Source organism: Hippichthys cyanospilos, chromosome 5 (assembly GCF_059441005.1).
Source record: "Hippichthys cyanospilos isolate Australia breed blue-spotted pipefish chromosome 5, RoL_Hcya_1.0, whole genome shotgun sequence".
Classification (NCBI taxonomy): domain Eukaryota; kingdom Metazoa; phylum Chordata; class Actinopteri; order Syngnathiformes; family Syngnathidae; genus Hippichthys; species Hippichthys cyanospilos.
The window spans coordinates 17,137,119-17,281,297 of record NC_142373.1 but is presented as its reverse complement, the minus strand read 5'-3'; the positions used below and the strand labels follow the sequence as shown (position 1 = coordinate 17,281,297).

Sequence of the window (144,179 nt, the reverse complement as noted above, 5' to 3'; positions counted from 1 at the left end):
CAATATTTAAAATTGGGTTAGCATTTAAGAAAGGGAAAAGGTGTGTGTGTGTGTGTGTGAATGGGGGGGGGGGGGGGGGGGTAAGGGCAGGTGAGGCCATGCGAAGTGAACAGATTTGCCGTGCGTCACGGACCATAGGAATAAAAAACGGACGCTTTTATTTGAGGATAAAGTGATCGTCTATTTAAAACATCGGATGGGAATTTAGACAGAAGAAAAGAGAGGAGGGGGGAGGAAAAAAAAGGAGTCGATCGAGCGCTGGTGGCGTTCCAATGCGCATGCGCCATCGGCCACTTTCACTACCTGCCACACATGCAGTATTTCACACGGGGCCACGCAGACTTGTCATCCACTTGCGTGCGCGCTGCACTTGATGCCGGATGACACCCGGAGGACAACCACACAAGACCGCGTGGTTTTTTTTCCAGCTCACTCTTGAGGATGAATAGGAGAATACAGCACTTTTAAGGAGTTCTCTTTTTTTCTTTTTTTTTGCGCAGAAAATCATCGCGGTTGGGATGAAGAATTAAAGTGTCAAGTAAGTAAACGGCGTTGATTGTCCAGAGCGAGTGCATGTATTTAAGTGCGCGCATGTGCTCATTCCTGCAACAGAGTTATCGCAAAGTATGTCCAAACCGATGGATCACGTCAAACGCCCGATGAACGCCTTCATGGTGTGGTCCAGAGCCCAACGACGGAAAATGGCTCAGGAGAACCCCAAAATGCACAACTCGGAGATCAGCAAGCGTCTGGGCGCCGAGTGGAAACTTCTGACCGAGTCTGAGAAGAGGCCCTTCATCGACGAAGCCAAGCGTCTGCGGGCCATGCACATGAAGGAGCACCCCGACTACAAGTACCGGCCCCGGCGGAAGCCCAAAACCCTGATGAAAAAGGACAAGTTTTCCTTCCCGGTGCCCTACAACCTGGGCGAGCACGACGCGCTCAAAGTCAGCGGCCTCTCCGCAGGAGCGCTGCCGGAGAGCATCATCGGCAACCCGGACAAGGCGGCGGCGGCTGCGGCGGCCGCGGCGGCCCGGGTCTTCTTCAACCCGTCCATGTCCACGAACCCTTACTCCTTTTTCGACCTGGGCTCTAAGATGAGCGAGCTCTCGCCGCACTCGTTCCCCTACGCGTCCCCGCTGGGCTACCCGCCCAGCGCCGCCAGTGCTTTCGCCGGGACCGGCGGCGCCGGCGTGGGCGGCGCCGGGACGCACACCCACTCGCACCCGTCCCCCGGGAACCCGGGCTACATGATCCCTTGCAACTGCACGGCCTGGCCCTCCAGCGGACTCCAGCCGCCCCTCGCCTACATCCTGCTCCCCGGGATGGGGAAGCCGCAGCTCGAACCTTACCCCGCCTACGCAGCGGCGTTATGATCCGGCCCGGGCCACGATTCGCAACCAACTCTTGCTTTGATTGATGCATGCGCAAACATGAACACGTGATGACGTTTGCATATATGGATGATTGCCTTTATTTAAGGTCTCCGTGAGAACTCGCCAAACTTTTGCCAATTACCCGCGAAAGGGGGGGGGCGGCGGCATCATTTGCACCTGTTGGAGCCGGAACTGCCGTGGGTCCACCGTGGGAGGATTGTGAGGCCCCCGCAAAACAAAACAAAACAAAACAAAACAAACAAAAAATACATGTATAAAATAAGTCAATTTATTTAGTGTTCTGAGGCACCCACGCAGGGACATGTCATCATCGCATCATGTGTACATTTTAGGGCAGGGGTGGGGAACCTTTGCAGTTTTTACAAAGTCCCACAAGGCGATACTAAATGTAGAATTAAATACAATGGAACAAATGTTTATGATTCTATACCATGCGCAGTTTTCGGACTTTTTATAACCGTTCCTTTTTTTGTTTTGCGAATTGCATGGCCGGCCTGATCCAATGCTGCCATGCATGGGCCTTGGATTCCCCGCCCCTGATTTTGAGTTTTTAAACCCTTTTCTAGATGTCTGTAATATTTATTGTTTTAGTGGAATTTATGGTGCAGCAAATAAAAAGAACAAGACTGAATTTTGCACATGGGACGTTTTAAGAGGATGTAATTTATTTCATCCCACTTCTGACATCAAAAGCACACCGTCCCGGGAAAAATATCGTTCCTCTTGTCACGATTACAAGAAAACCGTTATTTAAATAACTAACTAATGGAATACGTGGTTTGTGTTTTAATGCATGTAGAGAAACGGAACACGGAAAAAAACATAATTAACAATAAAACCAACTAGGATTACAAGGTAACCGGATTACAATTTTTGACATGCTGAACTTTTTTTTCAGCTCAAGTGTAAAATACCCCCTAAAATGGCCGTTTTTCGGTGTCATTGAGGGTATATTTAAAGTGCATGCACCCCCGAATGATATGAATTAAAAGGGGACATGCACAACCTGCCGTTCGCTGTGTCCTCAAATAAGTGTTTGTGTGTGTGGAAATTCAATCCATGCAGCCCCCCCCTTACGATGGGAGATGAATTCATAAGGATCGGTGCGATTATGCAAAACTAATTTGGACAGTCCAGGGATAATTATCTCCGTCGCGGTTAATTAAATCATTTGAATGGAGCTCAGCGTTTGCAACACCCGTGGAACTTCCTCCTTGGGGGACAGCCCACCCATTCCAACCAAAAAAAAAAGTGCATGTATTGTGACCTCGTGATGCGTTTAAAAAACACAATTGTATTCAATAACATTTCAATTTTTATTCAAGGTTGGAATCGAATTGAACCGCACTATCGTTTAAGGTAATTGTTCAAATTATTTCCGTTACTTTTGCATAAATTGCGTCCAAATCCTTCTCTCCCTCTCTTTTTTTTTTTAGTCTTTTCGTGATATTTTATCGCAAGGAGAGGAAACGTAAAAGCCCCCTTTCTTCCCCCCTTTCTCTTTTCTGTGGGAGCGTTTAGACGGTCGAGGAGGTTTTGTTTGCGCACAAAACCCGGGTTGGGAGGTTTTGTGCGAGCCTTGTTTGTTGAAGTGGAGCTCGGAGAAAAGCGGCCGCTCTCGCTCATTGTGATGAAAGCAATCAGTGGTATTTGGAAAACTGTTAGCATTGTGCACTTCTTCTGTGTCCATTGTGCGGGATTCCTTTTCACAAGGTTTTTGCCCCCTCCCCTCCTCCCCCCTCTCAAGCGATCCAGCTGGACCGAGTGAATAGCGGTGCAATGTGTACTCGCTTTGTCCCCGCAAGCCCTTCAAGTAGACCACACTGAATGGAGTGAGTTGACACTGCATGACAGTGAAACAACATAATAAAAAATACATGAGCGCGTGAATAGGAGCGGGCGCATAAATAAATAAAATGGGTGGCCAAAACTGGATAAACTGAATGACAAAACGGTGAAAGAAGATGGGGGGGACAAAAAGATATTTAACACGCCAGATTAGCATTAGAATGCCATCTACAAAGCAGAACAATTGATGAATGGGTTTACCGGCCAAGAAAGAAATGGACTAAATGCCTTTTGAATAGATGGCCTATGTTTTCTGTGTCTAAGACGGGCCTTGAATGGGGAAAGGTGGAGATGCAACTATGGAAAGAAGTGGCAGAAGAAAAGGCCTTCCTATTAAAATGTTTTCCAGCCTTGGCTCCAAGGTCTGCGGTGAATAAGCGGGCAGGTGGGGGGTGGGGGTGGAGGGGGAGGCGATCTGCATCCCACCACATGAGAACGTTATTGTCAATGAAAGGAGAAAAATGTTGACATTTTTTTTCTTGGTTGCAAGACTGAAGAAATGTGACGCTACTGAGCAAAGTTAAGCATAGTCTAGAACAGGGTTGTCCAAAGTACGGTCTGGGGGCTATTTAAGAAAACTACATTTTGACATGGCCTGCAATGCTACCTGAGAAAGTAAAAAAAAAAAAATCGAATTTGCCTCATTTTATTAACAAAAAGCCTTGACGTAGCAATGTTCTTGCAAATTCCTTGCTTGATTTATTGATTTCTACAGTTATAAATTAGTCAAACTACAAAAAAAAAAAAAAAAAATGTTGCCCTTACGTGGGGGGAAAGTCACAAAAGATTGTGTTCAAGTCCAAACTCCACGCATTCCAGGAGTTTTCCTGGATCATTCACAGCTTCATTGTGGCGGCCATCTTGACCGTTTCCTTATCTTTCAAACGGATCGCACTCAGCTTTGGAAAGAGAGAGAGACACACCACAAAGAGGTGGGACCATAATTTGCTCCTGGAAGAGAAGTTCAACTCAGCTAGGAACTGTCAGATGCTCGCGGAATTGTGAGCAGGCGTGTCGCCATTTCAGCCACAAATTGTCCTGCCACAATTATCGCCTCTTCTCACGCACTGAACAAAGCAAACAGCAGGAGCTCATTGTCGATGTACTAGTTGATCGCCCGGCACTCACTTCAATGGAAACATCTCATTTGGATTTAAAATATGTTTTTTTTGTGATGACCAGTCTTGGAACTTTTCTGACACACTTCATTTGTCCTCATAAGTCTTTCCATTAGGAAAATAAAGCTTACATATTACAGGAATTAAGTTGTATTCTATTATTTTTTTAAGAACTACAAAAGATTTGTTACGCTATATGAAGAGAGTACACACACACACACACACAAAAAAAGTAAGCACCATTTACCATAAGCCTGATTCAAAAAGTAGGAAGGGAATGAGAAATAAGTAATGAAGTTCCAACAGAAGGATTAAAACATTCATTATATAAAGCATACAGTTTTCAGAGAATATGGGAAAAGGGAAAACGTTGCAACTGCAAAAAGAATCATATGTTGTTTTTTTAGATAAACCCCTAAGTAAATAAGGAGAGTAAAATTGTGATGTTATGAGAATAATACATATATAAATGATAAAAATTAAGTCCTATTTTTGGTATGACAAAATGCAACAAAGAAAAACTTTTGAAGCTCGAGGAATAGAATCACAATGTAAAAAAAAGGCATCTTTTGTGCAGAGAAATATCAGTAGTTGCTATGTCATGAGAATCAAGTCATACTGTTATGGGAGCTAAATTGCATTGATGAATGAAAAAAAAGAAGTGAGATAGGAGAAAGTCGTTCAAATGAAAAGAAAATTGCCAAAAATGGTCAATGGTTTGTATAGGTTGCCAGAATAAAGTCACAATGGTAAACACAAAATTCATGATACAAATGCTATAAATAGAATGTTAAAAACAATTCTCATGATGACAAAAGTCATATTAGGATGAAAAATAATGTTGGAAGAAAGTATATTGGAAAAAAAATCATGTAAAACATGATTTCCATAATCAAATTGAATGAGTTATTTTAGAAAAAGTCAAGGTAACTTATTGAGTGGGAAATTTATGAACCCAAAAAGTCAAAGTCATGTGAGGAAAAAATTACAAGAAAAGTCATAATATTGACTATTAATAGATTTTTTTTTGCACAGATGTCAAATGTGATGTGAGAAAATCACGAGAAACATATCGCGCTATAGAATGGAAGTTACAATTTTATGGAATTTGATCATCAAAACGCAACGATAAAATAGTATTTTATGAGGGGGGGGGGGGGGGGGGTAAGAATGCTACAAGATATTCTTCTCCAGAAAAGACAATCAATAAGTAAGGCAGCAAACATTAAGATGGATTACAGTGATAATTCAAATATTCAAGTACAACTTGATAACATTCTCATTGGGCTTCAATACAGGGTTTCATTTTACATCTACGAGAATTTAAATCTCAATGTTACCTTTTTCCTGTAATTTTTTTTCAATAACTCAGTGGCACTGGAGAAAAAGGCACAGTCAAAACAATTTTGACATCATGATTTTTTTTCTCACCTTGAGCCCTATCAGAATCCTTTTGGATCTCCTTTTCTTTCTTTGTTAGCACGGTAAAAATAAACGGTTGGATAGGAATGAATTTCCTTAGCACATTCTGTGTGTGCGTGTGTGTGTGTGCGTGTGTGTGTTTGTGTGTGTGTGAATGGGGATATGGCCCTGACGTGAAGATGCTGAACATTGGAGGAACTCAAGTGGTTGCGCTATAGCGCATGAAATGATTGACTTTTACTATTGAAACAACGTTTTTTCTGCCTGACCTTACAGCAATGAGTGCATTTGCTTTTCTTGCGTAGGGGAGGGAGTCAAGGTTGCATTAGGGGTTTGGGGGGGGGGGGGGTACATTCAATCAAGCCATTTGAGAAAGAGGAGTGTTAATTTTATTATGCCGGATATATGGCATTTAATTCATGAAAAACCAGTTAAAACACTGAAAGTGATTCATTTCATTTTTGTTCTCGTTCAAATTACGAAGCAATGAGCCATCTTTAAAATTTTATTTTCAAATTAATAATGCCCAGTTTTGACTATCAAATATTTAGAAAAAAAATGTTACCATCAAGCTCGATGAAAAAGGCAAGAAATCAACAGCAGCTGTCCAATTTAATCAAATAATAGACCTGATCGATTCTAAACAATTCATACCCAAAAACTGTAATAAATGAGTAATCATTTGGATTCATCGCTTAACTTCAAATTGTCCTAATTCTGATTTCAACCTCTCACTAGTAAATATTCAGATTTCTGCGGTCCTTCATGAAACTAATTTAAGTTGAAATAAAAAATAATCATACGCCTGAACCAGTAATTGAATACGTTTGAAAAAGCTTGACATTAATGACAAAACACTACCAAATAATCAACAATAATTGCAATGTAAACAGCAAGGGAAATTTGTTTTTCTAATACTCTGGTGCAAAAAAAACAAAAAACGCCTGTTTGAATAATTGATTCTAAAATATTTGAGTGCTCATATATATCTGAGATGCAGCCTATTAACTTATGTCCTTTGTTGTGTCCATTTTGTCTCTGCACGCCAGAAAAGTCAATTAATTGCATCCCAACCACACATTTGATACATCATTGAAAAAGTCAGGATGTCCTCAACTGAGTACATGAGGACAAGCAAAAATGAGTCAAAAGATATAGTCCTAAAACAAATGACCACTAAAGTGGACCAAACCAAAAAAGTTGGGCCTCATAACCATCAGCTCAATTGATGCATCGCCTTATGAGGACTTGAACATGGAAAATCTCATCCGGTTATCCATTTAGTACACAAGCAAAATATACTTAAACGTATTTTGAAAATGCTTTTCACTGACACAAAAAGTCTCTACGTATGAATTAAAAAAAAAAAGCACCAATTCCGATGCCCTGATATGATTCTACGTCAAAGCCTTATATGCCTGTAAGACATTTGTATAAGCGAGATTAGGCAAATTACCATCCATATGTATCAGCGGTTCAAGCGTGTTGACCTCAGATGGAAACACAATGGCTTCCCCTTTCCTAATTCGCCCCAGGGCCGCCCCAACACCATGTGGATTATCACCTGACTTCAATGGCTTCAGATAGATCATTTTACCATTTTTTCCCCTCCACAAACATGAATAAAACATCAATATGGTCTCTTTGAGGATATTTCCTGTATTTGTTTGCGCAGGCTCACCTGGGTGTCATCCCATGCTTGTGTGCGTGTAGGTGTGTGTGTGTGTGCTCAGACAGACTGCGAGGAAGCTCAAAGAGTGTGATCACTGACTTCTTCCAGCTCATTTTAGGCAAATCAAAGTGTGAAAAGTCTCTCCCGCGAGCAATATCTCCATCATCGGCTGCGGCTCGGGAATGTTTATGAAGGCTGTGTGTCATATTACCTGTAATCTCCACGCTGTGAACTGCTGTATTTGGGACTTCTCCGCACTCCCGGGAGGGAAGGAGGAGAAGCCGGGCCGGAAAAGGCAAAATTATCTTGCGTTGCACCTTTTCCACCACAGCCCGGCGCGGCAAATGGACGGTACGTGTCGCCGTGCCCAAGGGTCACAGGTAGAAATGAGGAATGGCCGCGTGGTCTACTGGACCCCCTCCCCCCGATAAACACGCCCCACAGTCTCTGAAGTTTGACTATGCCTTGGAGAAGTTGGTTTCAAAGTAGCCCGTGCAATGAGTGGACGGAGTTCGGAGCGGAGGATTCTTGAATTTGACTAGAATTTGCAGTTTCCACTCCAACGTCGCTTGCTAGATTAACATTCAACCCAGCTAATTATTCCCAGGAATGTACCATATTTTCCACACTATAAGGCTCGCTTAAAAGCCTTCAATTTTCTCCAAAGCTTACAGCAAGCCTTATAATACGCTGCGCTTTATAGTGCAGTGCCTAAAGGGCGGGTTTTAATTTGGGGGGGGACGAAAAAAAATAACCTCATTGCCACGTAAATTCATACATGCATTTCAGTTCTAAATGTTTTTTTTTTTTTCAAAATTAAAACTTAAACAACCCGTTTTGAAGCAATTCTTAGGGGGAGAAGGTGCAAAACCCACAAGTTTTTGTAAAATAAAGTGAAATTTTCTCAAATAATTTTAAGGTTTTTGGTTGGAATTTGATTGAAAAAAAGTTTAAAATTTAATTGAAACATAGCTATTCTTTAAAACTCTCGATTCGTCTTGGCATTGATCCCTACAGTCTTTTGATGTAATCAAGAGGTATTTTGTCCCACTCTTCAGATACAGTACTTTCCACAAATCATCTTTATTCCTAATTTCAGATAGTCTATTAATAAAATTTGTCTGACTTATCTAATTGTTTAGTTGACATTCTCTTTAGCGCAGCTCCATCTGGTGGATGCATAACGCAACCACAGCCACGACTGTGGCTTCTATTCTATGTGTCTGATAATAGTGTACCCTATAAATACAGTTTTAATGGGACATTTATTGAAGGTGCACCTTGTCTTCCGGTGTGCCTTAAAATATGTACGTAAAATAAACAGTACATAAAATATGGTACATTTTTCCCCATATAAAAACCTTCTAAAAAAACTACACACAGTTGTTAACCGGTGCAGACAGGAAGATTAATGGATTAAGGTGTTAACCTTGGTTAATATTAGGCAAAAACATCCACCCTGTCATTGTCCTCCCTGTCAGCAAGCATTCTGTTCTTTTAATAGGCTTTTTCTCTGAGCCATATTGAGGCATGGACAGAGAGGTGTGCGGCAAGCAGACCGAGCACATGGCTAATTTGCATAAGAATAAGGCGGAAAGCACACTGGATCCACTTTGGGATCGGGCACAGATCTGATATTATTCTTCGCCTCTGTCAGCAGTGCTTTAGCGGCCTGGACAAAGACGCTTGTGCTGCCGTAAATTAACGCTGGGGGTGGGCAACCTCGATGCTTGCGTGAAGTGACACTGACTTCCGTTTTATTAATAATTGTGTCATTATTTCATCATTATTTAATATTAGACCGAGCGCTGTTGTTGTGCAACTCGATTGTGACACCTATCAGGATTTTTCAAACGTAGTTATATTAAATATGCTTTTTGTTCTATGTGCCAACTGTCAATTTGGTACCAGTTGACTGCGAAAGTGGGACAAGATGTCCTCACCTCAAATATAGCATAATAAAAATCACAGCAAGAGCTGTTAGTTCCCGCAAACAAATTTGGATCAGAGGCACATAAACTTACAAATTTACAAATTTTCTCTCAGCTATATTCCATGGTCTTTAATCATACAACATTACATTTACAATTTTCAAAATGTGACATCAACCTGAGCACATTTGTCACTTTTTGTCACGATATGCAAAGAGGTGATGGATTTTCTAGAGATCAAAGTATTCCATTTGACAGAAACGGTTGGATTATCTGTGGGTTTTTTTCAAGCGGTCAAAATACGAAGTCTAAGTGTCAATAAGAAGTCAAGCACAACCTAGGGACCACGATTGACTAATGAGGCTCTTTATTCTGTGCAAAAACACTCTATAGCTCCCACTGCTGTCAAAAGCAGCTCACTACACTCATAACTCCATTTTTCTATTCAGGCCGGTCACATGGAAGGATAAAATCCCTTTTTTATATGCGCTGCTACATAGAGTTAAAGGCAAAAACTTGAAGAGGGGAAAAAAGTCCACTGTGAGAGCTTCAATGGAATATTCTGACAAGAATTTATGAAAAGCCTGTATAGCTTCTTGATAGCCACTCAAATCATTAAGTTAATAAGCACAAAGCGAGAGAGAGAGTCACGGGATTATTCTGTGAATCCATCAATAAATTAGAATAATGTCATGCGAGAAGCCCCGAAAAAAACATTCTTTAAACTGATGTGACACTTTTTTGTTCCATTTCCAAATGACCGCTGGCAGAGATTGCCGGCTTTGGTATTAATTCTCAGGTTTTCAAGGAGGAGGAGGAGGAGGAGGAAGAGAAGGAGGGGGGAACATAAATATATAAATATATATATATTTATCATGGGAAGAAATAATGAAGTTGAAGAGCCGATGCCCCGAGGAGCAGTGGCAAGAATTATATCTTTCTTTAACACAGGACACAGGCAAGAAGATAAGTACCTGTCACTTGGCGTACTTCTCCGCGACGTGTGCCCATCAAAGCGGGAGATTATTACGGCAAAAAGATCTGGGGGGCTCCAAGACTGCACCTTTAATGACAACACATCATTGAGTGAGCTGACTGAGCCCCCTTTATGCCAGCGGTTGTGTAGGCACCCTCTCACTCGCTCCTCAAAAGAAGAACTATTGCCAACATTCATTCACAGAGATTATTTATTTGCTTTTAACAGGATTACAGGAGTGCAGCGCGCGCATTGTAATATCGCAGTTTAGCAGTCAAATGCTTGCAGACTTGTTGTAATTAACAGAATAGATGGCTGCCAAATGATATGTTGGCGCACGGCTAATCTTTTACAGAGGCCGGCCTTACTGTTTGCCTCTTTATGGGAGGCTGTGCTAAACTCTCGTGATGCTTTGAGTACTTTTTCAATCTGCTGGAACAACGAAAATCACAGACGCGCACTACATAATTCAATGGGATCCATTATGAGAGCTGCGCCAAATTTTCTGACTTTAAAGAGAATGCCCCTTAGCTATATGAGAAGGGAAACATCATCCCAGACATTTTGTACTGTATTTTGACCTTTTTTTTTCTGGCAAAATTTTGACCAAGGGTTGGCACACTCCTGGGGGTAGGGCGGCACGATTATGCCCAAAATAATAATCACGATTATTTTGGTTAATATTGAAATCACGATTAGTCATCATGTTTGCTCAAACATTTCTATTTATTGCCCTTTTTTTTTAAACAATCATTATACAAACAAGACCAAGGGTTGATACTTACAAATAAACTAAAATAAATAAAGTGAAAAAGAAGTCAAACAAATTCACCCCAAACATGGCAAACACTTGGCACACAGGGCAACACAGCTAACTTGAGTGCAAACCAGTGAAAAAAATGAAGCCTACTTAGATCCGAGCACATTATTTATTTTAAAGCAAATTTGAATCATTTAGCAGTCAAAATGTCATTTTCGTCCATTTCAAATCAAATTCATTCCAATTTTTTTGCCAATTGGATTGTTCAAAAAGGGTCTCAGTTGACAGCTAGCACAGTCTACATTTGCATTACAATGCCATTACACACTCGGTAAATAGTATATTAGGGTGAGAAAAGCGGAGGCTTCGGTCATGCAAACAAGTGGAGAAACATTGCCCCTTGGTGGTAGGATGACAAAGTGCTTGATTTGACATGTACGGTAGCCGGCTTTTTAAATGTTAATATTGCCGAGGATAAGCTTAATTAATTGTGCCAGCCAATATTGTGTTCGCGATTAAAATTCATTTAATTGTGCAGCCTTACCTACTATTGTGATAACAGTGTTCATGACATGCAGGACCTCTGGGTGAAATTTCAGCTCCCTAGTTCCTTCTTTCTATGCTTTCCCTTTTGTTGTGAAATGCTTTTGTTGCAAAGATCAAAGGGTTGGACAAAATACCACACAAGGGTTGAATCAAACATTTTAGTAGATAATATATCGCGACACACTTTTATGTACACACGTTACGCAAATTAGACAATTAGGGCATGTAACCCCAATGTGTGCAACAAATAACTGTAGAACACAGCATTGACAGTGTGACAAGTTGGCTGGAGAGAAACGGTAAACCCTGCTTGTGATGTCTACTCGGACCATTCATAATAGATTGGTTCTGAGGACGCTTTGCTTTAACAACCAATCAAGGTATAAAGTCACGCGTGTTCACCACTTGAACTAATAGCACATTATATGCGGCGTGCTGAGATAACACACAAGCCGGATTTTTTTTCAGATTCAATGAGATGCCCCTGTGAATTATTATTTTTGAAACAATTGGATACATCCGGTATCAAGTTTTATTTTGTTTACCAAACCTATTATATCTTGACTGACACTAGTCCTGAGACTTTTCCGACATCTTTTTTTCGTCATTTTCTCCTCGGCAAAAGTTCTTTGTTGTTCTGTGGCAGAAATACCGATTGAAACTACTGTGTCGTACTTTGTACAAAATTATATTTCACTTGTTGAGGAAGCACCTCATCACCAAGCCACCATTAGTGTACATGAGTGTTTTCTACTGCATGTCTTGAGTGCAGAAATTGTAACACAAATTAGTTAAGATTCTACAACTACTTTTGCAGATGTCAGAAAAAAAAGGGCAAAGCAAAACATCAATCATGCAAGTAGTTACATATTGTTTATGAAAAGTAGTACCAAAACATTTATGTTCTCTGTTAAAGGTGATTTTTTTTATACTTCTGACTCTGCTCATAATCATGTTTTAATCACTTCTTTAAATAGAAATGCTGGGCATGTCAAAACGTGTTTTTACTCTATGATGAGTGCTGCTAAACTTGGATGGCAGGCTGCAAATGGCAATAGGGCCTTAGATTTGACACCACTCAAATAAATACTAGGGCGTCATGAAAAACGCACACAACTTTTGAGGGCATGTTGACAGCTCAGGCATTTTTTCACAGGTTAATTGGGGCAATTGGAACTGAACACACTGCAAATATAACAGCCCCCCCCAAAGAGACGGAAGGCATACAAGCTCTCACAAGAGACACAAATGGACTTGAATGTCAAAAAGCAAACAAATGTCAATAACACGGCAGGGAGTGTATAAAAATACACATAGCTAACAGAGAAGAAATAAGAGAATTATGCATGTAGGGCGCTTAAAAAAAAAAACACTGTACCGATGCCTGGTGCTGTCAGCCTTGTTTCCGTGTTGCGTCATTCACCACGGCCAAATATGGCAGCGGGCTCTATTTTGCACCGTGATCTCTCGTCACGCAAGCAGAAGTGGGAATTGTTGGATGTTTGTAAACAAGTTGGAAATATTCCTCCTCTTAATTTGACGCTCAACGCATCCTGACAGTTAATTCCATTCAGGCGGCGTTACGATCACGTGTGCCTTCTTTTTCGGCGCAAGCAGGTGACGTTAGTTGACTAGCAAGATGCTAACGAGTAGAGATGAGACAAGACATCTCAGAAGATTGAGTCCATGATAAGATATTGTAATATAAAATACATTTCCTGTAGAAATTCCACAGTTTTTATTGAACAGACTGCAAGAAAACTAATAAGATTGCATTGTCTCAATAAAATGTCAGCGTAATTATGTTGTTTTAAGTACCCAGAATTGATGTGATTTCAGAATAAGGCCGTGTTATTTGCATCAGGAGTTGTGACTCTCCCTAGGACGAAGAACAGTATGCAGAAAGAGTCAAGTCGCCTTTAATGTGACATGCTTCCGGGAAGAACTTCAAAATAAAAGCAATCCAATCCCAAATGTTATTTATACCATGACTAAAATTTATTTTGAAGGATTAGCTGACTTCCTCACAGCGTTTGGCTTTGACTATGACAGCGTGGCTAGACAGACACCGCGTTGTCTCGTAGCATGTCTAATCGTCGATCGTGGGAGGTAGATCTTGGGGCAAAAAACTTTGGCCGGCCTTAGGGTAAGGTATATTTTGAAGCGATGACTGACTTTTTCACCACATTTGGCCACGTTTTACAGTACGTTCATTTTTACAGTGTATTCCATTTCACTTGTGGCCCAACAAGCCCAAAAAAATGAAAATCAAAACTACCGCTGTACAGGGATGAGAAATTCCATGGCGCGTTAATCCCGCGAGAGCTCGTCGTACAAGATCTTGCCCTGTCGCTACTAACAGGTCTCCGGTGTAACATTATCGCCCGCGTCTGACCCGATCTCACCTTTGCGCTATACAAGCGGAATGCCAAGCTCTGATAAAAGACAATGTGGAGTGTGTAAAACAGGCGCCGGCGGCGCTTTAGCGAGGTAACATGAACACTTGGAAGGGATACCGAGACAAAGCCCCTAAATTGCCCGACGGCTCCGGGGCTGACATTCAAAACAGGACATCAGCAAACAACAAAACGCGCGAAATGCAGAAAAGCCGAGCAGGTGTCTCAGAGCGAAACCTGAAATTCAAGTTCCCGGCGACGGAGAGTTGACCCAAATTTCCCGGCCTTTACGTGCTCGCGCATGCCGGGGCCCCCCGGGGTGACATATCCCTTACACGGGGATTGGCGGCGCATTTACATGCAAGCACGCTTAATGAGAGATCAACAGCGGCAAAGCGCCTCGGATATAAAGCTTTCTTGTAAAAATAATGAGCGAGCGATTGATCCATACTCAAACAAGCCGGTTTGCTGAGCTAATACCAAAGGCAGATTACAGCCCCTGCCAAGAGTGCCCAGGCGTGCGACGAAATTCGCTCGCAGGGTCCCCCAAATTTGTCATCACATTAGCGCATGGTCAAGGAGTACATCCCAGCGCTAATCTGCTTTCCTGCACAATTAGTCTCCTTCAAGAAGGCAGCAGACAGAGAGCCGGCGGGAGGGAACAGCAAGAAGAGCAAAATCACATCAAATGGATGGATTATTTACACTAACGGTCCGAGGTTAGCGCTTTGGCCCGTCACCCGCTTCGTCCTCCCGTTCGGCGAGGGAATTTTAGAACAATTGATCAAAGGATATTTCATTTTGTTTTGATTTCTTTCGTTTATAATAAAAACATTTCCTGCTTTAGTTACCAATTATTGTTTAGTGATGAGAAAAAACAATTAGGTTACAGGAAAATGCTAAATTGAGACAATGCTTTTTTTTAAAAAAAAAAAAAATATATAATAAAATTTGAACTTTAAAGAATTTTTTTAGTCGACAAAATTAAACCGAAACTGTCACAATTTTTATGCATTGCTAACTATATGGGCTGTCAAATTATTTTTTACAGTGGATTATTCTATCAAATATTCCATTGATTAATCGTATAATTAGATTTTTTTTTTAAAGTGTATCACTCAATATCCCCTAACTTTACTCATAAATCACTGTTGTTTTAGAATTGCTAAATTGTAGAGAGCACATTTATTTAAATAAAATGTAAAAAAAAGTTGAACTTTGATTTTTTTTTTAATTAACAAAGTTCAATGAAATTTGTTACAATTTTTATTCATTTTAAACTATAGAAATTAAATGCACAAACTTCACTATTATTGAAGTCTGTGATTAAATGTTACATGTAGGACAGTCACTCAAGTATTTTTACAATGGATTGATTATTCTATCAAATATCCCACCAATTATTCATATAATTTGATTTTTTTCTTTAAAATGTATATTAGCACAATTTCCCTCCACTTACCAAGTAGTGTATTGTTGTTTCAGAATTGTTTAGTGATTGATAAATACTAAACAACAATTAGGTTACACCAAAATGCTTAATTGTAGACAGCACACACTTTTGTTAAAAATATGAAAAACTGGCACCATTTTTATACATTTTGAAGAATAGAAATGGAATGTTACAAGTTGGGCTATCATTATTGTTTGTTTTTTTTTCAGAAATGATTATTCTATTGAACAACATGTTCAAATAAAATAAAGCCTTAAAACTATTGCAAAACCATTTTTTTGGAATATTTGGCAATTGTTATTTACTGTATTTGATTATTGAATGATTAAAAACAAAAAAGCAATATCACACAAGAGGGATTGATGTTGCACATAAACTTTTTGAAACTCAACCCCAAACTAAAGCAAATATCCCTTTTTGAATGAAAACAAAAAGATAATCAGAATAATTACTGCTGAGAGTCTGAATTTTAAGTTGAACAATGGCTCTAAAAGATTGCTCGAGTATGAAAATCGTTGCTGGTGAATTTGATTTTGGATTAGTTTTCGATTCATCAATGAATTTGACAGCTCTACACTGGAGTTTTGCTTAGCTTTTAGCGAGCATTGATACAGCTTTACAAAAGAGGTTTTAGCGAATGGGGGGGGGGGGCTCAGAGCCACCGTCAAAGCATTTTAGCTGAGAAGAGCAGACGACGGAGGACAGGCAACTTTTCCTTGAATAAAATATTAGATAATTTCATTTCAAACTATAGGCAGAGAGGGAGAACAAAATAGCAGGAGGGATGGAGAAAGGAAGTGTTTTTTTGTGTGAAAAGAATAAGAAGAATTCAGTGCCGTTGCTTGCAAAAGGAGGAGGGGGGGTGGTAGAATAAAAAAAAAAAAGAAAAAAGAAAAAAAAACATTGATGACACCCAGTTCCATTCTTCCAGTCTCCCCTTTTCTCTGCTCCTCGCCTCGCAGCACGGCGGGCTAAGCTGGGAGCTGTAATGTCATTAAATTGCAAATGCTTTTTTTTTTCATTTCCGACACACACTGTTTACTTATCTGGCAAAAACATATGTTGGAAGGAATCCGTTAAATTCTGCCCATTGCCTTGGGTGAAAGTGCAATAGAAACGGGCCCACTGAGCTCCTTCTGTCGTCTCCTTTTAGCACTTTGCCTTATCTACAAGGCTGCTTAGCAGCAAACTGGCGAGTTCAATGAAAAATGAAGATACAGAGCGAGATTGGCCAAGAACAGTGAGGGGAGAAATGCTGGGAGAGAGGGTCATCCCATTCCTCTCCATCTGCATAAATGACTATTTTTAAGGCATCTCGGGCGTCTGTATATTTTTCTCACTCTGCCACACATTTAATTTCACGCCCCGTGTTCTGAATATGCTTAAATGCATATCTCTGATGCACCTTTAAGCCAGAGGAAAGAGGATGGGGCGCTGCGGCGGCAGGGGAGGGTACCAAAGCAAAATTAAAGATAAAATGGTGTGATTTGCACTACAAGTCTATTACTTTGTGGCATTTACATATAGTTTACCTCTGCAATTCCGAGATTTTTCAGCCACCCCCCAAACACACACTTTGCTATCAGTATAGTTGGCCGTGTATAAATATGTATAAATCTTTGTTAAGCGGGGGGGAATAGAAAGTTTCAAGGGTGCACTTTCTTGCTTCAACTTCTTCCTCTTGGTGCCGTGACGCTGGCGGCAGACCCGCTGGGTGTGTTTTGCCCCGACAAAGACCCGTGAGGCTTCCGGCACTTTGTGCACCATGATCCCTTGACGCCCCTCTTCGCAAACCCTCAGAGGAGCCACTGAGGGGTTGGGGTGGGGAACCTTTTTCCCCTATCGGCCACCGTTTCGGCTTTGGATGCGGCCACTGTGACCAAAATAAATAAATAAAAAAATAAAGGCTCTGACGGAACACATGGGTAATGTTTATTCGTACGCGTTAAAAATTGTTGGGACCCGGCATTGGTCAAAAAGGGACCAAATATAACTCATAAAAATGGGTTAATTGAATGAGCCATAAAACAACCCAACCCACTTTTTTTTTTTTTTTGGAGGGGGGCGGGGGGTGTATTAGTATAGCAATAATCCAATTATTTTAAGTTCATGGAGGGGGTGTGGTTAGAGTGTTATTGATTTTGGCCAAACATTTTGGGTTAAATTTGTAACTCAAACAGTTGATGAATTTTCAATCCAACAGTTTAAAAACTGCTGTGCCAGTGAACTAATTTCTTCATAAAGCTCTTTAATAAATGTAGTTTTGAAGTTACAATATTCAAGTGAAACCTACAGTATATTTATTCACTCATAATGTAATACAACTCTGTACACACCAAGATATATTTATTTAACTTAAAAAGTTGAGTTAAATGAATGACCCATGAACCCACCTTCCTTTTTGGGTTGTTTTGTACATAACTACCCAATCTTTTTAGTTGTTTTGTACTAAAACAACACAGTTTTAGGGTGATTTTTCAAAACAACCCAATTTTTGGGGTGGGTTAAACACAACATTATGGTTTAAATTAATGAACCAAATAAGGCTGATTCCTTTTTTACCCAACAGTTTAAAAATTGCTGTCTGTGAATTGAATTTTTGCAGATTTAGCTCATAAAATAATCAACAGATTTTTTTAAATTCATCATTAAGCAAAACCTACTGCATGTTTTTTTTTTCTTTTTTGTTCACATGAAATTCGATACACTAAAAACTGCTGGGTTATAAAATTAACCCAATTATGAATGAAAATGGGACAGACCTTACTTGGGTGGAATTGAACCTCATTTTACTTTTGTAGAGAAAATGGGGTCAAATTGACCCTTAGGAATAAGCGGCCCCTTTTTTGGCCCTTAATCGGGTTATTAATGACCCAAATGTTTTTAGAATGTAGCATTTGTGGATTAAACGTTTTGGGGTTACGCTGAGGTTCGAAATGTTGTCGGGGGTTTTCAATAGGTTGGATCAAATCTTTCCTTGGAATGGCCCGCTGGCTATCGGTTTGCCCACCACTTCTGCAGACGGAGGGCCTTATCGTAACTGTGTGTGTGTGTGTGTGTGTGTATGAGACATAGACGCGTCATGCAGATAGAGCCACAAGAATCCCGCGATGAATAACGCGAGCCAGTCTCTACAGCGGCGCTATCAGGTGCGGCAAAGACTTTCCAAACCCCGCCTCTGTGAAGGATGAGGATTGGCCGGGTGGAGAGTAAAAAAGGACAGAGGCAAACTATTCAGGGCACGATTCCTTCCCCTCATTGTCTGCCCGCTTGGATTTGAATGCGCTGGCTCAAAAGCGGACGAGCGAAGCGCTCGAGTCGCCCGCATTGTTGCCTTTCTCTCCGCGCTCTTTTCTATTTGCAATTAAATGCATTTCACATGGAACAACTGTACTGAGCGCCTGGCAGATAAGGGGGGGTGGGGAGGGGGTCCATTGCCTTTAACCTCGTTTGTAATGCCTTTGCAAATTTGGAGTGCTCTTATTGTGAAAAGTAGGCAATCAAAACAGAGAGTTTGAATAGAAAATGCCACACAGCTAAAAGCATCGCTTCAATGAAAATTAAATTGCTTTTTGAATTCTCTTGCTTTAAAAGAAAAGGCAATCTTAGTGTTTCGGTTCAAGGGCTTTATGTGCAACATTGTGCTCAGACTGGGACATCACACACACACACACATACACCAACACACACAGAGGTCCCAAGCATGGGATGAGATCAGTCAATTAGAATTAATGTCATCTGGTCATTTACAGCTAAACACCCTCCACATTGCATTGTGTTTGCTTTGTGTGCACGGCGTCGACTGCAAAACCAATCTCATCCCGCAGACATGGCATTTTTTTCCTCTTTTTTTTAAATTCAAGGATTTGAACGCTGTAAATAACTCGCAAGCCCTCTCTTACGAGGTTTACCCCTGCAGCACTTTGTAACTTATCAGGGCCTCCTTGTGCTTCCTCTAATGCCGGCATTATGCTCAAATGTAAATGGGTAAAGCTGCCAGAGTGGTGGGCGGGAATCACTGAAGAAAGACTCACTCAAGGGGTCTAGCCAATATTCTGATCGCGCTACAAAAAATAAACAGGAAATACACAGTATGCTCTCATTTTTTGAAAAGACACATGGCACTGTGCTGGTGTAATCTCCATTGTTTTTCTTTAATCTTACGCAATTTTTGATTCTGATCTTTCATTGGAATGAGAATAATCAGTCCATCAAGCATTGATTGGATGGAACAGATTTATTGATTGTCTAGAAGCAATGGAGGCAAAAACTGAGTGTAGTACTTGGAGTAACCAGCAGAGGTGCCATTTACTGTCATCTACTTTTTAAGAAAGGAAAGCTATACTTTGAGAAACCAGTAGGGAAACAAGACCTAAGAAGATTCAGGCACTGTGTTTGCTGTTCCATGTTTTGGCACAACAACTTTTTTTTTGTTTGGATATTCGATTATTGATTTAGAGACTTTTTAAAATAAAAAATCCCCAATTCCTCAGTTTCCATTTCACATGAATAAACATTCTCCAATTTCTCTCGTTCTCCATGATAGCAGACTAATTATCTTTCTTCAATTAAATTAATTAATTTACATTCACTTTACGAAAAGAAAAATCAATATTTTTGACTATTTTTCAACGGGTTATGGACTAAACCTGTAATTGAATGATAGTTCAAGTTTTTTGCATGGTTAAAATTGAAATGATGACGTGCACTTGTAATAAAGTGATCGATTGACAAATTATTAATAATTACTACAATGATCAACAATTAAAATATTTGTCAGCCGTGACTACTGTAGGGCTACAGAAATTGAGAGTTCTTTTTCAAAAATTCCAATCGAATAGTGACGATTTGAATGAAAACACTTTTTTTTTTTTGCTTGGTGAAAAACAATTGGAGAGACAAAAGAAATGTTCACTTCTGAAAGACCAACTTCTATAGAATTTGGATGATCAGCAACATTAAAAAAAACAAACAAACAAACAAACAAAAAAAATTTAAATTTAGCCGGATACTACTTTCCTCTTCTTCCAAATCGCGTCGCATTTATTTTGGTCAATGAGACAAATTTGCTGGCTGAAACAGCACATTTGAGTCAGCATGGTTTGTTCAGATGAGATCAGAAGGAACAGCAGCAGTGTCAGGATGTCAGAATGTACGTGTGCAAAGTCTTTGACATCTATCACGGGCATCGATATGGAGCACTCGTGCGCTGCTAGCTGGCGGCTAATTTATGGCGGACGCAGCTAGACCAGAGCCCCATCCACCGGCAAACACTGACACCGGCTGCTGTATATCAATGTCAGTGCTAGTGTAATTAAGTCGTTTGTCCGCGCTCTGAATTCACGACTGAACTTGATCTCAGTCCAATGTAGTGTTCAGAACACAACAGTGTCGTGTATCGGAGTTGGCATTCTCACCAAATTTTATTGTCATGCAGAGTATGAACGACTGTTACTGCGATTGGTTTGACATTTTTTTCAACGTGTACACTAAAAAGCGTGTACGCATTGCATGACTTTTTTTCTACTCAAATAGCTCAAGGTTTAACCTTGAGTTGCAGCCCTAAACATCTGAAATTAAATATGCGGATATTCACACTTTAATTAATATTTAAATATCCTTAAAACAACAACGGATGAATAGATTCTCTTCAAGGTTGGTACAATCAATTTTAAGTTCATGCGCATTCTTATTTCTGACAATGTTCTGACTCTGACAAAGATATTACAGGCTAGGAATGCACTTAATATTTTCTGCTATCTAAACCCAACAAAGCATTATTAAATAAGTAATGTGTTGAATGAGGATTACTCCGACAAAAACTTGATTTTAGCCTGAAAAAATGACTTTTACCAACATAAATTAAAATGTAGAAAAAAAAAATTAACAAAAGAAATCGCTTAATGCTAGATAAAAAAAAAAAAAAAAAAATCTCCCTAAATATCCATCTTACTTGAAACAAAGTTCTAATGGGTGGGCAGGAAATAAAGTTGAATGAATTCAGAGTGAATGAGGCCCAAGGCTCTGTTTTGTACTTTTAATTTCCATCTCTAATGGAACAAGAGACTGATTAGTAATTAGGACAGCCTCATTTAAATGCATGTAATGAGTATTATAGGTTTCTGTTCTACTGGAGAGCCGGGATAGCATCTTTGCATTGGATATTAACGCATATTGACCTCTAACGACTCGGTTCTTCACGTCCTTGGATTGGCTTCGTAGCGTAATGACTTTATCGTTGGATCGCTCAACTAATTGACCTCAAGCATGTTTCCCGGCATAACTATTAATCTTATTTTCCAGTGAATAATTTGAGAAGTGGTTCTCTCACACTCATGCGCGTGTACACACACGCGCACACACAGGGTGTTCGCGAAGGGATGTGTGGCCCCTAGATATTAATTTGGAGATGGATAGGAGTCTTAAAGAGGATTAAAACTCAATACAGGCTACTCATTTCACATGGCTGCCTACCACCCAGGCTACTGTGTTGCGCTCCCAGACGCCGCTCGGCATGGTGGACATTTTAAATGGTGACAGTTAAAGTACAAAGATGTCCAATCCCAGACTATTTCATGGCATATTTGGCCCGAGCATCCTGGAGGAAATTCAAACTGTCAGGGCCGTTTGTCCCTGACATCGTCAACTCCAGGCCGGCGCATACGGCAACACTGCCCTCCTCCTGTTGTCTGCTGCTACTGCAGCGCAAAAAAAAGAAAAAAAAAGGCTCGCTTTCCTCAAAAGAGCAGCCTGTCAAGGCAAAAGCATTACAGGAGCAATTACGATTTGAACTCATGTGTTTAACACGTCGTTATTGTTGTGGTCGCATCCTGCATTGATAAAGTGTTGCTTAAAGGGTTTCACATTAATACATGTGAAATACTTCTTAGAACAATGTCAAGCAAAAGGAGTGTTGACTTGTTGTAAAGGCAACCTATTATTTGGTCTTCTATAAATGTATTGCAAAGCATCTCTAAATCATCAATTATTCATAGCAATAATACATTTTCGCAATATTGCTAAAAGACATCTTTCAGATTTCCAATATGAAGGACTTAAGAAGCCATATACACATTTAAGTCAACGTGTTTAAGCTTATACGTACACTTTTATTTATTTGTATTTTAAGCCTACCGTAAAATGTTTTCAATCATCATATTAACATCTCAAATTCCATACGTCGCATCTTGCTTATCCCCAGCCCTTTGGCACCATCCTGTGTTAAGGAAGGAATAAACAAAACCTGCTACTGTATTTATTTCAAGCATATATATATATATATATATATATATATATATATATATATATATATATATATATATATATATATATATGCACACACACCTATGTGTGATTGGCCCTCATTTTTGATCATATGATCAAGTCATTAGGGCTGTAGAAATTTAGCCATTGTTAATAATCTAATCTGAATACATACAGTGAAATATATAGATATGGAGATTAAATGTAAAAAAAAAAAACCTTTAAAAACATAAACTCTGCTTTATTTACTTCCTGTGGCAACTGAACTAAACAGTCACTAGCACAAAGACAAAGATGGACGTTTCTGTAAATAAAAAATAAAATGAAAAATGTATTTTCAAATTTCTCTCAAAAACAACACCAGCAGAATATATATGTTTCCCCATATACAAAATACAGAAACATTTACTCTCATATGAGAACATTGGACGGCAACCCACATTTCCATAACAAGTCCTGTTCATTTTTCAATACAAAAGTTAAAACTTCCAAACATGGCATACGTTTGTAAATGTGTGCTTTAGGTATGAGATTTTAGTATCACACATTTATTTACATGTCTTGTATTAGAAAGTCCAAATCACATCACAATCAGACTGAATTTTGACACCTCTTTTGTGTCTTCCAGACATCTGCTAACGGCGCAATCTTTCCGACACTCCGATTGACTCTGCACAGGAATTCATTTAATCCGCATCAGTCCAGTCAAGCTCACGAGGCCTCTTGTGTAAAAGACTCAGCGATCACAAGCGCTTTCCCATGGCGCCATCAAAACGACTAGGTCATTCGGTGATATTTATGATTCCTGTTATTATTACAAACTAAACAACAATTAGGAGCGCATGTGATATTTCCATCAAACTATAGTGAGGACCTTTTCTTCGCATTGGCTTGGTAATGATTGCAGTATTGTGCAAAAACAAATGATGACATCAACTGCAATGAAACGTGGGCGGACGAGTCTTTGCTGTCTCATAAAAGCAATGAGCTCAAACGTCCAGATAATTCTTTCCTCGTTTGCGGCGCGCTAGAGTCTCGCTTTGACACACCATTCCGGACTCCGACGTAAAACGTCAGCGGTCACACGGGGTGCGGCTGGATCGCGTCGAGCGGGATTGTTGGGTGAGAGAGACAAACGCGGGAGTCATGTGTCTGACTCACGAGCGAGCTTTGATGCTTCTGTCGGTTGAAACGCAGTCACAAATGCAACAGAAGGGACGCTCGAGAACGTCTTGTGATACGCATGAGCATATGCAAAAAGATTTTGCACTAAATCATCTTTTGAAAGGAAAGAAATCTTATTGTACTAGTAAAAAATAAAACTGACTGGTGATCAAAAACAAGCACCTGATATAAAGTTTGGAAACAAATTCAAAAGATCTGAAAAGATGATCAAATCAAAAAATTCAAGATTTAAATATTTTTTAAACGCACAGCTGAGAAGTGGAAGTCATTCCAGGTTAAAAAGTATCCTCCAAATTATAAGGATAATAGAGAAAAGGCTTAAGATGTGCAAAGCTGTCATTTTGGCTCAAGGTGCTGACTGAACCCCAACCCCCCCCAAAAAAACAAAAACAAACAATGCTTGATACAATGCAATACTTGATACTTACAAATATTGAACTAAACTAAAACAAAAAGTAAATAATAAAGAAATTCACCCAAGACATGGCAAAAACATGGCGCACATGGCAAAAAAGCTACTTGAGTGCAAACCACTGAAAAAAATGAAGCCTACTTAAAACCAAGCACATAATTTACTTTTAAGCACATTTTTATCATTAGCAGTCAAAATGAAATTTTCGTTCATTTCAAACAAACTTTATTCCCAATTTTTTGCTGATCGGATTTTTCAAAAGCAAGCAATGTATGCATATATTAGGAAACAGGTGAGAAACGTTCACGCTGGCAAACGATATATTAGGGTGAGAAAAGCAGAGGCTTTTGTCATGCAAAAAATGTGGGAAACATTGCCCCCTGGTGGTAGATGACAAAATGCTTGATTTGACATGTAGTTAGCCGGCTTTTTGAATGTTACTATCGACGAGGATCACTTAATTAATTGTGGCCGCCAATATCGTGACCGCAATTAAAATTCAATAAATTGTGCAGCCCTATACCCATCCATCCATCATCTTAAGTGCTTATCCTCATGAGTTTAAACTACCGTAAATTTCAGACTATAAGACGTTACTCATTTCTCATGATTTGAGCCCTGCGGTTTATAGTCCGGTGCGGCTTATCTACAGTTGATTTTATAGCCACCAGGAGGAAATACACCAGCAAAGCAATCCAAAAACAAAAACAAAAAAACTTCCATATACCATCTTATCTGGCATTGCAACCTGCGGCTTATTGACTAGTGTGGTTTATAGTCCAAAATTTGTGGGAATTGAACAGGTGACCTCACTTTCATAGTCTGATGCATACAATCATACCTCATCGAATATAATTCAAACTCAAAAATTAGATTTTGATGAAAAAAAGTAAAGCTTTAACTATGACTGCAATTAAACGGTCGCAATTAATCTGACACTCGTAACTGAAACTGCCGCACTATTCATATCAAAGGTTTCGTGTTGAGATAGTTTTGTCGGAAAAAAAAAGTGACAATTTGGATGCACATTTTTTCTCCTGAATACATTTTCCAGGAATCACATCATGAGACGGTGATGACAGTCACGAAAACAGGTGACTCGGACTCAGGACGGGGTGCAAAAATAAATGTGATCGGGACATAGCAAGCCCAGATACCATCTCAATGAGATCCTTTTGCTTTAAATGTATCGATTGTCACATAGCCCCGAGCGCAATACGAAGCTACGCCTTACTGTTCCGGTGTCTTTAAAGATCACATGAATGGCACAGTTTGCCCCATGCATCATCGTCCATACAGAAAACAAAGTGCAATATTCATCAGGGAGTGTCTATTGCCCTCAGGACCAACTGCTGGTATTTCCATGAAATGACAACAGTTGCTAATAGAATTACCCTGTTATTTTGTGCACTTATGCTAACCCACTTATTGTTATATTTTGCCAGCTAAAACCTTAATCTGATTCATCTTTTCAGAGAACCTAGTGAATAGAGTCTCGATGAAGTGCATTAAAGTCTTATGCCTAATGGCCCCTTCAGGCAAACATGTTTCTCGGTTCACATCTCAGTCGAGCTTCGCAGCCTGCTTGTCAGGTGATGGTCACAAGACCAACTAGTCTAATCCCACCCAGCTCTACTAAAGCCCCAACACAAAATAGTGCCGTCCCTAATGTGCGTGAAACCAACTGGAACACAAGATGATTCGACTTTAAGTGCCATTTCCGCAAACTGTCTTCAGATCTAATTTGAAGATACACAAACAGTGGGACTGAATTATCCCTTGAGCAACAAACTTTTTCTTTCTTTCTGCGGAATAAGCCAGCAGGTGGAAAATGAGCAGCGTATTACTTTTCAGCCTTTTTTGTTTGTTCCTGCGATCTGGTGAGGCTCAGTTCCCCCGAGCGTGTTGCACCGTGGACGGGATTCTGTCCAAGCGGTGCTGTCCTGTCCTGGATTCCGATCCGGCAAACGTATGCGGCACCCTGACGGGGAGAGGAAACTGCACCGCCGTCCGGGTCGACACCAAGCCCTGGGGAGGACCGTACCGGCTCAGGAACGTCGACGACCGCGAGAGATGGCCAACCAAATTCTTCAACCAGACTTGCAGGTGTAGCGGTGAGTAATTTAGCAATGCGATTACCGTCTAAAGCAAATTACCCACAATAATGACGACTAACGATAGTTTCCGTGCTTCAGGCAACTTCGCGGGCTACAACTGTGGCCAGTGTAAATTTGGCTGGACCGGCCCAAACTGCGACCAGAGGAAAGCTCCCGTCATTCGAAAGGACATCCTCACGCTGACCCCTGCGGAGCTCCAGGAGTTCCTGGACGCCCTGCAACTGGCTAAAACCACAATCCACCCAGATTACATGATCGCCACCCAGCACTGGTTGGGCCTCCTGGGGCCAAACGGAACCGAGCCGCAATTTGCAAACATCTCCATCTACGATTTCTTTGTGTGGCAACACTACTACTCTGTTCGGGATACTTTGCTTGGTGAGTTTTGAGAACACTGATTCAAAGTAAATCTAGCAACCACTTGTCTTGAAGCTTTAAAATCATGAGTTATAAGTAAATAAATGCAGAATTTACAGCGCATAATCCTTCTTTGCCATTAACCCGTTCTTAGCTGAAGGAAGTAATTATGCATTTGTCCAGGTTAGGTTCTAAAACGGTCTAGGACTTAGGTTAAAAAATGGAGTTATGTGAAGACACGTCGGGTTGACGTGAGAATAAAGTTTCTACAGGTATCAGTAAAGCTAATTTATTGCGTTCTAAGGTTGTGGAAGGAACAGTACAGCTATGTTTTCAAAGTAAGAGCAAATTAAGTGGAACATGAAGCAAATTATTTCTAATTTGTTGAAAGGTTTTGCATCAAATCGAATTTAATATGTTCCAACGCCATGGCAATGAACAGAACAGCTATTTTCAAAATAAGAGCAAATTCATTGGAACATGAAGCAACTTATTTCTCAACTGGCATAAAGCCTCTATTGCAGAACATTGTATCCTATATTTTGTCATTTATTTTCATTTTTTTGTTTTACACAAATGCACGTTGTCAGCAGGGACAGAATGTTCTGTGAAACAAACCAGTAATAAAGCAGATGATGTTATAAATGGAATTTTATATGAAAATGGGTGCGCTGTGATTGGTCATAATCTGGGGTTTAAGAATAATGCTAATTTTTAGTCAACAGCAAGAGGAAAAGCAAGTTTTGAAATTGTATTAACTGTAAATGAAAAACATCAGTCATTTATCAAATTAATTACAGAGAAAATGTATTTTTTATTGCAGAATATGGCTAAACAAGTAAAGTATCTCATTGAAACTTGAACTTAATTTTATTGGTATTAACTCAGTCACTGCCTGACCACTTAAACTGCATCTTTGACATCTAAAGCTGTCAACGATTGTGAACGGGTTTGTTTTTATTCTCGTCCATTTCAAAACTATTTCCCCATAGGTCCCGGTCGGCCATTCAGAGCCATCGATTTCTCGCACAAAGGACCTGCATTCATCACCTGGCACAGGTACCACCTCCTCAGCTTAGAAAGAGACCTACAGGTATGAAAATGGGCTTTTTCCCGCATAACTAAGTTGAACATTCATTTGAAGATTCTCATAGGGTGACTTTCTCAACACATTGACTGCAAAGTGGAAAACAAATGAGTGGTGTCCAAAACAACGTTTAAACTTCCGATACATTACCAATAATTCATCCGACAGTTGTGTTTGATGCTGATATTGAACCAATAATATATCAGAAGGAATTATGAAATATTTTAATTTATTGATAGTTTAAAATATTAGGAGAGACTTGATCATGCATAAATTCAAAACTTCAAATGAGAATGCAGTACAAAAGAAATTAACCATCAGGCTTAAATCAAGTTTTCGTACGTCTATTTTTTTTAACTTTTGAGTAAAAATCATAAAATATTAATGTGGAATAGTTAGTTGATTCTCCTTTGTTACAAATCCGCAATGCTGGCCTGGAAAGAGTTAAAGGACTGACGGCCCTAAAAATAAATAAATAAATAAATAAACTCTTTCTGAAGTGCAAAATAATTCAAATGTACTTAATTGCATTTGAAACCGAGGCGTCTCAGTGATGCGCTGGTTAGCATGTCCGCCTCATAGTTAAGGGATCTGAGTTCAAATCCGGCTTCCTGTGTGGAGTTTGCATGGTCTCCCCAAGCCCACGAGGATTCTCTGCGGGTGCACTGGCTTCCTCCCACACTCGAAAAACATGCATGGCAGGTGTATTGGACATACTAAATCATCTTTAGGTAGGATGGAGTGTGTGAATGGTTGTTCGTCTCTGTGTGCCCTGCGATTGGCTGGCAACCAGTTCAAGGTGCCCCCCCGCTTCGTGTCCAAAGCCAGCCGGGACAGGCACCAGTAGGCCTGCGACCCTTGTGAGGATAAGCAGCTATAGATAATGGACGAATGGACATTTAAAATAAACTATTTTATTTTATTTTCTAAAAATACATTAGGTACGTATATGGTGGAAACAACATAGGGTGGGGCATAGACTGATATTGAACAGAACCAATCAGGGATCGGGACACTTATTGAAAAACAAAAATTACCCAAAAAGTAATTTCATGAATACATTCTTATGTCAAGCTATCAAATGTGCCCTTCTAATTGGAGCCCATCGAAGAAAAACATACACAAGCAGAACATATCTACTTGTTTTCCTAAAATCCATCAAATGTCGTCCCCCCCACAGAGTCTGACTGGCAATGAGAACTTTGCAGTCCCCTACTGGAACTTTGCAACAGGGCAAAATGACTGTGACGTGTGCACAGACAGGATGTTGGGAGGCCGGAACCCGGATAACCCCTCCCTGATCAGTAACCAGTCCAGATTCTCCAACTGGGGGGTGGTGTGCAACAGGTTTGCATTACAGAAATCGGGAGCAGTTCGTGCGATAGCCAACACTCATAAAATGTTGTGCAACTGGTTGCAGTTTGGATGACTACAATCGGTTGGTGACTCTTTGCAACGGCACCAACGAGGGCTTGATCCAGAGAGGCGTGATGAGAGGAGTTAACTCAACCATGCCCACCATGAGTGATGTCCGCAGCTGCCTTGGTATCCGGGACTTTGACAGCCCGCCGTATTTCACCAACTCGTCCTTCAGTTTTAGGTGGGACTTCGGAAAAGAGCATCTTCAGAACTACAGGGCACTCTATTAACGATCGTTTTCACACACAGGAACGCCCTGGAAGGGTACGATCGACCAAACGGCGAACTGGATGAAACCGTCAACAATCTTCACAACCTGGTCCACGCCTTGCTCAACGGAACTAGCGCTTTGCCTCACTCCGCTGCCAATGACCCCATCTTCCTGGTCAGGGTTCAATTTCACAGGTAGCTGAGAAATCCAGCGCTCGGGATATTGAAATGGGTTGGCTCGCTTTTCAGGTTCTCCACGCGTTCACAGACGCAATCTTCGACGAGTGGATGAGGAGGTTTGTCCCATCCAATGCCACCTTCCCAGACGAAATGGCCCCCATCGGTCACAATCGAGACTACAACATGGTTCCGTTCTTCCCTCCGATCACAAATGAGGAGATCTACATACCGTCGGAGCAGCTGGGGTATTCCTACGCTGTTGACTTCGAAGGTAATACGGTGGTCGATGTCAGAATATGAACGTGTTTTTTAATAATCAGTTATGAGCGTAAATATTGGTGAGTATTTCTGCTAAATTGGAATACTGGGTAGGAAACAGCTAGGGTGTGATTGGTTGTGATTTACAAATTTCATTTAAAATATTTTTTTTTCCAATTTAGAGTATGGCTGAGCAATAAACACAATGGATTCCATTCATTGGTGCTTTTAAAAATCCGCAATTTGAAAATTAGCTAAATTGTAAAGTCGAGGTTTTATGGCAGAATGATAGTTCACAAGGCGCATTTACAATAATTACCAAGTACTTGACCCTTGAGAGGTATTTTGTCCAATCTTTTGATCTTTACAAATCCATTTCACATCAAAGGGAAAACATTGAAAAAAGACACTTCGAGAGCTGAAATTTCACCCAGATGATGACAACATATCAAAATTCAACTTGGCAAGACCACTTAGATATCACTCTACCAGGAGTGTACCATCCCTTGAATAAATTACTGCCAGAATATGTGGAAGAAAATAACCCAAAAGCAGTCAAAATACCACAACACTTAATTGTGGTATTCAAGCAAACATTTAGAGGGTTAATTGACGAGAAATTGTACAACGCAAGCTACCTTGTTGACAGTCGGCCCAGCATTGGCTTGTTGAGTATGGAAAACTTGGAAAATGCCACTAGAATCTGTAGATAAGGTGTGTAATGAACCGCTGGAATGCAATTTCATGGTATTGCTACGACTCCTATACCAATTGCGATTTTTTTGAAAAGATGTGGGACGCATTGTCCCAACGGGTGTGAAAGGGTTAAAGGGATAGTGTGGAAGATTTAAACACTACGGACAGCAGGAAGTGCTGCAGGTGCTGCATTTACCATTGTCCATAGCTATAACAAACATGGCCGCCTCTCGAGAATTTAATAACTAGACCTATGATGATATTTAAAGCATACTGTTGGTCATTAGGAACACATTGATTTTCAAAGTTTTCACGTTTACAATCATTTAACGTATTCTTAATGAAAACGGTCAAAATCTTACACATTGTCCCTTTAAAGATTGCAAATGTGAAAAAGTTATGTGTATGATAGGTGAAAAATTGTGTGTTGGGGGGGCATAGTTTTCAACATTGATGAAACTTTTTTTTCCAGCAGAATTATTAGCGGAGCCAATTTGTCAGAGATTGGAGAACTGTGTATTGGATTGACCTATATTGTATACACTAGAGGCTAGATGGACTTCTGAAGTAAAAGGCAACACAATTTAAGCTTTGCAGCGCTTAGCAAAATATGAAGCGCTTTCAAAGCACTGAATGCAATCCATTAATACACAAATGAAATGATGAAAGACTTACATTATAATAAAAGGTCAAGGCAGAAGATGTTTTGCATTGAGTACACACAAAGAGGTTTAAAAGAGCGGGGAAAAATGAATTTATGTTGTCATGAATACGTGTCAAACTCAAGATAGATCAAAAGTTTGTTACACTTTTCTACTCTTAAATAATGATAACAACGATAGATAGATAGATAGATAGATAGATAGATACTTTATTCATCCCCGTAGGGAAATTCACATTTCCAGCAGTATCCTCAAGTCGACTGAAGTTCTTTAACATTTCATCAAATTTGCTATTCAAACTGCTGAAATCAAAGCATGCATTCATCAAACCAAATGCTATAAAATCTAAAACTTTCAGTCGCTCGAGTCACGTGTTTCATTATCAACTCACCTGGAGCCAACTTTTTAACAAATCATACCCAGGAAACGACGTCTATACTACGTTAGATAATATTATAAGTCAACATTTCTTACCTTGTAAAAAAATATTAGATGTTTCCAGATGTGTTCCGCTGGTCCGGTCAAAAAAGTAAACAAAAATATATCTGTCGTGTTGCGGAATCTCCTCCAATGTCTGACGTTTGTGGATACTTCGCTAATGTTAACTGAGCTTCGCACATTAAAACTAATTGGTCCGTGTACAAATTACACAATTAAGAGAGAGGTCACAGTTTGGCATGGGGAAACGCTGATGAAATAAAGGGAGATTATCTTGAGAAAAATAAAAACATCTCGATGAGATTTTATGAAGTACAGTACAGGTGCAGTACTTATCTTTCTCGATTCACCTGCGTGAACCGGAAGTCACCCCCTCCCCTCCTTTTTTCACAATTTAACAAGAAACCATTTTTTTAATTAAGCCATTTTAAGCAGTAAACAATCATCATTTTAAACATCAAATATTCGGTCAATAAATAACTCAACACCTTAATAATTTTACGAACAAAAACACATTTGGCCTCTTGCTGTCGGCAGAAAATGTCATCAAGTCGAAGCTGGCTCTGGTAACAACCAATCACGACTCAATTTGCGGACGTCACATGACCAAACTCAGAAAACAAATGCGCAATGATTTGCAGTTACTGTATTTTTAAAAGCATTAATTGTACATGAAAAACGATTTAATTCTCATATGCTTTCAACCGAGTTTTTTACATATATTTCTTTAAACAAAAACGTGTTTAATCAGCCAGTTAGTCATTCACTAAACTGCCTTTTTTTACTTTTTATTTTTTTTTAAATAAAATTGCTTATGGGATTTATGAGACGCTATTAGGTACGTTTGCATTACTTCCACACAATAGAAACACTTGTAAAACTTTGTTTTTACACAAAAAAAAATAATGTGTAAGTACATAGCCTATTTATTTATTATTATTACTTTTATTTTTTCAATGATTTGGACGGCTATGCCTTCACTGCCACTTTATGTAGCGAGAGGCAACGTACGCCCTGGAACCGGCAGGGCAAAGGTCACAGACTTGAACCCCTAATAAGAAATATTTCAGGCAAACACATGAGCCACTAACTACTGTGATGTGCTGCCAACCATTCCAGGCTGTACGCCTCCAGCAAAATAAAGATAAAGCAGTATTGAAAACAATTTAAAAAAAGAAAAGACAATATAAAAGAATTTCTGCAACATCAAACATATTGTCGTCATCTTTCTTTTCTTTCAGAAGCTGGAGGATCGGCAGTGTTTGTGGTGGGATCAACTCTCGGGGGAGTCTTCATCGGGCTCCTGGCGCTCCTCCTTATCTTCGTGCTCTACCTTCGCCAGCGCAAAAACACAGGCTTCGAACCCCTGATAAAAGCGGACTTCACCCATAGGAAGTACATGGAGGAAGCTTAGATGGCAATCGGTTTGCACAAGCAGACAGAAATGAAAACTACAGTGTTATCAAAGCCTGCATGAAATAAGAGGAAATTATTCATCGTGTAGATCGGGGCTAGGAAAGCTTCGGCCCGCGGGCCATTCTGGAGAAACATCCGGCAAAAAGCGCTTGATCCAGGCGTAAAAATTGGCCAACACACACACACACACACAAAAAAGACTAAAATAGTCTCTCAAGGGACAAGCTTCTTAAACTCTATTCCATGTAGACTGATGTTTCCCAAGCCAAGTCATATTAGTTTATAATGAGAAAATCTCAGTCGATTACTAAAACAAAAATGTCATGTAAAGTGTAATCCATAATCAATAATTGTACTAGTTTACTCACAGATTGACTGGTTGTGAACTGAGGGCCTGTCATGTAATTGTAAACATAAATTGGTGGACAGTGATACATTTTTTGTTGTAAATAAATGTAATGTGTTTTCACAAAACCAGAAAGGCTTATGTTGGCAAAAATGAAAATTAAGATATTGCTATTTTTTGATTCTACACTTAATTCCCTTTCATGATACATAATACACGTACATTAAAAATGGAGGCGGTTACGGCAATTGGAATGTTGCCGAGTTGAAATCAGACGTTTTGAGAAAAAACACGTTTAAAGTTCTTTCATCTTTTAATGGACTTCTAATACTTTATTTTCATACACTTTGATTCCAATTTAAACTCTGGATGCTGGGAAATAAAATCGTAATCTGAAGGGAGTTGTTTTTGCATAAAACAATGACATCTCTGTCAAAAATTCATGTTTGAATGAACTCATTACGATATAAGCGATGTAAGCCTGGTTTTGTGAAAACGAATGACTTACGGAAACAAAGAAAATCATGAAAGAATTGGGCGCTTAAATATGCTTAAAGTAAAAAAATAATCACAGTAAATTTATTTCGATTCTAGAGTCATCACAAACGAGAACCTGTTGGAATGTTTAACAAATATTTATTCTTATGAACAGTACAAAAAACACCAAACGCAATCCCTTTGAATTGCATTGTAAGGCATATTTGCTTATCGTGCTTGAAATCAAACTCAAGTTCATGTAAATTCATACATTGCACTGATGAAAAAAAAAATTGACTTGAAGCATTTCCACCTCTGGATATACTTTTTTTTTTCCGCAACCTTTTATTGCAAAAATATTACCATTAAAGGTTTGATGATACAAAACATAAGCGCACTATTCATTATAAGGAGTCTTTTTTTGAATGACACACTGCACAATGTACACTTGTCCAAGTCCTTGCTGATATGTTCTGAAATGAACAGAGAATGCGTGCAGGGACTGCTTTTGGTTGGCCGGGCCCCCCGACCCCCTCAACAATACGCTCCACTGACGGGACGCATTCAGGCCTGTCTGCTCTCCACTCTCCGCGGATTCTCATTTCACAGGTGACTGTGGTCGCCTTCGAGCCCGCCTGTGCGGCGCGTGAGCACAAACACACACGCGCGCACACACACCAACGTGGCAAGCTTCACAAAACACATTGGGGGGCTTTCTTTCCTTTGCATTTCCACACATTCTCCTTAATAATCCCTTTACATTCTGCAATATTGTGCTAGTGCAGCTATAGAAATGGCGCACTCTGAGATGCACGGAGTACTTTTTGTCTTTTACCAGGGGCATTTTTTGAACCTTTTTTAAAATATTTTTTATGTGGAACCATAGCTGCAGCAATGCGTTTGATTAAATAAAAAAAAAAAAAAAAAAGCATGGGGTTGTCCAATATTTAAAAGGAGGGAAAAAACAGGCCATACAGGAATTTGACCAAATTTTCTTGATTATTTTTAAAAATATATATATGTATGTATACATACATACAGTGTTCCCTCGCCACATCACACTCGTTCTAAAGACTCTCACTCTCTCACTCCAACAGCCTGTTAATACTCGATCTTACTCAGCCGAAATTGAAGGCACTTTTGCTTAAAACGAAACCACTTTTCGTCACTTTTCTACATCGACAGAGTCATGGAATCAGATAAAGGCAATGACTTTTCACGACTCAGGCGGCGCGCTTGTGGCTGTGAGTGAAAGAGTTGTGCGGGGACGTACAGGTGGGGAAGGGGTGGGGTATGGGCGGATGCGCGCGGGAATAAAAACACAGACTGAGGCTGGCCCTTTAAGAAGGGCTGAATCGTATTGTTGGAATGTGCTCGATGCTGCAGAGTTAGCTGCGCTCGCCACTCACTGATGAACTGCGTGTAGTGCGTTGGAAAAGAAAATAAAGTTTGTGCAGTACGATGGTTAGGAGATCACTGGGCATGGGAAAGAAAGGTAGGCAAGGTTTTATTTACCACACTTTATAGTGGGTGGGGGTGGAAATATTCATTTAATGCAGGGGTCTGAGGGAATACTAATATATGTATATGTACATACATATGCATTTTTATTTCAATTTGATAATTTAGTATTTTCACTTTCTCTACATGGAAATGCTCTTGTATGTTTGCAGGTTTTCTCAGATCATAGAACTGGCCTTGAACTCACTAGTGTTACCACAGGGAATTTGAACTGAACACATTTTCTGCCTAGACACACCCAAATAAACCAAACAACAGTTTGCTGGCCTTCGTAGTGTTTGTTTTTAGAACACAATAAATGTGTTTTAATGAGCAGAGCTTCCCTAATAGTGATCAAATAAATTGTATCATTCAGACTTCTAGACAGCATGTTGACAACAACAATTAGCCTTGAGAACAAATACAGAATGGCAATGGAGGCACATAAGCACAAATATCTACTCTCAAGAATAGTCAATTAAAGTTAAAAAAAAGAAGAATGCATTTTTGCAGAAAGAGAATTAATCTGCTGCAAGGCAAATGAAAGTATAGTTTTCTTTTGTTTTGAGCATATAGCATGAGGACAGACTATTAAGTTTGATATCTTTGTAAGAAAAATAGATGGCTACAAAAGAATATTTAATTATTGAAAATGAAAGCGAATCAATTATCTTCAGCTATGTTGATTTCATGGCGAGCGAGGTTGCAAGTCAAACCGCACGAACCTGTCACACCTGCCGTTCAATTATTTGAATCTGATTCGAACGTTACATCGAACATAACTGTACCACTTTTAGTTATTAATAAGCACATTTAAATGTTCTTACACACATATATTTTTTTTCCTCAACACAAAAAGTCAAAACAAAGTGCGTGCTATATTCTTCCACATGGAGGCAGACATTACTGCCCGTCATATATGTGCAAAGAGTTTGTTTTCCCATTGAATAAAAAATAGTTGTAATCTCTCTAGCAGAGTTTGTGGGGTCGGCTTCAGCGCTGGCCAGAGGAACAATGTTGTGAACTATCAAGTCAATGCATGTGCATTCTTTGGGAAATATTGTCAGCGTGACTGAATTCAGCCTGAACACCGTCTGGCAAAAGTCGTCCCCACCTGGTTTCCCCTGCATTATCTCCAATGCATTTGGGGGAGCAAAGCCGAGAGGAGCAGCGTGGTCAAGAGGCCCGCGGGGGGCGCGCGGGGTGAAGAAGTTCCGTCCACTGGACCCCTCTGGTCGGCTTCCACGCCCGGGGCTTCGGGAGGGGGCGCATCCGCCTCTGTGGGGCAGGCCTCCGTGCAGCCGCTTCCGCTGCCTGAGCCGCTGCCCTCATCGCCTTCGGTGGAGAAAACACACGTGCGTTCATATTTCATATAGATATAAATCACTCATGATAACTTATTACTGTAAAGAAAAAGTTTGGCATGACTTCCTATTGAAAGAATAACAACACAAGACTTGGCTTGACAGGACCCTTGTTCGAAATAGCTTTAAATAAATAAATAACTTATTCAATTCTATGGGTTTGACATTCATGACAAGAGAGTGGGACTATGGGGAAAAGTTGACCAAGTTGGGTAGTTCACTGAATGACTGACAAGAGTAGACTGAGTTCAGAATGCTACGTTAGCAAGTCGCGCAAGACACTAGCTTGCTAGCTGACACCTGTTGCTACGGAATGGATTGTTGAATTTTTTCCTTTCATCCATTTTCCTGTCTACTTTTAACCTTTATTTTTCCATTTACGTCTAGTAATTTCATTAATTGTTTCTTTTTCTTTTTTTTCTTGACTGACAATGACAAACAATAATCGTTTGTCTAAACGCACCTTGCAGTTTTCTGCCCTATAGTCAAGATGGTTCTGGTTTCACATCTAGGCTAGTATTCGCCTGCTTTTTATTTGAGTATTCTGGAATCCTTCTACATCCTAAAAAAAATGTGTGTTGGTTGAGGTGAAGATTTGAGTGTGTTGGCGAGATGTCCAGACTGAATAGTCTTAAACTTTTCACGCTTACTATCAATAAGACCAATATTATTACTGTATTAGCCTGACACGAGTACTTGATTTTAAAATTGGCAGGAAAAGTAAGCCATGAACTTACTCGAGTCCTGAAAATAGATATCGTTGCCGTTATAGGCGTTTTTCAGCTTGTTGGTCATCACGCGGAGAGCCATGATCTGCTGACGGATCAATGTGTCTGGACGGGTGATGTCCACGTTGACCTCAGGGTTGTTCACCTGGTTGGTCAGCCCGTCCATTACCACTTCTGGGAAATACCTTTGTGAGAGGAATAAAAAAAAAAAAAAATCAAATATTGAAAATGGGATTGTGTAAACGCAAGCCCGATTTCTCAGTAGTGATTTCAAATGTGCATGTTGTGCTCCCTAACACACAAAGACGCCTTACAAAACTTATACTTGAAAGAAAAATACCGTTATCTTTTGGTGAGTCACCTTCTCATGAGTCGCTTGTGTGTGAAGACAAAGCATTGCAAGATAATAAAAGATTCCATCCAGTAAACAAAAAAAAATAATAACCCGCCCAACTCCTGACACACGACAGAGGTCTCTTTGATAAAGCAGAAGTGGATTATTTGTCTGATTCTATTCCACTTATTGCTCGTCAGAACAGCATTTGTTCCTTTCATAAAGACGACACAGGTCAGGCTGGATAATAAACACAAAGGACAGGTTTGAAAGCACCTGTAATGAGATTAGAAATTGCGTGTGAATAGAATCATGATTAATTTATTGCGATTCCTGCTGGTGTGTGTGACTTAGCCACTGGGGGGCAGTGTAACACAGTGGGAAAAATCCAAGCAAAGATGACATCCACAACTAATGAAAGTGCCTCTGTCAACTGCTGCAATAATAGCAGTGCTCTTGTTTGCCTGCGTCCTAGATGCATCATTTTTGATAGCAACAAATCAACGTTCCAATCAACGTGCTTCCGTCGAATGCATCGTTTTGACATCAAAATATTAATCGTTGTGTGTTTTATGAATTTCTTTGACAACTTTCTCCTCCATGTGTGAATCCCGCAGGTCACGTTGTCTCGTTTTTACCCAATATGTCACTCTGAGATTTCGTCAGCAAGATCTCATTAGTGGAAAAAAACACCTCCTGAAAAAGTGCTGCCATTTTTTTTTGGTATCACTGAAAAGTCAAATAATACACAATAGGGTAAACATGAGCCACAAAATCAAAGCGAAACACGCTTCGGAAGATCAAGAAGAGGAACAAAACAGATGTGTTGAAGCTAAAGAAGCAAACAAACTAACACTCAAAGTAAAAAGTGGAATTTTCCCCCAAAATGGACTAAGTTTTGTCAGTGATTACGATATGATGATGATAACAAAAGCTACATGTAAGTTCATTATACTATTTGAATAAATGTCAGTGTGACATTTGTTAATATCTGTTGTTGGTTTTTGCTCACGTCTTGTAAATGCAGTTTGAACCTTAGACTTATTTTGCCCTTTTTACTGCGGGATTTTTGGGATTCCAAACATTCTTGTTGGGACCGATAGCTTTCTAGTAATGCGAGCGTGACCTAACAGTTTCCAGAAGAAAAGACTTAATTGTGGTTTTTTTTTCCCCACAGAACAAGAACAAGAATATATGCCTGTGATTATTCTTATCATGTCTGTATACATTTGTAGTCAAATCTAAAACCTGTGGCAAATTTTGAAACCATACATGCTGTTTTGCATTGTTTATTAATGCAGATTCTTAAATGGTCAAACAACTGCTCATATGTGGAAAAACTTTAGCTCTTAACATTTGGATATTTATTACCAAGTAGGTATGATAAAATATACCCTCTTTACATCCGAAAATGTAATTAGTCAAAATGCAAATCTGTCCTACTTTCCAGCAGTGTTGAATGCATTACTAACAGTGAGACCGCAAACCCCATAATCCCTTGAGCGTGATTTTTACCTCCCTTTGGTGTGCCCATTCCAACACTGGTCATCTGTCGCATTCCCAGCAGACAATCTGGAGTCCTCACACATTTCTTCAGGCAGACTGGACCAAAATTTCTTGAACTGCTTGAGTTTCTCTTTGATGTCAACGACCTTAGCAGAGAGGGAGAGCGAGAATAAAGGTCATAAAGTAAAGCGTTTAAAGTGACTTTTATGTGGTCATTACACACTGTCGCGTATACCTAATGTGTCCATTTGGAAACTTGAATGAGCTCGTACAATAATACGAACATGTTTCCGTTTGTCGTTAACCTTTAAAGCTTGCTCTCAGATAATTGTGTGTGTTTTTTCAGATAAAGCGCGGCAGCCATTTGGTCACTTGTTGTCACATGAAAATGAGATCACAGTTGCTCAGGCTTAGAAAATGACCAATCACGGCTCAGCTTGCAAATGCCACATGTTCAAACATTAAAAAAACGATGAGCAGTGATTGGCCTTTACTGGGAATGCACTGAAAATGGGAAATGAGAAACTGCAAGGGCACTAGAATGGAAGACACAAAAAACGAGTTAGTTGATTATGTATTTTAAATAAAAGTGACTAGGTAAAACAAGTAATTTTGCTCCAACTATTCTTCTTGATACGTCAGTTTTTGTCGCTTGATTGGAAGCCTTCATTATTTAGACATTTGCAGTTATTAACGTTTAAAGTTTTGACGTACTTTTGAAATGTCTGACTGCGTTTGAATGCACCAAGTGCACTAAATACATAGTTAGCAGCTAGCGCTAACGCTGGAGACTTGTGCCGTATCATGCAATGACGTCGTCATTGATCAGTGGCTTCTTTGTGTCCTTAATCGATGATTAAATATTGTGTTGTTTTTTTTTTTTTTAATTAGCAATGTGTTGATGCTGATTGCTCTGTGATATGATGGCAATAAAACCGGAGTCAGAAGGACTAAAGCTAGCTGCTGCGCTATCACAGCTATGAAAGCTAACCTTACTATAAAAGCCTTCAACTGAATGGTTTTAAATTGTCATCTATGTATTATTTAGCGTGTTTAGATTAAAATTAGCATTTCGCAATATACCTTTAATGTGTGATGTGATGTTGGGTCTTGCTTGGGCCATTTTTTTTTTTTTTTTTGCTAACCGGTAGTCACAGGAAAGAAGTGGAAGTTTGGCATTGCTTTTGGCAGAGATGCTTGTTGTTTTTTGTGTTATCATAACATAAATTTAAGTTTAAGTTTTTTTTTCTGTTTTAATTGTCCTTTGGCCGAAAATCGGAAATGCATTTCTTGCCATTTTCTGCCAAATATTCTGACCGGAAATTCAAAAATACATAAAAAAACCCCTGAACTAATTCATATTTCACAAATGCAAAATTCTAGTCAGGACACAAAGAAGATATTGTAAAGAGATTGCAAATTTTGGGTTGACTTCCAATTTAATTAGACACATTTGCTTAGCTTTGGTGGTCATTAAGAGTTGGTCACAAAGAGAGCCCATTTGAAGTCGTTGAACTGTATTACACCAGGCAGGAACGACAAAATCGCTTGATTATGCGCATTCTCACTTGAGCGTTTTCAACTCCAAACTTTCATCAAGCACACAAAATGTGACACATTTTGGCAGAGCTGAGGAGAACGCCTGATAAAGGTGGGCAGGCCCCATTATCTTTTTTTTTTTTTGAGGGGGGGGGGGGGGGGGTTGCAGGTTGGCTCGTGAAATTGCGGTGAACCTGAGCAGAACATGAAAGGTGCTGTGCTGAGCGCGCCACGCCGCTGTGGGCCTCCACGCCGCTTTTGATGTGTTAATCCTGTCACACTGATGCCAAGACACCTCGCCGCCTCTGACGCTGCCCAGAGGGTCAGTGCAGATGCACTCCGCTGCCGCGGATTGACGATCGGGCCATGTTGGACTAAAAACATTTGCGCGTTGAAGATTATCTTAACGTCAGCCGACATCTGCGGGCTCCGTGAAGAAATGTGGATTGAACCCACAGTGAAAAGTTTCATTTTACTGATGCAAATATGCGGAAATATGTGAACTACGCCTCGACTTGGGATGTCTTTGCTTACTTATTGTTGCTTCGTTTGGAAGATCGAGCCTCTGTGTGCAGAAGTATAAACACTCTGTATACTGAATAGAGAAACATTAATGTATTCTTTTTTAATCTGCTGCTAAAAGTAAGTACGCTGGAGGCTTGTTAAAAGTTGAACAAACTATTTGAAGATATTAGGGTTCAAGCAAAACACCTTCTTAAAATTGCTTTGTGTTTTGGTTTTATTATTTGTCCGTTTTACGTACCGTTGCAGGTGTCCTGGGGCCTATTCTAGGACATTTTTGAGGATATTCCCCCCCAAAATCCAGTTTCACTATAGTACCATGACATTTAGTATAGGCATTTACATCACGATTAAGACATAAAAATCTCAAGGAGTCACTTATGAAAAGAGACAGACAGTTATCCATTTTGGCTTGAAGCAACCGACCTGTTGAGTAGCTGCTTGTTAGAAAAAACAAGTTTGTTGTCTGAGTGACAATAAATTGCAAAATATAGAGATTGATAATAGTAATAATAAAGGCATGTTTTTATAGAATGTCATTAGCTCGCTATTGTAATGCCGCTTCCCGCAATGATACAAAGTAAAATTTCTTACTTTCTTGACATATTTTGAGTCGGATTAAGAGGCCAATAAATCAAGGTCCGAGGAGAAACGGTTATGCATTTGATGATTAATGGAAGTCATTTATGCGGGAGGGAAAAACATTTGCACAGAACAATAAAGATGTTTCTGGGAAAGGTCAGCCTCCTCCCCTCTTTAGTTCACATTGCCCATAAATAAATAACAAGTGCAGCCAGAGCAATGGAATTCAAATTCCATTAACGTCCACTAGATGGCAGTATGTCCTAACGGGAGGCGAAATTGGAAGGAACGTTGCCTCTTTCCGGTATTGAATCTGTAAACCAAGATAGTATTTAACAACGTACTGACAAATATTTGATATATTTTGGTTACAATATTTTTAAATTTAGGTATAAAGTAAGCTGGAATAGGCTCCAAAAAAGAACGACTTTGCATCACACAGACCTTAGGTCAACTCATAATTGCTTTTATGAGCCTTGTTGAAAGGGTGTGATTGACAGCGGTTATGCTTTATAATTCAAAGTGTATGCGAAACCATTCATGCTCCCGATAGGGCTGGAGTTAAGAAAAAGTGCAGCAATCCCATCACAAAGCATCTCCGACTTCATTGTGTCTTGTGATCTTTCTCTCTCTCTCTCTTTTGCTCTTCTTCTCAGAACCCTTTTGTCCTAAGTGAAGGCGAAAGTTGGGCAGCTTTGCGGTCTGTGATCTTCCACCAAAAAGCCTCTTATTCTAAGAAGTATCTCCCTGGCCCTAACAGAACAGGAATCTCAGAATAAGTGGGGCATGGGTGTGACGCATCACTAATAAAGCTTTTTTTTTTTTTTTAACTATCGGAGACAAGATGTTTACAAAACCACAATCAGAAGATTTCTTCAGCGGTAAACACGACTTCAAAGTTGCTTGTAAAGTATTAGAGCTGAGGCGGCTTAGCCCGCCGCGTGTTTTTAAGTCTTCCTCCTCAACGGAACTTCTATCGGATGCACGCCAGAGTGTTTATTTACATTCTGTGTGACACGCGAGGAAGTGTTTGCAGAGAATAATTAATTACGGAGAGAAAAAAGCGGCATGAGCCAATGAGATAATTGTGTTTGTATTCTTAGAGTGGGCGTGCTGTGTGCAGATGCTCCACAGCTTTTCTTCAAATATTTGTCACACAGACACACGCGCATCACTCAATGCGGATCTCGCTCCATGCGAACTGGCGGCTGCATTTCAACTCAGAACTCGTACGCAAAGTATCGTTGAGGTGCTTACTTCGTCAGCACTGACGGACTGGCCGCCAGGCCGACGGACGCCCGTTTTGCCCAAAGACCGACGAATGACGGAATGCTAAAAAAAAGGCGAATTAAAATTGTAGGAAGTTGCAATTTTCATCCGTGGGGATACTTCAGAAGTCTGTCAGCCTGCCACGCCCATTTTTTGCTTACTGAAATATAATTGATAATTCTACTTTATTGCTGCATCTTTATAGTGCAAACTGCAATCAGCCTGCAGTCAATGTGAGAATAGTCACTTTGCAATGTCACCAAATTATGCGGAACTATGCTCAGTTGAGTGAATAAACTGGGTTGAATCCATTCACTACTTATTGTTGACTTTACCAGAGATTTAGTTGTAGTTGCTCCCTTTCTTAGTCCTGGTTTCAGGTTTCTTGTGGATAAAAGCATTCTGGAATGCATTTCAAGTAACCAATGAATGCAGAAAAATGTATGGTTTTTGATTTAGTTTTTTTTTTTTTTTTAAACACTGCATGCCTTTTTGATTATTTTAATTATTACATCTATAATATGGTTTTAATGTGTTTATTTATGTTTATTAAGTCTTTTCATGAATTGTTTTAGTGATAATTTTTGAGTTGGTTTTGTTTGTTTTTCATTCATGTTTGATCATTAATTTTTTTTTGCGTTTGAAATGTTGCCCTATCACCATACAGTTGTACCTTCATGTTTGAAGGCTCCATATGATGTAAAATGTGGAATCGGACCAGATTTTTCTCGGAAAAAAAAATACAGCCCCAAAGTAATCTGTTACTGTAATTGTAGGTGATGTCAGAATATCAAACATGCCTCAGTGCACTTCATTTCAACCAGCAATCAAAATAATCAAACGATTTACTCTGCGTGAGTGTTTTGCCTCTTCATTTGTGTTTGCTCGACACCTACTCTTAAAGAATGACAGATGCGTGAGAAGAGCAGTGTTAATCAAGTACGTACAGGAGCGATTGTTTTAATGTCATGACAGACAGCGACAAACATGAGAGATAAATGAGAGGGGAGAAAGGGGAAGTGAGACTACAGAGAAGAAAGAGTGGATTGCTTCAAATAATTATGAACAAAAGTATGTTTTTTTAATTCCCATCACGTAATTAACAGGACAACTTTTGTTTTTCAAATTGATGGTGCAGATAATGCACAAAAATGATAGTTACTGGTTTAGTCCATAACATGGGGAATCTGCAAGCAATGAACAACATTTTTGCCTGCATAAAGGCAATTAAATTGGAAAAAAAAAAAAAAATATATATATATATATATATATATATATATATATATATATATATATATATATATATATATATATATATATATATATATATATATATATATATATATATATATATATATATATATATATTGAATGGAAGGTTTTATGTAGTGTTACAGAAATCTATGACCATTTATTTGATTTGTTTTATACGACCCCCTCAAAATGGGCCATTTTGTACAAATATTGGGTTGTTTTATATAAAATAACCAAGAAGCTCAAATGGACCCAAATATTGGGTCAGTCCCATCATAAGTTTATTTGTGACTCATCTGTTTTTACAATGATTATCAATTAGTTGTTGAGTAATTGATTAACTGTTGGACATCTAGTCACGAACAAAAGTATCCAATTTTCACAAAAGCAAATTCCCGACCTAAAATTGTATTTTGGTTTGTTGCCTGGAAATAGAGTTTTTGGTTTTGATTTTGTTTTAGTGTGTGATCAAATGAGAGCTCTGTTGGGAAACTCGTAATGAGGTGGAACTGAATCTTCATGTGTGAACACACCCCACATACGGTAAGACCAAATTTGTTAAACGCCTTTTTTTAACCTTAATTTGTGGCGTCTGTGACAAAAAAAAAACAGTCTCTTAAGATATGGAAAATCCTTGTGTGTGTATCGGGCACATAGGGAGATAATGAATGCATTGGTAAGAAGGAGGAATAGCTGTTAGGAAGAAATACATGTTAGTTGGTTTTAGGATTAGAGTTCACAGTAATGCAACATGACAGTTTGTGATGAACAAGACAGGCTGTTGTTTGTCGATTTTACCGTGTTTTTCTTCTCGCCATAACTCACTGGCGAATTATATCTTGTCCCCCCGCTATGATGTCACACTACTGACGCAGTTGACCCAGCTGTATGCATCGGATCTACGCAACCCGCGGTGGAAGCCTGACGGGGATTTATGGACCCGAACCGCACTGCGGTGAACCCAATTGAACCGTAGCGCTTGTTGGAAACATGACTTGAGGGTATCTGACGAAAACCTGACGCATGACCCTTGGGCTTTTTCCTTCAAAGAGCAACTCCATCTGGCATTTTGCCTCTTTGAGTATCTATTTAAGCGGCCATTTATCTCAGGATGTCCTGCTTGCTTGTCACTGACTTTCTACTGCGGCTCCCAGTTGGAGCTAAATTAGCGCGTATTCTTTTTAATCACAGAGTCCGCAGCGGGCCTCGCCACCAAAACCGCGAGGGGCAGACGACTCCTCGACAGGCTTGTTTTCTCTGGCAGGCGCTAACGGCAGTCTGCGTTAAAATAGTTCTCCCATTTGATACGAGTTTGCGTTGTTCTTCCTGCGTCTCAATTACAGAGGTCAGTTAGGAAGGCGGAGCTCATACCGGACCCCCGCCAGGCCTCGGCCTGACCGGCAACGGCTCTGAGGACAGATGGGATAGTTTCTCACAGGCCACGGTCAGAATAGCTCTGCTTCCTCATCAGATTCCTGATCAAATTTGGTCTGGACAATGAGGTTCCTCCCGGGCTATGGGATCTTTGCACGCAGATTGACTTTGACGTGTTGTGTAACATGAAGACCTTGAGAGTGTCAGCTGTCCGGTCTCGTATCATCCAGTTCACCTTGTTGTTCCAAGACTACAAATTAACAGCTTCAAGGCCGAAGCTGCTGTTTTGTATGTAAGCTTACGAGCAAATAGCATACCGCATTTTGGGGACTATAAACCGCAGCTTTTTTTCTCATGATTTGAGCCCTGCGTTTTATAGTCCAGTGCGGCTTATCTGCCACCAAGGGTCAATCGCCGGTAAAGAAAATGTGCGTATCTGTTTAAGGTGTCAATTTATAGAACAACTATAGATGGCTGTGCTCAAAAATAGTTTTTTTTATACAGTGGACCCCCGCCATACGAAATTAATCCGTTCTGGGGTTGGGATCGTAAGGCTAAATCGTCATATGGTGGGCAATTGAAATCTATGCTAATTAACTAATGCGTATAAAACCCCAGGTAAAAACATCAACATTTTACATACATAGTTAGAAAATAGTATAGTAAGTGCTACTCATATATAATATTCCTGTATGTAATAAAATAACATTATAAATAAAGAAAAATATATATTAAGGAAAAATGAAACTATTTGCCTTTGGAGTGATGTGATTTGAGCTAGTAACGGCCATAATCACTAGCGAGGTTAGCCTAGCCTAGCCTTCTTTGTACTGTATTTCTTTATTATCTCTTTGTTTCCATACTAATCATCTTCTTACTTCTGCCTTAAACCTCACTAGCAATCTTGGGAGTCATGGCTAACCAATTCAACTTGGAATTAAGCACTAAAATGCACTAACACGAGATCAAGTCTTTACCATATCGGCATCTTAGTGACACCGTGATGCCGGCCAATACCAGACCAGCATTATTGTATGTATACTGTATGTATGATTATAGATATGTAAATATCTGCATTGTGTTTATATATTCACAAAAAAAAATCATTCAATAAAACAAATATTCATCCGTCCATTTTTTAAATCATGATAAGCATTAGAAGACTTCCGACCATTGTGAACTAATGTTTTGCACGTCTGTCCCAGTTCAGGGGTTTGTGAATCTCAAACGTGAACGCACCTCCACATTGAAGATGGAAGATTGTCTATAAGTGCAAATGAATGTGTTTATTTTTCTATACGTCTGATACGTCAATCACAATGCGAGCAGAAAATGAAGCACTAAGTGAATCCTGTTATGATGTTCTGCTTGCTTACGGGTCCTCCCCCTCTCTGAAGTTACCTCAGCAGGTAAGAAGATCCCATATCAATGCAGGTCAATCAAAATCATTTACCGCCAACTCGGCAGTGTGGGTTTACCAGCTGGAACACGATGAGAACCGCCATTAAGAACTCTGTTTTATATGCGCTTCTTTGATGTGAAGTCTCCCGGTGTATATAAGCTAAACACTTAGCCGGAACCCCCACACCCCGCTCGTTTCTCATGATTACAAGCTGTTATTAGTCTGCCATGGTGCAAGACTACAAACGCAATTTAACACGGAGAACTCAACAAAGCTCCCGCCTGTGCTGGGCACACATCCTTCTAATAGCTCCTGCTGACAGAGCTGACAGTGACAGTCCTGTGGGACTGCTATCGCGCCGCCTCCCGGGAATGGACATTTGATAAACTGAGGTTTCTTTTGTTATTTGCATTTTTGAATTGCAGCCTGCGTTTTTTTTTTTCCAACCTACATCTCAGCAGAACATCTAAAAGTGTATGATTCAGATTCAATTGATGCATTTTAACTAATGCATATTTATCGCTTGTCACACAATGTGATTAAAAAAAAAAAAAAGCGCAACCTCAAAGAAAGCGTGCGCATAGATTGTATTGGCTGCGCTGTCAAATTCGTTCTACATCCAATAATTTTGAACGGCAAATCTTGTCACACCCTTGAGACATAACATTATTTTCAACTCTTAACGCGCGTTGCAGAAAATGAGTCACCGCGCCCTTAATTTAATGTGACGGCAAATCTCTGTTGAAAAACAAAAAAGAAAAAAAAAAGGAGAAAAAGTTGCTTCTAAATATAGAAGAAGACTAACATGACTAACATCTTTGCTCTGTCTGGAATTTGATTGGGATTATCACACTGCACGCTGGATTTAGCGGGAGCATTTTACAGCTCACTTTAAATAGGATATACTGTACAGTATTATGGGAAAGCTGTTTTGTTTGCTTGTACTGTAGACACATTTGGGGTCACTGGAGCACCTGTCCAACTTTCAAGTGTGAAATGACACAAGCAAGTAAATTCTTAGTAAACCGATAAAGAAAGAAAATGTGTCTGAGCGGGAACCTGTTCAAATTCTTTCTGTGAACATTTAAATCAGCAGTTATAAACGTGAAGGCACTTCAATGGATATTTTAACAGGCTTTCTACAGCAACCAACATTTCTAATACAATGTTTTATTATAATGTTGTGACGGGAACCACACATTTTTCTTTTCAAATTAAGAGCAAACTAATTGGAACATGATGCAGCTGATAAATTGTATTACAGTGACTAGCAAAATTATGTAAGCCTTTATTTTGTGGCATTTTATATAGAACCACATTGTCATTCCAACAGTCTCAATAGAAATAGAATATGATGTTACACGATCTGTCTTCTGGGATTGCTGAAGAAAATATGCCTAGCGATGCTACCACAAAAGTAGAGTTCAATTGAAGAGTTTAATTCATCAGACGTGATTGTGTTAAGCCTTTTAAAAAAATAAAAATACTTTATGCTACTTCGCAGAGTGTAAATGGCTGAATAAAGCCGAATAAAGATGTAAAGATTTCCTTTTTCAACCATCTTAAGTCGAAGCCAAAAGCCAAGGCAGCGTGCACACCAAAAAATACTTCTTTCAACATAGGCCCTGCTAATAAAACATTCTGGGACGCTAAATAGAGCCGCGGTGTTGTTGGACTCAAAGAAAGCAGACAGCATCCTGGAAATCCATTGTCATTCTAACCTCGACAAGAATCCCCTAAATGTGATCACAGTGCAATTGATCACCCTCTTTAAATGACAAATTGCAGCATTTTCTCCTCTTTATTTTGCATTACCTGCCGTCAGCCTAGGTCAAATGCAGTGCCGCGTTTTACATAGTATCGCCTCGAACTATTCATTAGGTCCCGTGACAGCAACCCCGTATGGCCGATACCGTCCATCACGGCGAGGAAAATGTATCACGCCACCATCCCGCGGCGAGGAAATAAAAATGACAGAATATTGATGAAACGTTGGTGAGTTCGCACTTGCGACTCGCCCGGGGCTACGACAGCGGAAGTTTGAACAAGAGTGATGATTAAAGGGAAGCCGTGCTCTGCGGAGAACAGAAGCATCATCATAGGGCCACGTGGAGAGCGCTCCCCTGAGAAGCAGCGAGCCCGGAGTGCTAAAGGGCCAACGCGCCTCATTAGCACAATGACGAGTATGAATGATCTACAAGCGGGACAATGTTGACGCAGCTTATGAGCAGAATAACATCACTGACCTCTCAAGTTGGCGTGTGAGCAACCTCGCTGCGGCTTTCGTAGGGAACACAATCACCGGCGCAACCTAGCATGCCTATGAACAATTTAGAGCGTCCAATCCACCTGAGTGCTTGGAGAGAACCCACGCGGGCTCGGGGAGAACATGCAAACTCCACACAGGAAGGCCGGAGCCGGCTGGATTTGAACTCAGGACTCTGAACTGTGAGGCGGATGCGCTAACCAACCCTAACATTCTCATAAAGATATTCAATGTGACAAACATGCAGCAAATAATAAAGCAAATTGCAAGTGAGGATGATTTAAACTAAGGAGTCATTTCTACTTCATGATTATCAATAACCATCGTTTGAAATTAGGCAAAGATGTTGAGCATTGTTTTCCAAAACAATAGAAAATGTTTGAGGATTTGGAAAATTTCTAATCAAGAATTAATCCATACATCCATTTTCTAGAGCCGCTTATCCCCACAGGGGTCACAGGCTTGCTGGAGCCTACCTCAGCTGGCTTCGGGCAGTAGGCAAGGGACACCCTGAACTGGTTGCCAGCCAATCGCAGGGCACACAGAGACGAACAACCATTCACGCACGGACAATGTAGTATGTGCAATTCACCTTATGGAGTGAGGGAGGAAGCCGGAGTGCCCGAAGAGAACCCACGCAGGCTCGGGGAGAACATGCAAACTCCACACAGGAAGGCCGGAGCCAGGTGGATTTGAACCAGGACCTTTCAACTGTAAGGCAGACGTGCTATTCACTGCGCTAATGAGCCGCCCTCAAGAATTAATTATCAGATGTTATTGATTATTTTAATAAATGATCAACTCACTCAATAGTAGCCTTTTTCAGACCAATTTTTACTTTATACTTGAATAAAATGTGACAAATACATTCATAAGTACATATTTTGCAGCTTCCTGGCAACTGTTTCAAAAGCACTGGTTACCACAAGTTATTCTGAGCACCCAAGCCGCGAAGCCCCGCACACCTGAGTGCAATAATCAAGAGCATGCTGATTGGTGCAGATGCAAGCCATAAATAAAGCCAGTAAGTTGACAACAGCAAAAGCAGGACACCAGTTGAAGCTCAGGTCGCCAAGTGAACAAGAAGCAACGACCATGTCGACAATCACTTGTGACGTCTGTGCCATGTACTTCTACATTTCTCATTTGAACTTTTTAACTTTTTGTTCCGTTTTTTCACTTGCCGTTTTTCTTTTTCAGGCTGCTTGTGCTCTGGCTGGTGATTTTTGCAAAGCAAACAGAGGGTAAGTGTTATTTGGTGTACCCTCAGAATGTTTGTGACTTCTTCTTTCCTGTCTTTAGGAGATGCTTCAGCGCATGGATATTTTGCCGGGATCTCGCCGAGAAGCCCAAAAAAATGGGATCCCCCTGTGCAGGAAGATAGGCAGCTAGAGTTTATCAACCGCGGCGTTTGCCCGAGCTGCGTTTGCCGTCCGTGTGAACCTTTGCCATGCCCTCGCCCTTACTGCGTACCAATTTTTAGTCCTTGCCCTTGCCTTGCAAATTGCTGTCGGAACAGGTGCAACACACGTTGGTTTCCTTGGTAGGCTCCTCCATGGCTGAGCAAGTAAGAATCAAATGCATTTTTTTTTTCAACTTTGTGTTAAGTTGTGTGCTAACTTTATGAACTTGCTTGCAGGTTAACATGTTTGTATCTACTTTCATGGCAGCAACTGGAATAAATCTGTTAGATTGATTTTGGTCTTTTTATGCATTCTGTTCACTGGACCCTTTCACACAAATTGGATGGAGCTATTAAAGAAGTAAAGACTTGTGCACGCCTGTGGACAAGAACGGGAGACCCTTAGCTCAAATTTTCTTCGGCTTCAAGACAGCGTGGGGTGAGGTCAAGGGTGTGGAAGAATTTTTCCGTTTTTGCCTTCTGCTGTGTTTGTTTACACAAAAAATAGGATTGTCAGTCCTTTTGCGCTGTCCAGTCTTTTGCAATAGTGACTTACTCAACTGGTGTTCTTCTTTTTATTCTCTAACTACTAAATAAGCGTTACCTGGGGCGGTTTAAAAAGTGGAGAATTTAATAGAAATGGATGTTACTTTGGTTCAGCGAGCATGATAATTTAAATATGCTGAATTGTATTTAAGATGTTGCATTTCAACATGGCATGCCCATTTCCCATTGAGGGTTTACTGCTGACTATTGGTCACATGTGCTCTTAAAGGGATAGTACACTGTGAGCATTTCTCAACAGAAAAGTGCTTGTCTAATAAATGTACAATTATAGCAGTGCAATAGGACCAAATATGATCCATTCTGGATTATTTAAATGGATTTGAAGTTAACCTAAAAACTTTAAAGCATACCTGGAAAATATATGGACGGTGTACTAATTTTAAATCAGATTTAATATGAATTTAATCATTGTTTGAGCAATGAGCTTGTGCATAAATGGCTTGAATGATTAAATTGGAAAAAAAAGTTTAAATTTGCCTTGTTAACCAACTTACTGCCTGCCGCTTTTGCAAAAACTCACGTTTTAGGGTGTTTTTCAGTCTTTTAGAATGATGAATAAATGACATCACATGTGCTGAAGGCTCAGGAAACCATGGCTTACCCGTTTTCTGGGTTTGGTCATGTGACATATGACCCTTGAGCATATGTCACGCCATTTTCGATCAAACCAAAATGGAAAAATGTTTTAACTCAGTCCTTCTCAATTATATTTCGCAAAGTCCCCCCCCCGACCCCCCCCTATCCAATCATACTTTGCACATTCCTAAACAGTCTCATTTGTTTTCCATGTCGCAACAACATTCTGAACATCGCTTGCAACAAGAACAAAAAGTGAATCTTGAAGTTTGCGTTTTTCTGATCGCGAATGCATGCTGATAACATACATGTGCTTCCTTGGCTAATATTTTCTGCTTTAATAAATGCAAACTGTTTTAGGAATACTATTTATGCGTTTCATGTATGAATGACTTTTAACTTTAACTGGCAATCCAACTCACCACTTTGAATGCTGCAAATTATCATTTTTCAAGTAGCGAAGCAGAGACAAGTTCAATTAACACCTCTTGTGTTAAAAAAGAAGCAAAATAATGTTAGCAGTTACCCTGTCACTTTTGTTCCCTTAAAGTGTCATGCTGACAATTATACAGCATGTGTGAACAAAATCTCATTTCCAGCCCACAGTGATTGAAATGCTAAATGTAAACATCCTAATGTAAAGCTGACTTTGTCTGAGACGTCGTGTGGTAATAAAAGGCAGACTCACAGGTGGTTAGCCTGCAATTGGAAGCAATGATGACTTTCCCCACTTAGAAAGTCATATTCATTTCCATGGAAGCGGAGGTAATGCCTTGAAATAAAACTTCCTCACGGAGGAAACTGCGAACATTAAATTAAGCACCGCACTTGCCACATGTGCGCTCATGGACCAGTTATTTCTCGTGGTCTATGAAGAAGCATGTTAGAATCTTAGGAATCTCCATAATTACATGGTCCGCTAGGTGCAAGAAGTTGGCCAGAGCTTCGATGTGGACGGCGACAGGCTCACTTCCATTAAACTGGATCCAGTACAAGAATTTCCCAGTGGCTTGACGCTGCATTATATTTCTGGGCTGCATCTTATAATGTCAGGTTCAAGATGTTTGGGAAAGGAGTGGCTAGGTTTTTTTTTTCTTTTTTCCCCTGACTTCACAAACCACATTCAGATGTTTTATTCTGTGTTTCACTCTGCGCACGACACGGCAGGGAGGAAAGGAAAGAAGCGAGGGACGTAACAAATTGAAGTTGGTGTGGAGCTAGCTACAAACAGCTGCGGAACGGAATGTTGCATAAATTGACCAGATTTTCAAATATAAAAATAGGGAAACGGCAGGTTTGCTGGTGCGTAGTCGTTGTGTTGATACTTTAGCGAATGCTTAATGCTGTAGTGAATTTGTATCCCTGCAACTTGAGTTGTGATTGCGATGTGATTGTTCTGATTTTGGTTTGTCAAATAAAAAATAAAATGTCTCCATGTATCTTCTGCAATGTGCTTTTCGGCATGTAATTATCGATCAGTGAATGATAGCACTTTTTTTTGCGACATTCCTCGCTGTCCCACTTTGGCATCACGCCACCGGAAATCACAGCTCGCTCTGATCTGACTTATTCAATCATGATTTTCAACACAAAATAAGGAAGTACAGTCGGTCTAATTCCGACATGACGCGAATGTGGAAAAAGAATAGTTTTACTGAGTTGTTGAATTCAGTTCAGAAAATCCAATAGGTAGCCGAATCACAAAAGTATACAGTAAGAATTGAGCTCAAACAAGCACACGTCAAAAAATATCTTGAATAATAGCAACTTATTAGCTGGGCAGGCCATAATAAGAGCAACCATGCAGAAATATGAGACTAAAGCCCAAGTCTTTCTGAGTGGAAGATAATGATTCAATGAGCCGCCATCTTATTGCACTGAGAGATCTAAACAACAAGATTGGCACACATTTAAAGTGGACTTTATTCATCCCTGAGGGAAATAAACAGGGCCTGACTTTTTTTTTTTTGTGTGCTTCTGAGTAAGCGGGCTGTCACTATGGTTATGTACAGGCTAGACTGTCTGGCGTTTTGTCGTGTTTTGGTTCGTGAGCTTCCCTCCCAATCAGTACGCCCTATTACCAAAAGTATTGTAAAATAATAATGACAGAAGTAGAATCAGGAATCTGGCTAGCATGCCAAAAGGTTTTGGTTAACCGAGCTGACCTTGGTTCAACTCTGGGGTGAAAGTACTTCTCATCAGAGCTCTCTACATTAAATCATGTCAGAATTGGTGCGGTTAGCTCTGTAGTGTGCTCAGGTAAAAGGACTCTTGAGATGAGTGATATTTTCTGCGAAACGTGGGTTGGCACAGGCTGATATTAGATTTTGATGGTATGATACCGGCGAGCAAAACGATTGCAGTATCAAGAGATTAAATTTACAGCTCTAAAACAACCTCCTTTGTTATCTTGAAAATTTCTCATAGATGCATACCATCTCTCAAGCTGTGTTGAGATGTGCATGACAAAAAAATCTTTTCATTCCTTAAGACATTTAATGTCTTGAAATGACAAAAACCTGTTAAGAGGCCACCCAATGTGCTGCTCTGTCATCTTTGAAGACACGAGTAGCATAATTGCCTTAGGATGCCTTCATGTACTGAAATTTCTTAACATGTCAAGATTTTGTTGATTTTGAGAATCAACTGCAGACAGTTGATGTCAAAGAGGTGGCTTTTTTTACTCAAATCTGCAAGGAAATGAAATAACATAAAATGCCCTGTTTAGAAGTTCCCGAAAAATAAAATAAAATAAAAAAAAGAGCTGGTTTGACTAATTATCAATTTGATTATTAGCATTTTATCAATTACTGGTGATAATATGAGTGGTTATTGAAACCTCGTCTTATTACAACCATCAAACCGGGGATTGCTCATGTTTAAACTGGGAATCCTGTGATGCCTGTACAGTGTTTTCACCTAAATGTCCCAAGTTTAAATATAGATCGAGGGTGCTACTCAAAACTACGTGATAAAATGGTGCCAGAAGTGGCATACTAAACCATAAACCCAATCCGCACAAAAGGACTGGATTTGGGGATGTGGGTTTGTGCATTAAACAGGCAAAGTTATGCCCCTGCAAATAATTGTATCGTTAAAGCGAAATGATAGCTCTTTCTAGCAATTATAAGTCAATAAAAAAAAGTATTTTTACACCTCCGCTTGCTGGTGTTGTAAACCTTTTGGCTCTAAACTTATTTTGTGCAAAGCTACAGTGTTTGTGTAACTGATGTACACAGCAGCAAAAGCGTATATTGAATATTTATTTTGACTAAAGGCCAGGTAAGAGTGCAGTCTCATGGGTTCATGTGTGCGGTTGGATATTGCTGAAGGTAACACGTGTTTTCTATTTCTCAACAAAAAGCATCTGGTGAGGGTGGGTGGTGGTTGGCACCAGGGGTAACTTAGTTTTAATGGGACTGGAAGAAAAAAAAAATGCAATGACAAGGAAATTCAATCAGAGATAAAGTTTTATCCACTTGAAGCAAAACTATGCAGGAAATGAGGAGGAACAAGGACAGACTGACAAACGAATGCGGAAAAGGGACCCAGTGTGTCTGTCTAGTTAATCTTGGTACATCCTCACATCTATCAAGTGAACCCGTGCGTGTGTGTGTGTTTTTCCAAAGCGTCTGGCAGTGTGTGCCTCTTTTGAATTGTTTTGCCTGTTTTGAGTTTCAAATTGCGGTGGTGAGCTTGGACAAATCTTGTGGCGTGTGTCTAAATACATGCTGGAGACCCGCTGTTGATTGTTTACCGACAACGTGAGCTTCATCCAGCGGTACAAAAAAATGTTTAACATGGCAAAGCATGGCAAAGAGGCGAGCGCGGAGACAGCAGTAAATTATATCTCTACAATGAAAAAGGAGCTATAATTTGACTGCAATGATAGCTTTTACCATTGGTGTGAGGGCACGATAATCAAGCTCTGACCATTTGTATGCAAAAACAAAAGTCAAATAAGTTATACAGTCGCTAAACATTATTTTTTAGGAAAAGTATAACGCAAAAGTCAAAGTGCTCAAGCCATCATGCCATGGAATAAGTCACTGTGAGACTTATATGTGGAAAAAAATTGCTCTGTTTAGATTTATGCAGTTACGAGTGGAGCCTTCCTAATATGTAAGTTGAAAACGAGGGAAAAAAAAACTTCTACTCGGAGCAGCACCGTATTTAAAGGGAAGTTTAAATTTTTATTGTGCCTATATAAAGAGTTGGAGTGTCCACTCAAACATCAATGTGACATAAAAACAGACATTTTGATACCACTACTCATCAACTCTAAAATCACATATAACAATTAGCGATACCGTGGGTACTTCTGATTCATAATATATGTATTATAGCAAGTCCCTTTAAGATTCCTTAAAATGATGGCCTTTTTCAATTTTTTTTTTTGCACCTTAAGTGTCCATCTGCCAGACATGTATGCCTTTAGATCCAGATCGAAATAAAAGATCGAAATAACAGCCTCAAGAGCGCCAGTATTAGCCACCATCATGAGTATCTTAAAATAAGGCATGATATAGGCCGATACCTATATCTGGAATCGGTATTTGCCCATCCCTAGACATAAAAACACTAAGTAAGTCGCTTTTCTTCTTATTTGGGAATTGCCTGTGTGCTTTGGAATGCCCCCATAAAAGCGGGCAGAAATGCATTAAGTTGTGTAGGATGCAGAGATTAAGACTTCGCTAATGGCGGTGGCTTCTGATAACAAGCACATACCACTCCACTATCGTCTACCGGCATCTTCGTGGGTGCACGCTTTTCTTCTCACTCATTGCAGTAACTGTTTAGAAATTTGAATTTAGAAGTCAAGCGGCCCCTCAAATTCCTGACAACCCGTCGTGAAGCTTGATTGAAGTTATTGAGGTCAGAATATTTAAATGATAAAATCGTAATTTTTTTGGATAGTGACTTGTCACCCCAAACATTCTTTTACAGCGCCGGAGTACATTACACAAAAGGACTCAAAAAGTCCTTTAAAAGCTGTCACAATTGCTGAATTAAAAGCTTCTCTCCTTATCTAAAACGTGGCTCTGGACTTAACAGTCTGTGGTGCCTTTATCGAAGCTTTGGAATTTCATGATCTCCATTTCTGGCTAAGTGTCGGGAGGGTGTGCGCTGACAGAATGTCGGGCAATTAAAGCATCATGGCTCATCGAGTTGGAGGTGGACGCCGCTGCCATTGCTTCAGCAACAAACGTATGGCTGTTCAGTACATCCACACGAGACGTTCTTATCAAAGGGCATGTTAAACCCTTGTCAACGTCTCACAAGGCGGAACGGCATGACCGTCTTGGGTAATTATGGTGCATCGGTACGTAAAGGAGGACGGCGCTAGGAAAAACAAAGATGTGCTTCACACGTGGAATCCATTTACAGTGCCGATGCAACGGAAGACGATGAAATTCTGCTGCACTAATGATCGCACAAAGCAGCCGCTGGACTGTGTGACACGTAATTCTATTTGTAACCGAGACAAAGGCGTGCAAAACAATAACAGGATGTCATATTCCTTTCAAAGAGCCGCAACTGGCACCGCATTTCAACTTCTTCTTCTCTTTTATGTTGCGCATGAAAAGAGAACGTCCCGGTTAAACCTTTCAACCGTAGCAGTTGTACGCTGAATTAAATATCTTGCACTTTATGAGAAAAGGTGCAGAGTAGCTTTTAAAAAAAACAACATTTTCTGCTGTAAGGGCCAGGGCGCAGATCTTCTTGACGAAGTTAAATAAACGGCCTTAAACAGTTACTTGATCATTAAAATAGTTGTCGATTAATTTGATCATCAAATAGTGGGTGATTAATTGTTTTATTTTGACCATTCTGACCGCAAAATACATGCTAATTGCTAGCCACGGTGTCTGGAGTGCCCATTACTTTAGAAACACCTATTGATTATTTTTGGTATTTGGATATGTTCCAGAATAATTTAATCAAATATTAGGATCTGAATTTTTTTTTTTTCTCAATGAAAAACAATTTTAAACACGGAAGCGCAAGTAACACATTTTCACATTTTGAATACCTAACTTTGTTGAAATTTCGATAATCAACATTTTTTTGGGACTTAAATTTAAACTTTGCTTAGCAGAACACTACTTTCCACTGAAAACACATTAGATTTCCAACCCCCCCCCAACTCTTAATCAAGAGACTAATTTGTCGGCTGAAAGAGCCCATTTGAGTCAGCATGCTTTGTTAAAATGTGATCAGTCGGAACGGCAACTGGCCGTCAGCATGCAGTCATTTACGTCTATTACACCAGCCTGTAAACAGCTCTTGAGTACTGCTAGCTAGCGGCTAATTCTTGCTAGACGCAGCAATAACTGAGCCCAAGCTACCAGTGAAAACTGACAACAGATACTGCATGTCAATCTCAGTGTCATTAAATCATTCGTTAGTGTCCTGAATTGACGATTGAATGTGATTTCAGAACAGCGTTGTGTTGTTTGTAGAGTCGGGAGCAACGGTTGAAGTCAAAAGACTAGCCAAGCTGTTACGCCACTAAACACTGCTAGAAACAACTTTGACATATGTGTACCATAATTCGGTATTTGTGTCCAGATTTTTTGGGGGAAACAAAGGCGTTATTTTGAAATGAGCTTCCTCACCACATTTCCGGCGTGTTTTACTGTCATGCAGAGTATTTACAATTTTTGCTGCGATTGCGTTCACGTATTTTGCCTTGACGTCTCCATCTTTTTTTTTGTTTGTTTTAGCCCTATTCCCATTGTATGTTAACATTTAAGTCGACGTACGAAATACAGGGGAAATAAATGTAAAGTCATCCACTTTGTGACTTTGAGGACAGTTTCGAATATGCCCCGACTTCGCACGAACGTCCTTGCTGTTATTGGCGGTAACGTCTCGCTGTTTAATATTTAGCAGCTGGAGGTAAGCCACCTTAGTGAGTTCACAGCAGCTGTGCATGGTATTTCAAATATGACCTCAAACACCTCCGCCAACATTAAAAACAATTCTGGCATCATTAACGAACTTCAGTGTTTTTCACGATATGACTCACGCAAAGATGAAGGTCGCGTTTCATGGCACGAACATAACCGTCGCCTGCCCATGATACAATGATCCGATAATACTCTGGCTTTTAGGTTGATATTATCTCGATGTGATGATGTGTCACCTATAGCCTGGCAGCTTTGGCTGTGCTATTTTCTGCATTTTCAGCAGCGCACCTCACGTATATGACACACTCCCTGTCTGTTCCTGCAATTTCTTGTTTGAATGCCGGCTGATTATTCATGAGCGGCCCCCGCACGCCTGGCTGGCCGCCGGCCCGCGTCGCTTACTATTAGAGCAGATGCTGGCCGCAGCGCTCTGTCAGACCAGGTCACCTCCTGATTTGTTGTCCGTGCTATTACTAACGTCGGACAGGGGATATCTCCAAAATAGATAGGTTAATTGAGCAAGGTGAGCGTTGAGGGATCATCACCACCTCAGGACACACTAGCATATGTTCAAGTCGTCTGTGATGAGTTAATGACTTTGTTGTCGTGAAATCGAGTTTAAAGGCTGAGGCTATGCGAGATGACGACATGAACTACTACAGCCGGTAATGAAATGCAAAAAAATTCTTTGGTCTTAAGCCACCAACAGGCAACAGATGTGGCTCGTCACACAGATTAGTCAGAATATTGACACATTTACACATTGTAATTACTGCTTTGAAGAGTTCCAAGCAAAACAAAGAGTAAAAAAAAAAAAAAAGGGAAGGTTGTAAGAGTTATTTAATTCATCGTAATGAAGATCGGTGATAAACTTTAGTTGACTGCACGAAATTAAATAATTGTCCTGCAATTGGCTGGCAACCAGGTAAGTGTGTCCCTTGCCTACTGCCCAAAGACTACTGGGATAGGCATCAGCTAGTCTGTGACAAGGGCTGCACAATTAATCGAGTTTTAATCGTGATCACCATATTGGCTGCCACAATTAATTAAGCTGATCCTCGGCGATACAAACATTTAAAAGTCAAGCACTTTTTTTTTTATTACAACTCAAATTCAAGTACTTTGTCATCCTACCACCAGGGGGCAATGTTTCCCACATGTTTGCATGAAAAAATCCTGTGATTTTCTCACCCTAATATATTATTTATCAGTGTGAAATGGTGTTGAATTTCTCACCTGATTCCTAATATTTACAGTGCTAGCTGTCAATAGAGATCCATTTCGAAAACTCCAATTGGCAAAAAAAAAGAATAGATTTGGTTTGAACTGACCAAAAATGACATTTTAACTACCAATTTGATAAAAATTTGCTCGAAAGTAAATGATGTGCTTTGTTCAAAGTAAGCTTCATTTTTTGCACCGAGCAAGTAAGTTGGCTGTGTTGGCCTGTGTGCCAAGTTTTATGTTTTTCTGTTTTAAATATTATTTACTTTATTCTAGTTCATGATTATTATCTGTAAGTACTCAAGCCCCAAAGCCTCGGTTATATACTTATTGTTTAAAAAAAAAAAGGGCAATAAATAGACATGTTTTATAAAAAAAATGATGAATAATCGCGATTCTAATATTGACCAACGTAATCGTGATTATTAATTTGGCCATGATTGCGCAGCCCTACCTGTGACCCTTGTGAGGATAAGCGATGATAGATAATGGATGGATGGAGCAAATGTTTCATTAACCAGTCAGGCAAAATCACATACATTTGTCCTATTAACTAAGGGTGGGACAAAATATCGTGCTATGAGATCATGCGTAATGAGAACACCACAAGATTTATCGTCCAAGCACAGCGTGAGCTCTGTTTTCTTTTGTCTGTTTTTGTAAGTGCCCTCTATGGGCTGGTGAGAGCAGTCAGATGACTTTTCAAAGGCAGTTTCATAGACGCAAATGCCGTGAATTGCTGACCACATTTTAATTAACCGGCCCCACTTAGAAATGCTGCTTGAGCCGGCAACATCACTCCTGTGATTCTGTTGTCACTTTTTCTCATAGAACAGAATTTATGGGGGGAGGTTTGACTAAAATCTCACAAATGTCTGATTACCTTTTCTAACACATTTCGGTTTGCTAGGTGAAGAAAAGGACGACAAAATGTCGGCAGACAAGACAGACAGTTTGTAAACTCTTCAAAAAAAATCATGCAAGCCATATGGAGTTTGTTAAGGTATTCATTAAGAGGACATCTCAGCTGCAGCCGTTATTCCAGTAGCATATGAGAAATAAATGAGCCCATAACAAAACTGATTATCCTGTTGTTGTTTTTTTTTTTACATTTACATGCTACATTGTTCATTTTCTTGCAGTCTGCTCAATTAAAAAGAAACCGTTTGGAAAAATGGACGAATGAGATAAGGCATTTTATTTGACATATTTTGCAAAAATCCCATCTCATTCTCAATCTCATCTCGTCTCATGGGATTTGTTTCTATCCCTACTATTTATGGCGATCAAGAGGTATAAGCAAAATTACAATAATACAAATGTTAAGCTTAACTTAAGGCTTTGATCTAGTCCATATCAAGAACCCTTTGAGAAGTCTTCTATGGAAAAAAAAAGAAAAAAAAAAGTATTTTCCGCACTATAAAGCGCACCGGATTATAAGGCGCACCCTCAATTCATGACAAATTTTAAAACTTTTTCCTTATATAAGGTGCACCGGATTATAAGTTAATGACATATTTTAAAAGTTTTTCAATCACAATATAGTAATACTCAAAGTAATAGCAATAATACAGTAACTCAAACAATAACTCTAAACTGTCGATAGTATTATAACTCAATGTCATTATGACCAACCTTGTTCAACTGTAAACACACAAAAGAAACAGGTAAAGATTAATTTATCCGTTCATTCCCTATCTACGAATCTCAATCTCAACATTGATCCACATATAAGGTGCACCGGATTATAAGGCGCACCATCAGCTTTTTAAAAAAATGAAGGCTTTTAGGTGTGCCTTGTAGTGCGTAAAGTACGGTAGTATGGGACGACCAGAAAGTAAAAGTTGCAAATGAGTTTGACCATTGGAGATGCTCTTTACAACTTGCTTGGCATTATAAAAAAAAAAAAAAAAAAAATCTCATTTACTTGCTTTACTTCTTACTCCCGTTTTTCATCAGACTCACTTTTAGTAAATCTGTTTCACTGTTTAAAATGTGCTTTCATTTTTTTTCCCCTCATACTCAGCAACCGCATTGATGGGAAGTTGTTATATCAAAACAACCCTGTCACATCATTCTGCTAAATAAGAAGGCAACAATCACAGATTTTGTCTTCTCGTGTGACGTTTGCATGTTGTCCATGTTGCAAAAATATGGATGTTTTTTTTCAAGTTGATGACTTAAATTATCTATATGTGTGACTGCGGGAATAAATGTTTGTTTTTCACCCACAGTGAACCGTAATAGGTTTCGTTCACCCATGGCTCTAAATCGGACAAGTGCTATAGAAACTGAATTGATGTGTAAACACTAACATCAAAACATTATTTATGACCAGCCAGCAAAACAAGGTTCAATAAAAACAAGAAAAAAAACAAAAACAAAACAGCAATGAATCGACCTTTCATTTACCCTGTACTTTTTCAAATGCCCACCCTAAGCAGTAAAGAAGAAATATATTGAAGCTTACGCTGTGTTGCATGGTATTCCAAATAATCCTCTGGTTTGCAGCGGAGAGAAACAGGGGGAGAAAAAGAAAGGCTTAATTAATTGTGTAGGTGGGAAAATGAGTTGATGGGAGGACAAAATGAATATGAGGCGCGGAAAAACATCAAATGGACATACTAAAGTACGTAATTACTATTCAATCGGACAAATAAACACATTGTGAAAGATAAAAAACATTATATACCATTAAAACAGTGTCTCTCAACCGTTTTTTTTTCCCCGTGAATTTTTTTCCCCTCTAAGCAGCGCAAATCATTTTGGGATGAAAACAAAAAGACTAAACACAGAATGCTGTGCCATCTGTGTCAGATTTGTTTTTTTTTTTTTTTTTTTTAATTTTGGGACCACATTTGTGATGGTAATTTTGTTGTATCTTATTCGGCAACTCAAGAAGATGGATGATGTAATATCATCACTTTCATTTTATGACAATCCATGTCCAGATAAAAGAAAATCAACCCCGAAACTTTTGTTTTACAATATGTCCGATACAACCTCACTAGTCTTAACAACATATTAAGATAAATAGTTTGTTTGTTAAATATGAATTAATCAGCAAGGTTTACCCGTTTTTATTCATCTGAGGTGTTGGTTTTTTTTAACTGCTGTTCAAAACTGCTGCTCAGATAACGGCTAATCATGATTGAGCCAGTGTCACATGACCAAAGTCAGAAAAAAGGTGAGCAGTGATTGGTCGATGGAAAATGAGGCACTGTTTTCCAAAAATTGAAACTTGATTGTCCATTGCATGAGCCCTGAGCAACTGTGATGTCATTTTTAGTCGACAGCAAGTGGTAAAATGGCAGCCCCAAACTGAATTACAATGGTGGGTATTTTGCTGCTTAATTCATATTCCGCAAACACAATATTAAACAGAATGCCATGTTGAGACCAATGGGGGCTCAGAGAATATTTTAAGGTAAGGAATTTTTTTGGGTTAGCTTCCCCTTTGACAAATATAAAGGCATATAACATTGTGCACAGACACCACTTCATGTTCCCATGAATTTGCTTTTAATTTGAAAAGAAAGTTATAATTCCTCGATCTGCGGAAATCCTGTTAAATTCTTACCACTGTATTCACCATTGCATTAAACTGACAAAGTGCAAAGAAACTGGGTTCTTTTTTTTTTAACTACTTGCGAGTCATTCAGTCAATTTAGACCATTTTCTTTTCTTTTCTTAACATTGTCAAGCATTTCGACTCAGGAAGAGGCAAGGAGAGCATTGTGGCTCCGCAAGAATTTACGGCATGACGAGAACTGCCCCTGAGCTTCATTTGGCTGTCATCACTAACCTTTTCCCTGACTTCAGCCTTTAAGCCCTCAAGGTTGTCTTAGATAGTAAGTACAGGTATCAACGTCCAATCCCGCAAACACGCAGCCCATCTGATATGAAATAAAGGGCTGGCTTTATAACAAACAATGGCCGCGGTCAGCGCTGGGAAAACAGCCTTCAGTCTTGTCTGCTCTGTTTGCCAAGCACACAGACAGGCGGGAGAAGGGCACGTAGTGGCACGCCTCACTCTCCAGGGGGTGCAGGGAGGCTGTTGATTCGTTAACAAACGCCGATCGATAGATGCGGGAAGAGTCGGCGGAACGAAATTGCCGTCGGCGGGGGCCCAGCAAATCACTGGCTTTAATCAATGGTGTCAGGCGTGAGAAAGACAAATGATGTTTACGCCCCGAAAAGCAAGTGGGCGCTCTGTGCCCTTACCAGTCTGTCCAGGCTCGTGCCAGCTGCAGTGGTGGGACGCTCGTCTGGGTTGTAGGGCCTGAAGCGGGCGTTGAACACATCCGGAACGCCGCGGGCAGACCTCGTCATTCCTGCGGCTTTGGGCTGACCGCAACCTTGAAAAGCCTGCAATTACAAAAAACACGGGCACCCGACGGTCAGGATCCGAAATGACTTTTTGGGAGGGAGGGAACCAAGCAAAAAAAAAAAAAAGATGTTTGCTCAGAGACTTTTGAGAGAGACGATTTGTTGAACACCGCACGCTGCCGGTATATAATGGGCAACGTGCTGAGGTAACCACGGTGACGCTGACGGTGATTCAGCTGGTTTGCGACCAACGTTATTTAAGTTTTACAGCTTTTGGAAAAACACCACATGTATAGTACCGAGACTGTATATGTTGTATGGGAAAGCCGGAAGAGGACTAGAAACTGACATCAACAGTATGAGGGAATATATATATATATTTTCACAGCACTCTACGTTTTTTAAACTTCTGGTGGTAAAAAGCAATAAAACAAATCTACTACTCAGAATGGGTCCCAGAATAATTTCATGCCAAAGTCTTTTCAAGTGTTTGGCATCAACTAAAGGTCTCAAAATCTATACTAATGTTAAAAATGTTAAAACTGTGAGCATTTGTAAAGGAGCCACAGTAACACTATTTTGTAATAAGTTGCTTCATGCTCCAATTGACTTGCTTAATTAAGAAAAATATGCTGTTCCTGTCAAGGCATTAACATGCATTAAATTACATTTTGCTGTGGGGATCTTTCTTACACTTGAAGTGTCTTCATGTACCCCAGCAGTACACAGCAGTACCCCCATTCATGATTAAATTGTGCTCACAATAGCCGGATTTGTGAAATAGGGTATTTATTTTTTCAAATGAAGATGACTAGGCAGGGACCTCATTATTTTCACTATTGCTTTGTCTTGTTGAATGATTGTGCTTTTTTTCATACACTTTAATTTAAATGTGTGTGTGTGTGTGTGTGTATATATATATATATATATATATATATATATATATATATATATATATATATATATATATATATATATATATATATATATATATAAATTCTGAAACTAAAGTTGAAATGATGAAATGATTTAAAGTTTCGATGGTTTATTATCATCACAATCTGGGCACATCGAATTGCTCCTCTCATTTAAGTGTATAGATATAGCCACCGGACGTGCTCTTCTTCCTCCTCGTTATCTGTTCAAACATCCTTGTTACTCTTTTACAGGTAGAAATGGAGGTCTTCAGAAATGATTTGCTGATCATCTTACTTGGGACATTTTCCCAAACTTTCTTCCAAGCTTTTTTCCAAGCCCGTTTACTAAAATGTTGTTTTTTATGGCTCTCTTATCTGCATTTTCTAAGTTTTTCAAATATGTCTCCAAGTGTAAGTTTCTGAAACACCGCTTGTTCTTTTGTGAACACCGAAGGACACGCACAACTTCACAGACGAAGACAGCACAGGGCTGTTGTTGCGCAAGTGCTTCAAGATAATGAGATTGTAGTGCGACCAGCACCTACACATTTCTAACATAACTGAATGTTTTGTCAAATTTATGCAGTCTTTGTCATTGTGGATCATTTTGACAGCAGAAACTCATACATTCAGTTTGGATTCATCTGTTTTTGTTTTGTATGTTTGTGAGGAGGATTAAAAAAACCATCACCAGTAAAAATTCCTAATTAGCGCCTTTAACAGCTTCTCCCCTTGACATGTCTCTCAACTGAAAATGTGTGTGAGTCTTCTGCACTTACTGTATATAAAACTTGCTTTTACTTATTTGCTTAGGTGAAAGATTTTCCTACCAGACTCACTCAGACATGTAATTTTCGTGACACCTAAACTTGAATTTAATGAGAATGTGTTGAATCACACCCCTAACTCCAGCGCCGTGTGATTCACTCCTGACATACTGGCACAGCGTAGGCGAGAAGACGTACAATACCTTATAGGAGACCTGGGCGCTGTTGTCTTGCATGTTCATGATGGCCTCTGAAATTTTGACATCAATGGGATCCATGACGGATTCGATGTTGAATGGTCCTTCCAGCCGCAGAGCCACCAGCAGCATGGCGTCTGTCACGGGGAGAGAAAAAACTTCAAGCGAACGCTGGCATCATGCGGAGATTTATAATATAAACAAAATGAAATAATTAAGTACTGCATATTTATGCTCCGACACATGAACAGTCTCATGTCTACGCATTATATAACCGTCTGTGCTGTGCAAAAAGCAGTTATTACTGTAAATAAATGATTTGATTTTCTACAGCGGATCAAGATCGATGAGCTGTGCATAAATTATAATACTAATTAAAAAATGTAACATAATGTTGTATGGAGTCATTTTTAGTGCGGACAGTCTTTTGTTGCACTAATTTGTTTTATTATATCAATTCATATTTTTGATTGATTAATTGTATGCATATTTAGCCTTTCTTTGGCTTTTGGGAGCTTTTTTATCCGGACGCAGTGATTACAAAAGATGGATCACTTCCAAGGATGACATCACGCAATATATATTGGTATATTGCACCCGATGATGTCTATTCAAACCCCAGTTGTTGACTGCATGTTCTGCCTAATCTTTGGCTTTTTACTGGACTCATGTACAAATCAGCAAAATTTCAGCATCACCATACAATTCAAAGTTAAGTGGTTAACCTTTTGTACTTATTACATAGCAGAATTGCGGCTGGTCCAGTAATCGGGCAGGTTGATTATTGCGTCCGATTTGTGGCGGCCTATTTTTTTAACAATCTGATGGCTGAGAATATATACATTTAAAACTGTGTTAACTTTATAGACATATTTATTTACATTTTCAGTTAACTTCACAGGAGATTCTGCTGACCCTGGCGACCACATCTGTACCTTTTATTTATTTAAAACAAAAATAAATTGTCTATATAGGGCTGAGTGGTTTGCACATCTGTCCTCACAGTGCAGAGGTCATGGGTTTGATTCTAGCTCTGGCCCTACTGCATGGAGTTTGCATGTTCTCCCCTTGCCTTAGTGGGTGCTCCGGTTTCCTCCTACATTCCCAAAAGTGTGCATGGTATTGGACTCCAAATTGCACTTGTGAGTGTTTGGGAGTGTGAATGCGCTTTGGTGTGTGTGTGCCCTGCGATTGGCGGGCAACCAGTTTGAGGCTAGGGTACAGCACGCCTGCGACCCAAGTGAAGATAAGCGGTTAAGAAAATGTGTGTTCATTTTGAAACAAAGATGCATGTTATCTAAAAATGTGTACTTCTGAAAATGAATATCAGCTCCAAATATTGGTTATCGGACTCCTTGACAATTAACAATGTATCAGTTTCAGCCCTGAAAAAAATTAAAAAAATAAAAACTTATCGCTCTATCTCTAACTAAAATATGCTTAGGACCAATCCCAGATTTAAAAAAAAAAAGCAGCCCGATTCTCAAAATAAATGAGCCTGATGGCTTCACAGAGTGCACCTCTTTCATTTTCACACATTATCTTGTGAATTCCCGCCGTCTCACCACGCTGACTCCAAATGATAAGGCATGAATGCCTTTCAGGGCAAATTAAATTTTTATGTTGATTGACCCCGTCACGTCAGGCATATTTTGTTTGGCGCCATGCGACGAAAAGCAGCTGTTGAGTCATTGATTTAATGGAAAAGCCAAGCACCTATTCTCACCGGCGGCGGGCGCTACGGGAAGGTCAACGCCTCATTAATGTCACCGCGTGGACACCAGCCAGAGACACTTGCGGCATTGTCTGCACAGATATCTTTTGTTTTCATTGCCATTAATTATACCCTTTTGAAAGCAACACATTGAAATGATGTAAAATCTAAGGACGCACACACTTATGACACCCAAAATCAAAGCACTTTTGTTTCATTCACAGTTGCACAATCGGGAAAAGCTAAAAAATGCGAACAATTAGAACCTTCTGAATGTGGGCTAAACCCCATTGCTCTTAAATGGCAGTTCAGAGATGAACAAGTGAATCGTAAAGAGAAATCCCCAGATTTCCCTCACTTCAAATGGCAATGTAGCACAGTACTACAACTTTTCCCATGAGATGTCCTCTCTGGGTGGATTCTTTTCTTTTAATTGTCTCCATTTTCCTTATTGTATTTGACATGAATTCTTACATTATGCTGTCACTGTTTTTTAATGTTCGATACCTTACTGAAGGATAATTCAGTAGAACAGGCCTGTCTCCGGACACTTAAACATTGCAAATGACACCGATTTACGTGGCATTATGTTGAATATTCATTTCATGATTAATGGAGAAAGATACATTGTTTCATAGGCTATTAAATATTTTTTTGTCATTTTTGGTGTGCGTCTCCATCAGGGTTATCATCGTCAAGTGCTTCAAGTCGGCCAGTGAATACTGGGCCTGTTTTTTTTTGTTTTTTTTTTAACTTCAGAACTCAGACCTCCCAGTTGAAAAGTGCAATTTTCTTAGTTGTAAAAGTCCGACATTGGATACAGGATATAAATGTTTGCATTAATAAATAAAGAAGAGTTGCGATGAGGTCACGCTCCAAATTTTCAGGAGTTGAGACATGTTAAGACCAGCGCCAAGGCAATGTGAAAGACCAAGATTTAAGGACAAGAACATTTTAACTTTTCCAAGTCAAGGGAAGACCAAAGCAACATGAGAATAAGAGAAGTCCAAGACATTGAAAATATAAAACCAAGCAAGAACTAAGACTTTACGAAAATGTTATCAAGCAAATACGGAGATTTTGAGAAGATCTTTAAGCAACAATGAGAGGATAAGGCAAACGTAAAACCAATACGAAAAATGTGAGGCTAAGAAAGACCACGATTTGAGGGAAATCAACCAATTCTTGAATAAGCGAGCAGAAGATCATGGCCAAGCCACTCAGTTGCCCTAACATTTTCATAAATCTATTAAAACATTAAAACATGCCGTGGATAATACAGAAAAGTGTATGTCATATGTGATGATGATATAAAGAGCAACATCTGTCCATAAATCCACCATAAAGACAGGAATGGATAGCTGGAAAAACCACTAACAAATTGATGTCACTTGAAAAATTTCTTAAAGCAGCAGTTTGGCTACTTTTGAGAAATATGACAGATCCCGTGACCTAAATGTGTACCTTCAGTGCCAAATAGCGGAAGTGTGGGAACCTGTCATCATTTTTGGTCCAAAAGAAAAGTATATGGCTCGGTACAAACGCAGAGCTTAAGTAGCTCAACTCATTACAAATGGTAGAACTATTAAATGTAACACTGAGACTTTATGTCGTAAGTGAAGGTGTTTGTTATACAATAATGTTAGTTAACCGTTAGTTAAATGTGAGTTAGCTTTAATGAAGACTAATTCATCAGTAGGTTTGACTGAGCTGTTGCTATAAGCATGTGAGCTGCAATTAAAAGGCGACTAGTCCAGGGTGTATATACTTGCACAAAGCGAGCTGGGATAGGCTCCAGCACACCCGTCACCTCTAATGAGGACAAGGGCTATGGAACATTGACGGTAGGCATAACTAGAAACAGTAAATTTATCAGATTGAAGAGAGCGTCAGTTCCACCTGTCATTTTTTTTTTATGGGGCTTGAGGTCACTAATGGCTGAAACGCATTAGCTCAGCTTGGGCTCCATTTACTCATTTACCCGCCAATTACATGTATGCCTCTTCGAACAAAATGTTTGTTGACACTAGGACTGGAAATAGGCCATGATGCACCTGTGAGGTGTTAATATGCAGACCGCATCAATGGCAAATGGCCTTGTGAAGGAGCACTTCAATAGTTGGCTTCACTGAAGCTCTAAGTGTAAATGACACTTTCATCTGGAAAGCAAAAATTTGAACTCGCAGCGATGATGATCAGTCGTCTCGGTGCGTTTGCCGACGCCGGATGCGCCGCCTCGCTTTGTTTCGAGCGGCGGGTTTACTACCATTCAGCTGCCAATTTAATCTGTTTACTATGTAAATATGCTTGGGTTGGTCTGCTTGCACGCTTGCTGCACAAAAAAATTAGAAACAGCTAGCTTGAATATAAAAGCTGTCAAGTGCACGTAGCGACGATTTAGGTCAAGGGAGCCGACTGGGGGAAAAAAGTCATTTTCATGGTATTTTATAATAAGAAAAACTGAGTTGCCTCTAGCATCGGAGATAATGGCAGTCGTTCCCAATGACGCCTGATGTTTTTCCTCGCACATATCCGACTGCCTCCTCGAAGTAAGAGAAAGAGCGCCTACAGGAACAGATGACAGTGTGAAGACCACCGGTCCACAAGTTTTGGCGTGTGAGAAACGACATATGCTTAGTTACCTTCGCTAAGTCTGACAAGCTTTCAACACGTTTTTCCGCTGCCTGCACATCCAATTTATGAAGAAAGGACATTTTTTGAAAGAAGGGTGTGCCTTTGAAGGTTACAGCCACTGTATCAAAGTGGCAAAAGGAAATCATGCAAATAAAGATGGAGGCTAACAAAAGAGACACGTTCTGGTGCAGAAGTCATCTAGGGTTGAAACGAGTTCTCGTTCGAGTACCTTGAGTCAAAAAAATACTCAGTACTACCTGAATATTAGTGTAAATATCAGAAAAGAATATTAGTGTACGTATCAGAAAAAAAAATTGCAGCAGCAACTGTTGATAGTCTGCATGACAGTAAAAACATGCCAAGAAGCGTGGTGAAAAGACCATCTTCAAAATGAACCTTAATTTACCAACTAGTATCTGAACATTAATGCTTGGCATACTTTTATTTTGAAGTTGCATGTTGCAGCATAACAACTTGACTTTCTACTGCAACTGGTGATCCCCACTCTCAAAACTCGCGACACGACATCGTTCCAAAATCAAGTTTGATCGCCAATTCATGGTGGCTCGCAAATGATTTAAACGTTCCGTATCAGGAAAATCCAAATTTTGGGGCGTTTTTAGCCATATTACAATAGTAATATATCGCCCTAAACACGCCCAATGTGGTATTTTTTTAAAACTTTTCAACTTAAAATGACAGCAAATGAGCTCAAGGTGTAATGACCAATCACAGCTCACTGGGTTTGGCCATGTGGCATTCACAAGCGGAGCTGGCATTTGGTTTCCTGAGCCCGAGTCAAAAACATCATAGCGCGATTTAAGTCATTAAAATTTCATACAGGAGGTAATGGGTGTCGCATTATATTACAATGAATACAGATACAACGCCTGTATCGGAGTAGACGTAGATATTTGATACGATTGTATTATTTTCACTCCAAATTACAGAGGTATTTTTTTGACCGCATAGTTTTGACGAGAGCGTGCCCTTATCTAGGCCAACTTGGAGTTTCCTCCATTCTTTACATAACATGTGCCACTTTTGAAAATACCCATGAGCATTTTAAAAGGGCAAGACTATTTCCAAAATGTTTGAAGTCCTAAAATGTATCAGGGAATTGAGGAAAGTGTCAAAGCTGTGTTCCGCGCAATTCTGTGATTGGCCAGTCTGCATTTGGACCACAATGGCATAGTTGGCGCTCTCAGCCAAATTTTCCTCGCATCAACGCAGAGATAGGCGGGCATCCAGCTATGGGAAATCTTTTTATCGTGCAGACACAGCCTTAGAGATAGACGGGTCCTATTTTGAGCCCTGGGCCTTTAAAGACAACATCTGACGCCGTACCTCATGTAGCGCACAGGCCCCCATGCTGAAGCAACACAATAGACCTCGGCTTTACCAATATGCACATCGCCTTGCTTGAAAAGCTACCTATTTGAACATCACAGCGGACACTTTTAGTCTGTGCTCTTTATCAATATTGATGTGCGCTTAAATAGAAGATGAAATCGCAGAGCAGACATCGACAAGGCAGAAAGTAAACGTACCTATCTATGAGTGTGTATTTTCAGGGAAATGAAAAATATCTCTGGTATCATTTCGGCTTGCGCACCTCATCCGTGGCTCAGTTACCCAACAAATGTTACGAGAAACGGGCGGAAAGAAAAATAACCAATTTCCACTTGTTTAGACCCAGTGTGGTTTTAAAATACAACACACATCAGCTCAGGCTTCCTTCTGCCTTCTGAAAGGTAATTTCCTTTGTGTTTAATGGGTCTCTATTAAACAAGTTTCAATGCTTATATTGAACTGCTGAGACAAAGCTTTTTTTGTTTTACACTTTCTCGATTTACTGTTCCACTTGTATATTTTGAATTTAATCTTTAAGCGCACACTTTGCAAACTATACACATTGCATTTTTTCCTCTAATTTTGTAAATGTTTTCAAAGGCATAATAATTACATTTATTTATGGATATTCTTTTTCCTTCAACCACTCAAATTGTTCATTGGCATCAGTTCTATCCATACATATGCAGGTTCAATTTATTAACAGCCACAAAAATTGAAAAATGGTACGGTCAGTCTTTATAGACTGTGATGTGAGGATGACATTCACATGTTGTGAGGACATCCGTAGCTATTAACTGGTCTCGAACGCCACCTACTGTCTCGGAATAAAACATAAGTCAACAAAGGATTTTCTGTTTGCTGACATAGTTTCTCCGCCGCTCAATGGAATGTTGCAAAAATCGCAGGAAAATCAATGTCATAAATCCGATTAAAATGCATCTCAAAAATTGTAATTAGAATGGTTTTATATGGTCCAAAATTTGGAAAAGGGTTAGTTTTGTACTCAAAATCTTGCACGCCCAGCTGCAGTCATGTACAAATGTCAGAATGGTTGCATTTTGAAATTTCACGTTTTAATCATTTGCTTCAAATTTCGGCTCCCGAGTGTTTTCTTCCAATTGATTTGTTTAAGATATTAAAAAAAAACAAAAAAACAAAGGAATTTCCATAATTTGTAACATAATGCCACAAGGGTTACAAAAACCTCTGATGTCAAACACAGTCTATTTTTCCATAATTAATATAAACAAAAACAAAGAAATAATTTCTTCGGTTAAACTTTCACCTTCATACAACCACTAAAAAAAAAGGAATGAAAGAAGGAAATGGGGACTCCAACTTAAGCCATCATCCATCCTTAATTTTGGCTAAACTTTATGACCCTGATATTAACTAGTTTGCTGTCATTGAGAACTATAAAAGTAAAAGATCAATTTGCTACTGGCCTGGCAATGAATAAGTTAACTCATTCACCGCCATTGACAGTAAAACGCTCATTTTAACTTGGCTGGCAGTGAATGAGTTAAACATGAATGCAAATCAAATGATGTATCTGCAGCCAAACATCTTGAACACATATTGAACACAGCCCGCATTATCATTAATTTTATACAACCTATAAATCTTGTTTAGCATTGCGCCTCCCACTACTCCCAATTTTGCTGGAACCTTACGAAACATTACGTCCGTGAATGCCATTGCGCTCCACTTTGGAATTAAATGGAGTTGAAACAAACTAGCAGGCAAGGAGGCAAGCGAGCAAGCTGCGGGCAAATTGCCTTCATCTACTTTGAATTACAGTTACGGCCAACGCAGCGGCAACGCCGGTCACCCACTCCGCGGAAAATGAAACACATACTGTGGAAGTGATGAAGCGCTCCAGTCACAAGCAGTAGAAAGTAAATAGATAGGTGGAAAATAAAGACATTTTCTTTATAGAAAATCATGATCAAATACTGGAAAATGCAAGTAATTCACAGAGGAAGAACTGGGAATAGCAACAATTAGTTCATAAAACGGACACAATTTTACAATCAGAAGCTCTGATTTTGTATAGCACCAATGTCTTTGATTGGCTTAAGATGTTTAGTTTTTGGCACGCAAAAATAAACACTGGGACCTGACAATTTTGCTGAAAATTAAATATGCAATCCATTCTCGCCAGGAACTATTTATAAGAAATGGAACTGCTCGAGACCATATGGTGACTGTTGGGTTGTGTAATTAGTTTAGCTAATGTTAAATGCAATCTTGATAGCTCAATTCAATTCGACTTATCTGCTCAGTCCTGGTTTTGTGCCAGTGTAGTCAAATTTGTAGCTTTTGCAACTTGAATTGACATGCGGCTTTTTGATTTTGGTTTGTCAACGAAATAATAAAATGTTTGCACATACTCTCTCTGCAATATGCTTATGGACAAGGCAAGTCATTGCTGTTTGGTGCATTTAATTAGTATTTATATTTATGTTTAAGATGTCCCTCGGCGTGATTGGTCTTTGAACGCATTTCCATTCAACTGCGTGAGCAGTTCTCATTTTTGTTTGCTTTTCCAAGCAGCTATGTTGAAGCAAAAACTTTTTCATGAAAATGAAAATCATTTGCCACAGCGTACCTCATTAGTCTAATTTCACTTACGATGATTGATCAACACCAGGGGAAGTAGTTCTAGTTCTGGTATGATGCAAATGTGAACAGTTTAACTTTCTTTTTTAATTTGTTTACTGTATAAATCACTAACAGTTTTGTGATTGCCATACGGATGAAACAATTGACAATTGGGGGGATGTCCGGAGGCGACCTACGTGAAATCAGGAGTTTAAAACAGGGCTGGGAAACAAGGCTAAAAATCGGGTCACCCTACCCTAAAAAAGCAGCTGGCCAGTAAACGTGAAGCTAGTGTTTAATGTTAGCAGTTGACTCTTCTTCTACTTCCTCTTCAGCCTCCCTATTATTATTCTTTTAAGCTTTTGTTTTTCCTTAGTCATGTTCTTTGTCTTACTAAAAAGCCACAAAAAGCCAAAGACAAAATTAAACAGGCCTGAGTTCAACATTTTATACTCCTGAACTAAGTGCGGTTGTGAGGTTGATGAGTCGCTGACGGCGGCGGTTCAAAACCAATGGCCGAAATTAAAGTCGCCGTTTTCTGGAAAATGTTAGACAAATTCCATGTTGTACGCCAATGCGACATTTGAATTTAGCCCTGTCTAAGAGAAATAATGTAATAATGTAATGTAGTTTCCCTGAGGTTTGGTTTTGGTTAGCCAGTGTCGGCCATTCATTTGCAGTCTTGTCTCCGAGGGCAGAAACTTGACAGCAAAGCCAAGAAGGCAAGTAGAAGTGGACACTTTTGTGTACAGTACACATTTGCCAATGATGCTGATGTTTTTTTTTGCCTGACTTCCGGCAGGCCGCGCGTGTATATCTTTCCCACTCAGCGACGGTGTGAATCTAAGTGTGAATGGTATCTTGTCGGTTTATGTGCCGCGTGCTTAATTGACGACTAGTCTAGTAGGAATTCTGCCGCAAGTCAGTTGGAACTCATACCGAATACCTGTGAACAACACTACCGAACTAAATACTGTGAACACACTGCTCTAACCCAAGTACAGTGCTTTTACATAGTTGTTCGAAGTATTAATAAGCATTGAACAACCATTATGGAGACACGTCTAACTCAAGAGGCGTTATATGAAAAGGGTTTTCAGCATCTTTGTTGAAACCAAGTGCGTCTATGAAGCCTTCAGACACGAAGGACACTTTGCGCGTGAACAAAGAGTGCGGCTTGATAAGTAGTGTACTTGTCTTTCACTAGTGGCATATGACCTCTTTTAAGATGTTCAATTCAATTACAAATGGTGACATTGAGAGACATGTGTGAATAATGTTTCTTCCAATTGGCTTAAAGTACAGTTTTTAGTTTCTCTTTGTTCTTCTCGAGTTCAGACGACTACTTCCTCGTTCATGCACAAACATTATCTGGTATTGGTAGGGAAGGACAAGAGAGCTGCTTTTATTCCAAGAAAGCCTCAGATGACAGCCTATTTATCACATTTTTCATACGCGAGCGATACACACATCAAATGAAAAGACAGCTGAAAGAAAAGAGGCTGGACTATAGATTTACCAGCAGTTTTATCCCAACCAGACAACATTTGTGTCTGATGGTGAAAAATGCATTCTGCAAGCTCCCACGTCTAAAAGTCAACTAATCTCATTAGATATCTCTTTGTATATTCATGAAGGGTCTGTTTACAAAAATAAAAAAATCTATGAAAAAACTCGAAAGGTTTTGCTCCAATCCAGAACCCTGAATCACAGACACTTGTCGTAGCTCAGTGTCTTCAGATCTCTATGCCAAAAAAAACACAAATTTACTCATATACTGTATATGTGCGTTTGCATAATTTTTAAAAAAACATTTGTTTGTTTGGTCTCCATCATGTCAAAAAAAAAATAAGAACTACGAGACAACTAACAGAAATACGAGAATATTTCCAATCAAGAGGCGGACATTCTGAGCAGGGTTTAAAGAACAATGCGTGAGCGTTGCAAAAGTGTAATATGTGACATAATGGCCTTGATTTAGATTTATTCCCACTCCAGTTGCCCAGTTGTGTGCCCCCGTCATTCTCTTTCTTTATCAGCAAAAAGTGGGAGCCAGCTAAATCTATTTGAAATATTAATAACATGCAATTACATTGCCACCTCCGCTCGCTCGCTAAAGCTTATAATTGGATCCTATTCAAACCTGCTGGGAAGAGGGTCACCGAGCCGGGCCGGACCTGGCGAGTCCGCGGTAGCAACATTTAACCCCTGCCTCACAGAATAGTCAATTGTAAGAGCCATAGCAAGCCTCAGTATAATATAAAAATAAGAGTGACTATTTACTGAAGGCTGAGCAGTAATACTTGCTGGTAAAATAATGAGACAAAATCCTTTCAGGATTTAAAAACAAAACCTCTATTTTATGCAAAATTGACATTTAATGGCTTGCAGCGTGCAAATAGTTGGGTCTCTGAAGTAACTCCCACCCATCACCTGTGAAATAAATAACCAAGTAAATCTTTTGTTTTCTGCCACTATGTCTGAAAATATGTCAGCACCTTTGCTCAAAAAATGCTTTATATTATTGAGATGAAAGGTGACCTTACGAAAGTGAATTTGAGAGTCCGTCTACACATTCAATGCACTTGTCTCAGCTTCTTGATACCTGGCATTCTATTACTGCTCCTGACATTACAATACAGCAACATATTTGTATTAAATAAAGACACGCTGTAAGAATGATAAGAGAGTTTTATTCCTACACGTTAATTTTGAAACTGAACAATTGCCGTGTATTAAATCTGTCCACTTGAGTCCAATAATACATGTGCATTGAGTAATTTAAAATATTCCACGTTGCTCAGGTACAGATTAAAGACTGACAGCTGCAGCTTCATGACTGGTCTGATTAACATAATTAAATTGTAATCCTGCTCTCATTAAAACATCAATTTTCTGAAAATCCGGCACCCAATGATAGCATAAATGTGTTATTACAGTTATGGAGGGAAAAAAGGGTTCTACAAGGAATTCATCACATTGTTTAATATGCATCTGTTATCATAATTAACGCACAAAGCAATTGTTGTCTTGCAGAAACAGACGAGGTCGGTTAGGATGTTTTGCTACCCGCCGAGGGAAAAAATGGATTAACAAGGGGCTACTCAGCAGAACCCATTTAATCTGTTGTGCGATTCACTGAAATGTGATTCATTATAATGAGGGCAGAAACACGCATATTAAATGACTTTTGAGACAAATGTACGAAAAAATAAAACCGAGCAAGGAAAATGTAAATGCATACATCATTTCTAACACAAAATGCGTCATTACTGTTATTATTGCGCTCGTGTCATGTGAGGAGCAGAATTTGGACTGCACTTAAAAATCCAATGCAACCACAGGAATACTTGGAAACTAGACTCGGAAACTAGATTCCAAATACTCACCTTGGAAAGTATACCTAAAAACTTGACACTTGGCACCGACATCAAACGTACATAACATAATAAAAGGCCATAAAAACTGCATGGTAACGGATATAATAAGGAACCAACCAATCACCGCCAGTCACAACAGAAAACATAGAATTCTACAGTTTATGATGTAAAAATGACAAAGTTGACAAACGCATGACCAATTAAGTACAGAGCAATTGATATCATAACAACCCGCTATATTTGTCATTATTGTAAAGAGTGTTTAAAGAATTTATTTAATTAAAGATTAATTTAAAATTATTGTGCTTTTCAGATTTATGATTGTAAAGAATGTTACCTTTCTTGTACAATTAAAGCTATGTTTAAAATGGACAGAAGGATCCCGAAATGGATAACACTTCCCTACATCTTTATGGTTGAGACTTACATGCGTTTCACTATAACAGTTAAAATATTAAATATTGTGATTGAAGCATTGCCTGTATACTTAATCAAGATGACGGACAGAATTTGACCCTGGAAGAGATGAATTCCATTTCCATAATTCCCCTTTGGCCAATCATAAGGCTCCAAATAAATATGCATTCACATGTGATGGAACCTTGGAGTGTCCAGTCAGCGTGTGTATTAAATGAAATATTTAATTGGTTTGTCTAATTATTCTCTTGCTTGGGGGCAAGAAAAAAAAAATTCATGCATGAGTACTTTGATTTGATATTGTTATGAAAAAAGAAAATTTCTTCAAGAATAATTGCAAGCCTGGTGAGACCAAATAGAGTGGGAGGAAATGATTAAGACACCCCGGCGTCATTTGTATTATGGAACATTTGCAAATTTAAATAATGCCATTTTTTTAAATCGTGTCAGATCTCTGAGGAATGTACTGCATATATAACGAGTATATACAGAGGCAGTGCATCTGTTCGCGCTTATAGATGGCGCGACTGTCAACGCGCACACACGATGGATAAGAGGAGAGGTCTCGTTAATGTCAAGTGCTGTATTTTATTTGAAGTGAGAGATTGTTGTCTGCTGGGGAAAAAAAAAATGTAGCTATCAGTGTGTGCAGCTTCTAAGTTTAAAGGCTTTCACATGCTTTGCTTGGATTATTTTTCACCTCCTCCAAAAGCTCGTCGTCTGTGTTCAGTGGAGCAGACATATGATGTTGCTGTTAACGCAGCACCATCAAGATGAATTTTCTTAGCTGAAGCTGTGCGCCAGCCCACAGCCCGGAGCCTAAGACACCAACACCGGGCAAATAAAATCCGATCTGCATAGCGCGGCTTATTTCATACAAATTCCGCGTATATTTCTGTCTCTCCTTGTTCAGAGAAGCTTTTGTGGCAAAGATCTTAAGCTAATCGAAAAATCTTTCCCATTCAAATTAGCTTGAAATGTCACAGGCAAAACTCATAAAAGCGTTGTTCCCTTGACCGTAATAACACCTGATGAAGATCGATAGATGTTGTCAAGCCTGAACTTAGATGAAATCAAATAAATAAAATGACATTTGTTTGTTTGTATGTCCATGCGTTTGTTAGTTAACTCTTTCAGTGCCATGGACGAGAATCCTCGCCTTTTAAAATAGTGAAAACACGTCGAGGTGTGAATAACAAGCGGGAGTTGGGGCGGGAGTAGTTTACAACTGCTGCCCTCATTGGTCGATGGTCGCGGTGTGTCTTATAGAAGTGCCAATCTCCCTCTTGAAAGCAAGTTTGAGTATCTTGCAGGTCACTATAAGGTCTTCAATAAAACACGCCATTGGCTCCCGGCGAGACCATTGACCAATGAGGGCAGTAGTTGTAATCCACTCCTGCCCCAACTCTCGCTTGTTATTCACACCTTGACGTGTCGGTGGGTCGGTCTCATTCATAAAACACGCAGGCTGATCATCATCGCAGGCTCCAAGACAGAGGAGCAAAGACCTTGGATCTTTTGTTTGTTATCATGTTTGATCTTGACTTTGATTTGACTTCCGGACGCTGCTAATATGACCGCAGCTGCTGCGAGACTTCAATGGATGGAAAGGGCTAACTGTTCAGTAACTGTATACGGTTTAATCATTTAAGATTTAAGTAAATATGTGCACTGCAGTTCCGGGTCCGTGGCAAGTGCATTTTTAGTTACTTCATCTGTCTGGCATTTGAAACCTTCAACAGTACGTCTCTTTGCAATATGGCTTCCCGCCTCCAAAAAAAAAAAAAAATCTGTGGTGCATTGAGAGCGTAATACGTGAGGCGTAAAGTAACGAGGGATCACTATGTGTGTGAATAGATAGATAGATAGATAGATAGACAGACAGACAGACAGACAGACAGACAGACAGACAGACAGAAATCTTGTCTTTTCCTGAGGAGCAGGCGTAATATTAAAAGTAGGCATTTACTTGGATGGTGCAGTCGGCAACTAACTGGGACAGAGTCTATTTGAAGAACTCTGGAAATAATCACTCCAAGCAATGTGGGTTTGGGTATTTCTATAAAACTCACTGTTTGTGGGAGTCTCTACGAAACCAATCCGGTATATGTGCAAACAGCTTCCGCATTGGGAAAAACAGCGGAAAGCACTTTATCGCTGGTAAATCATGGTACCCTATAATTGGGGACTGGAACAAAGCACCTGTAGGAACCACTTTTCTGTATTTGGTCATATGCAGTTTCACGTAACATGTTATATGGCAACAGATTTGGCGCAATATACTACTAAATGTGCTAATTTAGGTCAGCCTGCATGTCTGACTTTTTTTTCACTAACCAGGACGAGTGAGACTATGAGTTTGGGGTTATTTCGGCCTATTACAAATTTTGAAATGGTGATTAGCAAGCCAAGGCTGTGTTTACCTTCCTTGATATTCTCTCCATTCCGCTCGCACAAACCCCTGTTTTATGCAAAGCTTATCGAAAACCTTTCAACATTTAACATTTAAAGAGGATAGATGTGATCAAATGTGATAAGGTGGACCGGAACCACAAATAATGGAAATTTGAACATTAAGATTCTGTTGCTTTCCCCCCTGATTCTGACTCAGAAATGAAAAAGTAAAATATGTATTTCCAGCCCCGTGCCGAGCCAGGCTGAAACAACTGCAAATACAAGATTTAAAGGTAAGAACAAAACAAGGAGTAAAAAGTCATCTATCCGCGGAAGCACCCACCACTGACTGATAGTCAGATAAAACATGCACACTTTGATGCTTTGTCCTCCTCTAAAACGACCCAAAGTAACCCCAGAGAGCAAGCGGGCGAGGAATGACTTCAAGGAAAGAGCTTCTACTCCGGGATGGGATTTCAGTGTTTTCGTTGCCACAGGCTGTCAGCGCAGTCACCTTTTTAGTGTCGCACCTTTACACGACATGACTGGAGTCATGTGCGCCAACAAGGCCTTTCATGGAATATTAAATTAATATATAAATGTTACATTGATGTTTGTGCGCTTTGTCTCAGCGGCGGAACACGTTCCAAGCGCTAAGTTTGACGTGCTGCACCCCCGCCCTATTACAAATCCCCATTAGGCTCGACGGGAGAGAAAAATCCAGTGAGGAAAATCGCTTTCGATGAGGGAAGGGGGGTAGGGGGTGGGGGGTCAAAACACAAAGCGAAGCTCTCCTCCAAATCAAGTTCACTCTACACAAACTGTGGCAAGATGACAAGATGAGCATCGCGGTATAGACCATCTGTTCTCATCCATATCAAGTAACTGTCATAAGCCTCACCAGTGAAAACCATCGTGTTCATTCAAACTATTTTAGGCTACGCTCGCAAGTGTAAAGTCAACACAAAAGCATATCTGTCATGTGAGTCATTTTGTAGATTTTTTTTAACCTGAATTATATACATCCTCTGATTATTATTTTGTTAAAAAAAGAAAAGGTTAGGAAGTATTTTGTTTTGACCGGGGGTGCTCAATGGTTTGATCAGGGTAGAGCGATTGATTGGGAAAGTTGTAGCCCCCCCCGGAAAGAGAAAAGCTTCCACGCCCCCCAACTCAGTGCGCCAACTATAAATAGGATTATTATATATAAAAATTGGATAAGTATACCTAAAATTCTACCCTTTTTAACATTAAGAAAATGCAAAAAAAAACCAACAACAAACAGAAATCAAATTTGAACAAACATTAACTATTTTTTTTTCCTTCCCACAAAATTTATAGTTTATGATCATAAAATACACATATCGGCTGCCATTGCGTGTAAAAATATCTTGAAATATGACAAGGTGTCGGCCCCATACTGATATCGGTTCTTGCCCATTATTAATGTGTACAGTACAGTACGCATTTATTTACATATTTTATTTTACATCAGCACTGTCCATTTTGCTTGTTGAGTTTTTCAAATGCGGGACAGATGAAAATGTCCTATTTTTTTGCCGGTGCCAAAGGTGATACCGCTTCATTTGTTTATCCCGGGTCTCATTCCAATCAATATTGTCCACACTGCAACAACATATTCTACAAAGGTTTCTACTTTGGCCTCAATATCCAACTCCACCACATATTAGTCACACGCTCTCCGGCGCGCGTGAGAAGAATCATCGTGAACAGAGGAGTGAGAAATGAAGCACACTAACCGATGTAATGGTTCCACTCGGGGTCCAGGTCGGCCTGATTGGCTAGGCAGCCTTTGATGACATTGAGGCAGTAGTTCTTGCAGGGCTTAATAGCCGGCATGCCTTGACAAAAGGGGCAGTACGACATCTTGGTCAGCGCTCGCATACATGCCGGAGTGCTGCTTACCTGGAAGAGCACACAAAGAGTGGAGTCCTCAGCGCCTTTGAACAAAACATCATCATACTTGACAATTGCCGCAAACGCGGAGCGGTATAAGACCCATTCATTCCTCGAAATAGATTGTGTGTATGGAATATGTGTTTTTCATCCTGTCCAAGTGCTCTTCAAATTCTCCTCCATACCTTCACCTTGTATGGTATACACTATGTATTTTCAACAGGTATGCAGTTTAAAAAAATGACAGTATAACAGTACATTAAGGAAGTCAGGTAAAAAATGTTTCAAGCATTTGTTATATTTGTTCTCACTATTAGAGGAAAGGGAAAGTCAAAAAAAAACAAAACTTTTTTTTTACAAAATTATGTTCTGTGCACGCTCACTTGAAAAAAAAAAACAAGATTTGTGTGAATTCTGTTGAAACGACACTGCTAATCCAGCTAATTGTGTCACTTGCTGTCAAGTAACGATGACAACGCTGTAGCTCAAAGTTCGCTTAGGTAACCAAATCTCGGCTCAACTTGCGAGCGTCACATGATCAAACGGTCAGAGTTGGACCCTGAACAAGTGAGGTTATTTTCAATAGACAGCAACTTTCAAAATGGCCGCCTCCTGGAATCAATAAAAACAGGTGGATTTTGCTCATTCATTCATAATTCACAAATGCAATAATCATCAGAAACTGTGTCTGGACTAGTAGGGATGCATGTAAGATGTTTTCCACATTAAAAAAATAGATTCTGATTCATATTTTATTTTGGTTTGTGGAATATGAATGAAGCAACAAAAGCCACTCGTTTTAATCCATTTTTCCACACTAAAAATGACATTACTGTTGTTTTCTGAGTTTGGTCATGTAACTTATCCAAACAGAGCCCTGTAATGTAAATCTAACAATATGAAGGGTAGATATTGTGTTGTGGAACACACATCTTATATTGTATGTATGTTCTATAAAATGTTATATCACACATTTTTACCTCATCGAAGTCCTCACTACACATCAAAGACTGGCCAGCCGCCAGTCAGACAAACATTTATTCACACTCACATTCACACATTTGAACTATTTCAAGCCTTTCTTAAATATAACATTCATATTTTTTGGAAGGTGGGAGGAAGCTGTAACATGCAAAACGCCTCACAGCCAAGGTTTGAATCTGAGACCTCGACTGCGAGGTCCACTGAGTTTAGCGTCATTTTAATTGAGGTATTTTCAAGTACTGTATTTTTTACCAAAGTATGTCATCATAAGAATAAAACTACAGTAATGTGTTGATAAAAAAAAAAACAACCCTGACTGAATGCGGACGTGTGAATATTATCTTAACTCTTTCATTGCTGAGCGTCATTGGAAAAGGAAACCTCTTGAGGGCCAGTATTTTTAGCATTTTCACTCACCTTTCAAGGCCAACAGAATATTGTGTGCTCTATCTATGTAAATGTGGGTGCTATTATGCTAAAGGTTGACTTACATTGTTAAATTAGAATTGATGTAATAGCTATGTTGTAAGTGTGGAAACACTGGCATCCAATGGTAACAGTTAACACGACAGTGCTCAATTGGCTTATACAGTGAGACCCCAGTTTACGAACTCCCTGTTTTACGAACTTTTCATCTTATGAACGTGGACCGCGGCGTTTTTTGTCCCCCTCTTACGCACAAACCTTTCGTCTTACGAACAATCAAACATGCCGGTCAGTGTGTCCGCACTACTTTTTTCGCTTTTTTGCTGGGTCAACAAATTAATTATTCTCGCATGACACGGAAACGCCGATATGCTATTGGTCTTATAAGGTCACAGTCACGGTCTCAGTCACGGTCTCAGTCACGGAGATGCCGATAGGCTATTGGTCAATTAAGGTTACAGTCACGGTCTCAGTCACGGAGATGCCGATATGCTATTGGTCGATTAAGGTCACAGTACCGGTCTCAGTCACTGAGATGCGGATATGCTATTGGCCGGCGTCACGTCAATCACAGAAATGTCGATATGCTATCGGCCGAACGCCTTCATCTAGCTTCTGTTGTGAAGATTTTGCAAACTTTATCTGTTAGACATGGCTTCTAAAAAGGTAAATGTCATTTTTCCTTTGTATATTTATGTTATTTAATTTAACTGTACAGTAGATGATGTTACTAATTTTTAATACGTGTATAAAGTCGTGATGTTTTTACCTAAGGTTTTTGCACGCGTTGCACGCATTCACTAATTAACATAGGTTTGGATTGCCCGTCATACGAGCAATTCGAGTTACGAGCATATCCGCTGAACGGATTAAGTTCGTAACATGGGGGCCCACTGTATTAGGTAAACATTAGTCAAGGGTGTCAGCTCCTCTCCATAAAACATATTTGACCAGAATTGTATTATTTAATATAGTTATTACTAATTTAAAAGACGAATGAAGGCTTTCAATTGGTCTCTTAGTCATAACATAGAAAGATTGTGGTAAAGAGGATGGCTTTATTTTAATATTATTAATAAACTCTTGATTGGGATAAAAGGAAGTCAGTTGGTGCAATCATTTGTATGTTTTTAAATGTATTCGATGTGCGCAAAAAATAATCCAGATATCAAATGAATTCAACAAAATATTAACTCCTTACCACTGAAACTAGCAAAGTAAGTAAAGTATGCTATTAACACGCAGTCATGGGAGTAACTCATTGGAGGCTTTGTTGGAACTCTCCGGCTTTGTCCAATAAATCTATAGCAGATCGTGTGTGCACATGCTAACCGTCGCAGCAGAATGATGGGATGTGCCCAAGCCTTGACAGAAGCTCCGTGCATTCCATCATTGCATCCAGGGTGTGCCGCATCAACAGAAACGCCTGCATGCGTATTCCCACCTTCCCCTCCGCCTTTTCAGCCTCTTTCCAGTCGAGTGGAGATAGCAGCTCCACGGTGCTAGATATAAGAATGCCTCTCCACCAAGGAGTTAAATGCCTGACACCAGTGGGCCTGCTTCTTCACAATAAACCAGAAGATGAGCTCTCCCCTTCCTCCTCCCAGTTTGTCATATATCTCAGGGATGAATTGGACACGGCCAGCGAGCGCTCACCTACGGCGGTTTCCCGCGCACACATACATCCATCTCTTAGGGCGTCAACACGTCGGGAAACCGTAGCAGCTGCAGCGGTGGGCAAATGACCAGACTGCTCATAATGATGGAGGGACGGAGAGAAACGTTTGCCAAGGTGGCCTCAGGGTCTTCTCCATGCTCCTCCATCTTGTGACTCATTCACTGTGAGTGATTGCTATTGAGTGATGCGCGTGTTGCACCTCGGCCCGCTGCTTACATTAGAGCTCCATTAGGTCACACAGGTCAAGCATGCAGCCACACTAACAGGGGGAATGTGTGCAGGGGCCAATGAACAGCAGACGGGCCTTGAGCGCTGTGCAACTCTTTAAGTAAAATGTCGCTCGGTTCATTGAGCAGCAGAGGACATTTCGCATTTTTATTTGACTTTTTAGGAATTTTTGCAACACTTATTTGGAGAATAGGAGAAAATAAAAAATACAACGCTGCAAAAAATGATTGGCCACTTAAACCCCACATGAATGTTGGGACAGTGGACAGAGGATTTGGCTAAAATAACTTCAAAATTGGGCAGTCAAACAACTACATTACATTGCGACAGTTGTGTTGCAATGGATTATATGGAGCCACTGTATCGGTCAAAAATGTGGTGTTTCATGTAGCAGGTATCATCACTCGGGGTGCAATTATTTTGCCATTTATCATGACCTCCTGAGACCCATTCCGTTAACTTGTGTTCACTGCTGTGTCCATCTTGTCTCAACAAGAGAGCAGTGTTGCATCCTACTCAAATTCATGACAGGCCATGATGTCCTCTACTGAGCAAATCAGGGCTTATTAGGGCAGCTCCAATGAGTCAAAGATGCAGACAAAAAAACAAAAAAAAACAAATGTCCACTACAGTGGCCACAAATCAACAGACTGGGTCTCAGTAGGATATATACAAAAGTGTGTACAGTTCCTCAGGGCTCTGTCCTTGGTACTTAAGAGTTTTTGGTATTTTTATTTTTAAATGTAAAAAAACATTTTGTTTGTGTATGTTAACGATAATGAATTGTTTTAAAAAATTAAGTGTCTGATATGATCAACAGATTACAAAATAGGATTTTTTTTTCCTTCTTTAAAACAAGTACATGAGAGTTTTCTCATTACTTGCTAAAAGTTTGAATCATGATTCACATCTCATTGGAATTCCAACCAAAAAGACAATTACAGCCAAAATCCGTGTCTGACGGATTGTTAGTTGCAGCTGACAAAATCTTCCTTTTAGTTTTCAAAGCACTCACTGATCTGACTCCATAGTATATTTTAATTCCACAATCACGTCTCTTGCCCAAAGGGGGAATCCTCTATGGTTTTTGAGAAAGTCTGCTGAAAAGACAACCAGTGATAAATTATAGAACAGCTTTCTTGGTCATCATAGATGTTCTTTGTTGTTTTGGCAACAAAAGTTGTAAGTTTGAATGTGTTCATTTAGTTGCAGCTCAAAAGCTTTAAAACTTTAATATTGATCGTTTGGATGGATGGATGGATGGATGGATGGATGGATGGATGGATGGATGGATGATATTTCAGTGTTTTTTTTCACAGTGGCATCGCACATTATAAATCAAGCACTATAAAGTGTTCAGTTACTGTTCTTGGTTTGTGTTGTAGGATGTGTGAAGAAAACAAAAGCACACAGAAAAACATTCTTGTCATCACTCGGCTGAAGTCATCACTTCCTTTTGGTGCGTCTGGAAAGTGTCTGCTCACACCTTCAGTAAGCACGCTATCTTCTAAGATCGCTTGAGAGGTAACATCACCACAAATGCCGGAGGAGGGAAATTAACGCACGGGAGTTATGTTCGCACCTTTGGAGGGTGACACTTGTTGTAAATTAAGCCAAGATTTAGCTCGGTGCCTTTTCCTTTAATCTCAGCCTGTATATGATCAAAAGTGCAAACACTCCTGGGGCAGTACGGTATAGAAGCAGAAGAGGCATTAAATCAGTGCATCAGATCAAACAGAATATTAAGGGCATACAGCTTAATTGCGGTTGATAGATGTTGTCGGAAAACTTTGAAAACACTGACCATTTCTCGGATTACCTTTCTTTTGCATGGCAACTCTGGAAAACAACGTCTGCGTGAGTTAAGCTTTTTGAAGACCCTCACAGAAATTCTTCAGAGTAAGAAGGAAGTTGTTTACAGTGAAACCGCAGAGGAAAGTCAGATTGCTACACAAACAGCAAACATGACCGCAGGCGTGTTAAAATGTGCATATGATGCACAAAAAAAAAAAAAATGTTGTTGATACATAGGCCTTCTTTAGTTTACCTTAGAGACTCTCTGAGCCACCTCGCGGCCGACGGAGAGTCCTTGGACAAAAGTGCGAGCGGCGATGAACGCCCGGGTGATCTGAGCCTTCAGCTTCCTGGGCACGTCTCCGAAGGGCTTGAGCTGATCCGTGTACTTGCTGACGCACTCCAGGTAGTCTTCGGTGATGACGTACTGGGAGTTAAGTAGCGTGAACATGCGTTCCAGCAGCCGGGACCAAAAGTCGTTGAGCATTTCCTCCAGGTTGACATTGCCCCCCGTGTAGTAGCGCTTGAGCTCGGCGAAGAGGTTCTCGAAGACCTCGGCGTTCTGCATGTAAGGCTTGCCGTACGTTCGCACAAACATCTCGTTTAAGGACCTCTCTGTGTTCTCCAGCAGCTCCAGGAAGAATTCTGAAATTTAAAAAAATATAATGAAGAACTTTCTTTGTTAAATATATTTCAAGTTCAGTACACAACAAAACTTCATTCTTCAAACCAATTAGCTCGGTCCAGAAGATTGATCCAAGAAAGTCAGACGAAGTCTGAAAATCAGTTGGGTCAAAAATTTAACCCAATCATGGGTCAAGAAGTACAAACCCGATATTTGGGTCACTTTGGCCCAATTTTCTTGTTTTTTTTTTTTAGTATAAAGCATGCAGTTTTTAACAATGTCCAAATATTGAGTCAGTCCTTTTTCAACCCACAATTTGAGTATTTGTAGTTGGAGTAACCCAACTGTTTTTAAAGTGAGTGATCCCAAGGAAGGACTCTTTATATTCTAATATCAGTCAAAAATAACCCAATTCAGGGCCAAAAGAAGATTCCACCAATTATCGGGTCAATTTGACCTTCTTTTCTAGGTTGTTTTATATAAAACAACCCAATTTGTGAGTTTGTCTTCTGGTAGTTGTTTTGTGCAAAACAACCCAGAAAGTCGAGCCAAACTGACCTAAATATTGGCGCAACCGCCTTATGACCCTAAATTGGGTTATTTTTTGATTCAGGTGTATTTCGAACGTTGATCAAAACAAAATTTTTAGAGCAAGGGAGAAATGGATTATTATCGTGGCGGGTTATATGAATAATGTGTTTTATAGACAGGAGAAACATATCCACATGTCGCACTTTCAACCAGGGTAACACAATTCACATAATCCCCATTGCTAAAGCTAAAATTGATTTTTTGAATGTTTCAGAAACCAGAATTTTGACACAAACCCAACCTTAACCCAAATTTGATCCGCCACCAACTGAAGAAGGAAAACCCTATGAAAGATGAAAAAATAAAATTGGAATTAAGACAAGAGTCACAGATTGGGAAATAAAAATAAAATCCCTCCTGGTAGTGTTGATGCTATCAGGCAGGGTGCGAAAAACAGCGATGGAAATTCCAGCAGATGAGCTAAATGAGGACTTTGGAATGAACATTCTTGTTTGCTAAACTTGATGTCCAGGGCTACAGTCCACATCAGCTACTATTTGGGCAGAATCCCAATCTACATTCTGTGCTAATTGACAAAGCACTTGCCCGAGAAGGTACCGCAAAAAAGCGAATGGGTGGCCAAGTATATTTCAGCTCTGCATGCAGCAAGGAAGGCTTTTCCTGAACCTGAATGCTCAGAGAGAATACGTAGAGCACACCCGTTGTCCGTTATGGAAGACTTGTGGGCAGAAGGACAAGAGCAAGATAAAAGTGTCAATTTAAAGGCTGGTCAGACTGTAACATGTCAAAATCTATAAAATGGTATTCAATAAACAGCAAAGGTTTTGGGACGTGCCGGAAAAGTGGCAGGAAATTACAAAGACTGGTACAATTAGGAGCTGCTTGAGCCTGTTGGACAAGAAACAAAAATATTACATTTCTACTGCTGAAAATGGCCAAATATGTTCAGTATTCCCCTAAAGTGTTCTTATTATCTTTGATGTCACACGAACAAGAGCTTCACAAGAAGCCTGTTTCCGGGAAGCAATAAGTTCAATGTTTACAGTCTATATTGTCCAGATCTCAACTGTCAAACTTCATTTCAGGATTATTGTGCAGTGCCAAACCAGGGTGTCTCTGCAGCATCTTACAGTAGTTTAGATTATTGTTATAGTCACAACACAGTTTTGAGAGAAATGTTAGTTTGCAGAAAATGAGGTGCAATGAGAGGCCCGACTTAATCTAGTGTGCATAATGCAAAAAAATATAATGAATAACATAATAATAAGAGGAAGAAGAATAGCTACAGCTTCTTGGGTCTTGTCGATTTGAACACGGCAACAACACTCGGACGGTTACTTCGGCAAAAAAACAAACACTGACTACTGGAATGTACTGAACTTCTGACTCTAACTGGGTATCAGAATGAAGCTGCCCAGAGATTTTTCTTAGGGGATGACAACTTTGTTTTCTACAAGAAATCTATCAACTACTGTATGTCTACATCTACAGTCATGCTCATTATGAAGTTTTCTTCAAGAGGAATACATAACAAGTGCGTGTTGGTGGGACTCCAACGGCAGGTGTTAATTCAATGCTGAGGAGCATCAACTAGATCTAATATAGCATGTTTGCCACTTTCTGGCTCAACACCAATAGCGACATTCATCTCACACGCGTCTTTTGCTGCTTAGCGGAAAAATGCATGAACTCACAAATGCACAAGCTTAATAAATAATGCAGCATCTAGATTTATGCTTTTCTCTCGAATCTTCTAGCCGTGAAAGCCCTGCGTCCACTTATACCCTCCTTGTTCAATTCTGACAATCACACTCAATTTCAAACATTCTTAATTCGATGAATGGTTCAAACGTAGCAATCAATACTTGTGGAGGCACAGAGGAGAAAAGCTGAAACTTCAAAATGGAGTCTGCTTTGTTGCTGATGAAATTATGGAGAATGGCAGCAAACCCCAAGAGGGAACTGCATGTCTGGACAAAGCCGATATCTTCCCTTCCCTCCTAGTGACTATGCATTTGACAGCGGCAGATCAAAATATATAAAATGCTTATTTATTCATGGGATTCCAGGAATGATGTTCAGAGGACAGTGAAAGGAAACGTACATTCCTGGATGAAAGAGGGAGACATTTCGAATCTATGATGTTGCCTAGCTGCTGTAATTCAATCGTGTTACATTTTGGGTGGGTTAAAATAACAATATAGAAGAATGCAATATGAACAACCGTATGTTAAATTGGAATGGTAATGTCTACTACTTGGTCCAGTAATCCTCAAACACTGTTGTTTAATATATATTTATGCGGGATGGACACATACTGCATTAACCAGGTATCGTTCTCACAACGGCAGCTGACCCCAGTATAGGTCGGCCTCTTGTGGGGTTTTTAAAATGAGGAACTAGAAATTAGAATAGGCCTAATTTTCCGGTAACTCGGGATACAGAAGTCCATTTTTGGAGGAATTGCATATAGCAAAAGTACTAGTGACAGCAGTACCGGTGACTACTCAAGAGTTGAATACTCAAACTGATATCGTTTTGAAAAAGAAGATGTAGATAACCCCCCCACCCACCACCGCCGTAGATACTGGTCAATGAGGCTGATAAGTGATAACTCATATTTGGAGCTGCTTAATTAAATGGAAAATATTGGATGTCCAAAAACAGACTTTGACATGCACAATGCATACCACCGTCTGTTTTGCTCACAATGAACTCCCAGACAAAGCAAACCCTCATTGTCATCTTCTCGTTCTTCCGTCCAGACAACCATTGTACCTCAGAATGCGGAGGGTGACGATGTGCAAAATGAGTGAAATGGCTAAGGCTTTCCCTCACATATTGCAACGGTAACAACCATTTACAGTTATCAAATGTCACCACGGTCTAACACTGATTCACCATTTGAGTCCGCCGAAAACATCCGCCCATTCCTCTGCGTTTCCATTATTACACTGGTGTTTTCTAAACTAATACGACGGTACATACCGAAGACCAAACTCTTCTTGACTTCTGGCATTGGATTGGTGTTTCAAGGCCTTAGGTCAATTTGTGAGTAAATACAGACAAGACGATTCCCGTGTTTTCCGCACTATAAGACACCCCTAAAAGCTTTGAATTTCCTTAAAACTGAGAGGGAGCTTTATAAACAGGTGCGCCTTATACAGCGCATGAAGCACCACTTTTCATTTTTAAGGCACAAAAAAAATAAAATAACTTCATTTCAGTTATCAATGTATTTTTTACAGTTAAAATTTTGATAACACCCTGTTTAAAATTTTGATATGCCGACTATGCTCCAATTTTGAAGCAATATTTATGGGGACAAGGCGCAAAAAAGCATGAGTTTTTGTAAAGGAAAGTGTGATTTTATAAAATAAATCAAGTTTTTTAATCAGCAAAACAATACATTGATGATTGTTTTGTTGGCATTCGCTTTAGTGCAGCTCCATCTAGTGGATGCATGACACAACCCCAGCCACTATTTTAGCTTCTATTCTATGCGCCTTATGATGCGGTGCGCCTTATAATCTGGTGCGCCTTATAGTGCGGAAAAGACAGTATTTCAGCATTCGCACTTTGAGCTTCATCTGAGATTTGTCAAATGTGAAAAAGGCGCCTTGCATCAATAAATGTAGTGAAACACAGACTTCATCGCTGACATGGGGCTTGATGTTTACTGCTAATCAGAGGTGTATTCATGCAGATGTAGACAAGTAAATCGGATTGTGTCTTTCTGTGGAGCATTATCAGATTAGCATGTTGTTTTATTAAAATATTTCTGCAGGAAACTGTCTCAATCATAAGCTATTATTTTCCAAGCAACATCAGTCCAACCAGTGTAGTGTGACATATCTAAAAGCAATAAGGAGTCTGTCACTTATTTCTCAAATTGTGGTTCATTAGTCTTTTATGGGACACGTATATTAATGCATTTAGTCCATTTAACCATAAAACCATTGAAAAAAGAAGTTTGACTTAATTATAGCTCCTGATGACATGTTTTCCTCCGATACCTGCCTGAAACACAAAAGCAGCTCCGACTGGTCTGGCAAACGCTCAGCTCGAGCGTGAGGTATTGTTTTAAAACCATACTTTCTGTTACCAAGGAAACCTCAAGAGCTCTAAAGTCAACTGGGAATTAAAACTTAATAGGGACAGCTTTAATAAGAAATGAAAGTTTTATATGCTGCAATCCACTGGGCGCGCCATTGAAATCACCTTAAACATCAAAAAGACAGGTGGCTATTTTCCCCCAGCAGACTTTTCACCTCTGCATGTGAGGTGATAAGACATCCCTTCCCACACAGTCTCATGTCGAAAGCGAGGGGGATTATTATATCTCATTAACAGGAGCTGACTCCATTGAGGAGCCTACAAGAAATGGGGGTGAGGTAAGGAGCTAAGAAGTGTGTCTGCGTTGGGTAATGAGCCCCCTGCCTCATGTAACATCAGCCCAGTGGTCAAGGCAGTCGCTGTGGGGGCTCCGACTCACAGCGCGGCACACAAGACCATAAAACAAAAGCTTAATAATGCAAAGTTTGGCTCTGGGCTGCTCTTGTCAATCTGCTGAGCAAGGAGCCGTGTTTTGTTTAATCCGACGAGGGGAAGGCTACCCTGCTCGCTTGCATATTAACAAGGGTGTTTTATCTCCAATGAGAGGCTAGGAAAGCTGAGGGTGAAGAGCTACAAACAGTTAAAGTTTTATCAAATTAACATTTTTCTTGACGTCAGTCAACCAAAAAAAAAAAGACGTCATTACACAGTGTACAGAGTTACAGTGGTAGCTTGTGAAAACCAGCATACACAGTAGAAACTCAATTCACAAAAAGAATTTGTTAATATGAGCCCTAGCAGCGAACTAAAATATTTGTGAAGTATTTTTTTCCTAATCAAATGTATTCCAATACAAATTCAAACCAATCCAGCTTCAAAATTAAGTTTGTAAACACCTGTAACTGTTGCTGCACAATTTTGTGTAAATGACATGAAAATGAACCCAAAATTTTGTATCGCAAACGGAAAGTATTGTTTTGCATAGTTATTGCCAATGTAGTACCTCTATTTGTTCCAGGATTTGAGAAAATGAAAAATTTGACCCAAAGTTGGAAAAAAAAAAAAAAAAAACATTTCCAGATGACTTACCATCAAACTTCTGGTGTCTGGACACAAATATGCTCCTCAAGGTATGACTCATCTCATCAACAAGATCGCCAAACTCCTGTTTGCTCCGCTGGCCGAAAACGTCCTCCATTTCTTGGGTGCAACATGTGTTCCCTTGTAGACATACTCGCAAATTTTCGCCTGCAAAAAGAAATTACAATTAAGTAACGAGTCATGCTTAGACCAAGTATGTCAACCGCCAAGCAAAAATAATAAGAGGGCATTTGTGGACCTTATGACTGATTTAGCCATAACTGGTCTCTACCGCCACCTACTGTCATGAGGTGAAACACAGATCAGTAAAGAATTTTCTGTTTGCTGACAAAGTTTGACCGTCGCTCAACGGAAAAATCGCAAGAAATCAATGTAATTAACCATATTCAAATGCAACTTAAAAATTGTACAATGGTTTTATATGGTCCAAAATTTGGACAATGATTATTTATGTACAAAAAAAATCGCACATACTGCTGCAATGAAACAGAAAAATCAGAATCATCACATTTTGAAATTTTACATGTTTTAATCGTTTGCTGGAAATTCTATTTCCCATTGGGAAATGGGAAATTTTTTTCCCATTTTTTTTAAATAAAAATCAAAAGAATTTCCTTTATTTGTAACATACTGCCACATGTTTTAAAAAGGACGATACTTAAGAAAATGGGCATAATGAAATGTAAAGCCTATAACACATTTCATACTTGTTTGGATCAAGTTCCACCACTATAATTACACAGAAATTTCTTTACTGGCCAAATTTTCCCATGGCTGTCATCTTTTCTCTCTCAATGTACTTGAGCTAAAGTTGATGACTTGGATTTACATTGACATTCTTGGCAAGTGGCACAAAGAAGCCTGGAAAGCCTTTTTCTCTCTCGCGCATTATTTTCAGGAATAATCCACAGTACAGTATGATGGCAGCGCACATCATTTGACAACATAACCAAAGCTAAAATGTATTCAAAGGGGAACGGAGGAACCCATAAAAATAAATGACAGAGAAGACAAAATTCCCTAAGTGGCATTTAACTGCTGGCGCTGAGGTAGCACATTGAGCAGAGTGACAGTATGTACGGTCATGCACTTTGCCGTCATAATGGGCTTGAGAATGAAGTTCGTTGTTGATGCCACCAGTTCAAGTTAAGATAAAGATAAATCAGTGGGATAGAAGATGCTACACCCTTTTAGAAGATTGGGCTGCACGTTACATAATTAATGACATTGGGGAGAAGTTAATGATGCACATCATTTTCTTCCCCCTAGCCGTGATTTAGAAAGAGCTACAGACATCTTGGAAAGTTCAGTCTATCTACAAACTTGACAAACACTTTCACTGCTTACGTTCAATCTACATTGACAAGTCTCTATCACACATGATCATCCTAATTTAACATTTCTACTGATGTATCAGTGCTTCCACCAAAGTACCAGTCACCAAAGTAAGTTTTGATTACCGAAGAAATTGATGTTTTCAGGACTTGGTTACATAAAGTAATTGATTACTTTAGTGCTTAATTACCTAAAGTGATTCCTAGTTCGGAAAGAAAACTGTAGTGTCAATGATTGGAGGTTAATTGGCATTTTTGACTGACACGTCCTTCAATTATTATTTTGTCAACAACAATCTTTGAATCGATAAATGGTTATTCCTTTGTCATCAACCTTTTTAAAAGCAATTGCTGCGTTTTGGGTATGGATTAAAGGGCTACCAATTTGAGATCCACTTCTGGAATAACACATTTGCTCAAATCACCTTTATTAGGAACACTTCATTTTGAAACATTTATATACATATGTTTTTCTTTCTTGGCAACTTTTAATTACTGACCTTCCTCTAAGATCTGCTTTTAATTCCTGCAGCCGTCCTTACTAAACTGTAGTAAATTGCCCACTGATCAAAAGTTCAAGCGCTCAATTCCCGCCTTGGACTGCTCATTATTAATACTTGAAATTGAAATGGGACGCGGTTAAAATGGGACACACTTACGTTGACAACATAATCTTCACATCCTTTCATACAATATTTTTATTAATTTAGTTGCCTCATTCAACTTTTAAAACCCATAAAATCTCAAATCATTTTTAATGGCACAGCATTAAGATGAAGATTCGATACCGGTTAATCCCATTCCACATTATTTAAGAGGCCAGCCTTTAGCAGGGTTCAAATTTCAACCCAGATTTCTTTTATTTGGTCCACTTTTTACAATTCCAGCAAAAACGCTACTGATCACAGCTTTGATTTGTTCTGTGAGTGGCCTGGTGCTGCAGGTATAGGTGGCGCTATTGAGTAAAGCTTTAGGATTGCGCCTTTCTATAAAACCTATATCATAATTCCTCAAATATAAGACACTTATGTATTTATTTAAATATTTATTTTACAAAAAATGAAGGCCAAATGCATAGAAGTGTCCTATGAATGGTAACTTAATGATTAGATTTGTTTTTTTGGGATTCACCACCACTCGAGGAAGATTGATCTGTCCGTCACATCAAGTTTTGACGCACAGTTGTGCTTTTTTAAAAAATAAAAAAAATATATTGGCTGTATTCTTACCTAGAATAATTACCATAATGCTACGAGCTAGAGGGTGGATGTTAGTTGGCAGTGCCTATTGCAGCTAACAGCAGTTCGTGTTAGCTGAGGTTGTTACGGCATTATTTTCAATAAAAGAAGCGAGCAGACTGAACCAACGTCAACACAGGAATATTACTAAAAGCGAGAAGATCTTGTAAAGGTCAAGATATCTCCAGCTGATTCAATGAAGAGTCTCAAGGAATGAACCTTGTGTGCACCGGAAGCACAGGAAGGTATTCTCGACTTGTTTGTTAATTGTGATTTTTTGGCATGAAAGTCGGGTGTTCATGGCAAAATGAACTTGAGCTACATCGCGAGGAAAAGGAAAAACAACAGCACTGACTGGCGCAGCGTTCACTGACTGCTAAAAATGTGGGAGAATTGAAACACACTTCACAAATATGTAATTTATAGATATGGACACAAGAAAATATGAAAAATTTGGATGAGGATGAGATTTATTGTGTTTTGCTATAGTTTTTACATTGTCGCCAAAGTGTTGGTGCGTCCTATACACAATAGAATAGAAAATACCAGAATTTGACAGCTAAAATTAACAATACGCCCAATACACAGGAGCGTCATAAATTTGGGGGAATTACAGTACTTTTTTTAATTTGAGTCCAAATAATTCCACATCATTCCACATAAAACGTCTTGCATTCATTTCTCCAGCAATTTTACAAGTCTAGTATTATTATACGTTGTTATCAAAATGAATAACTAATGCTATTTATAAATATGAGGCAAAACATAGCTCTACGTAAGGGCGTAAAAGCAACACTTAATCTTACCTCAAAAACTTAAATGCTGAAAAATACTGAGCATTGTATGTCGTATTAAAACTACTCTAACAAGTACAAAAACTTTGTAGCCACCGCTGATAAGTGATGACGTCAATACCAGTCACTGTGCTAAACATTATCAAGTTGACATGTGACTAATGACTGTCAATAGGACCACTTCACAAAGAAGCACTTACTTTTTAAGTGCTCTCAGTAGAGATTCCAAAAGGCCAATTTTCTCAGCATCAAGACATTTTCTGTCTTTTCATTTCTAGATACAATTTACTGCACGTCTTAAAGAGAGCTACAGCTTGTGTTACGCTGTCAATACATACTGCGGCATCATCTCACAATCTCCTCAGCCTTTCCTGCACAAACAGTTCCACCTTAAGGGTGGACTTTAGACAGGCAGCAAGTGTTTGCTCTCAGATCAAAGTAGATCAAGAAAAATGATACACAGGCTGGGAACAATAGAGGCAATGCTCATATTGTCGATTGTGATTTGCACCTCCGGGTTTCATACTCTTTCAACAAGTATATGATGGATGCGCGAGCCTTACTGTAGCTTTTGTCACTAAACTAAAAAGTAGTTTGGATTGACATATGTTTGCATTTGCATTCCATTAAGAGGGCTATTAGAATTCTTAGTTACCTGCAACTATCGTTCTGTTTTCAAGGTTTTTGCTAGCGCTTAAAGGGACAATGTGTAAGATTTAGATTGTCATTACGGAAAGCAGGAGGTGCTGCATTCACCATTGTCCGTAGCTATAACAGACATGGCAGCCTTCGGTTTCATGTTAACTAGACCTACGATTGTATTTAAAAGATACTGTTGGTCGTTAACAACACGTTCATTTGTAAGTTTTTGAAATTTAGAATCCTTTAATTTATTCTAAATCTTACACATTGTCCATTTAACACATCAGAGTTTTAATTGAATCTTAAGTGAACTTGTGAATGTTTAACGCAGTACATGACAGCATGTATGTAAAGTTTTTCTTTATTACCTTGAGTAACTGTAATTATTACTTACATACCTTACAGCAGTGCTTCTCAAATAGTGGGGTGGGCAATACAATAAGAATTAATTTTTTACATTTTTTTTTAATCTTTCAGGCACTTTGATGCACTTGGTTATTTTTTTTCTATTTTAGACTAAGTTGTAACCCTAAAAACGCTATAAAATATAATGAACAGTAGTTGAAAGTTGATTTGTATTGCATTTTTCTTCTTTTAATTTTAAAAATTATGCAAGTTAACGTGTAGTTATGAATTTTTTTTCAGATATTTTATGTCAGCGCGTCCAGTGGGGAGGGGCTTGGCAAAATATATTTGACAAGCACTGCCTTTAAGTGCCAAAATGTAAGACTGTTTTTTATTAAAAATGAAAATATATACATTTTGTCATGCAAACATGTGAGAAACATTGCCCCCTGGTGGTATGACGAGAACGTGCTTGATATGACTCGTGAGGGAAAAATAGTGCTTGACTTTTTAAATGTTACTATCGCGGCAACCATTATCGTGATGAAAACTCGATTAATTGTGCAGCCCTAATGTGTGTGTGTGTGTATATATATATATATATATATATATATATATATATATATATATATATATATATATATATATATATATATATATATATATATATATATATATATATATATATACAGTATATACAGTATATATATATATATATATATATATATATATATATATATATATATATATATATATATATGTTCAGTATATATATATATATATATATATATATATATATATATATATATATATATATATATATATATATATATATATATATATATATATATATATATACACACACATATATATATACACACACACACATATCCTCCAATTTTATGTTCTGTAAATGATGAGCAAATAAACACATGTCAAGTCGAATAGAATAAAAAACTCGTATTCAGGGATGATCTTGGATGTTCACCGTTCCATTGTTAAGCAAATACTGGCTGCAACCTTTTCATCAGTCATGTCTCGTCGAGGGTGGGAGGAAATAAAGAAAGCAACATCTTGACATAACATCCCTCCATTGTGCTCGAGTAGTCTCCAACATTACTAAGCCTGTCATATATCAATGTAGTGCATATGGGGAAGGGGCTTTCAAGGGACATCTACACTCAGAGGAGTACTGTGTCCTTCCTATTCAAGGTTATAACAGCTGTGTGGCCTCGCTGGATCATCAGTCTGACCGAAAACTTTCCACGTAGCCAAGATGGATTAGTGAAGAATTTATTATTTTCCAACGTCAAAAGAAAACCTCTTTTGAATTTTTTGTTGTTGTTTAAAAAGAAATTGGGGGAAAAAAAAAAGATATCGGTAATAGGTCTATTCCATGTGAAGTAGAAATCATTGTTGTAAGGCGAAAATTGGAGTACATACAGTAAATCCCTCACAATCCAGCGAAGAAAAATTCATAAAAATCGAATAAAGTACCAGCTGAGTGCATAAGGATCACATCTCTTATACACGTGACACACATAACTCACGGCTCAATCTACAGACAAAGTTAGTGGACTGCCTCACTTGAGCCAATGTGATTGGACTCTTAACAACTATAAATTCCTCAATCAATGCCTGTATCACAGTCTTTCAGGGTTACAGACAGGTTACCAAGCAACAAATAAAACCTCTTTGTGCTTTGTGGTCTCGAAATAGCATACGACAACAAAAATGTCACTAAATGTTGGACTCTAATGGGCAGTTGCTATCATTTGCTGCATGTTGGAGCACCATCTAGGGAGCTACTTAGTTTCAACTATTGGAACATTTGTGAATCCAAAAACCAAAGTGTGGCTCCCAAAAACGAAAAATGTTTTGAAGTACGTGTGATGTTACTTGCTATGCGGTTGACGGTTCAAAATAAGGCAGTTTCAAGATGAGAGCTAAAAGACACACGCAAAAAATACAATTAAAACTGTTTCAGAACAACTTTCAAAATGTCTTAAAATACGAACAATTACAATATTAAACAAAACCTGACAAGCTCAGAAGATCCGTTACCTTTGCCGAAACTCGCCAACGTTCGTCTTTAAGTAAGAAACGGGCTTTTGTTTTGTTTGTTTCATTAGTTAGTTTTGTCAATAAGGTTAGTCGTTCATTAGCAATTCGTTTCACTTTAGTTGTTTGCTTTTTTTTAAATTACTTTTCTTCATCAATACTGTTCGTTATTAGTTCCACTGTTCAGATCTTTCGGGTTGCGCATTACGCTAGCTTAATTTTCTTGACAACAAAGTCAGCATTTCTTTCCGGGCCATTATTATGAAAAGTTTGATTCCTATCGGAAACGGTCGCCGACCCTGAGAAAGGCACTCAGAGGGAATTATTTCACATGAATAGCCGCGTTTATTAGTCAAACAGAAGAAAAGGCTTGAAGCACGGCGCCATATCTCCGCTTAACCTTCCTGTATTGAGCCAATCGCCTAACAAGAGCACGCACAGTTTTCTAATGAGCTTTGACTCATTTTAATTACAGCAAAACAGTTTAAGCATGAAATCGGAGTCACTTTAAGTGTGATTACACACTGCCATCACGAGTCGCAATTACTTTTCGTCACTTGCATGTCAGTGATCATATGTGCTGTCAAACCCTATTTGCTGCTTTATTCTATTCATCAGTCTAAATAGTAGAAACAGCTCTCAGTATAATTAATACAGCAAGTTCTGACAGTGTCAATCAAAAGCGACTCTGAACGGCGGGAGCCTGATTTAATAATGTACTAAATATCGGGCAGTAAACTTCATAATCATTCTAACGGACTTACGATTGCTGTTGGTGACCATGATTTACTGAGATTACAATCTTTCATTAAAATCCCAAATAGCAGGCAATGAATGATGCGTGCACTCATTCTATGAGATTATGGGCGCTTTTGGCAACAGGTGTACAAATGGTGGAGACCATCATATTTAGGTATTAGATATTTAATGGCGCTGGTATCTCTAGTTGTATTTTATTCAGCAACTCCAGAAAGTAAATAATGTAACGTCCTCTGTGTAACGCCTTCAACATTATGACACTAATGGCAATGTGCATCCGTAAAAAAAATCACTAAACAACATAAAGGAACTGAGACACTACAACACAATTTAGCAATACATCGTTTCATGTTCCAAATAAATTTTGTACTCTCTACTCTGCCTGGAACAGCATTAAAACGAATGAAATTAGATTTGTTGATACCTCCATAATCCATGTGAAAAGTGTCTTCATCTACCCCCTGGTTTACTCATATGTCACAATTTTAGTTTCTGACAAAAATATTAACACAATGTGAAGATCTGTTGTCCCCAGCTTGCTTTTATTTCGCCTGCGCCTCTCGGTCGTGGTTAACACAAAGGGGCCCTTTGTGCCGATGTTACTTTGAGGGCTGGTTAGTAGATAAATATCCGTATCTATTTGCATAGGTAATCAAGATTGAAATTGCTTTTGAATGAGTAAACCATCCAAATTATATCTCAATTCTGAAATATATTTGTATTTTATTGCAGCTGGACATGTGAAATGTTGTGTACCAAAATAATCATTGTCCAAATTTTGGACCATATAAAACAATTATAATTACAATTTGCTTTTCCTGCGATTTTTGCAAGATTTAGTTGAGTGGCGATCAAATTATGTCAGCAAACAGAAAATTCTTTGTTGACCGTCTTAAAGCGTCATCATCACGTCACAGACTACAAAGACAGACCATCCCATTTTTCATTTTTTTGTCGGTGTTAATAAATGTAACCTACATATGTATGGAAAGGACTGAAAAAAATATATTGATAAATAACTTCATTATTTCGCCTTTAAAAGCATTTACAAAAAAATGCAATGTGTGTAGTTTGCAAAGTGTCTGCACAAGGGTTAAACTAACAAAACATTTGGCCACAACATCACATGATCGACAAATGAGCAGCGATTGGTCGTTATTCGAGCCCTGAGAACAGGTCATCATTCTCCATTATCAAATTACATAAATTACCGTCAGTCATTTAACTGAGCCAATAAAGTATGCAGGAAATCCTGTATTCACTCAGAAATAAAATAAATATAACACTGACAGAAATTGTATGAGAGAATTATAATGTCCATGAACATCAGTATGCATGCATAAGCCAATGCATTCTCCCACTTTTCCCTTTCCACTTTTAATAATGTCTCCAGAGGCGTTGTGTACAGAATAGCCAAGTTCTCTCCCCAAGTTCAACCTCGCATCAAATCAATTCCAGTGACACTATATCACATTTTGGGTCATGTCACAAGTCATAATGAAAGACATGATGTGCTTTAAATAACTGGCGCATGCTGCAGGTAGAGACAGAGGGGCGAACACTTGTCCTTGGGCGTAAAAAAAAAGGACAGATTCAAGACAGAAATGAATTCCCGGCAACATAAAACATTCGGCAATGAAAGCGGTGCGATACGTTTGTAGGATGGGAATCTTCTTTTTATCCTCGGGAGAGTCGACATGATGGGGAAAGTAATATAGAGAAAAAGGTTTTCATCCACCAAGCAAATGTGTCAGTTTTTTTTCTTTTTATGCGTACGTCAAGGTATCGCATGGCAACATGCACTGCGTAGGTGATTTAAAAAAAATTATAGATCAATGAGTGGGTGTTTCATTATAAAAACAAGTCTGGTCAAGAGAAGTTTTCTAGTTGGTTTTGGTTGCTTTGCCCCGAGTTCATTCACAAAGTCTTTAGGTAGTTTAGCTCGCTAGTTCCATAGTGATGACGATGACCTAATTTTAAAATCACCTCACCATTTATCTGCAAAAATCGGATCCTATCCTCATCATTTGTATGTTTAACAAGAAAAATCTATTACAATCGCACATCAAAGTGTAAATTTATTTTAAGAGGCCATTTTTGAGTCATGATTCGTCATTACCTTAGACCTGAGCAACAGGGATGTCATTTTTAGTCAACAGCTAGTGGCAAAATGGCTGCCAACTGAGGTGAAAAAAAACAGGTGAGTTTTTACGCCTACTTCATATTCCACAAACTCTCCATGCTTAGAGTAGAGGGGCCCCTCAGAACAAATGGTTTTAAAGATTTTTGGGAGGTTGACTTCTTTAATATGTATAACCCTGCATAACATTTAAAAATGACGATGGCAAATCTATTTTTAGGGTTGTACGACAAGGGTCGATGAAGTGTTACTGAAAATATTACCTATCGTATAGCGTATAAAAATGGAAGAGGTTCAGTTCAACATGAATTAGAATTATATCAACTGTTGTTTTCCTCTTTCTAAATCTGTTCCACCACACCTCATATATATATATATATATATATATATATATATATATATATATATATATATATATATATATATATATATATATATATATATATATATATATATATATATATATATATGATCAAGATTTTTATAAAACATGATTGCCTGCAAGTAGTTCAAATTAAGCAGCGTGCCATTGCTGCAGGCCAGTTGGTGACTTCACCACTTATTCCCATTGGACACAGCGCATACATATTTTATGATTAGCAGTCAGGAGGTCATCCAAGGCAGACAAAAAAGTCATTTTTGCTTTTTCATTACATATCACAGTGGTGCTAATATTGTGACAGTATTACCTGGCACTGGAATCACATTTATAGTATGGCGGGAAACACATAAACATTTTTGTTATCTCTTCTGATTATTATACAAAGAGAAGGGGGCCGTTATGGATTTTCAGTCCACACTCTGCTTAGACATGCGTGCCAACCTGCTCTGCATCCATTTAGCGGAGGCGACGGCACCGCGGGGCAGCAGCCGGTGGCACTTTAACTGATTATTACCTTTCACTCAGCATTTAACGGCTTTCTCATTAGCACTCGCCACAGTGCCCGGACGCGCGTTCCGTAAGAACAGTACGCGGACGGCACATTGCCTTCGCCTCAAAACAAACCTTTGGAGAGTGTGAGGGGCAAACATCGCCGTTAACAAGACGGCGGCTAAAGATAAGACGGGAGCGACGAGGCGTTTCGAGGGAGGCCTTTGTCTCGTTTTGGCTTGACAAGTAGGTGAGCCTTGAGGAAAGCATACATGTCTGACATTGACACAAGATAGTTTGGTTTGCCGGCCCAAAGGGTGAAATTTCCATGAACGTGGAGGTTCTTTACCATCTCACTGGTCTAAACAGAGTATTCCCATTAATATTGTGTTTGTGAGAAATGAAAAGAAGAAAGTGGCATCACAGTTGCTCAGGGCTCGGGTAACGACCAATCATGGCTCAGTTAGTGAGGGTCACATGACCAAACTCAAAACGGCAGTTGAGCTGTGACTGGTCAATAACTTTACCTTAAGCAACTGTGATGTCATTTTCAGAAGATGTCAAGCGGCAAAATGGCTGCCCACTCTGATAGATAGAAATTGGCATTTGCTCATTAAATCGTGTTCCAAAAATACAATATTAATTAGAATGCTGTTTAAACTAGTAGGAGTCGATAGAATCCATTATTTTAGAGAATGTTTTTGGTTTGACTTTGCCTTGCTCTATCTAACTAATTCACAACAGTTATGTTTAAACAATAAATGATGTTTTGGGTCCTTTTTCTTTTGAAAGATGTGAGGCACATGGCGCTCTAATTTTCATGTGTATATTTTAATTCTGATGTAGTTTAGCAGTTTGAAGTCCTAGCGAGGAACTAAATTCAAGATTTCAGCAAAAAAAAAACAGTTTCCATTTTTTCATTCCTCCTGTATCAAAACCATTCATGCTAAAGAGATGAGTTTATATTAAAAATTGATTTTTATGATGGAAATAGTCCATCAACGATGATTTAAATGATTCATGGGGTGCAGGCAGCTTGTAGTTTTAAATGAACGAAATTGGAAAATATACATATAAAACATTGAGCTCATTTCAACAGGAGTGCAACAATCAAAACACAACTCAAACATAATAGCAATAAAATCAATTGAAGTCCTTGGTTCGTGCGAAAAAATTACTCTCGATAACACTGACAGGATGCAAACATATTGCCACAGTAACTTCAGCCACCTGGGGAGGTTTACGCCATCCCTGCCAGCTAACTCGCACTGCCTCGGTTTCGGTTTTACCACTTCAAAAATAGAGGAGTGTGAAACTGCTAATAAACAAGCTGCATGGAACCCGTCGTTGGAAAGCTGACACTAATGCTAATGAAAAACATTTCCAACAACATTTTCATCACTTTTAGAGAACAATGGCGACTGTGGAGTGCAATACTGCAGAGAGGAACGCTAGTAAGTGTGTTTTTTTGTTTTGTTTTTTTTTTACCATTTCAAGCTGTGTGAATTGTATTGACTGGCCAGAAACTAGAAAAACAACCTTATAGTTGTTTCAACAATGGTGCGCATCAAGTAACTATATCAAATGCGAGCTATGGAAATGACATTGTTTATCCGCAGTTTTTCAAAATACATTTACAAATTTAGAGTGTCACAATGTAAGATTTCTCAAAAGGTGCAAAAAGGATTTTTTTTTTTTTTTTAGTTAAGACACAATGGACCCTCTCTTTGCTCCTCCATGGAAATCTACGTGGCGCCCCAGGGAAATTATGAATAATTGATCATGTTTTCAAGGCTCAAACAGTAGTGTAGACATAAGAAAGATACTAGATAAGTTTGTTTCAGGTCAGGAAAAATAGATTTCTAGTAGGTTGACCCAACGTCTTGGCGTAACCGGGACGGTCCCAGTTTTGAGCTTGGTGTCCAGAATCCCGACTGATTCGCCGGCCCCTTTGTTTCGTCCCACTTTTACATAGATCACATCCCAACGTCCCTTTTTTTCAGTCCAGTCTACAAACCAATTGCTTGAGCTGTGCATATGTCAATTACATAGTTTTCATATTGAATTACCGTATTTTCCGCACTATAAGGTGCACCTAAAAGCCTTATTGTTTTTAAAAAGCTGATGGTGTGCCTTATAATCAGGTGCGCCTTATATACGGATCAATATTGAGATTGGGAATCCTAGATGGGGAATGAACTGATAAAGTAAGCTTTATCTGTTTCTTTTGTGTGTTTACAGTTGAACAAGGTTGCTCATATTGACTGAGTTATTATGCTATTGAGAGTTTAGAGTTATTATTTGAGTTATTGTTGTTATTACTTTGAGTATTACTATATTGTGATTGAAAAAGTTTTCAAATATGTCATTAATTGAAGGTGCACCTTATAATCCGATGCACCTTAGATACGGAAAAAGTTTTAAAATATGTCATTAATTGAGGGTGCGCCTTATAATCCGGTGTGTTTTATAGTGTGGAAAATATGGCATATAATCAACTAATTTAAAGGGAATTTAAATGTTAAATTAAAACGTATTGGTTTGTGTTTGTGGCAAACCAGAACCAGGACTACTTACTGCTTCCAAGAATCATCTGGTAAAAATGTATAGTTATTTGCATATTTTCGGTTTTGGGTGAGTAAATCAATGTTATCATAACCTTTACTGTAATTCTAACTATCTGATACAGGAGAAAAAAAAACCAACCCTCATTCACCGCCTTGGGGTTTGGAGCTAAGGAATACTGGATGAGCACCAAAAGCCACAAAAAGAATAAACTGAAATCTTCGGATGCAGATGAGTTCCAGAAATACATTATCAATGAGGTGTTTTTCCTATTTAAAAACATTGAACCGGAAATAATGAGTTTAAAATCCATCTGTCGACATAACTTTCTTTAGGCATCTGAAGGTCCAAATTTTAAAATAATTAACACTGCAGCCAGTTTTCCGGGTTGTGTAGAGCAGATGCATTGTGCAAGGTCTTTTGACTAACTTGCCAAGGGCTGTCATGTTTTCACAATTCATGAGCCACCAGACATGCAATTGTTTGAAAAATTCTTGGAACAGAAAGTACGAGACGTACCTTGGGCAGTGAGCCATATGCTACTTCACCAAATATGAACAGATTATTAACTGTTCACATCATCTATCCATTGTTTCGAGTGCTTGTTCATTCACACTCGCATTCATGCGTGTGTACAATTTGTCTTCAATTAACCAAATGTATGTTTTTGGGGAATGAGGGGGAGGTGACCCAATTAGGTCATCAGGTTGTGTTTTCATGTTATCATTAAAAGTCGAACTGACTAATAAAATTTAAAGACCCAAAATAGTACAAATCTTTAGAATATCAGCCTCTCAAAAGTAATGTAGTTGATCCTCAATGGAAGCAAATTGATGATCATTGTGTTCAATCAAAATTAAATATTAACATACAGCTGTTTTTCCAATTTTTCGACATTACCGACTAAGCTACTAATCATATAATACAAAAAAAAGCTCTCTTATCTTTTGACTGACTGGAGCTACCCTACCAAGTCCTAGTGTGCTCAGTGGAGGACATCCTGACATACGAATACATCTATCCACTGTAGGGCTACAGTATAAGACACAGCCTATTCATTTTTGTCCACTCTAGTGGACATTTGTTTAAGATCTCTGGCTTTGGACTCTTTGGGACTACCCTAAAAATAACCTAATATCTTTCTAATGATGTTTTATATATTTGGGTGGGATGCAAATGACTTTGTTATCTTGCTGGGACAAAAGGGACATGATAGTGGACACAAATAAAATATGGGGTCAAAATGGTTGCAAAGGTATTCTCAAATGCGTATTTCAATGTGTAAAGAGAATTCGTATCTGTGGCAAAGTCACAAATGCGTAACGAGAGTCACAGTTGTGCGAGAATCCACAAATGCGCAGCTGAAGTCACAATAACATTTTTTGGTAATTTCCATTTTATATGATATTTATGCATGGGCCAATAGAAGATGTGTCTATGTTTTTGTTTTGTTTTTTCGAAAAACAAACACGTTTGAACGCCAGGTCAAAAAGACTGCTGCCAATGGGGGCATTTTTAGAGGTAGTAGGAGCGTCCCCTGCTGGTCTGAATAGTTACAAAACGCAACACTCGAGTTAATTTGTGACTCGCGTGCTGCAGGACTGTGGCAAAAGTCACACGTAAGAATCCAGCCCGGCCAAGTCCAATCCAATCCAGAAGGCCAAGTGTTGACAGACCGCCCCATTTACAGGTCTACGTATGTATTCGACTATGTGTTTACGCATACAGATCAGGGTACAAGTTTGTGACTCACATTATGCATTTGTTTATGCACATTATGCATGATGACTTTAGCCGCGCATTTGTGGATTTTCGTTGCACATTTTTGACTTCAGTAGTGCATTTGTGGGTTCTCGTTGCGCATTTGTGCATTTTCGTTGCGCATTTGTGCCTTCAGTAGTGCATTTGTGGATTCTCGTTGCACGTGTGACTCTTATGCATTTGTGACTTTGGTCATGAATATGGATTCTTTTTACACATTTGTGGATTGAAATATGCATTTGTGAATACCTTTGTTAAAATTATGACCCCATATAAAAGGATGGATAACAGCAGGATATGATAAGTAAAAAGTTGTCTTCTTGCAGTCCAGGCATGTTCTTGTGGGCTTTTTTTTCAGTTTTAATTAGAATCCCGTTTATTCTGTGCATGCATAATTTTGGATACACGCTAACAACAATATATGAGGCATATGCTTTTTTGTTTCTTGTTTTTTTTCTAAACGTTTGAAATCCCACACATCTGCAGTAACCATCTGCTCATCCTGTTCAGAGTGGTGGTAAGCTGGAGCGAAAGGCGGACAAAACCCTGGACTGGTCGCCAGACAGTCAACCTTTCCTTTCCTTTCCTTTCCTTTCAAACAACCTTTCCCTCTTGCATTTCCACCATCACTGAGTGGGAGCTCAGACTAACACAAACTCAACCAAGATTTGAACGCAAATCTCAGAATGTGAGTCAGACATGCTAACAACTCGCTCTCCAAGCTGCCTATGACATTTTATGTTATACAGTATAAAGCAGATTAGGTGGAATTCATACAGAACCCCAAGGCCAATGGCTCCTGCTGGTGCCAACTGACAGCTGGAATAATGACTTCTATGAAAATGTATATCTCCAAAACTATGTTAAATGATATGCAGGCGATGTTATCTTTGGGTCACGGTATTTTATCATGCCCCTGTAAAAATAAATTACAGGGTGCACGGGAACATGACTGATTGTTTTTATAAGGATACGAGCATCACTTCCTGAGACATTAACAACTAATGCAACGTTAAACAAAGTGAAGACAATTCCCAGCTCTGCCCATTCATCTCTCGTTTCTTTGGCCCACGCTTCAGCGGAGGTTATAAAATTCAAGTATTCCCTTGCTCTTGCTCTTAATGTGGACGCCGTTGTGCGCAGTCGCGGACCTGCAAAGCAGGCGAACGACGCCTCGCTCTGCGGAGAGTGGGTATCATGGGGCCATTTTGATCGTCACTGGAGCGACGGATGAGATGCGAGTTGGAGTCAACGCTCAAACAAAAATCCCCTCTGCAGCAGCAAATGCCATCATTTGTTTGAATTCCTCCTGGATGAGTGTGACGACGTCAGATTACACTGAAGGGGAGCATGAGTAGCCTTTAAAGAAGATGTATTACGCTTCCTTATAATAGCAGCTATTGCTTTTATTTTAGGTGCCAACCAAATGATACTGGCGCAGCCTCTGTAATTTTATTGTTGAAAGTTTTCTGCAAACAGTTGTTCCTGACACCTTCCCTTTATGGTTTGCTAATGTCACTGAGAGTTGTTCTGGGGAATCTTTATACCGCTCACAATGTTTTTTGTCATCAACGCCTACTGGGTTTCCTAGATTTACCCTGTTGAGGTCTATTTCTTGGTGGTAGTTAGTGGTTTCTTTCTTTTTCTGGACTTTCAAAATGGTTGTATCGGCTCTGGCTTTTGCACCGTGTTTCAGCTTCACAATGGCTATTTTTATTGACCCGTAGACAGATATCTAGTTTGGATTTTTTAAAACCAGTAATTGTTGCGCATGTATGGCTTCACAGAAAAAACACAGGTCAAATTTGAAACTTAACATATACAAGGAACACCTCCCCCGCCCACACCACCACCACCACCACCACCACAAAGGTTACATTCCACTCCAACACGCAGTAAGTGAAATCTGTGATACAAAAACACCCTTTGGGCATGTTTCCATAGCACTTTAAAAATAAAAGTCTTTACGCACACCTTAATATAAAACAAACACATTCAAAACATTTAGCGAGAGCAGGAAAATCAAGAAATTATCATACCATTGTACAAATTATCTATAAACTTGTACCTCTCTATAGTCCTAATATATATATATATATATATATATATATATATATATATATATATATATATATATATATACACACACACACACAAATCGTGACTGCTGAAGTACAATATAGTGCTGTTTGATCATCTGAACCGCTTGCTAATGAATGACACATTATTCATGTAGGTATCTTACGAAAAATATTTAGCATTGTAATTTTCTGCTTGCGTATAATTAAAGAGACTCATTTTCGAATGTTGATGCTGCCATCCAGAAGTGCTAAGTGGAGGTGATTTGCGATTGGAGCAGAAGGATAGAACAAAAGTCCAAAGGCGTCATCGTAAAGTATCAACATGACAGCTCTCCCCAGATCGGCGTGTGTGACGGACAGGAAGGTCACTTTGGTCGTGTAATACATCACGGGCAAATCCGCCACCTCTCAGCCCCACCGTGCAGGTATTCTCATTTAACCTTATTAATCCTCTCCATTCCATGACATGATGTGGGCGAACCTGTGCACATTACACACTCTAGCAAAGCTCATTTGTGCCCTTATGCAAGCAGGCAAGGATCAACTATCAGCGCTTTTATTTCAGTCTGGATGGCTGAGCGTAAACAAACGATGGCAGACTTTATTGAGATGTGGCCTCCTCCATATCGTAACATCTTATCACTGGTACTAGCTCAATCCAGACAACAGTTTGAGTCTGTTGACGTGACATGTTTTTAAATGAAAACAGATAACAAATAGTGTTTGTTGTTTGTATGACAAAAAAAAAAACCTTATCAGATACTGTCATGCATGTGTGAGTGATGCTGACGGTTTGCTTATTACAGTGAAGCTAGTCGATCAGAATCCATCCATCCGTCCGATCGCCCATCCATCAATCATCCAATTTAATGCGTATCCCGTCCTCATGTTACACAGCCACTTGTCTATGATGAATTTACATTCTGAATTATTAGGTTTAGGCAGAAAAGTATTGTTTGTCTTTGTTTTTCCTTCATCGGAGCACCCATCCACCTTGCATTGCATATGGCACAGCTCCGCCTCTAGGAGCCAAGAATAAGCAAATATGACTGCCGCCATGGTATCTCCAACGAAAGGTCTCCGTAAACTCATATAAGCATGTTCAAATAAAGCCAGATTACTCAAAAAAATGATTGGATGGCATTTAACACTCCTTCTGAGTTCTGGAGGTACACTTTTAATTCAAACTGTTACCGCAATCATATATATATTTTTTACTCTACATGATATGTTTTAAGTATCATTTGAAATAATAAATATAAATGCAACACTTTTGTTTTTGCTTCAATGTATTGTAAGTTTACTGTAGCTCAAAGACCCAGTGGCCACAATCAACATTACCCTTGTGCGAAGATGTGTTGCACACGTGTGGCCCTCAACTAATTTTATCCCGGATACGATGAAGTTTCACTGGGGTCGATCAATTTCTTAAGGTTTGGGTCATTTCCATCAGGGACTTTCAAGGTTCCATTACATTTTTGCGCTTGTAGAAAATATTTGGCAACAGAGCAGCGTTAGTATTCTCTCAGCATGCATCTGCAAATAGCCTCAAGCCAGCTCATCTGCAGGCTGAATCGTGGCCTCGCTCAAACAAAAAACTTTATATCGGTGGAGCTGTTAGACTCGTGCCTTTTCACCCTGACTCTGCCTAACCCTGCAACATTGCTTTGACCACTATAAAACCAGGATTGCAAGCATGAAATATTTTCCCTAAGTGCGATCGTGCTGAGGTCACAGACGATGATGTTTCACAATCAATTTGTTGAGTTTGGAATGGATAAACCTTGAAAACCACATAGAGCACACACGACTGTAATGTTCAAGATAATCACTTAATTGACCCCAGTTAGACCGTATCTATCAAATCTATGGTTGATTAATTGTCTTTTGAAAGAAATAGTTGCTGCTGTTAATTCAGTCACGACTAGTTTGCAGAGTCCAGTGCAACAGTTCCCTTGAAAATGTATCTTAGTTATATTACTTAAAAATAACTTCAAGGGACAATGTGTAATATTTAGACCGTTTTCTATTAAAATGGAATAAAGGATTATAAACTTGCAAATAAATGTGTTCTTAACGACCAAAAGTATGTTGTAAATATAATCATAGGTGTAGTTATTATTAAATGACATTTCATGGGGGGTGGCACTCCTCCGGAGGCTGCCATGTCTGTGATAGCCACGGACAATGGTAAATGCAGCACCTCCTGCTGTCCAGAATAAAAAACTGTCAAATCTTACACAGTATCACTTTAAGTTCATTGATGACATGAAATCAAAGGTAACTTAATTACTTGTAGTGATTTTGAAGTAAGACTTTGTCAAGTCAACAGCATGTAATCGGGGCAATGTACTCATACATATATCCTTAGCAGACAATATCAAAATGTTGTCTGTGTTTCCAGCTTGAAAACTCAATTCTCTACTTCCTTCATTGTAATAGCTTCTTAAGACCCAGCCTATTCATTTCTGGCCATCGTTGTCTCTGTTTGGTCTCAGAAAGACAAAAAAATGAATTGCATCCCACTCAAACTCGGAGATACACTATGTTAGCTTAGCCGCTACTCCAAAGAGTAGATAGAAGAAAGTAATGCGATACTTTGTATTAAATGACGTCATTGCTGCAAGGATACTGCACTGACGAAAGACAGAAAGAAGAATCTTATTTTGTTTCATTAAACTAACACTGGTACTGTTTTAACTAAAATTGTACAGCACTCAACTATGTGACAGGAGTTGCCCACTCAGCATTCTTGCAGCCTGGCCATCCTTGAAAGGGAATGACTCCATCTGTGATCCCTTCTCAAGGTTTCTTCTTTTTTTCCTCTGAAGAGTATTTTCTTTTAGTGTTTTGTATTGAAGCCAAGAGTCGCACATATTGTTGAAGGCAAATAAAGCGCGTGTTCAGTAAATAGCTGAGTCTCTCACTTTCTAGTCAAACGTGTCCATGTTTGATTAATCAATGATTCTACAACATTAACTGCGATTGACTGGCGACCAGTCCTGAGTTTACAGTATTTCACCTCTCAGTAAAGTTTACCTGCGTTAGGCTCCGGCTCACCTATGATGCTTATGTGCGAGTAAATTTTGTACATTTTTTAGCTCCTTACATTTTTTGTCTTATTGTACTGTAAATGAAAAAAAACAATGCTAAATGTAAGGATCAAGTGTATTTATTTAAGTATAAATAATGCCTTTGTTCTGGAAAATCCAATTTGAGACTTTTTTTACGGATGATTGGTCACTGTGTTTCGCCCTCTCTGCGATTGTGAACATGACATTTACGGCAGCCGACATCAGAAAAGAAATCTCATCTGTTTTCTGAAGGCAAGCAGAGGCGCATCAATGCAACTGGCTGCTGCTTCCTGTTTCATCTCATACAGGTCTGCTCAATGCGTCAATCACGGTCAAGCAGTCCATCATGAAGATAATATCGGTAGATTGCTTGACAATCAAAAAAAAAAAAACTAAACAGATGCAAAACAATGGGGCTAAACGGCAAATGCACATATGTAACAATCCCAATCATAACTGCACTGCTTTAATACTATATATGGCCCTGTTACATATGTGCATATATATATATATATATATATATATATATGAGATCTAAAATACAGATCGAAAGCTACCTGTGTGCCTCTGCCGTTCTCGCTCTTGATGTGTCCGAGTTAATGTTTACATTTCTCTCTAGATCCGCGATGATTAAAGCAATAAAGCTCGCCTGCGAAGACATCTTGTGAGGTTTTGGGCTCGTGTTGTAATCGCGAGGTAATGTTTTGGAGCGGCTACCCGTTGAAGGACTAATCTAAGAACGCCAATTAGCATGCGCTCTACTTTTTTGTGACGCCGATCCGCATCGGGGGTCCCTAATTTGAGCTCATTCGTAGCACTCCCAACCCAGAGACGTGGAGGTACAGATTGCGGCAGCCATATGAAAGCTGCCTTTTATTCCACATGACTTAATCGAGCGTGACAGCAGCTCTGAGCCGGACTCCAATGGCGTTGATTAGTCGGTCAACAGATGCTCAGCAATATTTACCGGAGCGACGCGTCTCAAAAACCAACAATGAGCCGTCATCTTTTTTTTGTTTCATTCATTCAAGTTTTTGAATTTTGAACTTCAAGCATCAGTGGGAAGCAGGCAGGTTGCACGCCTCAAGGGCACGGCCATCCCGCGTGATTTTGCTGAGGTGCTCATAACGCCTCGCCTCTATATGACTCATTCAAAGGAGCTGATCAAAAGGCGTCTATTCAAGGGGTGACATCATCTAGAGATGAGAGATGAAATTGTTCACTCACTTTTCCGTGATGGCTTGTGATGTCGGTGACACGGATGCAAAGGTGCGCGTGGGTTAGTTATTCCATGCACACGTGAACAGGTGGGCCTTTTATCAACTATGCAGCCTGGCTTCTTAGACAGCACAGTGATAGACACGCCAGATGGAGCAATTGAGTGTTTTTTCTTTTGTTTAATTAGTTGAAATGTTTCATAAATGTGTTTATGAAAAAATGTTTCTTGTTTTTATTCACTTGTCCACCTAAAAGTGTCGTAAACAAAAAGCCTGCATGATGTCCGTAACTTCATGTCATGCACGCATCCACCACATCATTTTGAACCCTTTTCCAACATATGGTACCCAAAAAAATTAATTCACTTTTTGACACTCCTTTGCCTATATAAAGGTCTTTAAATATGATCTTAATTTGTTCTGTGACTCAAATTATCTTTCCCCATGGGAATTAATAGAAATCCTGTTTTTCTGCTACAGATTACCCCCTAAAATGTGTGGAACTTAAAATGGGAAAATGCACTCAAGAAACATAGTGATTAAATCATATGTAAAGAATTCAACATAGTTTGCCACATTTTGTTGCGCATGGCTTGGCCACAATTTTGTTCTTCGCAGAAACAAAAAATATACACCTGTGAGTATTATGATATGTGTCTACATTTGTTGCACCACCATTTGTGTTCAAATTGCAATTTCTTAAATGTTGGGTAATAAATCGTTGGTAACACTTTTTTTAGCCTAAAGCGTTTTATATTTTATCTTATCATTAACTGAACAATTATCTAAAGCGACGCTATGTTGTAGCTTTAGGACAAAATTGTCTTTGTTTAACGTTTAGTTTGCCAGTAAATTTCCACAGTAGCGATGAACAGCCAAAGCCTCTTCTTTGAAGAATCCTTCCCTATCTGTCAAACTACCGTTTGTGAAAGGGGCCAGCTATATTCGAATGAGGATAAGTGTTCAGATAATGTGTGGATGGATTGCTGGATATTTTCAATAATGCTCAGTTCCTTTCATTGTTAGGTTCTTTGAAGACAGTCCATACGTGTGAATGGTGGTTTGTCTACGTGCTCTATGATTGGCCCGAAATCAGCTAAGCTAGTCCACAGCCCACCAGGGACTGTAATAAGGATAATTGGTACACAAAATAGATGATTGGAGGTGATCAAATCACAGTGCAGTGCAACTGCATTACAAGCCACAACCACTATAATAAACACTATAAATTCATTCATCTCTGGAAGTGTCAATCAAAAGGGAAGATTTTCAAAAACAGCTTCTGAGATCGTGTCCCTAATGGAGTGTCCCTTAGTGAAGCAGCGCTTTTTTTCAATGCTTTTAGGAGGACCAAACACATCCCGTGTTAGACATAATTTCAACCAAGCGCTATGTCTCGACTCTTCATCCCGTTCAGCCCGGCTTCTAAAAAATTCCACCCCATGAGACACTTCTGCTGATGTCGGATGAAAAACGCTCGCGCTATGCTCGCCGCGTGCCAGGATTTTTAGATGAAACCATCACTTCTCCCGCAAACTCACCTTTACGCTTAACTGCCGACTTTAATTCCCTCAAACGCAGCTGTTTCTGTTTTCAACGCGTGACCGAAGCGCACCGAGAACACCGTCGCGCCTTAGCAGCTGTTTCTTATCGAGTTTCGTCGTGCCAATGAACGCAAAAATTGGAAAGTGGCCCGTCATGCTAGGTAATGTGAATTATTATATTTCCCACGTTCACATAATGTAAAGTGTTCTCTGAGGAATTTTGCGAGAAATCGTAGAAGGACTAAAGCATTTCATAACTTTTGATTTGGACTGTTTTCAAGCAACGTGAGGAAATTCCAGCCATTTTCTTCACCGCTTATGCTTGAGCATGGGAGTTTAAAAAAAAATACCACTTGTGTACCCGATGGGTCAAAGTGGGTCAATTGGTCAAAATCTTATGGCATGACTCATTGGCCGACAGTACCCTGAATCCACTTGTTACTTTGCAGTCACTGGAACATAATGTTGGGCAAACATTTTTATTGACCACACTTTTCTGAGCACAGAAAGGGCTGCAAATCTTTAGAAGTAAGTGTTCCCACTGCAGGGGTTATTTTTTTTTGTTTGTGTGTGTATCTGAAGTGGCACAGTAGGTGTGTTCAGAAGTATTCTCAATAGACATGTTGTTTCACTCATGTTGGTACTGTATCCAACAAGTGTTCCATCAGAATAAAAAAATAAAAAAAACTGAAGAAACCTGGCCTTACAACATTACTTCAGTTTCCTTAAAGGACCTCAATCATGCAAAATTAACTTTTTGGAGCTTTTATTCATAATAAAATCACAAATTTCTACAACACCCTCAAAGTGGGTGTTTTATCCATTCCCTCATCTCGGACCTTTCCTGCACATTGCATAAAAGGTTTTGCAAGGAGCCACTATAACCATGAAGTTGCTTCACGTTCCCATTAATTTGCACTTAATTTGAAAAGATAAATGTACTGGTCCTGTGACGGCATTAAAAAGTACTCAAATAGGTTTGCTGATACCAAAAGAAACCCTGTTAAAATCTTACGTACCTCCTTTATGTACTCCCAGAGGTAAAGGTAGCAACGGTGAATAGAAAATTCTATTGTATGTCTCAACTCTTCTGTTATTGTTAGCATCAATGCAAAGTGTCCTGCAACATTGAAATACAGCAGCTCAAATCTCATCTTGCCATTTCTACTTTCAAATACACTTTTCGTGAATAGTCTCTGAATGCATCTGCAGCGCATCTAACTCAAACAAGTCCATTATTCTTATTCCGATTTAACATACAAATAGAGAGAAGACAAGTAAAGTCTATCCATTTCCAGAATCTTCCTGTAGACATGAATCTACGATTTGGAACACACACTTCAATTCATATTGGAGATATCTGATGAGAGCTAGTAAAGTAAAACAAGAGACAGTTGCCATTGATTTGTTTTGATGAAACGAGGCAACTTTGGATATATAACTTAGGAACAACATCACATTTATAAGCAGACATCTGATTGGTGTAAAATTAAATTAAACATTAACTCCAAGTATTGTGCTGATTCACACATTTTACCTGGCTGAGAGGGACATGAACAGTCCTGTCAGGCGGATCAATACTGAAATTATGGCAATTTAATAAGTGACTCGCAGTGATTACAGGAACAAACTATTGATGAATTAAATATGTGCTACCGGTTAGATACAATTTCACGAAACACTGCCAAGTGCCATCAACTGAAAATCTATTGTAGTGCAGTTCTAGACGAATGAGTGTTTTGTTTTTAGCCTAATGATTGATTTAAACACTTAAACACAGCTGGTTTACCATGTAACTCATTTGAACTCCGAAAGAAACTTAAAAATTTAGCGTTTCTATTTTTAAAATATCTTAACGCCTGAGTTTTTTTTTTTTTTTTTTTTACCAATGTGCAAGCGAAAATGAGGACGATTTTAAAATGGGAGAGCTATTATTCCTCTTCTATTCTTCACCATGGTTTTTGACCTATCCCGTTTTTTTTATTATTTTAATTGAATGTACAGAACTCATTACAATCTCTCAAGGGGAAATTAAGCTCACGCGCCTCTGAATTTAGTTTTGCACACCACACATGTGCAGGCAGGCGAGGAGAGCTGCAGAGTGAACGTGAGATGTAAAGGGAGCTACGCCCTTTTCTCTGGCGAGTGAAGACGGCGCTTTGCTCGAGAGCGCCTCGGCAGTAGCCGGCAAGCGCACTAACATTTTCACATTGGCCCTGGCCCTTCAGTTCGGAAGCCAAGTTCTGACAAATGAGCGACTGCTGCTCGGGTTTCGGTATCAGTGATGATAATCATATCAGTATTGATATAGCAATGGATGATCTTCTCCTCTATTCATTCTGTATAGTATGAGTTTGTTTGTTGTCAGTGACAAAATGCTAAGCTAGAGTAATTATGGAAAGGTATATTTATATTTGGAGTGATTATGTGCAAATGTGGGAAAAGTCTGGCATCTCCAGTCGGTAACCCTCGAAGTCGGTCTATCAGTCAGCAATATAATATAATTGGGAAGTGAGACGCGCTTTAATTGCCTTTTATAGCATTTTTAATCATGTGGAAAAAGAGTCCCTAGCGGTGGGAGACACTTAAGCGAGTGGAAGTCGCAGTTCCGCCTGGCGTTGGCGCTAAAATGTACGCGAGGACGGGTTAGTTAATCTGCTTATGGCTGACCATTCATTATCCATTATCTATGCACGCAGGGTTGGCTCTAGTGCCGAGCAGGCGGGCAATCTCGCCGCTCCGGCCTGGAGGGACTCTTCACATTAGGATTAAATATTGTTATCGTCATGTAGAGCAGCTCGAACGTAATTAACTGCCGTGCTTCAAGGAAGGGAAGATACCCATATTGACCATTGACCTCTGCGAAGGAGTATTAGGGAAAACAAAGGAAAATTACAAGGGAAAAAAAAGACGTCCAAATGTCTCCGTAAAACAGAAAAGAAGTCTCAATCTAATTGAATGAAGTTGGAATTTCATGCAATGAGTGTCAACATTCCAATCGGTTCTTAACATTCGCTTGTGGTGACTACGGTATTTCATTTTTGTTATATTCTGACTTGATTCCAATAAAATGCCGTTCTTTTGGTGAAATCTTACTACTTTTTATATTCCCGTATTTTCCAAACTATAAGGTGCACCTTCAATGAATGACCTATTTTAAAACTGCTTTCATATATAAGACACGCTACATTATAAGGCTCATAGAATAGAAGCTACTGTAGTGGCTGGGGTTGTGTTATGTATTCACTAGATGGAGATGCGCTAAACGGAGTGGCAACAAAACAATCACCAATATATTGTTTTGTTGATTTAAAAACATTTTCTTGATTTATTTGATAAAGTTGCACTATCTTTTACAAAAACTTCTCCCCATATAAATTGCTTAAAATTGGAGCATAGATAGCATATCAAAATTTCAAACATGGTGTTATCATCATTTTAACTGTATAAAATACATTGATAACTGAAATGGAGAGGTAAATCTTGAAGGGTTTACATGGCAATTTTAATCAAGTATTTTTTTTTAATCATTGAAGATATGTTTTACTTTTTTTATCAAAATACAAATGGACAGTCTTTAATTCATATTTTTTATTTTTTACGTCTTTTTTTTCCTTTGCAATCAGCTTTGTTTTCTTATTCAAAACCAGCCTAATCAAAATCGATTTTTGACTTATATCGATGTCATATGCAGTCAATAGTACGCTTATTCACTACCAGCCCTATAAAAATGGAATTTAAAGGCAAGTTAAATGAAAGTAAAACCTTTAAAATAATTTGCTTTATGCTCACTCCATAAGGCATTTTGATTTATAGTACATCTCCATCTCATGGGCAGCATCCATTTTATCACTTGCTGTCGACAGAAAATGACATTAAAGTGACTCAGTTTGGGAGCATCACATGACTAAACCCAAAAAACCTGAGCTGCGATTGGTCAGTACCTGCGCATTACTTTCCTAATAGCACAATTATTTGCGCTTTTCACTAGGGTTGTTTGAGACCACTGATACCAGCACGAGTACTCAATTCTTGAGTAGTCACCCGTACTGACAGAAAGTACCAATACCTCAAGCATTTTGGGCAAAGAAAATTTGCTAAGAAAGGGGAAAAAAAAAAACAATGACATACTTGTAAAGAAAGCATTTTTAAAAATGAAACTGCAAGAAGTTGTCAACGTTGTAATGTCTGGTTCCTAATCATGTAGGCAGCCAAATACTTTTATCAATTGACGTCGCGAGTACCAATACCTTGAAATAAGACTCTTATGGCCACCGAGACCGATACCTGGTACTCGTCCAACCCTACTTTTTACCGATGTCATTTAAAGCACAAGCTCTACGTCACTGATGCTGAGAAAGAACAGCTTGGATGTTACGCTGCTCCCAAAGTAATGTTTGTGTCCCAAAATTTCATTTAAAAAACGACTTTCGTGAACCAATGTTCCACAGTACAGACTATTGAACTTTTTTTTTTCTCAAAATAGTCCAAGTTCACATTTGAAAACCTGCTTCTTTTGAAAATACATTTTAACCTTTTGCACCTTCTGATTATTAAATTGTGCCCTTTTCCCCTTCATTTGTTTTCACGAAGTCTGACTTTATTCTCATTGTATTCTTAGTGTAGCAGAATTGCTCCTTCATAGTCCTTATAGTAGAGTGGGGTTAAGTTTTGGCTGCTCAGGTTAAAAACTTTTTGCGTAGCGCATGGAAATTGAACGAGTGGTTGCTTCATCCCTCACGGAGGAACAAACTCACAATTCAAATGTTTTCCTGGCTACAAACAGCCACTTCAACTTTTTGAGGTTTATGCATTTGCATTGGTATCTTACCTGGAATCTCCTGGAGAGGAACATATGAGAAGCTGAAGCCCCTGGTTGCACAAGCCTCCCTCACCTCGCTGCAATTCCTTGCTTTCAGTTCTGCTTTGGCTGCGATGCACAGCGCAGAAAAAGTGTAAACGAGCATCTCCAGTCGGAGCATTTTGTGGACTTGAATAAAAGATCCCGGAGCTTCTCTGCTGTATCCTCTGCTAATTTAAAAACAACAACAACAGCAAAGATCCACTGCTACTTGGATCTTTTACTCAGTGAGTGCCAGCAGAGCCAAGCAAGCACATGTCCCTGGGGAGGAAATGTGTTTCAAATGCAGCAAGGGGTGCTTAATTAAGAGCCCCCACCATGCACTGCTGGAGAGATGGCGTGCATGAAGGTGCCACATGGATCCGAAGAAGCGCTCTTCTCGACGCTTGCACTCAACTTCTCTGAGCCCGAAAGCAGACGTGTGGACTGAGAGAGAGAGAGAGAGAGAGAGAGAGAGAGAGAGAGAGAGAGAAAGAGAGAAAGAGAGAGAGAGAGCCCAAGCGTGCTGCGTTCAAGTGCTACTGCTGTGCGAGTGGGTGCAGAGGAGAGACTGTGCATCAGATGCTCAGGCGATGCAAAGCAGTTCACAAAATGTGGACTGGAGTCCACTGCAGATACCACTTCAAAGAACTGAAGGAGATGATAACTTGTAATTTAGTCATGGAGCGTTATAAAACGTCATCACAGGTTATCGTTTAACAGCTTCGCATATCTTGCACGTTTCTCACTCAGCTATATGACCTGGAATGGCTTTCAGTTCAAAGATCTTCATATAGTAGGAAGTTATGTGAATACAAACGTTTGAAATACTGGATGAACATTGAGTAACAACAATTCACACTAATAAGACTGTCAACATTACTATGAATTCGAAGAAGACATTCGATCATATTGATAAAATTGTATGTCTAAACGGTGTCTAAGAATTGCTATGAATTCTGAGACATAAGCATTCTTACTAATTACTAGGGGCAAAACTATTTTATGCGTGCTGAGAGAAATGCATTCTTGTAGGGGTGCCACTAATGAATTATGTTGGAATCAATCATCCAAACGATTATTCATTTATATTATTTACTCACATCAAATGATCTTCCTAGTTCACACACCACTCAGGGCTGTTAATTGTTCAATCTTGCTTCGATAAAAAAAAAAAAAAAAAAATGTCATGCACCATGACCACTATTACTTTTGATACACAACCCCCCAGACAATTGTAAATGATTTCAAAGCACACAAACTACGGGTGTCTCGCAAAATCCACGAGTCACAAGCAATTACGACCAATACGCAATTTTCGCAAAGCTCTTCCCCTTTGGGTATCCGTAGCAAAAAGATGGTGACAAAACATGTTAACCTAATGTAGGCACAACCTGTGTAGTATAATTACAGATTACGAGATCCATATATATATATATATATATATATATTTTTTTTTTTTTTAAGTTATAAATTTTTATCTTAGGTTTTCAAGAAATAGAAATGAATAAAGTGTTCAAAGAATAACCATCATGTCACAAGATGGCACATCATTTGAGCCACTAAGGATGTTTCGTTTTGTTTTCATTTTAAGAAGTAGAAAGCAATAAGACTGTGTGTCAGACATTTAGTGGGTGGAGTCTAACTTTAACCCTCCACCCCACATTGAGCCATGCATCCAACGGCAAACTGCAGTCAGGATTTACTCAATGATCCTGATGTAATCCCTATGCTAATCACTGCCACTAGGGGGCACATATCTGTGCAATTACTGTACCATGGAAATCCAATTGCAAATTGCCAGTGATTTTCTCATACTATGCTGAATAATAAAAGATGATTGTTTGTCAACATGTATCTTTCCGTTTCTAACAGACAGGAAATCCCATTACTGCAGTATCAAAGTGCATTAAGTCAATGATGGAAAGAAAGGCTGAGATGAAGAGCAAAAGGCAAAGCCATCATGACATTATTGATTGGAAGGCATCTTGATCCGAAAGGGTAGATCAGCAGTGGATTAGCATGGCTGCCATGGCAGTGCAAAGAATTCCTCAAGGTATGGGAACTTACCACCATTTTCCCTCTATGACAATGTAGGAGCTGATGGACCTGTTTTGTCTCACACAAATTGGATAGTTGATGGTAATCGCTTGTAGTAAACTCCATATGTATATCATGTGTGGTTTGTTTGCTCATCCAATATTCACAATGTAATTTCACCATGAGCCTGACATTATGAGCAGCATTGCGGATTGAGTATGAAAGTATGCAAACGAGGAAATCTCATGAATTTTCAATGATGATGCGCAGTATAGATCATGTTGCAGACATTCGCAGAACATCCCCATCTACTTCAGTTATGGTGTGCTGCTGATATATTCTGGGAATAAAAGATTTAAAATGTCACCTGTAGTTGACACAAGAATTGGGAGTACAAATTTAAGAGATCAAATGGAAGGCTTCACAAATTTTCCAGTACTTTTTTTTTTTTGAAATTCCAATTTGTATTCCCTTGATGAGCAGGGCACCAGGAGAAACACACACACACACACACACACACACACACACACACACACACACACACACACACACACACGTTTTTGTTAGCATTTACCATCCTTTGATTTGACTTTGACTTTCTGAGCTTGTTTAGTGACCGATTATCTGTCGCTGCTGACTCTATTGGCAAAAATATCAGTAACATGAATTATATTTTCTAACTGTAGTTGGGTAGCTGAAAGCATAGAACTAGAGTTTCTAACTGTGTGTGTGTGTGTGTGTGTGTATGTATATATATATATATATATATATATATATATATATATATATATATATATATATATATATATATATATATATATATATATATATATATATATATATATATATATATATATATATATATATATAAAAACAGCTTGATACTGCTGTGTAATTTGCATCAGACAACCGAGAACCATGTTGCTCCCAGTGCACAGGTATTGTTCCAAAATTTTTTTGGGCCTGACAATGAGACGTGGCAGTTGGCGCGACCCAAAAATAATTACGGTACAAGTTGATTTTGGTGAGCCATTATTCTTAGGATAAAAAGCAAGCCGCCTGAGGGGTCTGTTGTTTGCATATTTTTTGTGTCAAACAAGCAGGGTTTTACAGCCATCTAAACAAAAGCTTATTTGGAGGACGGCGCCCTGCAGTGAACGATTATAATTGTTTAAATTAGACTTCTGAAAGAAAGGGCTCAAAATGGCATTTATTGTAATCATTATTACTAATAATACCAGGGTTGCCAAATCACTCCATTCCTCACCGTGAGACTTTGACAAAATGGGAAATGGGAAATTCACGTTGCCGTTATTCCTGACAGCTTCTTTTTGTTCTTGTGATTAGTGTTCTCTGCCATTGAAGATGTTTCCTAGGATAGTACTGTGTCAATTTCTCAGGCAAGCATGTCCCCAATTTGACTGCTTGCAAAATTTGCATATGTGCGTGTGTGTGTACATGTAGAGATGGAATATCTGGGAATGCACTGAGGCGAAAGCTTAATCCTTCGCCGTGGGAACCGCCTCTGTGTCGCAGTCAGAGCACGGAGCCTCGACCCATGGCAGGAGAAATAATAAAGTAATACTGGCTCCAACAGTGCTAAATGAGTAAAGCTCGGGTTATATATTGACAGTGGGAAAAAAAAAAGTGTGAGTCATTCCTGAGCGTGGAGCAGGACACATCGGCAATATTTCTTTCAGAGGGAGGATCGCTGAGGTTTTTATGAAAGCACCTGCACACGGCTTCTTAAATTGCTATTGCCTGGACCTCCACCTGAGCCCACTTGGCTCCCAGCTGATCGTCATGCAGTCTGCTCTCACTGAATGAGTTGCGAATGCCTTTTTTATTCTGTCCGTACAGGGGTGTGTTTAATCTTTTGGGCTCTCCACCTCTGTGCACTGCATTGACTCAAATGTTGTTTTAATCTCAACACAAAGTAGTCAGTGATATAGTCCTTGAACTCTTTTGGAATCAATCAAGTGAATCATCTCAGTCCTTTTACTTTTGATAAGAATACCGATCAAGATTTAATATAGTTTTATCATTTGCACCAAATCGATACAAAATCATTATTAGTCACATCGGTGTGATGAGACTACACTCTTTTTCCATTTCCTGCATTGGTCTCAACTAATACGGACAGCAGTGCTGCTACAACTGGCATTTTCATTATCACTAGGGCTGAACGATGCATCGTTTTGGGACCAAAATCACGATTTCAGATCGTCAAAGGGCTCTAGTGCTCATCAATCAGCAGCATCCGACATTAACATTTTCTCATAAGTCTGACGATAACCGCATGAGGGGGAACCAGCGGCTATGAACAGAAGATCTGTGTCAAAATTAATAGGCATCAAATAAGATGACAGCAATTTAGAACAGTCGTCAGCCATGACAAAGAGCTCGAGGTCAAATGTAAATTCAATATTCATAATATATATGATGTGTATGTCTGTGCAGATGCAGCAAGGTATGCAGTGATGTGGATCCTCTACTCCATGGTGACAAATAAACTACCCTAACAAGTAGCACTTTTCCACCAAAGGCAAACGAGGGGTCGGTAACCATGCTAATCGTGAAAGTGAAATGCAACCGGGGAAGAACCTAGTAGGAGCTTAAGTGTAAACTAGACTTTACACATAGGTCTGGTTAGAAGTTTGTTAGGAAAGCCAAGAGTGATGAACAGCAAATTTGTATCACATTTAAGACATATTCAGACGATAATGATCAGGGATGCGCATAAGTGATACGCAGATATGCATGCGAGACAAAAATCAATGATGCATAAGGTTACGCGCTTCCCTTTGTGCAATTGCATACCTGCCTAACTTTCACCCAACACAACAACCGAGCCTGAGCTGAACATTTTTTTTTTTGCCCGATCTGCCGTGGCTTGAAACACACTTAAATATGGTGCATGATTTACCACTCATGTCCGTAGCAAGCAGAAATGAAAAGAGCTATGAAAAGAGCATGCAACTGTTGCGCAGCTTATGGCTAACAAACAAGCTCATCAAGAAGCAGTAGCTCACCTCCATCTTGCTCGGTGGCGAGACAAATTGCAGGACCAACGAAAACTCTACATAATAGTTTTCTCCTTGCCTTTGATGAAGTTAACCACGTGCGCCCCAAGTCTTCCAATTCTGATTAGATTTGTTTGTTTGCCGAAGCGACTTGGACTGGCTGTTGGGGGCTGCGTATCATTCTCGTGAAGGTGTAAAGGAGATCGTTGACGTTGTCACTCCACACCTGAAGGAGAATTTAACTGTGACCTCCTTGAACGCTATAAAACATTTCAAGGGCGCGGGCTAGCAGAGTGCACACAGACGGTGAGCAACACTGAGAAAGCAAGACTTGAGGAAGACTATTTTTTATGAAAGAAAGGTTGGGAACCAAAAATGTCCTGGTACTGGTGTAACGCCCGAAAAAACTATGTGCACCCCCGATTATGATTATTTTAATCAATCTGGCTTTGCTCAGGGACTACTTTATATGTTGAACAGATGTGACATCGAAAGAAAAAGGTGCCATAGAGTGGATGCGGGGGGGTCACTGAAGTATAGACCGCAAGTGGTCACCATAGCAATGGCAGTTTCATTTTCACCATATTAAATGCCATGTTATAATCTTAAATAACATTTAATTTAATACTTTTATTACGCACCACCTCTTTCTATTTCTACTAAAAGAGAATCTAAATAACATATAAAACCCACATGTTTTATGCATGTTAAATGAAATATGATCAAACAAGGGAATGAAGGAACTGGGGAAGAATATATACGTAACGTCGAACATAAAGTGTCTCGAAAAAGATGCATAGTATAATATTTAAGACCATTGCTTTTATGATTAAATTCTATTTTTATGATGCTCATAGCACGGCCATTGCCTTTTTTTAATGAAAGTGCTTAAAGGTAGGTCTAATTAAAGCGGATTAAATAGGATTTGTTTACAGGCTCATTTGCTTCTATAGGCGACACTAATTATCTCCTGTTGCACTGTCTGAAAGGGTCACTTTAGCACAAAGGAATTAACAGCAAAAGTTTGTTTGTTTTTTAATAGGACTCCATTACACTCTGGAGGGAAATGAAAACATAATGAAGATGCCTGTCTCCTTAATAATGTTCGCCAGCTCAAGGATGAAATGTATCCATCAGGGTTTCAAATTGCCTTTTAAAACCAATGAAATGCACGACAGCCAGTGGGAGTAGACTAGAAGGCATGGTGTTTATAATGTCACGTCATCACTTCTACTCAATGCTGCTAAAACTAAAAAGGTCAAAATTCTAAACGTCGAATTTCCTCAAATAGTGGCCTCTGTTCTAATATATGCCTTGACCTAGTTACTTGAGCATATCGGCAGCTCAAATAGAAGACACTTCTTATTTCCCTATTGAGACACAACTTTTTCATTTGTGTCCACTGTAGTGGATATTGGTTTTTGGTCAATATTTTTTGACTCACCCAAGCTACCATACTAATTCCTGGAGTAATTTTGAAGCAGGCAGCATTATAAAACAAAGTTTAAAAAAGATAGTGTTACTGCAAAGTATGGTCCTGATTTATTAGGGCGGTTCCAAATTTTAGTTACAAAAAAAAAAAAAAAACATCTCACATTGTGCGACCTTGGGCTTTGAAGGAATCAAAATTCCAAATGAGGGTGGGGCTTCCAAGTAGCATCTCGGTTCTTCACGTTGGTTCCAAATTTGAGTGAGAATGTCGGTGACCTGTTAAAAAATAACATTAATTAAAAAAAAAAAAAGTACAACATTTTAGCTGTCAGAATGTGTAAAATGTGTTTTGAAGCACTCAGGTTTGAAAGTACTTTATTACTCAAAACAGGGCCCCAATTCTGAGAGGGATTTCAATTTTTTTCCTTTCCTAGAGGGCTCTATAGAAATTGTACCGGTAGAACTGGTGCTAACTTTTTCAGTTGGTCCCACTGCACAGGATTATTCACACACTTTTTCAAAATGGAACAAATTGTAATATTTGCTGATGTAAAATTGATTCAATTTGCACACCGTAATTTACTATGACATGTATATTTTTTATGTTTGGTTCATTCTTCTTTTGAGGGGGGCTGGAATAGTTTCATTTAACTACCTTTCTCCTGAGTCACAACAGCTGACCCAAAAATATTTAAGCTTCTGCTGTAAGAATATGTACATGGTTACATTCTGTTTTAACAGCGCCATTTTGACCTCTCTGCCACCAAGCTACGTAATTAGCACAAGCTTGAACGGAGAAGAGTGGTGTCACACACTCTGCCTGCAGCTTGCGGCGAGGCAACGCCTGAACATAATGTCATTGCTCATGCTTCATCACCTCACCCGTTGATTGCATTGCAAACAAACATGTCCGTAGGGCTGACAGTGAGGAATGAAACCATTATGGCGTGAGCCGCAATCAACGCTTCCGCTATGCAAATATGGAGAAAAGGAAAACGAAGTTTCACTTCCATAAATCGTTAACAGTTTGGGCATTTCAAAAAAATGACTGCCCAAACATTGCATTATGTACAAATCAAGATCTGTTTTCCTGCATGCTCACGACACAGAATTCAAGTCCAGTGTCAGCAGGAACAACACGAAAAGAGCTGCAAATGCGAAAATCCAGCAAGAACAAAGCATTCAATTACAAAAGACTGACAGGTAAAGGTGTTAGCTGTTATTAAGAGTGGAACATACCAGATGGATTCCCCCATCTTCTGTCAAGCCTCAAATGCTAATGTTCAAATACAAGCTTTGAGTTTGCTACATGTACTGGACTAATCATTAGGTACACTCCATTTAGTCAATACAAATGTTGCTGTGCACTAATTCTGCCATAAAAATGTAAAACCTTCCAAAATGTTTTGGAGCGACGAAGAATGACACTGCAACATATCGAGACCCGTTTCTACTGTAATAGTTGCATAGTAATAGCAGTAGTTGCAGGAAATCACAATCTTCATTGAAATGCATAAAAATTGCATTAATCCTTTCCAGCCTACACACACAAAAGAGCAACAGTTTTTATGTAATTATGAACAAGAAAAAAAGTACCGTGTGATATTGCACCTCTGTACGAAATACATTTATGACATAATTTATTAGAATGTTAAGATTGAATCTGATATTTCCACTTATTTCACTTCCATTCACTGGGAGATGTGCTTCTCCATATTAGTTATCTGGCGCAGTAAATTAAACGAAAGATGATCGCATCTCTTCAGTAAGCTGCAGTAATAATATTAGTCGTGCTAAAAAAATATGCTTGTGAGTATTGTCATATTGTCTGTTTACATACTGTATGTTGCTCCAATAACATCACTCAAACAGTACAATGCAATGCAATTTATTAGCTCCTCAATGGCATTTTTATCATCTATTTGCATTGAGCACAAAGAGTTTAGTCAACATTTGTGGTTTGGTTAAATGAGAAAGGATTGTTTTTTTTTTTTTTTTTTCTTATGCATTCATTTTGCAAGTATTGTATCTTGATAAACATGGCAAGGGTCAACCATATTTAAAGGTACCATTGTAATACTATTGCGTGTATTTCATATATTGTTTCATCTAAACTGCCGCCACTGTTACCTATAAACTATGTCATGCTGAGTGATTAAACATAATGAAATGAAAATAATCTAAAGTGGTGCATAGTGATATTTGTACAATGAGCTTAGAATGGTATAGTACATCATTGACAGCAATAGATATATATTTTTTGATTGATTGATTCTTATTGAAAATAAAAACACAATATGCATGAAAAGAATACATTTAAATAAAACATTAATTAACATTAGAAAAGAGAGAAAGAAATAAAGTAGTTCAAGAACTCGTTTTGTCATTCCCCTTGTTTTCACTCGGTTGTTATAATAAACAAATACTAAGAAGGTTATATATAGTAAATATAGTAAAAGTAAGATAATACGTCATAAATAAAACATACCAGAAACACTCTTATTTACAATTTTCTAGAGAATATTAAGTTTTATACACATACTTAAGTAAGACTGTTTTTTGAACCTTTCTTTGCAGAGTATATGATACACACTTTTTCAGATCTATATAGTTATCATATATAATGATGTATTATGAAATACCCAATGTTGTGAGTGAATGAAAAGGGGCATTACATGTACTAAACTGCCCATACCATTAGTTGGAAAGTTTAAGGTAGGAACTATACAATGCTACTTACTGTGAAAGCCACATGCGACAAGCATGCCACAAGCATGTCAAACATCAGTAGGAAAGCAAAAACTATGTAGAGAACATTTTTTTTCAATTGAAAGCAAGCAGCAAAGTATTGGCTATGTTAGTAGCACAGTATGTTACCCAGACATTGTTGAAATGGCTGGATTGTTGTGCCAAAGTGCAATGTTCCATTTCAGGCCCAACAATGTTGTCATCATAATAACACATCTGTGAAAAGAAAATATAGCACTACATCTTGTGCACACAACGGTGCAGCATTACCTCCAGGTTATCAGGATGTCATTTTTTGGAGAGCTATTTATTGTCCTGCAAAGGAAGACTGTGCCTGACTTAGACTCCATCAGCCCATTAAATGTAATGAAGGTGCCTAGTTAATGAGGCGTGGCTTCCATATAGAAGCATCTCGCTAATGGAGCGGCGACTAAGAGAGTCTTGATGTGATTGAACTGAAAAGGTGCACAATTCTAAGGCTATTTGTGGAACATGGCCAATTTTAGTGGATATGGATATTAGGGCCACTATGAGAAGGAATAATTGTTTTAGACAAAGTTATTTGAAAAAACAATTATTTAAAGTCAGATATTTTCGTTTAAAACATATGTGGTCAATAAAGGGGACTCGGATTTCAATGAATGATGAAGAATCAGAGTTTAGTTTTCCTTGTCAGTGGTGTTATGTTTAGTGTTACTAATGATCTAATGTGCACAGACTCGTACTACAGTTAACATTTTTTGTTTGGTAATGAACTTATAAGGTATAAGGTGTACGATTCTTCCCTTGCTAATGTCTCCTGTCCAAAAAAAAAACAAAAAAACACCTGATGATTGACGAATGACTCAAAAGTGAAAAGCTTTTACCAAAAAAAAACATATATGGACTGCTATAATAAATTACAATACAGAAAATTATGTGCACTTGTCTCATATGACAAACAGAAGACTTGGCTAACATGCTAACGTTCGAGAACTAACGCGCTAAAAGCTACCTAGCTTAAATGCTAATGAATGCTAATCGTTGGATATTTCAAAAACTTGTCGTAACTAAACGTAGTCCTGGCATCTCTGATACAAAATTAGTTTCAACAAACGCATGAATCTATACTGACAACATATCACACAGAACATTCAAAATATACACACGTACAGGTTGTGCGCGGTTCAAGTCAAGAAGCAACTATTACTTGCATTTGTTCCTTGCAAAAAATTTAGCTGAAAAGGAAGTGGCTTAAAACAACATCCAGTTTCCTTTTCACAATAAAAGAAATTGCATTTGCACTTGCAAAATAAAGCAACTACGCAAACCATAAAAACACAAAATAAGCACCATATTTTTCTACAAGAGCTATTTTTTTCTTTCAGATATTGTAAACAAAACAACCACTGGGTAAAAGAGTTGGCCACTGTTTCTTGTCAATATCACTACAATACCTCACATTGGCACATTGTTATAAGTTTTAAGTTATATTACAAACACAGTATGTCATATTTTGTGAAATATTATTTAAAAAAAAACCTGCATTCACTCTCACTGACCCCAACTGTGACACTTACACAAACCACATTTTTGAGGACTGAGTCTTCACCCATTTGTTCTTGGCATTTAATAGAAATGCTGTAAGTCCTCAGAACGAATACGGACATTTAATTGTGTGTTGCCTAGCTGAAGTCAATGGAATGGTAATGTGATAAGGATGAGCTGGTTGAGGGATGCTTTGTGCCGCTTCTTATCTTGCGTAAGTAATCTCACACTGGAGATGCCATTAATGAGTCCAATGACACGTATACCATTCCTGTATTTTATCTCAATAAGTGTGAAAATTCAAGGGGTCTGCTGAAATGAACTGTGATTATTCCCTCCTGTTGAAATGAAAAACACCCTTGGGGGCAACTCCATGCTATTTCATTCCTGGCTTTCATCAAATATCCAAGCGTGATGTGTTTCATTATTGATTTGCTCCTTTAATTAGCTGATTTACTGGCTACCTTATTTGTTTCAATTACAAGTTATCTGTCAATTGCAGATGCGATTACGTAGCCACAGACCAGCGATTCGTAACGAGAGTGGCGTGGGAGCTAAATGTGTCGTGAGATATAATCAAGGGTGCAACATGAAGTTGTTCAAATCACTTAATGAATCCAAGAATGCTTATTTATTAATTACAAAAATAACTTTGTTCATCTATCTATGCCGGCAACCTACGAGATAGGTAGAACAGTTAAAAGCTTCTTAGCTAGCTCCATTAATGGCATAAAGCACTATACAATCAACTTGCTTTCCATTAATGCGTTGGAATAAGTCAGAGCTGTCTGCAAGTACAGTGTAGTAATTTCGAGTTCAATTAAACTGAGCCAAATTTCACAATAGGTCTTGAACCTGCTTGTATTTGGTGTCGACTTTAGGAAAACTAAATCAAGCCAATCACAACAACAATCATTAATCCTCTATATGATAGTAATAAACACCGCCAACTTCCATACCAAATAATATATGGGCACAAATGCCTTGGAATGCTTTTATTTTGACGTTATTCCCAGCAGCGTGTGGTGACTTAAGCTAACATGATTCATCTTTTCAACCGCCTTCAAAAACTGTTGCTCATAAGCAACTCAAATTTCTTCTGAAATCATATTCAATTGCTAAATAAGGGCGCTAAAAAGTGATTAAAGTACACTAACATTCTATTAGCGTTGAACAGTGCCGGGATTTAGTGGTGGCTTATAGCAGTATCTAGCATAAATCACGGTAGTTTCCAGCAACGCTCAAGTGGTCCGTACACTAATGGCTGGCTGGCAAGAGCAGTCTGATTACTTTTCAAATGCAGTTCAATAAAAGCCTCATAATAGACCAAAATTTATGAGGAGAGATTTGAAAAACATCTCCCTAATGTTTCTACAGAGAAAAAAAAGTGAGCTCCTGATGGCAGTTTAATTCTAGGTTAAAAAAATATTGATTATGAAAAAAAATATAAAGATTTGGAATTTGGTTAGTTGGTCTTATATTTATAACTGGTTTTCACGGAGCATAAAAAAATATCTCACATTTAAATCCCACTACCCAGCTATTTGATAGAATTCTCAGAACATCTGGGTACCGAAATAATACTCCACTACTGCAGCCCTGTTTCACACTTATAATCAAACAAAGCGTGAATATATCTTCATAGATGACCACAGGTAGCAAATTACTTAAAATTTTAAAAGTGCTTAAATATATCTAACGTGCCACCTCCCTGATTTGGATCGTATGTTGTGCCAGAATTGTGGTGATCATAAAAACAGCGGAGAAGTGCTCTGAGATTTTAACGGAATGTGAAATGGCTGCCTTGACTCAATAAGTGTTTAGAAAGTCTACCATAGACAGGAGGTGTCCAATATAACCGATTTGCTTTTAGAATTCCATTATATTTTTGCCCTTTGGTTACTTTACTTTTTTTTTCCTCTTGTCTCCGACTGCAGCGGCATCGATCGTGAGCACAGCATGAAATGAGTCCATTCGCACTCTCAAGTCACTTTTGACAATTAGCTTGTATAAGATGTTCTGTATAAAAGGTCAAGAATGCTGACAATGATGCAGAAAAGTACAAAATGTACACTCAAGATTATTCTTATTTATTTCTTAGCTCTCCAAAGGCAAATTACAAACAACAAATAATTGTATTGTGAAAATAATAATAAAAAAGGTCATCATTTGTGAAGGAAAAAAATATTTCACAGATAAAATCCTCATAGAATCGCAGATAATGTGCAATGACAGCATCTTGTAATATCTCAAGGCATCACTATTCACTACTCAGTTTTTGGGGTACAAATGCTAGTGGCCTTTCACTTACCAAGTCGAATGGGAGGAGCAGCTCGGGTGATGTGAATATTAGAGAGACTGACCTCTTGCTCCCAAATGGACCACATTCCCAAGAGAAGGACGAGCAGAAATAGGGCAGAGAAAGACAAGCATTTTCACTTATAGAGGCAACACTTGATGACCGAGAATTACACTTGTGGATTTCTGAAACCCTGACACATTTTCATAATCAGTTACTGAAGAAACAATTACTGTAGGTAGGTACTCCCCTTATTCGACCGCTGCCTAGTGAATAACATCATATCATTAAATTAATGACCTAATGTAGATGATAGATAGATAGATAGATAGATAGATAGATAGATAGATAGATAGATAGATAGATAGATAGATAGATAGATAGATAGATAGATAGATAGATAGATAGATAGATAGATAGATAGATAGATAGATAGATAGATAGATAGATAGATAGATAGATAGATAGATAGATAGATAGATAGATAGATAGATAGATAGATAGATAGATAGATAGATAGATAGATAGATAGATAGATAGATAGATAGATTGATTCTGCGTGAGGTTGAACTGTCCAAATGCATTTGAAAGCACATCATGTGTGTAAGACGTCTTCTGATAACAGCTAACCGCAAACACCGAAGACTTGTGCCTTATCCTACCGACGACAGCGTATTTAATTTGTTTTTTTTTCATCTAATTATCTTTCTTATTAGATTAGAATTATTGAATGAGTTGCGTGAGCATTGCAAAGTGGAAAAGGGAAATGTAATAAGAAAAATTACTTTGTGGGTTAATGGGGAAATCCTGGGACGTGGTAAAAAGTCCTACCTGAGTATGCTACTTGAAAAGTGCCAGTGCTGGCACACTTAAAGCCCTTTTGTATTCAAGCAAATAAAGTAAATTTTCCACACGTATGCCCCCTTTAAACTCTTTGTCAAATACAGTATTGCAAATCATTTTCGTAATAATAGAGTTCCACCTCTTATACAATGCTTATGTATTGTAGACTGTCTGACTTCCATAAAACATTGCTGTAATAAGCCCCATTATAAGAAAAAGATAAAAAATCTGAGCGTACAATATATGAAGAGAGACTGAACAGACTTATCAAGTGGTATCAAGGTTTCCTTATATTTCCCTTCATATCCAATTTTGCTTCATTCAAAGGCTCTTTTCATATTTGATGCCAGCAGTTTGATATTTAAAATGGAATATATTCTGGATGGGGAAAGCGGGGGAATTGGGCTGCCTCACTTAAGCACACTATTATCTGCTTTTTCAGTTGCAGGCAAATTAGGACTCAGAGGTCCCCGGACTCGTATACTGGCACGGAGTGAATCCTCGGTGCATCGCTACTTTGATAGAAAGTCACTTAAAGTTGGGAAAAAGGGCTCAATGACATTTCAGAACAGTTCACAGTTCACAGGCATTCCTTTAGGTAAACCCGCAAACCAACGCGTATGGAATGTTATGTTTTTACAGAACAGGATTAGGGCCAGAGAAGAAAAGAAAAAGTTGGCAGGATTTTCACTTTCATCTCAAAATTGTGACTATTTTCAGCATTCTCATTTGTCAAAATTCTGCCTTTATTCTCAGAATTCTCCATTTTAAGTCAGAATTCTATATTGAAGTGAGAATAACATTAGAAATCTGAGAATAAAGTCAGAAATCTGAGAATAACGCCAGAATTCTCCATTTTAAGTCAGAATTCTATATTGAAGTGAGAATAACATTAGAAATCTGAGAATAAAGTCAGAAATCTGAGAATAACGCCAGAATTCTCACTTGAAAGTCAGAATTCTGAGAACCAACTCAAAATCCTGACTTTAAATTGAGAATTCTTACTTTAAAGAACAATTTCTGAGAATAAAGTCAGAATATTGTAGATAAAAGTGAGAATACTGCCAATGACGTTCAACAGCATTCTGAGAATAAAATCAAAATTCTGACTTTAAAGTGAATATTAAGAATTAAGTTAGCGTCCTTTAAATAAAGTTAGAATACTGCCAACATTCATCACCTAATTGGTTTCCATCGAATTCAGAGACTAAAGACAAAATTTGGGGTGACTTATGAGAATTCTGAAAATGTCAGAATTCTGAAAATGTCAGAATTCTGATATATATTTCTTTTTAACTGGCCCTAATCATCATGCAAACTCTGATTTCAAGATTGGAATGAGCCTAGCATGTTTTGGAAATGTACTAAGAAGCCGGAGTGCCCTGAGAAATTCAATCATGGTCAATCTATGTGGAAAAAAGGCAGAACATGCTTGCTTAAAGATTAATAAATCCCCTTCAATAAAACATTGCTGGAGTCAATACGTTAACTTCAATGCTTGAGCGAAAGTCGACAAGTGTGTGATTAAGACAAGTCAACGATCTAGCCCTGCAGATAATTGATCATCCGTTCATTTCCTGACATTTGACTGCGCAATTACACAACTCTCATTTTAGCCTTGTTATTGTTATGCATGTGGCATTTCTTTTTCTTTTTTTTTCTCCCCCTTAAAGCTCCCGGCAATTGACATTCTGTAATTAGTAAACATCTTTTGAAAACTCGCCTGACATTTGAGGGTAAAAAAAAAAAAGCTTGCGTCCATTCATTCGTGATGGCTTGATAGATCGGCAGCGAGGACGTTGATGTGCTCAAGAGTATGTGCCAGCCACTCATTATGTTGCATTAGGCGCCCCTGCTAGGGAGGGGAAGGCCAAAGCTCAGAGGGACTGCACGGAATATTAAATGCGCCTTTGACCAACACGGTTGCATCAAGGTCTTGATGCAGATGTAGCATAACGAGGCTACGTTTCAAAACAAATGCGTTCATTCTTGCGAACTGCACCGTTGTTTATTCACAATGTTCATGTCATATCACTGAATGGACATACGATAGAATACTGGCATAAGAATCATACATGTGATGATTCGACACATTACATGTGTTGCATAACTTATTTGGTTTTTAACATAGCTACTGGATCGACATATAGCACAGCATGTTTCAGTTCATGACAGTTTTACATTGTGATGTGTGTGTGTGTGTGTATATATATATATATATATATATATATATATATATATATATATATATATATATATATATATATATTTGTGCCACTATCGTGAGCAAGCAAGAATAGATTTTGAGCGCAGAAAAACCTTTTGCTTGCTCCAAATCTCTCATTGCTCGCTCAAGATAGCTTTCCCTCCCTCACTCAACATTTAGCTCTCCGCTCCTTTGAGTTGTGTACTCTCTGAGAGCTCAGTGTGGCGCACATGTTACGAATGTGCCACAAATCCAGCCAGAGCTCGTGAAAGTACCGGAAAAATGAGTATTTCTATAGATTGTATAGGCATCCTACGGTGCGAATGGTCTTTGAAAGCACCTCCAGTTAACCGCGCTAGTAACTAGAGTACTTTCTTTTGCTTCTCAGAACAGCTGAGAACTTTTCCTTTATTTAAAACTAAATCAAAATCCAAATATGAACACAACATAATTTGCAGTGCCATATTGAAAACGTGTTGCCACAAATGCTCAGCTCACTACGATCTGCCTACATTTCTAAAGATTTTTAGACAATGACGCAAGAAGTAGTTTTAGTTTTGGGATGTTGCAAATGTGAACTAAACAGTTTACATTCCTTTTTAATTGGTTTAACTCTGTGATGGGCATCCAAACGGCCCAAATAATTTGTTTGCAACTGAGCTAAAAATGACACGACGACGGGACACACCTACGTAAAGGTGGAACAAAACAACGAGGCTGGCAAAATCCATTGGGATTTGGGACACAAGGCTCAAAACCGGGATGGTCCTAGTTAAGCACTTTACTTGATTTAAATACCCATTGGTTTCCTTGTCTAATCTCAGCAAAGGAGAAGCACTCGCTATCACAGATTAGTAGATCTGCAGAAAAAGGGAAATCGTTCCATAATTTGTCTTTGTTCTGTTCAAGAAATTGTTAAATGTAGGACAACAGGGCATGCAAAAATCATATCACCGCGCACACCTCAGGGACCTTAGCCCATTGAGCACACAAGTGCCTTGCAGCACTTATGAGATGCAGTGCAACAGAGGCTTGTCGCTAAGAGGAAACCTTAGTTTGTTTCTGACAAGTGCTACATCTTTATGTGTGTGCATTTGTGTGTATTTATGTTGTGGAAAGCTTTCGCCTACGCCATCTCATTTGACATTGCCTGCAGTGGCGTCAGATGCCATGTTCACACAAGTGGGGTCAAAGCATCAAACACTGACAGATGACTGCTTGAAGCCACAAAAGCCCGCACTCAAATGAAACGAGCTGGTGCATTATATGCGCCATAGTCTCCACTTGGCTGTTGTGAGTCCCCCAGACTCTTCTCAATAGTGTCTAAAATTAGAAAAACATTCACACGTTATCTTACCCTGGAGAAAAACCTGATGGCTGCTTTGTAGGGAAAAGTCTTCCTGTTTCCTCTAAGGCAAAGGCATCAAGAGGATCGAGGTCTACTTTCTAGTTCTCACACCAAAAAAAACAAAATAACATGATATGACATTAAAAGTATTAGGCATGTCAGACTAAATTATTAATTGTGATGAATTAATTACAGTCATAGTAAAAGTGTTTTTTTAATCGTGTTAATGTAATTTTGAATCTCTACAAATCAGAAGATAAATGTTTGCAACTGCATCTTTTAAAGTCTCTTAAAGAAAATAAATGACTTTTTTAGTGGTGTATATCACTTTATCTGCCAGAATAACAAATAGGATGTAAATTTAAAAAAACAAAAAACAAGTTGAGGTATTTTCCCCCTGATTTTTTATGTGATGTTAAAAAGATTAATTAGCTCAATTAATTACAACTCTTCATCAAGTAGCTCTGTTAATCTCAATGGCACTAAGAATCATTATTAAATGCTTTTTATGAAACAAATTAGTATTTTCCCAAAAGTCACCAACTGGTTTGAAACTGAGAGCAAAGGGGATGTAAACATATGAGAGCCACTGTATATGCTGTAAACCAGTTCGTGGTGAATGATGATATTTATGTTTGTGCTCATAAATTCACATACCCTTTGGGCAGCGCTTCTATAAAAATATACCCTGTGAAATATGTTTTCAGCCAAGTACCCCGTAACCTGTGCAAAACATTTTGGGATGACAATTAAGCATTTAAAAAGAAAAAAAAAAAACATGGAAATGCAGTTGTAGCCATATCCTAGGTGTATTTTATTCAACCACGCCAGAATATAGATAGTGTGACATCATATTTTATTTGTGGCGTGCCTGTCAGAAAATTGCATCACGAATGACGATGTGCATCTAATAAAATGTACAAAATAAATGTTTAAACACCGAGCTATAAATTGCTTCGTATTGCCGTTTATTTTCTCTTAATTTGAAAAATTGAAAAAACTGCACTGTTCTTGTCACGTCTTCACAGAGTCCAGACATTCAATATTTTTCTTAAATATTACAGTAGAGTCTAAAAATAGTGGGTGGTAAATTCTGAAATAGCTCCTGAAGTGCATCCCCATGGGTACTGAACACCACATTTTGAGAACCGCTATCCGATGGTGTGTAAACTTATGAACACAACTACTTCTTGGTTCTGAATTAGTGTATGCTACCAGTTTGATACACACTACTGAGATTACAAATTTACCCCAAATACTTTTAATATTGTTTTGGATTATGATCATGGGACAGATTTAACACATTAGATACATTATGCAATATTTCATTTCTATGAAATCGCTACAAGTGTAACATCACTGGTGAAGCATTTTCCATTAAGCCTTCCCCGCAGGCTATGGTCATGTGGTCCTCGAGGGCTACCTGGTGCCTGCAGGCACTATATATGTCAGTGACCCGGCTTTACAGAACTTGGAACCTTCGCCATCCCTGCAGAATAATGCTTTCTAAGCTTGTCTTTGAGCGTAATCTGACAAAACTTGACCAGATGAGAGTCTCCCCAGACAACCTCAGCAGGCCAATGAGTGATTTGATGCATTGACAGTAGAAGAACTGAGATCAATGAGAATACGCACAAGATGCTCTTGAAACAAACGCCAGTTAGCACTATAACTGTACTTCTCAAATACGGGGTGGGCAGGTTGCGAAGGACCCAGAGGAACAGGCTTTGCGTTTGCCATGTGAAGTGTAATTCTACATCCACGACACTAGGTGGTGCACTGGCGCTGTCATTGTCAAAGTCTGAGCGGTAGTGATAAACATTTTAAATTCCTGTAAACATTGTTTGTAATCACATTCATAAATAATGTGAGTTAAAAAAACAACCAGCACAATGTTTTGTACTTTTTCCTTCAGGTTAAAATATTTAAGATATTGGTGCTTTGTCTTAATGTTACAGATCAATTTACATTTGTTATTATTTACTGATATGTTTTCTTAAGCATCAAACAGTTCAGTTGGTCAAAAATCTTTCCAGTTTAAATAAGGATTGACATGTTTGACTAACCTATATCCTGTGTAAAACTTGTTTTTTTTTCTTTTGTTAATGTTAAAAGGGATACAATTTTAAGTAAACTTGTATATATAAATAAGATCATTATTCTATTCTATTATAGGACAAAAGTGTGTTGAATGACCTCTGCCACAATCTAACAGCTTGTTTAAAAATAACCCCTTATTATTTTGAATAACGAAAAGATTTTGCGGCCTCTGTGGAAGTTTTCACATGAATTTGCAGACCGCACGCTCAGTGGGGTATATCTCAATAATTCAGTGTTGACAAAAGACAAGATTTAGTCGCCACAGTGGGGATGTAAACATATCACATCTGACATCACTATTAATCGTCTTTTTTAATCCTCAACACCAAGTTGAGATACATGGCAAAGCAAAAAGCAGGTAAATTTTCATGCTCCACATTTCCAGCTTTATTTTTAATCAACACTATTGCGCGGCTTGTCGCACAGTCTTTTTATTATATCCGACAAAATCGGTTTGAGACGCGAACCGCTTCCTTTTTACTCGCTAACGAGTCTCTCTCTTCTCCGATGGCTTCCTCAGATGTGTCATTTCACCTGTCAAAAAGGTTTTATTTCCGACAGAACTCCACATCAAACGTTTCCTACTGCACAAAAGGAAAGTGTGTTACCCCATGTGGAACTGACAAAGTGAGAGTGTTTCCACTCTCCCTCCTACTATGGTGGTTCAAACTAGAGCTAGAACTACAAAATACAAAACATTTTGTATAAACTGAATAAGATCTTGAATAAAATGTATCCAATATATATGTGAAAAATTACAAATATGTGTGTTTGTATGTGTATATGTATTTATGTATGTGTATGTACAGGATGTAATATGTATATAAGTATATGTGTATGTATGTATACATACTGTATATGCATATGAGTGTATATATCATGTATACATGATATTCATGATTGTAACGTGACCCTTGTTTTTCATTTTGATATGACCCTGTTGCTCTTTCGCAGATGATCTCATGTCGCTCAGAAAAGCAGAAGCCGAGAAAAAAAAAAAAATGCTTGTTTTGTTTGTTCTGTAAATAAATATGAAAGAGTGGCCTCCTCCTTGTTATTATAGAAGTAGTCCATCAAATGTAAGACCGCATAAAACAATTTACTTTGGGGCTTTGGAAGGAACACTTTGAAGGGATTTCTGACTTGGCTTTGGCTTGATCCTCCATCTGTCATTCACAAAATATTTGCAGTGTTTGTTTTCTGTGCAAGCCACTTCCTGTTTTTTTTTCTTTTTTTTTTTTGCTCTCCGTGCAGTAATCCATGCCTGGTGCATAAGCGACACCAAACGCGCAGATGGTACATTGTGGACTGTTTACAACATATAACACTGTTGGAGCTTCCATATTTCCCCCTGTGCTTTGCCTAGTGTGGCCTTGCAGATCCAAACACACGAGACTGTAAGAGTTTAATCCCCATTCATCTGCTCCAAATCCATTAAGAGCCCAGATACTATACACAAGCTTCTAATGTCTAACGCTCCAACGAACGCTGCGCTCCGATTGCGCCACCGAGAACTTGAATGGGCTAACTCCATTTGGTCATTTTCCAAAAGACTGATTTAAAGTTTTATGGCTGTCGCTAAACGTGTTGTACTGTAGTGCTTCAAGTCCAAACATCTGTCAAGTATATCCAGATATAAAGGAAAGGCAACAGATAGGGCCTTGCCAATATGTTGTTTTTGATATTATGGCTAAATTAAATGCTGATGTTTCATTAACTGACCGATCAATTCAAACCAGATATAATACTCAATCATATTATAATGAATGAATAGAAACACTTCTTCCTTTCTTCCCTGACTGTATTACACGTAATATTTGTATAGGTCTACAATGAAAAACAAGGCAAAATCAGCCTTTTTGTTTGCCAATTTTTGAGTGAGGAGACATATTTTATTATAAGAATTTTGTAATGAATCATTTGATAAATAAATTCTGTATATAAAACCGAAGCAGCACATTTTTCCTCCTTTTATTTTTACTTTTTTTTTTTGCAAGACTTTGCACAATGTGGATTTTTTTTGGGGCTGTTGATAATTGCTGATGAGCAAGTTCAAAAATAACCAATTGCCAATCTGAGCACAAGGTAGGGCAACGTATCTATTTGAATCATTTGCTTCATTACTGCACATACTTGTGTAACAATCAGAGACTATCAACAAAAAATGTGTACAATTACACAACCAAGTCAATGATAATGTTAATTTATGAAGTCTATGAGCATCATTTTTTTTTTTCAAAATAAGAGCAAATTAATTGGAACAAGAGGCAGCTTATTGCTTTAATGTCTTACAGGAATTTCTTTGCAAAACTTTCTATGGCTTTATAAGATTCATACAGATGCACATTGTCATGAGTGACGTTATTTTCCTGCAGTCAGAAACAAGACAAGTATCACGTCATATCATCCATCTTCTGACGCTGCCATTCAAATCAGAGGTGTTGAAAGTGAGAGATATAAAAGACAGACTCCCAGTCATCATGATTTAAAAAAAGGCGTGTCAGCAAAAGGCTAGCAATATCTCAATCTTCACAAATGTAATTTGTTTCGAGATTTTAACAAGAAACATGAAGTCGCAGACACGCACGATTTGCTTCGGCAGCTCGCATAAAATGACGGGGTGTGCTGAAGCTGGCCCGCTTACCTTGACACCTGTATTATTGGCTCTCTTGCATATTCACTCGGGGTATGCCGTTTATTAGACAGATGAATGACGCTGAATTGCCAAACATGTGAGTTTCCATTCCACGCAGTAGCTGTTGCAAGGACGCCATTCTAATGGGGGATCAAAGCTAATTAATATTACAAATAAACCACAATGTAAAATCTTTGACATTTTAATTGCTGTGAGCAAAGCATACAAAGCATGTACACACATTTATTTCTGTTGACATCTCACCTGACAAGCCACAC

General features: G+C 38.9%; 3 protein-coding genes and 1 long non-coding RNA gene across 6 annotated transcripts; 3 read left to right on the top strand and 1 right to left on the bottom strand.

Moving 5' to 3' along the window:
- Positions 1 to 305: 305 nt before the first annotated feature.
- Positions 306 to 4,506, top strand: sox21b (SRY-box transcription factor 21b). Its single transcript, XM_088415760.1, has 2 exons — positions 306 to 538; positions 613 to 4,506. The coding sequence occupies exon 2, from the start codon at positions 627 to 629 to the stop codon at positions 1,374 to 1,376; it is 750 nt and encodes a 249-aa protein (XP_088271886.1). The 5' UTR covers positions 306 to 538; positions 613 to 626; the 3' UTR covers positions 1,377 to 4,506.
- A 21,542-nt stretch (positions 4,507 to 26,048) lies between these two features.
- On the top strand, positions 26,049 to 34,444 carry dct (dopachrome tautomerase). 2 transcript variants are annotated; one of them, XM_088414596.1, is made up of 8 exons: positions 26,049 to 26,493; positions 26,575 to 26,874; positions 27,846 to 27,946; positions 29,121 to 29,287; positions 29,361 to 29,540; positions 29,609 to 29,744; positions 29,819 to 30,020; positions 33,048 to 34,444. In XM_088414596.1, exons 1-8 carry the CDS (start codon positions 26,211 to 26,213, stop codon positions 33,215 to 33,217), a joined length of 1,539 nt encoding a protein of 512 aa, XP_088270722.1. In that variant the 5' UTR covers positions 26,049 to 26,210; the 3' UTR covers positions 33,218 to 34,444. The 2 variants fall into 2 exon arrangements, with proteins under 2 accessions (XP_088270722.1, XP_088270721.1); XM_088414595.1 differs by having other exon boundaries at positions 33,045 to 34,444.
- On the bottom strand, positions 34,188 to 122,229 carry LOC148423805 (glypican-6-like). 2 transcript variants are annotated; one of them, XM_088414593.1, is made up of 10 exons: positions 121,693 to 122,229; positions 94,424 to 94,582; positions 88,355 to 88,746; positions 82,835 to 83,000; positions 66,582 to 66,712; positions 64,590 to 64,733; positions 62,836 to 62,865; positions 39,484 to 39,620; positions 37,644 to 37,819; positions 34,188 to 36,877 (listed from the first exon to the last, which is right to left on the bottom strand). In XM_088414593.1, the coding sequence occupies exons 1-10, from the start codon at positions 121,841 to 121,843 to the stop codon at positions 36,672 to 36,674; spliced, it is 1,692 nt and encodes a 563-aa protein (XP_088270719.1). In that variant the 5' UTR covers positions 121,844 to 122,229; the 3' UTR covers positions 34,188 to 36,671. The 2 variants fall into 2 exon arrangements, with proteins under 2 accessions (XP_088270719.1, XP_088270720.1); XM_088414594.1 differs by lacking the exon at positions 62,836 to 62,865.
- LOC148423806 (uncharacterized) lies at positions 50,738 to 51,096 on the top strand. Its single transcript, XR_015865586.1, has 3 exons — positions 50,738 to 50,809; positions 50,883 to 50,926; positions 50,985 to 51,096. It is a non-coding gene; the product is annotated as an uncharacterized LOC148423806 (long non-coding RNA).
- Positions 122,230 to 144,179: the final 21,950 nt, after the last annotated feature.

Bases quoted from the DNA above. Each gene is read 5' to 3' on its own strand.
- dct (XM_088414595.1), top strand. From the start codon at position 26,211: ATGAGCAGCGTATTACTTTTCAGCCTTTTTTGTTTGTTCCTGCGATCT. The intron at 26,494-26,574 runs GTGAGTAATTTA...TCCGTGCTTCAG, and splicing joins CCAGACTTGCAGGTGTAGCG to GCAACTTCGCGGGCTACAAC. The intron at 29,288-29,360 runs GTTTGCATTACA...AACTGGTTGCAG, and splicing joins TGGGGGGTGGTGTGCAACAG to TTTGGATGACTACAATCGGT.
- LOC148423805 (XM_088414593.1), bottom strand. From the start codon at position 121,843: ATGCTCCGACTGGAGATGCTCGTTTACACTTTTTCTGCGCTGTGCATC. The intron at 94,583-121,692 runs GTAAGATACCAA...TTCTTTTTGCAG, and splicing joins TCCTCTCCAGGAGATTCCAG to GCGAAAATTTGCGAGTATGT. The intron at 39,621-62,835 runs GTAAGCTTCAAT...CTCTCTGCTAAG, and splicing joins GGAATACCATGCAACACAGC to GTCGTTGACATCAAAGAGAA.
- sox21b (XM_088415760.1), top strand. From the start codon at position 627: ATGTCCAAACCGATGGATCACGTCAAACGCCCGATGAACGCCTTCATG.